Source organism: Glycine max, chromosome 17 (assembly GCF_000004515.6).
Source record: "Glycine max cultivar Williams 82 chromosome 17, Glycine_max_v4.0, whole genome shotgun sequence".
In the NCBI taxonomy this organism is placed as follows: Eukaryota; Viridiplantae; Streptophyta; class Magnoliopsida; order Fabales; family Fabaceae; genus Glycine; species Glycine max.
In genome coordinates this window covers 3,607,043-3,750,481 of record NC_038253.2, presented here as the reverse complement: position 1 = coordinate 3,750,481, position 143,439 = coordinate 3,607,043, and the positions used below count along the sequence as shown (strand labels likewise).

The window sequence follows — 143,439 nt, the reverse complement described above, 5'->3', positions numbered from 1 at the left end:
TCTTACCACGTGTGCAATGTGTTTGGAAAAAATTAACCAATGCGGATCCACAATCACTCTCCATGTGCAATAACCAAGATTTGTTGAAATTGGAAACTAAAAAATTAGTTAATGGGTAAAAGTTAAAATTAACTAGTAATTAAAAAATATAAAATGCGATAAAAGTAATAAAATCGTAATTTATTAAAAAAGATAATTAAAAATAAATAAAAATATACAAAATTAGAAGGTAGTAATATTTTTAAAAATATTAAAAAAATTATTTACTGAATAGTTAAATAATTCTTTTTCTAATAAAAAAAATTAAAAATTAATCAAAAAATCTTATCAAATATAACTTTAATGTAAGATATGATTTGTCACGTCATATTAGATTTTCAAACAGTTTTCAAATAAGCAGGAATGTATGACACATTGTCACTTGTGAGTCCATGTTTTTTTTACTTAACTTTTTTATTTTATCTCTTCTACTTTTTACTCTTTTCCACCGTCTAAAACACGAGTGCTAATTTTGTTTCTTATCTATTCATACAATACACATTTTTTTTTTACTTTATTAGTCTCCAAAATATATTTCTTCCATATTTCTTTCTAAAGTTTAGTTTTCGTATGTTGAAAACAATTTTTTTTATTAATCAATTAAAAATTATTTTAAGTATAACTTTTAAAATAATATTGTGATACATTACAGTCTATAACTAAATAGCAGTATAAATATATTTATATTTATGTTATCATTTTAATTAAATTCTTCTTTCTCAGCCAACAACAGTATTAAAGAAACAGCAGGTGTGCAGCGAAGTGAACCTTCAGAAGCATAAGCAATCTAACACCACGGGGATTTCAGGGGAAAAACGTGCAAGCAAAGAAAATCCAACCACAGGAATTAAGAATTGAGTATGTCTCTTCCATTAATACAACGAATCGATTTCAAACATCCTCGTATTATCTTCGGGATCCTTTTTTTAAAAAAAAATTGTCGACTGCTGACAATGTTTTTCAGAAGCAAACAACAAAAAACAAATCCAATTATGAAATCTTAAGATTTTCTCCAATTGTTATTATTCTCAACCTGATAAGTATGTCATACCTGCAACTGTGATTATGCTCAACTAGATAAGTAGGGTTGCAGCACGGGTAAAAAATAACCAAAGCTGAGATATAATAATATACAACACTCAAGTCAGGTGGGTACACATAGGACATTGAGAAGTTCACAAAGTACTGTGCCATTACAAACAAACTCGAATGTGAACCAAACTCATGGGCACTGGCTATCAACTAAAAGCTTATATTGGTGTCAAAAATTCAGTGCATTTAGCTTCCACTACAAATAGCCAAACCAGATATATCATGAGCCTCAGCAACAGAGTGCAGATCAGTCCATGAATATGATCTCCAAGGAGGATTTCGTCCAGTTGAAGAAGGTTGAGGCAGCGATGACCGATTAATAGCACGGGGATGAAGAGGAGGAAGAGGGCATGGAGGCGATATTGAAGTGGAGCTACTACCCTCTTCACTACAGTTCAGAGTGAGACAAGATGCTCCTCCACCTATGTTACTGGGTCGCTTTGATATTCCACCAATGTTTGCGCAACTGCGACTCCTCTCAATTGAGGAGTTACGAGCTATTAAGTTCTTGCGTTTCTTAGCATAAGGATCCTCTGGCTTCACTATCTCTTCCATAGAACTTGCAGCTGCAGCATCTGCTAAGCTTGTGAAGGACTTGGATTTGCCGCTATAGAACTTAGATATGCCTTTCCTGAATTACACAACAAAATTACATTAGTTAATAAAAACTAAAGACTACACTTCATCTAGTGCTCAGTAATCTGGTCATCTTTCAGTTACTGTTCTATCGCATGGTTTTCTATTTTTTTGTTTATAATCTCTTCTTCTCTTCCATGCATATAAATAGCCTGAATCTTGATGAAAAACTCTAGACTTGATGTGAAACAAATAGCTAAAAACAAGAAGAAAATACGGTTGCACTTTACAATTAAGGGATGTTCACTTTGCATAGCAACATTTATATCTTTTTCAACAATAATTTTCCTTTTAAGCTAAAGAACTTCTAACACCTAGAACATGATGCCACTCACATTAGCCCATTACATACAAGTTTTGACATCTTAGAAATAAGGATGACAATTGAATTGTGTAGGAGTGCTAATTTTTAATAACCTTTTTCATAGAATTTTGTAGTTTTCAATAAATTATAGCTATAATGAAGAGTGTGTACAAAAGAATGTGTTAAAGTGTATTATGGATTCATTAATCCATTATCTATCCCCTGTACATACATCATATCAAAATTCAATTATATTAGTGGATCAATGACTAAGATTGGTTTTAGACTCTTAGGCAATAGATAGTTAATGAAGCAACCAAAGTATTTATTAGATATCCGCAAGGTACAAAGTCAAAGAGTGAAATGTATTTGGCCAAAAGAGTCTAGATGCATTTATTTGAGTGATATTAAGGTGAAGAATGAGCTGTATTTGAAGAAATGTCCAGATGCATCTATTTCAGATAAATGAAATAGTGCTTTATCGAATTGGGTCGTGGATGGGTCATGGGTTAAATGGTTTAGGCCTTAGATAAACTGTTTCTATAAGTACTTACAAAAAAAAAATGAGAAAATAAAATAAATTGAACTTTTCAATTGAACTAAAATCAAATTATACACTTAACTTTTATAGAAGCTCCTTTCTTTCAACTTCTTCCGTATCTAAGGTGCATAATTTGATTTAATTTATGGAGAAATTCAATACTACATTTTAACTTTTTGTTTTCTTTTCTACAAGTGTTTATGGATAAATTTATTCAAATAAGACCTTTATAACTCTTTAATGAACTCTAAATGCATGAGTGGTTTATTTCTATCCATCAACTTTATTTTAATAAAAAAATTCATACAAGTCCATCCATTTGCCATCACTTAGAAGTCAATATATTATGTTGTAAATTTCAGTATCTACTCTACAAATGCACCATTATGTTGCTTAATTTGTCTTCGTAAAGGAAGAGGTTCACCCTACAGCTATATTAGAGATAACGAGGTCCTATAATAATTAACCACGAACTTTGCCCTTTTCCCATTAAAGGGCGAATATTATAGAAAGATGCTCTATCTCAATTCACCAATCTTTTGGTGGTGGAGATCCATTATGCTAATCAATTTCAATTTTCAACACTCCTTTAAGTAAACGTCTGGAACTAGATATATTCTGTAAACCACTTACCCCAACCACAAAAGCATATCACTAAATTAATTAATGGATTATCTTATCTTAAGTGAGAGAAAATGGTATACAACTGTGTGGAATTTTTCTCAAGATAAACAATATCCACAAACCCACGACCTAGATGCTTCTTCCCGTAGTGGTTTATCAAGATAAAATAAGAGAACCGAATCATCATCACCAATTGACATCACTGGTAATAGTCCGAACCCCTAAGGAGTAAAACAGTCATTTTCTAAAGCTGCTAAAAGAAAAAACATGTTTTGTGCTCCTAACTCCAAATAGAAACTGAGTAACAGAACATAACCCGAAGACCCCAAATCAACGATACTATATTACCAACGCAAAAAGTTTGAAACTTTTGGAACACCCAGTAAAGAAAAACACAGAAAAAAACTTACTTGACGGGTAAATCTTCCTCTAGATCATTGATGGTATCCAAAGGGCCTTTGAAGGAACTCTGAACCTCAACTTCGACGGCGTCTTCCCGGTCGGAGGAATCTTCCGACGAGATGCTGTTCCTTCCGATGGAGGAGTCGGAGCTGGAGTCGGAATCATCCTCCGGAAAATCACGATCGCAGATCGCGACGCAGTAAGCGAAGGAGGACCGTCCGATCGTAACTCCTCCGTTATTCTCCAGAGCAAACGGCATCGTTTTGGCAGAGACGAGATAAAAGGATGAAGAAAGGGTTGAGTGTGAAAATGAAAGACGCAACGCAACAGCAGAGAGGGTTGGGTAGAGTTTGTGGGGTATAAATAGCGGGTGGGCTGTGTAGCACATGGGTATCAGATTTTTCTCGCCATTGTTGATCACACATTAAAAGAAAACAATGATTTTTTTAATCCAAAGTGTTCAATTAATCTTATAACAATTGTCGTAGAAAATAAATAAGGAATAAATAAAGCGTGAAGGACGGTGACATCTTATCCTCATCGAGTTGAATAATAATAATAATAATAACATAACAAGTCTCTTCTTCATACCAAACCAGATGTTAAAATATGCTGTAAGAAAATATTATTTACAGTAATATTTCCTTTTAAATATAATAAATATATATTGAATAATCCTAAACGTTTTAATTCTTCTATCAAGATTAGTGCCTAAAAGATAGAAGATTATCCGTTTGCAAAATAATAAAGCGCACATATTTTTCTTTTTCTTTGTTTTTTTTTTAATTGGACGCTTCTGGTGAGGATCGAGAAATGGTTGACTGTGGACCGTTTGATTAGGGATTGGATATGATCTTCGAAATGGATCAAGTGGATCCCACATTTCTCACCCACCATTTCGTGTTTATTCCTTCCTTTCTGCTTTATCTTTTATTTTATATTTAACTAATAATGAATAATTATAGAATATATTCTCTTAAGCCATTTTCCCTTCTCACTGATTATACTACTAATTGGCTTTTCCATAAAAATCAACATGTTTCGCCTTATTTAAGTCTTTTCTACTAATTGACACATTTGTCTTTTATCTATAATTTTTTTTTTTTTACTTTATGGCTCTATGTAAATTCAAATAATTAAATGTTATATATGAGAATCTAGTTAGGTTGATTAATCAAGATGTGTGAATGAGTTGCGATAAATCTTTAGAATTTTTCTTTAATTTAAAAGTTATATTTCTTTTAACACCTAAACATCTTTTAACAAATAGTTTACGAAAAATTAAATAATTAATCAAATATAAAACATCTCAATCGTCAATAAAAAAGTTAACAAATTTTAATAATTTATTTAAGCAAATGATAAATGTCCACTCGATCTTGGGTTGGGTTGGGGTCGGAGAGAATAGAGGGGGAAAAAAGGAAAAAAAATAAAGAGAGAATATGATAGATTTAATATATATTTAATATTTCTAATTACTCTATTTTTTATGAAACAGATCCTTGTGCAAAAGAGCTTATAAAAAAAGGTATACTTTAGTTTTTGTCTTTCAGATACAAAAGGCATTTTATCTGGTCTTTAATTTAAAATCATTAATAATGTTTTTAGATAATCTTAATAATATAGTTGAATTGCACAAATTTCATTTACCGAGCTGGATGTGTGTGTAATCTTCTTCTTTTTTTCGCTTACTATGTGTGTGTAAATCTTATAGTAAAAGCATTTTACCAATGCTTTATTTATTTTTTTGGTCAGTGGTAAAATCGTATAGTAAAACTCCATTTATCTTTTTTATCATTATATGTAATTTCTAAGGTTGTTAAATTCATAATAAATAAATTAGGAATAGTGTGATTGGCGGCAATGACTAATTTATTCTATAATAATAATAATAATAATGTGGAAAACATCAACAACGAGGAGGGTCGCGCGTTGCTGACAGAGCAGTGGCCGGCGGGAACTTGTCCCTAGACTATAAACATAAGGATTATGCCACGTGTCTCCAAAAAACAAGGATTGTGACACGTGTCTTACAAAGTAATTCTAGATAAGGCCTGCAACTAATTCTGTCTTTGTCGCTGGTGAAGGAATAAGGGCCATGTTTGGATGGATAGTTTGACATCATTGCATCATTTGGGGTCTCACATTTCAGCCTTTTTTGTCTGGGCTTTTTCAGCGCTTCTTGAGTTTTAAATTTAAATCCTTAAATATTACTGAAATATATATTCAAGTATTATTGATCTTATATACTTTATAAAAATTAATAAATTAATTAATTAAATTTGTAATATTGAATTTATAAATGATTTTTTATTTCTTAAAATTATCTTTTAAACTATTTGAGTTTATTTTATTATTTTTTTCATTTAATTAATTAAAAAATCTTCACGTCAAACAATATTTTTTATAAAAATAATTAATATAATAAAAAGTTTGGGAAAAGTTTTATAAAACATAAAAAAAAAAATATTTACACTGCATTAAACATACAAGTAATGTTTTATTATTAGTAAATATAAGAATTGTTCTTCAACTTTAAATAAATCAGACCTAATTAATTTCCTCACGATCACGCATAGAAATGTTGAACCAAATTTTTTAAGAAATGTCGCGTCGGACTCTTTTTTCTTATCTATGATTATCAAACTCTTTGGTTAACTCGTTAATTTTTACAAATTTACGAGTTCACTTGTCATCTGCGAGTATTTTTAGTATACTCTAGACAAACTTTAAGTAAACTCGGTACACTCTCGGGTTTAACACCAAGTCAACGAGTTAGTAAGTTAAAAAAATTAGACCAAAATGGAAGTCATTTTTTATTGTTTTCTCTCTTGATAACATTCAACATACATTCATTTAATATTTATTCTTAAATACAAAATTTTCACCTTTAATAATATCAAACTTTTATTCTTTAATAACATCAAACTTTCGATGAGAATGATCTATTACTACTATAACCTCTGCAAGTTATTAGATGTATTATTACTAAACTTGGTTAATTAAATATTATGAACTTTATGATTTACTATTTTATTTTATTATATTATTGAAATGTTTAATTAATATGTTATTTATAAATATTTTGTTATTATTTTTATATAAAGTAGACTCTTACAAATTGAGTCACGAATTGAGTCTATAAAACTCTCACGAATTTGCATAAATTCTAAAGTTTGATAATTTTACGCTTATGTAGTCCTGAATGTAGTCAATCCACCACTTCTGTAAATATGGCAAATTAACCTCTTTTATTTTTTTTAATGAGCCACGGTATCCACGTCTGAAAATCAATTATTAATTTTTAAAATATTAAATTTTATTTAAGAGATTAATACCTTTCCACATATATTTTTAACCATATTGATAATTAAATATTTGTTTGATAGAATAGAAATAAAGAAAAGAGTAGGGAAAAATTAAAATTTTAGTGTGTATCTCATACTTTCAACATACTATTTTAATTCAAATATCTATTTTATTATTTTTTAGAGGCATCTTTCTTTTATTTTTATTTACTCAATTTTTATTTTTTTAATAAATAAAGCATAAGTGAGTTTTATCAAGATGAGTGTTAGCAACATTTTTATTACTTTTTGAAAATTATTTTTATTGATTAAAGTTTATACACGTCTTACAAGTTTTAAAATAAAATATATTCAATGATAAATAAAATGAAAATATTTAATGAGATTCATATAAATTCACCTAATAAAAAAAGAACCACAAAAATAATGATAATAATAAATGTGTTGTTTTGTTAAATATTTGCAATTCAATATTTAACATTTTATTGAATTGTAATGAACAAACCCAAATGGTTGGCATCACAAGAGTGAGATCAATTACTAGCGTTGGATCCTTGGCAGAAAAAAAAAAAAAAACTCTCTTGTTAGTCTGGCGAGAGAAAATTAATTGGGTGTTAAATAGAAAGTTTTATATATCACTTGATTATATATAAAAAAATATAATTTAATTATTTATTATTGTTGAGTCATACATTAAATCACACTTATTGGGTCTTGAAAATGACGACATTATTAAAAAAAATTGTGGGAAAAATATCAATTTACTAATTTAAGTTGGAGTAGAAGATTTGAATTGGGGTGATTTTATCAATGAAAATTGTAGGATGCGATGATAAACATGACATTAAAAATAATGTGGGTACTGAATTTGTATCTTCCTCTATGCATAATGACATGTATATGTTAAGATTCATTTTCTAATCCTTGCTGGAGGCATTTTGTGTTTGTATTCGGGATAGGGACTAAGGTTTCGGTAGGTAGGTGATGGAGGAATATGATCCTTATAGCTCTTGGGGGCTGTATACAGGATACTCGTTGGGTGTATTTGCTACTCAATGTTTACTTTTAGCACCTCTGGTGCTGTTTGTTAATATATTACTACTGCAGATAAAAAAAATGACATTGGAGATGACGGAGAGATAAAAAGTCTTGAAATTCATGATAAAATACCTATAAAAAAAAACACACTCTTGCAGCATTGTCAGTGAAAATTGGGAGGATTTAATCTACTTTTTTTTTCTTTTTTTTTTATCTTTATCTGATTTTGTTTAAGATGGAATATAAATGTGTCATGTTAAAAGAATGTCTATATTTAATAGAGACGGCTGAAGGACCTGAAAGATATAAAAGGTATGATGTCTTATTTATTTATAAAATAATTTATTAAAATTATCATTGTTTTATTTAAAATTTATTTTTAAATATAATTTTATAATAAAACTTTTTTAGGTATATTAAGACTAAAAAGAAATTTTAATCATTTTTTTTGGCCTAAAATTTTTGTTTGGATTGTTTGGACCTTAAAAGAAACATACTATTGCAGCATTGCCAATAAAGCCCCGTATGGTGTGCAAATTCAACATGGCACAGCCATAAGCCCATGGCTATGGCATCCATTGCCATATGGTGTGCACCACATTAAAAATGGCAGACAAAGAGTTTTTCTTCTCTATACTTATTTTCTTTTTATTATGGCAATGAGTTGCTTTGTTTTAACTTCAAGCGTAAGAGAGTCACCGATCACCCATGTTTGTGGCAATTGGCCAAATAAACCAAAATAACTCATAAAATTAAATAAACAGCAGAATTGTCTCTAAAATGCAGCGACTTTTTTATTTATTTTTTAAAAAATCAATCCAATTTAAGTATTATATAATGATACAACACCTTACATACTTGCTTAATCAACTAAACTAAATCCATTTATGAGTTTTGATCTCCTTCTAAAAGTTAAATAATAACAACAATTTATGCTTTGAAGACTAAAATTTTAAACAAACACCAAGTTACTAATTACCAATATAAAATGAATTCAATGATATTTTCTATTTCAGTATTCGAAATTATGAAATCATACAAAATTCAGTAAAAAAATATTTTTTGATGATAAAATATATTGTTGATATTTTAAATTAAATCAAAAATTTAAAATGTGAAATTATTTATGAATTTCATTTTAGAAAAATATTTTACATCAACTACATTTCCAAAAATATTTATAGAACACATTTATCAATATTAAAATTTAAAACTATACATTATTATATTTATCCTAAAACCTAAAGAAAATTAGCTTCTACCAAAGTGATACATTCATTTTTCCCCTTTCTTTCAAATCTACTTTTAAATACTAATAGTCTAATAATACTAGGTTAATCAGAATAATGAGTTCAGATTCTTTAAATAAGGTCACAAATTAAAATCATAAAAAAAATGCAGATAAAAAAGGATTTCATATAATTTTTTTTTAAATACTTTGTATTTAAAAAAAAACTACATTTAAATCAGCTTTAAAATATTTGATTTGAAATAAAATAAACTATTTTGTATGCATGAGTCATGACAGATAAGGATACCCCCTTTCCGGAACGAAGTCAACAAACCCCTAAACCTTCCTCCTCCTATCAGTATTACAGTATAGCTATCAAACGCAGCAACTATACACACAATACAAAATCCTATCTTTGGGAACGATTATTTTACTTATGAATTTCGTTCGATAAAGTTAAAGATGTATTCTTTCTTCGATGTTGGGAGAAGGGGTGTTTTGATTTTGAGGAATATAGTATATGTATTCCTGATTTCGAACAACACTTCCATTAAACTCTGAAGAGGGTCATGCTTGCATTTCCTTATGGCGTAGAAAAGCTGATGACTTTCTCATTCTTCACCGCTATTCGAGCTTCCCATTACCGTACTCTTACTCAGGCAACAGCTTCTGATAAAGGGTTAATCATAACAACACCTGATTCCTGGTTTGTCAAGATTGTTTCTACCCTTTTTCTATGCTCTAACTCTTTGGATGATAGGTTTTTGGGTTATTTTCGTGAGCACTTAACTCCTTCTCATGTTTTGGAGGTTGTTAAAAGGTTTAACAATCCCAACCTGGGTTTCAAGTTCTTTCGGTTCACTAGGGAGAGGTTGAGTATGTCTCACTCATTTTGGACTTATAATATGCTTTTGAGGTCCCTTTGTCAAGCAGGTTTACACAATTCAGCAAAACTTCTATATGATTCTATGAGGTCTGATGGGCAATTGCCTGATTCTAGGCTTTTGGGATTTTTGGTTTCTTCTTTTGCACTGGCTGACAGGTTTGATGTTTCAAAGGAATTGCTTGCTGAAGCTCAGTGCAGTGGGGTTCAAGTAGATGTGATTGTTTATAATAACTTTTTGAACATATTGATAAAACATAATAGATTAGATGATGCCATTTGTCTATTTAGGGAGCTTATGAGATCACATTCTTGTCTAGATGCCTTCACCTTCAACATTTTAATCCGGGGTTTGTGCACGGCTGGAGACGTTGATGAAGCTTTTGAGCTTCTCGGTGACATGGGAAGTTTTGGTTGTTCCCCTGACATAGTTACGTATAACATTCTATTACATGGTTTATGTAGAATTGACCAGGTTGATAGAGCACGGGATTTACTGGAAGAAGTTTGTTTGAAATGTGAGTTTGCCCCTAATGTTGTGAGCTATACGACGGTGATATCGGGTTATTGCAGATTGAGTAAGATGGATGAGGCCTCTTCTCTTTTTTATGAAATGGTTAGATCCGGAACCAAGCCTAATGTGTTTACCTTTAGTGCCCTTGTTGATGGTTTTGTTAAGGCAGGTGACATGGCTTCTGCACTAGGAATGCACAAGAAGATACTCTTTCATGGTTGTGCTCCCAATGTCATTACTTTAACTTCATTAATTAATGGCTATTGCCGAGCTGGATGGGTGAACCATGGCTTGGACCTATGGCGTGAAATGAATGCGAGGAATATTCCTGCAAATTTGTATACCTACTCTGTTCTTATCAGTGCTCTATGCAAGAGCAATAGACTGCAAGAAGCTCGCAACCTTTTGAGAATATTGAAGCAGAGTGACATTGTTCCGCTGGCTTTTGTCTACAATCCTGTAATTGATGGATACTGTAAATCTGGGAACATTGATGAGGCTAATGCAATTGTAGCAGAAATGGAGGAGAAGTGCAAGCCTGATAAGTTGACATTTACCATTCTCATTATTGGGCATTGTATGAAAGGAAGAACACCTGAAGCAATTGGTATCTTCTACAAGATGTTGGCATCTGGTTGTACCCCAGATGATATCACTATTAGAACTTTAAGTTCCTGTCTTTTGAAGTCTGGGATGCCTGGTGAGGCTGCACGCATTAAGGAAACTCTATTTGAGAACCAGGAATCCATTCTTAAAAAATCTTATCATGAAAGTATGAATGCAGATAAGAAAATTCCTGTTCATTAAAGTCTACTGCCAAATCAGTGGTTAGTCTTAAACACTGCCTTCCACTGTTTTGCTTTGGGGAATACATTCATCTGGCAATGCGGTCTCTCCAAGGTTTTGCTGTTCCACTAAAGTTGAATTTTTGTTTCTTATGTTAAATTGGGTATACAAGAAGATATTGGTGTGACACCTAGCAAGGATAAAATGAGAGAAAATTCCTGTTCATGATAAAAAATCTTATCATGAAAGTATAAATGCAGATAAGAAAATTCCTGTTCATTAAAGTCTACTGCCAAATCAGTGGTTAGTCTTAAACGCTGCCTTCCACTGTTTTGCTTTGGGGAATACATTCATCTGGTAATGTGGTCTCTCCAAGGTTTTGCTGTTCCACTAAAGTTGAATTTTTGTTTCTTATGTTAAATTGGGTATACAAGAAGATATTGGTGTGACACCTAGCAAGGATAAAATGAGAGAAAATTGACTTAGGTAATTTAGATGCATACAAATAATTTCACTAGAGACATTGGTTAGAAGGGTAGATCGTATGATTTTTAGGCTTGTGAAAAGGAGCAGAGGGAGATCAAGGACACTGGAGGAAATTATTGAAAGAGATCTCATTGTAAATAATATCCCTAAGCATTTGGTTTTTAGCAGAGGTCAATGACGTCATGTAATTTATGTATCCAACTGCACCTAATGAGATTAAGTTATTATTGACTTGTTTTATGCTAAATTGGTTCCATTTTCCCGAGTTTCTTTATTATACAGTTTTAGTTGATTTTCCGGTTCATTTTATGTTTTTAAGTGTACTTTACCCAAGATTGTATTGAAGTGTTCTTGAATGAAATGGCAGTTAGCTCGTCGAAATTTCATAGTAAAAAAAAATGTTGCAAAAATAGAGGAAGATTATTAGTGAGGATTTACAGAAATGGAAACATTTGGATAAGAGTGGGAATTGAAAGTTGGTGCATATAAGATAGAGAGATGATTGTCTAATGGAATTCTTCAGCATTATTCTAACTCAGACTTTTGAAGAAATATTTAGTGTATTTGGGTAAAGAAGCATTTTCTCTGGTTATACCTTGCAAGTATTTTCGTAATCATCCACCTTGGTCTTTTTTTCTTTTCTGAAAAACAAATAGCAACTTATATTATGTGTGATCCAGGAAATAACATCTTTAAAAATCTTCAATTTTCTTTCAAAATGGGATCCAGGAATATTATATGTGGTATGAAATCATCCTCTTTTTTTGCAGGACTTTGGCTATGGGAAAGGTCTGTTTCCTCCTAAACTCATTGCATTGCATTGTTTTTCTAACCCCTCTTTTGTTATCATGTTCAGTGAGTGCAAACAAGAACTTCTTTACAATATATCAACGTCTGCTATCTTATACTACCTTACAGTGAAGAACTCGAGATAGAACCTCGACTCTTGTCCCTGTTGTTCAAAATTGTGCATAAAATAGGACAATCCTGGCAGGTCAATTTGGTTAAGTGCTGATATAGTTCTGCATAGTAAAATCCTTGGAATTAATCATAAATGGGCAAGGATACATCATGGGACCATGAATTATAAATGGAAGCTTCTTTGTGGTGTTCTGCTAATCGCCTTTTTAGGGGTGTTGTGGTAGATCTATGCTGTGTTACATGTTTCGTATGCTTTATTTATTTATTTTACCTTTATTTCTTGGTATAGTTTGCGGATTTCATATCCTGTTGGTATAATGGCCCTTCAGGTTAAAAAAAATTATATTTTTTCTTGATTTGATTACTCATTTGGTTTCAATAGTTACAAAAACTTTCTCTTTTAATTATTTAAAAGAATTTTTTTTAGTCCCAGTATTTAAAAACACCATCGTTTAAAAACTTTCTCTTCGTGGGATGGTTTGTTAAATAGATTATGGCTCTGCACTCAACCCATTCTCAGCAGTGGTTGTCAGTTTTACAATGGGGTTTAAGTTTAACGCTTTAGAACATGGCCGCTCTTTCATTTTCTAGTAATTCAATATTTCTGCAATTAGGACTAAACTGGACTTTGATGTACTAAGGACTGTAAATAGTCTTATTGGGTTGAAATAAGCGAAGAGTAACACGTCGCTAACACCAAAGAATTGTATAATAACAAACGATTCAAATATGTTTTTAGCCTCAAGTCTATTTTTAGTTCTCTAAATAAAAACTTGTATTTTTAATTTCTCAAATTTGTAAAATATTTTTCTTAGTCCTTCTTAACGTAAAAGAGCACCACAAATTTTGGCATCCAAACCGTAAAAAATCGATTAAAAAAAGACTAAAAACAACATTTCACAATTTCAAGGAACTAAAAATGTAATTTTAATTTGGACAAACTCCTAAATTTAAGGGACTAAAAATATAATTAAAATTAAAAAGTAATATTGAGATGGACTAACCAAATAAACTTTACTCCATTGGGACTGATGATAACTCAAGTGTGCGCAGATTTTACACAGCACGCTATCCTTACATTGCTAGAGATTGGGGAGCATAACACAGTTTATAATTTCTATGATACCTCTATGTGACAAATGATTTACAGTACGATTTTGTAATGTGATTCAGCTCAAGGAGAATGAACATCCCAATTCCAAACTTATTTTACAGATAAACATCAACATATACTGTAAATTTTTATCGCAGTACAATGTTTCACCCTTTAAGATGGACGATACGAAGCATGACGTGCAAGGTGCAGTTACACGGGCATATCGGGCACCACATCTCTCTGCATACATTTAAGCCACAACAGGATAAGATGCACAAGTTGCAACACCTGAAATTAAATCAAAGGGGTTAGCAAAAAACAGAACCGAAAAACAGAACTATAACATTAATAACAACTGTAGGAAGGCCAAATAATCACCAGGACATAAAGGATTTGAAATTTTTGTAATTGCTTTCGGTATCACAATCAAAAGGCCCTTCCCACAACATAAAGGATTTTTTTTTTTAAAAAAAAAAGGGTTAGTTACTCCTTGCTTAATTAGTGCGAGACTATTTTCCTTTAAAACTTTCGAAATGCATACAAAATAACCAATCAAATTTAATTATTCTTTTAAGAATTTAGGTCCTGTGGATCCTTACCGCACATATTCTTCCCTAATTCCATCTTGAAGTAACCATTGTCACCCCAGTTGCTTCCCCATGAATTTTTAATGATCCAATATGGAACACCATCTTCAACTCCATACCCAACAGCAAGAACAGCATGATTTACATCCTGCCACACAAATTCATATTTATTAATGTCCCATCAATGACTGTCTTAATCCTCTACATCTTAAATTTGAATTATCGACATGCAAAATATATCTATGATAGATGCCAACAGTTATAAATATGCATTGAGAACAGCAACTTTGATTCGAGATAACCATAAGTTCAACACAAACAACCGATGAATTGAACTTGTAGCTAAATATTTTGTTCTGAAAATTGCATTAACACTAGATTGAGAAGGGTGAGCTAATTCTCTTGCAGAATACTCACCATGGGCGTGCTACCACAAATGGTACTAGTGTAAACTCCATTATTGTAGAATCGGAAGTCCTTCGCTACCTCAAATGCCACACTAACTGGCCGAACAAAAGCAACCGCTTGTTTCAATTCATCCTCAGCACCCTACACCCAAGACAAAACTAAAACCATTAGAAAAACCACATATAGAAGCAGTTGAAGTACGAATGATCTGATTCTGCCATGTCTCCCAAGGGTCAACTGTAATGTTACAGTTATCCACACACATCAAGCAGAAGCAGAAACCTATCGATCAGTTTAATTACCAAAGTGATATTGATAGAGTCAATGACTCGAACAGCAACGTTTTTAGCTGTAAATTTGCAGACACCATCTTTTCCGGTGTAGGGATATGCTTCTTCTGTGTCGAGGCCACCATTGTATTTAATGTATTCAAAGGCTTGGGATGGCAAACCACCATTACAGCCAAAGTTATTGAAAGCACCGGCACAGTCCACTAGCTGCTGCTCAGAAAGACTGATATTCTTCCCAAAGGCCTGTGCGTAAGCTGCCTCCAATGCACCAGTTGTGCTGCACATGACAAGTGCTGCGGTTAGAAGAATGATAAATTATAATATTTTACTCATTCCAAAGAGTTTCTCGGCCTCAAAAAGCAACCTGAATGTCCAGCAAGATCCGCAGTTGCCTTGATCTTTAACTTGGCTGACTATACCTTCTTTTCTCCAGTCTTTCTGCAAGCACACAAGAACGAAAGGATATGCTAAAATGACCCATGCATATAAAATCAAGGAATCACTGCAGTGGTGGTTTAATCATATATGAAAAACCAGTTATGTAGCATGGCAGGAAATACTAACTCATACAACAAGTAAGCCAATGCCACATTCTACTTCTATGCAATGCACTCTCTATCTACTCAGTTACATGATCAGATATTCACATCATTTTATTCCAATCACAGTTCCCTTGTACTGGTTCCCATTTTCCAAAATGCGCATTATTCAGTTGACGATTGATGTTCATTAATTACACGAAATGAAGCAGTAACAGATAGAGTCGGCGAAACTACCTCGTCAGGAAGAACAGCATCGGTGAGCCTGTGGTTGCCTTTGAGCGTGGCAGAGCAATTCTGAGGAGCGCCGAGCTTGTGTCTGGTGAACTCCTCCCAAGTCCAGTCAGCAAAATCTGCGAGTCCAGAATTCACAATTTCACATTAAGTCAAAATCGAAGTGAGGATGAGAAGAGGGTGAAATAGTGATTCAGTGACTGAGGCACATACGATTGACGCCGAGCGTGTAGGTGAGAGACCTCCTGTTGGTGGATCTGATGAGTTTAAGATTATCAGAGAAGATCCGGAAGCGGTTGCGGATCTCGTCGACGGAACGGTAGCGCTTGCCGTGGCGGCGAGCGAAGCGGGCGAAGGAGAGAGCGTGGCGGCTCTGTCCGATCACGTCCAGCACCTGCGACTCCAAGTCCGACGCTAAACGGATAGGGTTGGCATCATCGAAGGAGGAGCCCGCGACGGCGACGGCGACGGCGACGGCGCAGAACGCGAAAATGAGCAGTGACAAGCGTGCCATCTATCTCCCACAAGTATGGGCTTCTTCGTCAATGTGATATTTGTTTTGCTATGGCTCTATTGGCTGGTTTTGAAGACGACGAGGATTGGCCACTACTTCTATGCGAAATGACCGAAATGTCCTTCGCTGAATCTTGGCATTGCTTTCCAAGAGTTTAAATTTATTGAACTCGAGTTAAATGCGTTATTATTAAAATGGATATGAACGTTTATATGGATTAAATACTAATATTTAATATTAACTTAAAAAGTCACGATTCAAAATAATATAGTGTTTTTAAATCTTTCTATGATATATTCTTTTTTTACTAATCTTTTTTTTATAATATATATTAAATATTTTCCATGTTTTTTTATTTAATAATTTCTTTATAAATTACTAATTGGATTGATAAAAACAAAGATATTTTTTCTCTTAGAAATGTCTATAACTAACTTCCCAACCAATTCTTATATAATAAATATATTTATTTTTCATTAGTGATTTCTTTATAAATTTCTAAAGAGATTTGTAAATTACTAAAAAAGATTGACAGAAAGATGTAGTAACATTCTTCAAGAAAATGTCTATCAACTAACCTCGCTACAAACTTTCCTATAGTAAAGGTTACATATTTTTAATGTTTATAAGATATTAAACATTTAACTTTTATTTAATGACTTCTTTATAAATTACTACATAGATTGATAAAAAAAATATAAAATATTAAATATTAAATATTTATATAACATTTCTCTTGAAAATGTATATCAACTAATCGCCCTACTAATATTTATTTGGTGAATATTAAATATTTATATTTTTAATATATTGAATAAATTTGTTCTTTTATTTAATATTTTTTATAAATTGCTAAAAATAGATTAAAAAATATATATAACTTTCCTTTTGAAAATGTCTATCAACTAACCACAACATTGCTATCTTTTTTCTCACTCTAACTATAAGATATTCCTATCTTCTATTTAAAAGAAAAAAGAAAAAGATATTCCTATCTTATCAGAGGAGTTTAACACACAGCTACTAACATTATAAAAGTTTTTATGTTATTGTTTAATTAAAACATATTTATTGTATAATTTTAAAATAGTTATTATAAAAATCAATAAGTTTTGTGTTACGATTTTAATTTTTTTTAACTGATTCAATTGATAAAACTTGTTGCATTAAATTTATTTACATAAAATTATATAGTCTAACAAAATAAAATAAAAAGTCATAAACATATAAAAAAATTGAAAACTGAATCTCACAAACATATTCTGCATCAACAGCAACGTCAGCGAAAAAAAAATCTACATCTACATTGAGGGAAGATTATCTTATTGGATTTGCAATGGTTGTGAATTGTGATCATCGTAGCGGATATTATTTAACGTATTTCATTTTTTGTTTTGATGCACCTTAAGTGCATTAGGAATCAAACAATCCATCCCAATACGCTTAAGATGTACCAAAGTAAACACTTAGGTGTGTTAAATAATTACCAATGAGCTGGTTGGTTTGACTCATAATATTTGTTGTCCCTCTGTCTCTTTGGGCCGTAAGCATGAACTTGTGATTATCACAAGACACCTGTTTCTTACGTCTTATTTTTGCTAAGTACACTCATCCCACTTTTTTTTTTTAATTTTTCTATCATATTTATCCTTTTAAACTCTTATCTTACACTCGAGTGTTGTTAGTCTTATTTTCATCCTATCTTAATTGTTCTTTAAGCCATATTTTTACTCATATTCATTATATAATATCATGTTGAAATGATGTCATGTCATCAATTAATAGACAATATAAATTAAAACAAAAAATTTAATATACTTAGGATCTAACGCATTACAAAAATTTATTAGGAACCCAAAATAAAAATTAATAATTTACGAGGGATTTCAAAATATATTTAAGCAAAAATAAATAAATAAAAAAACAAAGCAATATATTTCATTTGTTGTTACACATATTTTAATGTTGATATGGTAATTAATCGTGCTGGTTAATTCACCAGACAATATCCATTCATGTCTAAGAATTAACGATGTTGAGAATTTTTCATGAAGTAAAGTTGGATATTGTTGTGACAAGAGGAAGAGGAACACTTGAGTTTACAAATATGGAAGATCTATTAGATACTAGACATGTTTAGGTTTAGAGATAAAAGAAAAGGAACGCAAAAATTACGAAACAATATATGACAGATATAGCGGAAGAAAGTTTTAAATTAATTAAGAATTATAAGTACCTAGCCTCGATCAATTTTTTATTTTCGAAATTGCTTTGATTCCTATTTTATTTTTATTTTTACAAGTATACTATTTTAATCAATGGTACCTACAAATGACGTGTTAATGCCTATGTCTATACCTAGTTAGAAAGGCATTCGAGATACATTCAGAATCACAAAATAAATTGTATTCTTAATAGTCAATAATCTAGACGCAGGAATATAGACACAAACGAATATTTTCACCAAAGCCATTTTCTTCATAAGAACAACAAATTTGACCACATGATATCCATACTTTTAAATAAATTAAAATAACTAACACATTTAGTTTTATTCAGAAGAAAAAAAGTGTTGGCTGAATATAGCAGCTGATAGACGTAAGAGAAGAAGCAAACGAAAAGAGAAAGCGACGTGAACTTGAAATATCTATATATTTTTGTTGGTTTCAGAATATCCATATATTTTTTTGACTGGATGAATATCCATATATTATATTACGTACTTACAGAGACCTATCTTATTTAATTAAATAAAAATTGTCCTTTACCTTTTATTTTACAAGAGGTGGAATGCATTAAATTTTTTGAATTTGACTCCAAACCTAACCGTTACGGGAATGATTGACCAATTATTAAATAGAGTTGTCTTTGTTATATCAAATTCAAAGTTCCGCTGTGGATGAGAAGAAAATTTCTGGAGATTTTATTTAATTCAACAAAGAAAAACACTACAAATCAGCCGTAATTATTAGTTGGCTCGATTTATAATTAGCAATAATCAAATCGTTATCCAATCTTTAGTACTCTCCTGTTCATTATTATTTATAAAATTCAAATTTAAAGTAATATTTATTTTATAAAGCTTATATAATATTTTTAACAATTATTTTTGAGTTAGAAATATTGCTGATTAAAAGAGGAGAGAAAATATATTGAAAAACTATTAAGAGAAAAAATATTAATGACAATAATAATTTTTTTAAAAAAATTATAAATTTTAAATAAATTTATTACTATAAATTAAATTAATAATTTTTTTAATCTTAATAAATTAGATAATTAGATCTTACAACATTAACATAAAAAGTAATATAAAACTACCGTCAAGTATTAGTTAGATAATGAATTGAACTCTAATCAATCATACAACGTATCATGTATAAATGATTAAAATTTAAAGTTATTATAGTGATAGAAAAGAAGTATACACTTGGATTTTTCTTATTTATAATTTTTCTATTTTAAGTTTTAAGAAAATCATAATTTTCAGTCTTTACATGTACATAAAGTTAAATTTTGATCTAAAATGTTAGGCACTGAAGTCAAATGGTTGACAGGGTTATAGAAAGGGACATTACAGTACGTAAAGAGACTTGGGATGGGCATTTTGGCACAACCCGTTGTATTGGGATTTTGTGTTCTGTGTTGATGGGTTTGCTGGGTTAGAGGATAGGACTTTTGTGAGGGTGGGTACCCCTTGTACCCATATGATATCCTCTATATATATATATATATCTTTAATGAAATGCTCTTTTTTCTTGATTCTTTTTTATAATAATAAAAAAAAATATAGTTGAGGGGGTGCTATTAACACCGGTACAAGAAGTTTCTAGCCATAACCGCAACAAAATTTTTCGAAGGTGAAAACATGGTAATATATTTTGTCGTAATTTTTCGTGGCAAAAAAGTTTTTTTTTTTTTTAGTGATTTTACACCATTATAAACTGTTTTGTAGTATCGTCAGTTACACGTACGAAAAGATAAAATTGAAACAATTATATGAATAGTTTAACATAAAAAAATTAAATTAAAGGCTAAATCAATTTTATAAAAGCATTCACAGGTTTTCTATAAAGTTCTCCATTTTCACCGCCCAAGTCATTACACCTAAAAAAGCTCAAACTTAATTCTTTACAGAAGCCACGTTATTCAGTCGTAAAAAACTCTATTAAGATTATGATGGAGAGCTTCATAACTATGATTGCTCATCCTTGTGCGCAACATTACTACATTAGTCATCGTCAACCATGAATCCATGGTGAAACGTTAACAGCCGAAATCTTAAGTCGCCGACCAAACTATACAGAAATATTGCTTTGAATCTTTAATAAATATTAATGCCTAACCCACAACTAACATCTTCGGCCGTAAACCAATTCATATTGATATTCTACCATATGTATCCGATCTGGTAACCTCGCAAAGCTTGTGAACCATAGTGGATATTGGGACCCTAATCGAATATAATTCGATAAGGCATACGATTTCTGCAAGAACACAGTGTTGCTTGACAATTATATATATGTCGATTGTCCACTACCTGAAAAGTCAAAATGTTAAGTTTTTTTGTCATGATGACTCGTGTAATGGATATGCATACATCACCTACGTATAGTGCTTTCGACTTGTGTGATTGTAATTCGTTGTAACCAAATAAAATATATAAACTACTACTATGATTCAGGTGGAGTTTAATCATTATGCATGACCATAGTGATATGGTAACGTTTTAGCTAAGTTTGGATTTACAAGGCATTTTTGTTTTTGTGGTTCAAATACTATCATTTTTTTTTACTAATTCTGAAGTTACATACTTATGGTGACTATTTTATTAAGATGTAACATGAATAAAGTCTGAATATATATATATATATATATATATATATATATATATATATATATATATATGTTAATTATTTTAGTTAAGACTTTTGATTTTTCAGTCAGAACTCAAGATATATTCTTATAATTCCATAAATTTTAATATTTTAATTTGGATTAATTATGAGTAACTTTTTGTCAAAAATTTAATCACACTTAAAGTTTCACACTCTCTCCAAATAGCTTATCAATCTCATGTAACCAAAGTTCCGCACTAATTGCATCCCCTTAAAATAATTATAATACATAAAGCTCTACAAAGGTGATGATGTGATAATGACCAATAAATTCATGCACTATTATCCACATAAATTCCAACATCAAGCTAAAGCTATTGAAAAGAAAATCAAGCTCAAAATTGTTTTAGATACTTAAAGAAATTATGTTACCAACATTTATTATTTGTCACAGACTTAAGTGAAAAAGGTTCAAGTTCTTTGTTCAATGTTAAGATTGATGTGTACTTTTGAAAGGTGAATTGCTTCATTAATTTTGGAATTGAAAAGCTAAAATATTGAAGGACTATTAATGAATGATAATAATTATTAATGAGTGATAATGACTACTAATGAGTGATAATAACTACTAAATATATTTTTGATGGTAAAATGTCTATATATAGAATATGTATTTGATTTCTAAGCTCACATTTTTTAATTTTTTTCTAATATACTATTTAGAGGGTTAGAACTTACAAGAAATAAAATAAAACATTTATTCCATGATAATGACCAAAGTATATTTTAATTTTAATTTTTTATATTTGTTAATAACCTATGTTTTATTTTGTATTTGGTAACATCATCACATATGTTAGAGATTTAAGTCTAAATGATGTGTTGGTAGAAAAAAATTATTAGGAAGGTTCCACTTCACATACTGTACGCCGAGGGTCCCTCCTTTGGTAGCTAGCTAGAGTCTCTCTTTCATTAATAGTTTCATACTATATTATTACCAGCAACTCCATTATTGTTGACAATGTTGCTTGCAATCTGACGTGATCCCTCCTTAGGTCTGTCATCATCATAACAACGCCTCCATGCATTTTCAATATGCCTAATATGTTATAACCATAGTAATTACTAATAAGTAATTAAGTCGTCAACCGTGTCGACTTTAATTTTTTCTGCAGCAACCCTTCCCTATATTTGGTTCACTTCCAATTAGAGTTCACCAGATTGGATTGACCATAATGTTGGTGGATCCCATTTTGCCAAGAGGGGTCCCTTTTCTTCCCCCACCACCAGCCAGCACTGGCCAAATTACTACATAGAAAAATTAATTAATTACTATTAAAATCTCATAATTAACACCCGGAGCTAGCCAGGAGGAGGCCTAGCATATGGACCATTTTAAAATAATAAATTGCATTGAATGATGAATTAGTCATAGAAATTGGGCACTAAACTAATCCATAATTTTGCTAGGAGCAATTGGGATGTGGTCCAAGAAAGACAACTCCAATGTTGGGTATTCGCGCGCGTTCCCATTGCATGGAGTACGTTGACACGACCCAGTTCATTTTATCAAATCCACACAGCATTACAGGTAAGCACGCGCAACAACGCATCCAAAGATCCAAGCGCCTATAAATTTTTCTCCGTCGTTTGTCGTTCAACGGAATCAACGCTTAAGTGACAAAAATAATAATGGGTATTTTTTTCCTACTAGAGTAATGGTTATGTTTAAGCACGTTATTTTTTTTTTTTTGCATGAAATAAGTTGTACCCCATATTTAAAATTTGCCTTATTTTTTTATTATGATTTTTTTGGAGTTATTATAAAATTTTAATATGTATTAAAATTTTATGTTTTTAATAAATCGTATGCACCAATTAAATGATGCATTTGTAAACAAAAAGAATTTCAATTTTTTCATCTACTTTTATTAAATCTTCACATTTTTTATTTCTATTTTATATTTTTTTGTATTATATATCACATTTTTTTAATTTTTATCTTTTTCTTTCTAGTTATTTCACAAGTAGAAGGAACCGAGAAAACAATAATTTAAACGTTCTTACAATAATTTTTTTTATTAATTCTTACTTTTTATTGTAAAATTAAAATATATTTTATATTTTTAAGACATTAAATATATATATATATATTGTTTATAAAATAGCAAGCAAGAAAGTTTAGAAGAAGATGTAACATTAAAAAAAAATAATCTCGAATGCTACAATTATTGTGAAATATATTGCTTAACTTATTTCTTAAGGATCTTACTTACAATCCTTTAAAAAAAGGTCTTGTTTACAATGTCAATAAGATTTAAAAACAACATTACATATTCTCTCTATATTCTTTAAGAACTTAAAATAAAACTTATAATTGTCTCACAAATGTTAACAACAATTAAATTCCGTTTCGTACTATTAACAATTGCTCCAACAGGGAGACCACATAAAAACTTATTCTTAAGAGAAACTCTCTCTCTCTCTCTCTTTTTTAGGCATTCTCGAGAGCATCTCTAATCTAGTTCTTTATGTTAATTTTTAAAGTTAATCAACTTGAGAATACCAATGAAGCAATTTTTTTATAGACTTTTTTTAAAAAAAATTGCTTGTATAAGCATCTTTAAGCAATATTACTTAACTATTGAAAAAATAAATTTTCAAGTCAAAATAGTTTTTTGGGTAAGTATGAAGATAAGATGCAATTCACTAAAAAAAAGTTAAAAATCTTATTTTTGTTCGTCTAGTAAAAATTAGTAAATATTCTTAAATTATATATGTAGTAAGAAAATATTCACTAAAAGAGAGTTAAGAACATAAATTGAGTTCTTACATTAGATATGCTATAAAAATTCCATAAACAATTTTAGAAAGAATAATATTATATCTTCTTACAAATATTTCTTTTACCTTATAAAAAAATTAAAGAAAAAAAATTATATATATATATATATATATATATATCTTAAAAATATAAAAATTATTAGATATTTATTATAAAAAAAGTAAAAAGATTAGCAAAAGAATTTGGTAACAAAATTTGGTGTATGTTTAGATCACAGTTTGCAAAAGTATGTTAAAGTCTTATTTTTTTTTTAAAGTTAAGATTTCAATACAAAATTTACTTTCAAACTGTGAAACATATTTTTTAGGGTAATTAAATATGATTTCAAGTTAATTTTACTTTTAAACATATTTTTGGAATTAAAAACTTTAACTGTAACTAAATAATAGATCAAAGATTAATTAATCTTATAATTGATTTAAAAAATTAAATTTCTAAGAATACTTTCAGATTCCAACAAAAGACTACAAGATGCTAACTATGAAGTAAAAAAAAAAAAATTCCCTCCTTTCCGGGCGCATTGCTTTTATGTACTGTACCGTATCTCTCTCACGCTTTGCTTCAAAATTTCTGATCAACAAAAACGCGTCGTTTGTCCTTTCTACCCAAATCATTCAATTGCGGCTATAATATTCGCAAAGAATAACGATTTTTTTCGCACGCACAGGGGTGGGAGATAAGTGTAAAAAACAGAAATAAAATGTGAAAAAAATAAATAGAAAGAGATATAATGAATAATATAATAATAAATAAATAAATATAAAAAAGTGCAAGAATCTTTGAAAATAAATTAATTTAAATGTGATGGACGATTTTCTAATTATAAGTTATTATATAAGTAAAGATTGACATTTTTTAAATAAGACCAATGCTATTTTAATACAAAACTTTACGAATTTGAATCTTACGGTGAATATCATTATTTTTTTAATAATTACTTATTATATAAGTTATTATAAGTCATTCAAAAAAGAGAATAATTTTTTTTTAAAAATAGTACTCTTTTAATAATTACTCATTATATTTTAAAAAACTAATTAAATAACCATATGTTTTTTTATACAAACAATATATAAAAATAAAACTCTTGGTTTTATATTCAATCATCGTGATTCTGTGAATGGGGACTGTGTGTACACTGCACACTCTCATCTTGCTTGATATTTTCTGACAAATAAAACGCTCCAATTGTCCTTTGTATCTAAATCTGAAAAAAAACAATTATAAAAAAAATTAATTATCCAAATACTTATTCCTCAAATTATTTATCCAAATACTCATTTATTAAAACAAGAGAGAAATCGGCAATGGGATTCACAATTTCTTAACTAATTTATTTTTCATAAAGAAGAAAAATCGATAATGAAAAAGCCAATTTAGCAAAGTGTTTTTTTTTTATAATTGGATTTAGTTAATATGTGCATGCATACATATGTTTGGACTTATGAATTTTACTTTTATTTATTACTCTTGTTAGTTTAGAATTTTTATTATTCTTATCTTAATTTTAAAAATTAAATTGATGTTTCTTAATTAAAAAATAAACTATTTCTTTCCTCATGTTTTCCCCCAAATTACATATTCTTATTTTTTTTAACATATAATTTGTTTGCAACTTATATCATTATCAATGAAGTTATCATTGACGTTTTTTAGTCGATCATCATTATAGATAATAATGATAGTAACAATAGAAATAACAATTATGATAAATGTTAATAACAATAATACTAATGATTATGATGATAAAAAATGTGATATTAATATTTAAAGTAACAACCATAATAAAAGTGGAGGAAACAATTATAGCAGTCACGATAAAAACAACAACATTAACAATGATAAGAGATTATGATATTAATAATGTTGATGACCATAAATAAATATGACAAGAATAATAATGATAAGACATTGATGTTCTCCATTACTACAGTGATGCCAATGGTATAAATGAGGAGTTTTAAATAAAAATACAAGATATTAGATAGATAATTTAAATTCTTTTATTAAAAAGAATAAATTAATTTTTAAGATTAAGAAAAAACAATAAAAAATTAAACCAACGTGTATAATAAAACTCGTAACATGTAAACTCTTATTATATATAAAAGTTGTACTACTTTAGTTCCAGAAAAGGATTTGGGAAAACGGGGACATAACCATGGAGAGACCAGAACATCACCTACTCAAGGAGAACCTAACCAATGGATTGGACGGGGTTGTGCGCTCTAATTTGACTAAAATTGCAAATAACGGAATCAAATATTTCATTTTTTTAACGGAATCAAATATTTCATTTAATCACCCTAAAAATGTTTCATTTAATCTTAGCATATTATCATTCAGTATGATTCAATTTTATAAAGGAATTCACTATCTAAAGATTTTTTTAAAATATTTGTTCATAAAACTTATAATTTTTATTTAAGATAATAAATGTTTATTAAAAAAAACGAAGATGCAAGTAAAAAATATTAAATCAATTTAAGTTTATGCTTTTTTTTCTTCCTTATAATGTATTTTCACTATTCTGTGATGTGTTGATACATATTCTGTGAATTTTTTTTCAAAGAGAAATAAATTGTTAAATATTCAAGAACATCAACGGAGTTTTCTATTTTCTTTAATCTGAAGTATCAACGCCGACAACATACAGAGAAGAAACAAACGATGTATTCAGTATTCACACATTGTTCAGTCGAATAGCCCTCTGACTAGCTAAAAGAATGCATTTTTTTTTATGATTAAAGGAATGCAGATATAAATACACCTTTGCTGTACACTTAAACAGCTGGGGTATGGAGGGTCCTTGTTATTTGTGTGCGCTTGTTTCGTTTGTAATTTAGAGTTTCAGATATCACGTGAACAGACAAAAACTTGTGTTAAAGAAAGAAAAAAGTCAACGAAAATCCAGGAAAAAAAAGTAATGAGTGGTATTAAGCTAGCATTAAGAATTTGGATTTTATGTTCAGCGAACCTTAGAAGTTAACTTATAGAGTGAGAAATTAAAGATTATCCCTTCATTATATGTATTGTTTTGACCCTATCTATACTTTTTTTTTTCCAGAGCCATCCTATCACTACTTAAGGTCCATAAAAACACATTTCTTTAAATTTTTTTCAAACACTTTTTTTTATAATAATATTAGTTAAAATTTATTAAAAATTATAAAATTACTAATAAAGAACGTATTACTAGAATTAAAAAAAAAATAAGAAAAGAAAGTAGCAGAGGTTGAAATACACTACACTTGTTCAGTGATAATTACTATCTAAAGTTTTATATAAAGATTTAGAAATTTATTGAATATTTATATTTTTAAGAAATATTCTAATGTTATATTATTTTATGAGATTAAAAAAAATAATTGACGTAGTTTTAATTCTAATCTAAAACAAAAATGTTTTAAAGAGAGAAGCACATTAATCATTCTGAAATTAAGAGCAATCTTTGGAGGTGTTTGCATTCTGGAAGCCACGAAGGTGCTTAATGCATTGGAAAGACGAGAGAAGCCGAAGTCCTTTTCCAATTTCATCAGCACAGAATGCTACAAAGTCAAGGAGGGGTAACCGCGTCATTTTCCTTGGCCCAACTTAGACTTAGGATACTCGGTTCCCCATTAATAAAATAAAATCTTCGGTCTTCTCATCCTCGGCAAACAGCAACATGACCTTTCTCGCTATATATATCTAAACAAACTAGTAGAAAATTCCCATTTATTAAAGAACCTAGACAACTACTAATAAAAAAAAGAAAGCAGAGGAAAATCAACACGGCTACAAAAGGAGCTGCAACGCCTATCAGTTGAAGATTAGAAATCCATGCTAACCCCTTCCTTTAAAATCTTCTACCCTTTATCCATTTTCTACTACCCCATCTCTCTCCCTTTCCCATCTACTTCTAAACCTTCATCAAACATAACTCTCTTCCTAGAGAAACATAAATATTTTTATAGCATAGGACTTATTTGATTCTTGTTAATTCACACCACAAGGATAATTGACATGGGATCAAGCTTCTCTAGTTGTTATGAGGGTGAATCTGTGTCTCCTTCTCCAAAGCCAACCAAAGTGGTGGCTACGAAGGGTGGTTCTTCTTCCAACAGGGTCTCTATAACGGACTTGAGTTTTCCTGGCTCAACGCTTTCGGAGGATCTCTCCGTTTCTCTAGTGGGGTCTAACCTGCATGTGTTTTCACTCGCTGAGCTCAAGATCATAACGCAGGGTTTCTCTTCGAGTAACTTTCTCGGAGAAGGAGGTTTCGGACCCGTGCATAAGGGCTTCATTGATGACAAGCTTAGGCCTGGTCTCGAGGCTCAACCGGTTGCCGTCAAGCTTTTGGACTTGGACGGTTCTCAGGGCCATAAAGAGTGGTTGGTGAGTCCTTGTACCCCTTTTGCTTTTTCACCTAACGCATAAAATGCCATCAAGTGCTCATAAGAAAACAATAGTGATTTTTATTTTGTCATAAAAATGTTGTTTTTAACAACATAGACTAGTATTAATAATGTGGTAACATGCTTTAATTACATTTATTGCTTATGATTTTCTTGATTAATTATGAGGAATAATCCTTTTTGCAATAAGTGCTTCTGAGTTCTGACCTTCCCTTTTGTTTTTTTGACGACAGACTGAAGTTGTGTTTCTGGGTCAACTAAGGCATCCACATCTCGTGAAGCTGATTGGATATTGCTGTGAAGAAGAACACAGGCTTCTGGTATATGAGTATTTACCACGAGGCAGCTTAGAGAATCAACTATTTAGAAGTAAGATTTCTATAATGGTATAGCAATTAAGAACACTTGTTAGTTGTTACTATTATATTATTTCACTTTGCATATAGCGTTGAAGGACTAAGCTTATTTTTCTGAATTACAGGATATACGGCATCGTTACCATGGTCAACAAGAATGAAAATTGCAGCTGGAGCTGCAAAGGGTCTAGCCTTTCTACATGAAGCAAAGAAACCAGTCATCTATAGAGATTTTAAAGCTTCAAACATCTTGTTAGACTCGGTAAGTAATCAATTACTAGTCACTTTCTCTGACATACTCTAATTAATGCACCGTTTGGACAATTTCACTCCTTAATTAATCAATTATTAACTCACTCTTTTTAATTATTCTTCCAGGATTATAATGCAAAACTTTCCGATTTTGGCTTGGCCAAAGATGGTCCTGAAGGAGATGACACACACGTTTCAACTAGAGTCATGGGCACACAAGGCTATGCGGCCCCAGAATACATCATGACAGGTAAATAATTTCACATCAAGAAGTAAAAAACAATGACAGGTTGACTTGGAGTTTAATTTTTAACTCATTGCTAGCTCAAATCTCACACGTGTACATTTTTTTCTTCTTCCGTATAGGACACTTGACAGCAATGAGTGATGTGTACAGTTTTGGAGTCGTGCTCTTGGAGCTTCTAACAGGACGAAGGTCAGTGGACAAAGGGCGCCCACAAAGAGAACAGAACCTCGTGGAATGGGCCAGGTCTGCTTTGAATGATTCCCGGAAACTTAGCAGAATAATGGATCCAAGGCTTGAGGGTCAGTATTCTGAGGTTGGGGCAAGAAAAGCAGCTGCATTGGCTTACCAATGCCTTAGCCACAGGCCAAGGAGTAGACCCTTGATGAGCACTGTGGTTAATGTTCTCGAGCCACTTCAGGACTTTGATGATGTTCCAATTGGACCCTTTGTTTACACTGTTCCAGCTGAACAACAACAATACAATGAAGTCGCAAAAGAGAGTGAAACACCTAAGGAGAGGAAGAGGGAAAATGGTCATCATCATAACCGACGTCATCATCATCATCGCCACAATGGTCATAGGCATCATCCACTTAAATCTCCTAAGACACCAATGCCATCAGATCAGTCACAGAATGATGAACACCGAAATGGTAGAAAAAGTGGGTCTAATTCACCTGATACATTCAATGCATCAGAAGCTCAACGAAGCATGGGTTAGTAGACACATATAGATCTTTACTGTACATAGGTGAATTATTAGAGTTACATAGTGTGCCACGTACTAGTACTAAGTGCAACGAGCCTTCAAGGCAATAAGAAACAGGAAAAAGATGAAAAGGAAAAGGAAAAGAAAAAGAGAGTGCCATATGTAATGGTCCTTGCATGGAAAACATGATTGAGTTCTATTTTTTTTTTTTAATTTGTTTATTTGTTCCAGAGGAAGTTAATTATTTTGAATTGTGTATACAATGATGAATTTTTTCCCTTGATGAATCAAAACAAAAGACCAGTTCAATAAATAGATAATTTCCAACTACGAGTTGAATGGATTTTAAAATGATCTGCAACGAAAGAGAGTACAGCTAAGTGGTTTGACCAAATGACACGTGAAAAGATCCAATATTGCCAATTCCATATGATATTAATTAATTTGGTCAAAGTGCAAGACAGCAGGAACGCTGCCCTCATGATTTTTTATGTTCACGGTGTATGAAAATGTTTATTTTATTTTTCTTTTTAATTTTTATGATGACAATTATGAAATACTAAATAAACAACTAAACAACGCTGTATGAAACAGCAGCATAGTCGAAATATTTTAAAGGATCAACAAATAATAGCAACTGGATATCTTTGCATATTGCATCATATGGACTACGGGGCAGGTATTATTTAAAGGGTGATCAATATATTAATCGTAGGTTAATTAATGATATGCTATCGAACTATACTTTCAAATTTTCATTTATATGAACGAGTTGAGACTTATCAAATTATTTAAATTTCAATCAATAGACAAAAACACAAAATATGAAAATATAGGCCGCAGTTTTATCATCATTATGACCATAATTGACTGAAAAACTTGTTATTATAGCGTGATTAAATTTTGAAAGTGTTAACGGGCTTTCTCTTCCACTGAAAGAAAATTGTTATCAAATTATGTGGTCCTCGCATATAAGGGTAGGAGAATATCAATTATACAAGATGACGTGCATCACAGAATGTCACCAACTTCACCATAGTGCGCAAGAGGCAGGAAATTAAATCAGATGTTTTCGACTCAGAATAAAAGCAATGAGCCCCATATCCCGTCCACAGAAACCAAACAGCACAAAACTATGTTGATATATTTTCTTATCACATAATATTTGCCAAAATGAACAAGACAAAATAATGTAGGACAAATTATATAATATATATGAATGTATGCCATGACCTTAATTGGTATATTTGACAATATGGGCAGGTTCTGCAAATTATGTAGGTTTTAAAATTTACGTGACAAAGAATATATATATTTTTTATTTAACTTCGTTTATTGTTATTCATCATTGATTAAGATGATAAATTAACAATAATTTGGTACTATTTGCGAAAAATTTCCACATTAGAGTGCTGCTGATTGTCAAAATATTTAGGCGTAAGCCCTAGCTAGCATTAGCTACTAGTACTTTTAAATTATTATAAGAGAGCAAGTGGACAAAAATCTGAAATGGAGACAATGTATTGAGGCAAAATTATAGAAAAGTACTAAACTAATGAAAATGTGTTAAAAAAACGAAGGGACAAATTCATAGAGCTCCTTTTTTTCTTTCTTGATAACACACCAGTTAATATTATTGGTCAACATTCTCTGCAGTACTATCGTGACTCTTTCCAGGTAAAAAGATGAAATAAGTTAGCCTAAGCCTTATGAAATGGTATGCCGTCATTTAATATGATGCTACCTACTTATAGAACATCTTTTAAGAATGAGTATTTTGATCTTATAGACTGTTGAATTTAATCAAAATAAGGTATTAATTGGACTTGGTTTTCTTCTTAATTAGGTTTTTATTTTATTTTATTATGCAATAGTCATGTGATTGCATTAAGCTATATATGTCGTTATTAGAAGAGTTGCATTATTTGGTTGTATTCCTTTATTTTAGTTGACTTATTATAAGAAATTAAACAATTAATTTTATTTTGAACATGACGATAATTTTATACTATATTTGGTCTTTTACACGGAGTAGTTTTATTATTTTCTCGGAAGGAAGATTTGTATTCAGATTTAAAGAATCTTTTGTTTTCAGTTAATCCAATTCAAGAAGTCTTGGTAGTTAGAAAGGTTTGGTAACACTATTAATCTCAGGCGTGTGTAAAAACTAGTTCCATAGAAAAATCAAATCCAACTTACTTCAAATTATTTTAATTACTTTAATTTTACATCTAATTACTTTAATTTTACATCTAAACAGTCGAACTGATTTAAATACTGATTCAGAATCAAACTATTTTTAAAAAATTGGTTCTAAATCAAATCGATTTTTAATCAATTTTAAATTGATTGTAAAAGTTGCATCAGTTTATGATTGATTTTTAACTTTTTTTAAATAAAATATTTAAATAAAAAATAGTTAAACAAATCAGTTTTGTAAAAATAATTGGACTAATCGAATTAGTTTTATAAAATAATATATTTTTTTTATCTAGTTCCGTTGCAATCTGATTTGATATCAGGAGGTTTTTTTTACACCGCTAATTAAGCTTATGCGGCTATTTAATTATGGCTATATGAGCAATACTCTCTCCCCTACAGAAATTTGTCACATTCAGGAATTTATATTATCAGATCCTTTTCAAAGTGTTTAGCCGTTAACAAAGTCCATGATTTTTCTACGAGATCGATTGGATTCCCACGCGGTAGATCTAATTTATCAGAGAAGGAAGGAATTAATGAACTGATAACCCAACAATTTGTCATAGGTTGAAGATTCTCTCCATCTTTTGCTAAGATGTGAGTTTGCATAGTAGGCACGGTCTTCCGTTTATGCTAATTAGTTGGGTTTGAGATGAATAATCATTTAACGTTATTACAAAAAAATATTTTCATAAGAAATCTATATTCGTTTTAAAAAAGTTGATGTAATATATGCGATGATGACATTTTTATAATTTATAATATTGGAATGATAATTGTAGATATTTTCTATAGAACTTATCTAAAAAATATTTTCTAGCTAGATTTTTTTCTAGTACAATCTATCTAGATTCATTCTTAATGTTCTTTGTAACTTTTATGTATCATTTGATACGCACTATAGTATAAGATAAAAGAAAACATCAAAGAATAAATACTTGAGTTATATAATAATTTTTTATTATATATATTGTTGGATACAAGTAAGTTAGATAGTAGATAATGTAAATTGAAAAATACACAGTACAATTAAAAAAAAAAGGAATTGAAGGAAGAATATTCCATTTAATATAATTCTATTGGATTGTTGAAAAAAGTCATTTTTACTTCATGAGATTATTATGTTTGATAAACAAGCTCTTAATTAATTAGTAGCCAGCCTCATGCCGGCATGGACTTGGGGGATTTGGCTCTGAACTACTTGACAGTTGCTGAATGCTGACCAATAAATCTGGACAAACAGTTGTGCACTTGTGCTTTTGCAAAATATATGTAAAAGAGCGGAAGAGTGGTAGTGTTGAAAAAAAAAATGGTTGCTTTTGCAAAATCTGTGGGTGGTGTTTGAACGGACTATATGATTATCTGAATTATAGTGAGGATAAATTAAGAGCTAGCTGGGTCAAATATGCTCGTCATCAAATAGTAATAACTAGTAAGGATAGTGAGCAATGAATTAATGGATTGCTCCCTAAGTCTATAAATTGAATTCTTGGTCATCAAAACATGACATTCTAATATATGTAGATTTAATGGCACCCAGGATGATTACATTTATCAAATGGCACAACCGCACAAGCACTAATTCTGAGTTCTGATGCATTTCTTGCCCAAAGTAGTCCTATTTATAATGCTAGGAATGAGACGATAAATGCAGGTCTTTCTTCCATACGAATGTACTGGCAAGATTCGATTAAGTTGGGGCCTTGTCGCTAGCTCGTATTTATATATGCTTCGTACGTATAACGCATGCTCTCATATAGTATATCCTTAATCTCTCATTTATAGTAGATAATAACGTAATTTCCTGCAGCTGTTTGAGGTCCAGAGGCAAAAATATTGTTACATACTACAAGTCTTCAGAAACATTTCACTCTTCCCACTAGAAAGAGGCTAACAACAACCAAGAAAGATCCAAACCAAGTTTGAGGAGCATGATTAATCGGGTCACGCTTTCAGACAATTTCCTATGAAGTTCAGATTGCAAATGAAACGACTGATGAATATAGTTTGGGATCTGCTGAGGATGAACTTTATGTAAAAATTCTTAAAGGGTTTCCTAGACTATCAATGATAGGAAACAACAGGATCTTGAAACCTATGGTTCTCACAAACAATCAATAAACAACAATAGATAATGATGTGTACCTTTCTCCATAGGAAGACTTGTACCTTTCTCCATAGGAACTTCTCTCTGGTGCACTTTGATTTCCTTGAAAGAGGAGAGAAATAAGATTTCACTTCCTTTGGCCTTTCTTTTCTGCCTCTCTCCGTTAGTGATGGCTATGAGTGAGAGAGAACACTTTTCTGGTCAGGAAGGGAACCTTATTTCACGTTAGTGGGTATTAAGCCCCTTTAATAACCACTACTCCCATCAAGTAGTAGTCAACCTAGAAACTTTTCCTATTAAGCCCAATTACAATTTAGCCATTAATCGTTAATTATTTATTTATTAGTCCCTACTAAGTCACATGCCTCTCACATGAGACATTAATTCTAACATTCTCCCACTTGGCTCATGTGACATTAATAAACATTATGGACTAAATAAATAAATAGATTAACTTAATGTGCATTAAAAATTGACTAAATTGTTCTATACATTGGGTACATCATAATTTCATGATTAAGAATAGAAACCAATTCGAGTCATGACGGTTATACATCATCTAATCGACATAATCCCTTCCATGTACTACAAATTAGTCTTCTCCTTAATATGACCATTAATTAGGAGTACATAATTGGTCCAACATAATGTCTTCATTCAAGACAAAACCTGTTAACATTACTCTAACACAAACATGCATGCAAAAATAGAGAACAGGTAATCAGAAACATATCATAATTGAGCTCAGAGTGTCACTAAAATGCATAAGATAAATTACACTTAATGATCATCAATAACAATAATGCCCATACTTTCAACATGTTCTATAATGTCTTGGGCGGTAATTCCTTATTCAAAGGGTCAACTATCATAAGGTTTGTGCTAATATGTTCTATTGACACTCTTTGTTTCTGAACTTCTTCCTTCACGACAAAGTACCTCAATTTCATATGCTTAGCACCCTTAGAGTACTTGTCGTTCTTACAAAAAATATTGCTGCGAAGTTATCACAATACATTTTCAGCAGCCTAGCAATACTGTCGACAATTCCAAGCCCTGAAATAAAGTTCCGCAGCCAATTAGCCTGAATTGTAGCCTCAAAACATACTACAAATTCAGCTCTCAGATGCAACAACAACTGATGCATACAAAATTTCTTTCATTTGTTTTCGTTTCATATCATTTCTAGAACATTGTGCGAGACTAACTCTGTCTCATTTCTAAATTAGAATAGGCGATGTTAAACACCTTTCCATCTTGAATCTCTCTAGCACTTTATCGATATATATACTTTCTGAGATAAGCCTAACAATCCTTGTGATCTATTATGGAATATTTCTATCTTTATCACATAGCTTACCTCACCCATATCTTTCACTTCAAAGTTTCTAGAGAAAAATTTCCTTAGTCTCATGAAGAAGACCAAGATCATTAGCTGCAAACAACATATCATCAATATACAAAATTAGAAAATAACCTTACTCCCACTGACCTTCATATACATACACCGATAAACAGTATTTTCCTTAAATCTAAAGGAAACAATGGTATCATTAAACCTCAAATACCATTGGCGGGAAGCTTACTTTAAGACTGTATATTGATTTCTTTAGTTTGCACACTATGTGTTCCTTTCCTTCAACTGAGAACCCCATTGGTTGGTCCATACAAACATTCTTCTCTAAATCTCCATTAAGAAAGGAAGTTTTCACATCCATCTGATGTAGCTCCAAGTCATAATGGGCTACTAATGCCATAATAATCCTGAAAGAATCCTTTCGTGAGACCGGTAAAATGTCTCTTTATAATCAATGTCATCTTTCTGAGTAAATTCCTTAGCAACAAGTCTAGCCTTGTAACGTTCAAGGTTGCCATGAGAGTCACGTTTAGTCTTGAAGACCCACTTACAACCAACTCTCTTACAACCCTTTGGTAATCCTACAAGGTCCCAAACTCTATTATGTTCCATGGAATTTATCTCTTCTTTCATGACATTTAACCACTTCTCAGAATTATCACAACTTATAGCTTGTGAAAACAAAATTGGATCATTATCATTAATGCTTAAGTTTGTTTTTGTTTCATGTAGGTATACCACATAATCATTCGAAATAGCTGGTCTCCTTTCTCTTTGAGACCTCTTTAATGCTACTTCTTGTGGTTCTTCCATAATAGGTTCATTATGCATCATGGGTTCATTATTGTGTTGCTCCTCTTCATTAATTTTGTAGCAATAACTGAAGGAGCAATCACCTTACTGTTAGAGGCATAAGCTAAAAGGACTTACACTCTAACTCCTTTAATTTCCATTTCTCGTGGAACTGTACTCCCACTGATTTCATCATTTCCAATGAACCTTGCATTTCCAGTTTTGACAATTCTCATACTATGATTAGAACAATAAAACATATACCCTTTTAACTTTTCTGGATAACCAATGAAATATCCACTGATTGTTCTTGCATCCAATTTTCTTTCTTGCGGATTATAAATCCTTATTTCTGCCTGGCAACCCCAAACATGCAGGTGCCTTATACTAGGTATCCTATTTGTCCATAGTTCAAAAGGTGTCTTTGGAACTACCTTACTAGGAACCCTGTTCAACAACTACATGGCAGTTTTCAAGGTATACATCCACAAGGATACAGATAAAGTCTAATTGATTAACATACTCCTAACCATATTCATTAAAGTTCTATTCCGCCTTTCTGACACACCATTTTGTTGTGGTGTACCGGGAATTGTGTATTGCACACAAATGCACGTTTCTGAACAAGCTTAGCAAATGGACCTGGGTGTTGCCCAGTTTCATCATATCTTCCATAATACTCATCACCTCTATCATATCTAATAATTTTCACATTTATGTCTAATTGCCCTTTTACTTCATTGTAGTAAATTTCTAAGGCATCCATTGCCTAAGAAATCTCGGGCAGTAAGTAGACATAACTGTAACGTGAATAATCATCAATAATGGTGATAAAGTATCATTCCTTTCCGAAAGAACTAACATCAAAAGGTCCACAAATATCAGTATGCACAATTTCAAGAAGCTGAGTGCTTCTTGTAGCTCCTTTCTTTGTATGTTTTGTTTGTTTTCCTTTAATACAACCCACACAAATATTTAGATCCGTAAAATCTAGATAAGGAAGAATTTCATTTTTTTATTAATCTTTCCATCCTTTCTCTAGAAATGTGACCTAAACGTTTATGCCACAAGAAAGCAGATCGTTCATTCACTAAACTATGTTTAGTGAATACATTATGATGCAGAGTTAAAACAGTTTCAGCATACAAACTATTTATTTCCAATTTATATAAACCATCACAAGAATACCAGTACCAATGAGATGATTATACTTAAATAAATTGAAACATTCATTACCAAATTAAAAGAGTATCCAGTAACATCAAGTTTAGATAATGAAACTAAATTACTAGATAAACTAGGTACATAAAGAGTTTCTAGTAAATCTAAATGATGTCCAGTGTTGAGTTTTACGCAATAAGTCTCGACTGCTTACACTGGAGTTTCACTTTATTCCCCATGAAAATGAACTTCTCATTTGGGCTTATAGTTTGGATTGTAAGGAATCTCTGCATAATGTTAGAAACATGAGTCATATATCCAGAATTAATCCATCATGTATCATGGAAAACTTTAGTTAAGTTTGATTCAAAACATACACGAGCATTAAGCTCACTTTTCTTTTCGAACCAAGACTTGCATTTTAGGTAATCCTTATGGAAATGTTCGGATTTCCTACAAAATTAACAATTATTTCCCTTTGATACCTTCCTTTGGATTTGCAAAGAGTCGTCATTGTTCTTTAATGACCCTTTGCCTTTATCATGCTTCTTCATAAATTTCTTTTCAAGCTCCTTGATTTCCTTGGTGGCTTACATAATGAACTGAGTGACTTCCTTGATTCTTAAGCCTTATTTTTTTTCTGAACTAACATACTGTGCAATCCATGCACATTCCATTTATCTTTCATGGTATTATAGTTCATTTAGAACGGGCCAAACTCAGATGGTAATGAGTTTAGAACAAACTGAACAAGAAAGTTCTCATTCACAGCCATTATATTCCCAAGGTCTTAAGTCTTGCTGCAATGTTTGTCATCTCAATGACATGTTCATACATAGTACGTGAACCATCAAACTTCATGGTGGTCAATGTACTCATTAATGTCCCAGCAACAGACTTATCAGTTGTTTGAGAGCACTCTCCCACTAATCACATAAACTTTTTAGCACTTTCGATTTTAGGGAGAGTTGTCTTAATACTGTTTGCAACAGTCATTCTCATCAACATTAGGCTGAGTCTGTTAGATCTTTCCCAAGTTTTATAATGGACTTTCTCTTCATTGCTACTAGCATCAATAAAAGTAACAAACTTCTCTGCCAACATAGCAAGATCATGATCCAAAATACTAAGGTGAAATTGGACTTGCTCATTTCAGTCAGAGAAGTTAAGCCCATTAAAATTGGCTCAGATGATGCATAAGAATCCAATGAATTCAAAACATGTATTACATAATAAAGTTCACATAAGTGTTTTGAGATATAAAATACATGTCATACATATGATTCATTCAGATAACGGTTAATGTATATTGATGTTCTCCTTTGGGTGATACACCAACACACAACATACAAACATAATGATGCTAATAAAATTTTAACATTATTTGACAATTAAATATGCACCAATTAGTAATATCTATTTCCTTTGGGCATATAAATAAAACTAATGATACACACAAATTGCCTACAATTATATTCATTAATTATAAGAACAACTAATCAACCTTTGGGCGATCCATAAATGCCTTATAACAATGAATTTCAATTACCCATAAACCAATAATCATATAATTTAGCATCCATTATTCTATGAGTAATTGGAATAATCATTAAGTTGGAATTAAATAACCTTACAAATTTGGTCACTTTGGTGACTAACAAATTCAACATACATTTAATTTCAACCAAGTATAATTGAAATAATCATTAATTTGGAATTAAATAACCTTACAAATTTGGCCACTTTGGTGACTAACAAATTCAACATACATTTAATTCCAACCAAATATGTATGGTCTGCACATACTTATTGCTATTAACAATTCATAGCCATTCTATTAATTTCATTCCAGGCCATAAAATAATATTTGCATTTATTTGTGTTTTTGCATTCAAACATGTTCAAGCAAATATGTAGCATATACATATATTTAGTGCTACCAATAATTGCAAAACATTCACATTAATTTAATGACAGAATATAAACTTTCAATCCTTTAATCACCTTCAACAATAATTTTTTGAAAAAAAAAAAGATCAAGTAGGATTGGAAATAGCAAACATAATGTTGCAAATAGCAATTTCCAAAATTTCATATTCTTCCCTACAACAAACGTACCTGCGCAGCTTTTCAAAATTGGAATTGAATCTTTACGTTAATGGCACGCTTCCTTCCTTTCACCATTAGAAGTAAAAACTTTCTCCAAATTAAATATATACATGTCGTGTAGCTTTCTCTCTGATAATCATAAGTTTTCAAATAATCTTTCTCCAAAAATTGGTATTCAACAATAACAAAATATTGCCAATAAAATAATACATGCAGCAGAAAATAAAATTCCTAAATTTCATAATTAGGATTTATGCATAATTGGAAGAAATTAAATTATCCCTAAATTTCATAATTAGGGTTCATACATAATTGAGAGAAATTAAATTATCCCTAAATTTCATAATTAGGGTTCATACATAATTGGGAGAAATTAAATCATTCTTGGATAATCATAAATTTCATAACACATGCTCTGATACCACATGTAAAAATTCTTAAGGGGTTTCCTAGACTATCAATGATAGGAAACAACAGGATCTTGAAACCTATGGTTCTCACAAACAATCAATAAACAACAATAGATAATGATGTGTACCTTTCTCCATAGGAAGACTTGTACCTTTCTCCATAGGAACTTCTCTCTGGTGCACTTTGATTTCCTTGAAAGATGAGAGAAATAAGATTTCACTTCCTTTGGCCTTTCTTTTCTGCCTCTCTCCGTTAGTGATGGCTATGAGTGAGAGAGAACACTTTTCTGGTCAGGAAGTGAACCTTATTTCACGTTAGTGGGTATTAAGTCCCTTTAATAACCACTACTCCCATCAAGTAGTAGTCAACCTAGAAACTTCTCCTATTAAGCCCAATTACAATTTAGTCATTAATCGTTAATTATTTATTTATTAGTCCCTACTAAGTCACATGCCTCTCACATGAGACATTAATTCTAACACTTTATATTTAAATTCCCATAATGGTTATATAGCAGCGCATAAGACGAAGTTTCCTCATCATTATATTCCATAATTGAGTAGTGTGAACTAGGGATTTAGCGCCCTAGTTTATTAAAGCGAGTGATTACATTTTAAGTAATAAAAGTATAACTATAACCTTAATTAAAAATTAACCTCACTTTTAATTAAGTGTGTTGTGTTAATTGTAATCTTTTGTTAATTATACATTATTTAAAATGTGACAGACCGAAGTCGCAAACGAAGATAGAGGTCAATTGATTTGATTTTGTTGCTTACTGTCTAACATAAGTGGTTTCAAATCGTTTAGCTTTTTCTTATTTTTCTCTACAGTAGTTATATACACAACTTTTTTTTTCTGGTTAGCAAAAACACTCAAATTTGTTGATAAGGAAAGAAGCTGGACAGGCTGGCGTCTCCAGAACAACTCACTGACACCAACTATCCTAATAGACAGTAAGTCAATGATGTAAAATAGTAGTACTTATAATTGGAGCTCTTAAATTTAATCATATATGTCAGTATGTCGCAACTCAATGTTTTTAATTCTTCATATTTTTCTTTTGTTTTCTTCTTTAGATTTCATATACTTCTTACTAGTCAAGTGACAAGAGTCACGACTCACGTCACGACCAGTATTTTGTCTATCAAATTCAATATAGTAAGAAGGAACATTATGGTTTTCGACATATCGATTTTAATTTTTCTTTATTTTCACAAAATTTGATTTTTGTTAAAATGATTTTAAAATCAAATAATTTATGTTTGAAAACTTTTATTGAAACTAAGCTTATAATAAATTTTCACAGGAAATTTTCAACACAATACAAAATTACTTTTTTTTTTTTTTTAATTTTTAGTTTCATATGCTTTGTGAATTAAAAGCAATTTTTGTTCAAAAGGATCAAATATTTTTGTACATATTTGTACACAATTAAATTTTTTCTTATAAGATATCACAGATATCTTCTACAGGAAACCGTTCTGTTTGAGCGAGTAAACTGGACCATGCATAAAACTTTCTCTTTAAATATATAATGCAATTAATTATATATTTAAGAGTTAAAATCAAAACAAATAATTAACTAAACTTTAATAACTTCGTACTAATTAGTCCATGAACTCCATGAATGAACAATTAAACTTGGGATTCATTGGGATCCCAGGTTCATTATAGAAAGAAAAGAAGCTGATGTAGTTGCTCTTGTATCTTGTGTACAAATATGTAAAAAGCATTTAATTAATAAGTAATGTACATAAAAATTTAGTGCCCTAATTTATACTCATAATATGAAAATTCCATCACTGATTGTGTGATATTTGTGAACATTTTAACCAAATACGATACAAACAAAACAATTCAATCATAGGTAAGGTCTTCACCAAGGGCACAAAAGCTGCTAACAGTGTGGTATCTGCTATAGCAAAGGGTTTGTTTGACTGCAAATTGGATACAGCACATCGCGCTGTGGTGTATCGTGATCGCTTCACACTGAAGTTCATTTGAAGTTAGACCATTTCTAAACCACAAGCAGGTCTCTTACCCTCCTCATCAGTCATCAGCCAATCAAATAAAACAGAAGAAAGTGAAAAGCATTTTTAATTAAAATGTTTATTCATTTCTTTGACTAGTTGAGCATATCAGTCATCTGCTGCCTAATATACACTTCAAGGTATTTGGGTACTAAAAACTATATTAAATCCGTATAGTTAACTTAATTTTTACATAAATAAATAAAAATTTGGAATTCAACATAATCTACCATTTTTTGTACTCAATCTAACTAATTGCAAAGATTAAATAACAAGAGGAATCCATCTTACAAGAAAATAATATGAAGTTATTGGCAAACAAACAATAATCTTTATGTGACGGTCAAATTAGTCTTCCATGTCAAAAGCTTCGTCACATACATACTAAGTCCACCGCGACCAGAATAAAGATCCCTAAAGTGAACCAATCAATAACCCAATATGCAAAGCTCAACCTCATCCTACACGAAACCAAACAGAGTACAAAGTAAATAGAAAGGTAATTAATTGAGGAGGTATTTTCCAAGAACTTGCTGGGTTCATGCCTGGAAACACCCATGTTTTTTCCCTTGTAAGTGGTTTAAAAACCCTACTTCTATACCTTGTAAGTTGCAAGTGTATGAAAACTAGTACTATAAATAGGCCAGCCTCTTTCCATTTATGAGATCATTTTCTACTTCTGTCTCTTCTTATATGCACCCATAACTAGAAACCTAGCCTTGATTTCCGGTGTGGGATTTGTGCAGCGTTTCTAAGTGATGAACCGGGACAAGAGTATAGATAAAACAATGAAGCCGCGAAGGAGAAATCCCAAAAGATCAAGACGCAATGGTGGTGGTGGCGGCGGGGGCACTGGCGACCACCATAGTCCGGTGTTAGGTCTATGCCGCTTTCTTCTCGGGGTCATCGTGTTGTCCTTGGTTTTGTTTCTTTTCCTTTATTTCATTTTAGGCTTATGAAAAAGGAAGAAAAAAAAACTATTACTAGGCGTGTGGTTTTAAAAAAAAAAAAGGCACGCAAGAATAAAGAGATCTTTGTAGTCATTGGACTCGGTGGATCAAGTTCCATGCACTTTCAAATATTGGGAGGAAAGGCACAATTAGGATTAAATTTCATAACGTCAATTGGTGTTCTTGGGCGGTAAAAAGGGTAGACTGATACATATGATGGTGTATGGACCTTGATCCACCGGTAAAATACTGATTTATGTTTGTAATATTCTGTTTTACTATTATTCAGCAGGTTTCAACTGAGTGTTGTTTAAAGTATTAACAATATCTCGAGGGGAAGGGGATATATATATATATATATATATATATATATATATATATACGCGTCAGTGTTTGAAATAATATTAATTTTTGACAAAAAAAAATGAATAAAGAGGAAGCATGCATATTCAGAATTCAAACCTTTAATTTACAGATTTACCTTCCGACTCAATTGGTTAAGCTGTCCTCTCAATAAAAATATGGACCATTATGTATTATATATAATATCTTAATCTAATTCACTAAATTCAGAATATTGGTTCCCCATCATTTGATGGGGATGTGGATATAAAAGGACAAAAATGCATCTTAGAGATTGATGCATCATAGAGGTTCAGGCGGTACGACAGGGTGAATTCAATAATGTTTTTTTTTTTTCATTTTCATTTTCTTTGATCTCCTCCCTCTTTTTTTTTATTGAATTTGTTGTAAGTCTCTCTTTAAACAAAAATGTTTTTTTTCTCTTCAAAATAAATATAGAAAAATGTATTTTCTCAAATTTTCTCAAATTATAAAAATTATAATATAATACTTTGGATTAAAGTAAACTTAAATACAGTTTTATTTATTCACTTTAAAATAAACCCACTTCAAAGAATATTGTTAATATTTGTATGATTTTCCTTTAATCTTGCGATTCAAATCTCCCTTAATTGTTTCTCTCTTTTTACATTTTTTTAGGGATTCTCTCTTTGTACCTTATTCTTTAATAAAATGTTATCTATGACTTTAATATTTGTCTTTAATAATGTTTTTCTTCCTTAAATGTGACTTTTATATTCAATAATGTAATGTCTATTTTTAGATATTTAAATCGATTATGCGAAATATAAAATTAAAACTAAGTTTCATAAGATTAAAAAAAAATAACAAGTTGATACGTCAAAACAAGTTTAATAGATACACTAAAATTTATTTATTATAAAAAGAACATCGAACCCAAAGGAGTATATTATTTGGACATATCCTACTTTCTAAAATTTATTTAAATTTAAACTTGATCCAGAACAATTTTTGAAAGTAAAAAGATCGATGCCAATTGCTCCATGTACTTCCCAATTATTTCTTGTATTTTTTTTTTCATCTTTCAAGATGGCCAATCCGAAATGTATTTTTGGAATGTAATACATTCTTGATGCATTTTCTTTTTTTAGGTTCCGAAATGATTAATCCAAAAAGTCAAACAAACATTTCCGAAAAAATGAAAAAAAACAACTTGAGTAGTGGAGGAAGCCACAACCTCAAATGATTGCTCCCTGCATCACAGGCCCAATGTGCTAAAATCTGAAATGGTCAAGGAAATTATTTAATGCACTCTATTATTTGCTTGATGTTTATTATGGATCGCCCGACAATTCATAATATAAAATTATATTATAAATGTCTAATCCATAACTCAGTTACGTAGTTTTATTTAATATTTTTTATTTTTTATTTAATATATTTTATAAATGAATCACTAATAAAATTGAGTTGTGACTATATAACATTAGAAAAAATAGAGAAAATATTAAATCAAAATAATATACAAAAGTATAAAAAATATTAAATAAAATAATAATTTAAATAAAATTATTTACTACTTCAAAAAGTTCTTATATTTTAAATAAGAAGTAATAAATTTTTTCACGATTTTAATAGAAAAGAAAAAAAAAGTTATAAAGTGATTTACAATTTTAAACTCAGAAGTGATGTCATTTCTTACTATTTATTCTTTTCTTGATATTTATTTAAAATTTACTCCATTTGATGATTTAGAAAAAAATTTACCCCTAAACGGTTGTTTGGCCCAAGTTTGAACCACCTTTGACTTGTAAATATCATGCTGGTTTTGTGTTATCTGCTCAAACCATGGAAGATATCTAATGACCATGCAAGCAAGCAAACCGAGCTAGGCTGTGCCGTGGAATTGCTTTCCCTCTTTAGAAATGTTCCTTCTTTTACTGTAATTGTGTCTTTACGTGGGGTGTTTATAAGTTATAACCATGCTTTTCACTTTAACTGAATTAACAGATGGCTCAAGACGCGTCAAGTTTGAAGTTTGTCCCCAATTGCAACGTATGTTGTTGGCCTAATACAATGAGAATTATTTGATTTAGACGATATAATAAAACCACCTTTGGAATGTAACTATAGATATATTTTGTAAATTCTACATTTAGTCAATACTTCCTGATAAAAAGCTAAAAATGCTCACTTATTTTAAAATCACACGGCAATTTTGATTAAGTGGGATTCAAAGTGGATTTATATATATATATATATATATATATATGTGTGTGTGTGTGTGTGCATGCTTTCCAAATTAAGGATGAGATGTTAAACTTAAATATTTAAGGTAACCCAACCATGATTTTGTTAAATATTTTCATTCTCTGTACTTTTATCTCATTTTCTAACACGAAAATATTTATAAAAAAAAATACTAAATTAATGGACTTATAAAACACTTTTAAAGTATATTAAAAAAATGAAAAAATTATAAATATACAAAACAAATCAAATTCAAGCTCTTTTTTCTCTAATAAGCAAGCTCAAGGTTGTTTCATTTAAAATAAATGAATCATACTTTTTTTTTACTAAAAAAGGAGTCATACTTGAACATTAACACCCACATATATTACTTAAGTTTTCTACCTGTGTTTAACTTGTTTACATCACCATTAAAACCTATCAAAAGATAATGTCATAAACAATGCGATTTTAATTCTGAAGATTTGAAATGTTTGCGAGTACTTTTTTTCTAATTCAGAAAGTTTCATGTAAATGTAAATAGGAAGAAAAAAAAAACTTCACTCTTATAATTCACTCTTCCCTTAACTTGATTTTGATATTTATTTTTCTTTATTTAAATGTTTAAATAAAACAAGAGAAAAATATGTAACTTAAACTAAATATGGAAAAAAAATTAGAGTACCAAACAAATTGCTCATAAGTGAGGCTGTAAGGGTCTAGCATGCTGGGTAACAAAATTCTAGTATTTTAGTATGAAGGTTTTTTGTTTTTGTTTTGAAAGAGTGACACAAACACTGTGTACTGCTATGGTGTTTTGGACTTGAATGATTCCTGTGAATAGGGCCCAACGTTTGGTTTTGGACCTTTGCCAGATGCATAAGATAGCAAAGTAGTTTATTGGAACGATAAAAACATAAAAATTAATGTTCGTCGCCTGAGAGATTCGAACTCTCGCGGGGAAACCCCATGTACTTAGCAGGCACACGCCTTAACCACTCGGCCAAAGCGACTGTTTACTTGTTCCTTTGTAAAAGAAATTTTAAATATATTTTCATTCTGAGAAACTGAAGTATCATTTTTCTTTGATTTAATTTGTGCAGTGTGGTTTTAATTTTCAGATGACAAATAAATCAAACCGAATCTTGTTTATTCCTTATATTTGACTTTATTATCCGATAAATTATTGTTATGAATATTTTCTTGCTTCTCACCCAATATCTCCATAGATGACCCGTTCAAGATACAATTAAGCACTTTTTTTAATAAAGAAATGAACTGTGATTTATTAACAGTTAGTTTCTTCTGCTAGTAGATTTTATAAAACGATTAATTGATTTGAATTTTTAAAATAAAAATTGAATCAAACATAAAATCATTAACATGCATTAAGATAACAGTAGCCAACCCGTGGCAATAAGTAGGGCATGTTAGAATTAATCATACTCGCCTGTTTACATTGTGTTAAGTTTAAGGTCAGAAAACAAATTAATTGTAAATTAATTATAGGTAATTACAATAAAAGGTAGATACATTATTAAACGATAGAACGTTCTCAAAAAATATTGTATTAAATGGCATAAATTTATCCTTTAGTTTTTAATCGTTATGATACACTCCCTCATTTCACACCACAAAAAATATGATATATATCGTTAAATTATGTCGTATGACATGACATATATATGAGTATCAATATCTTTTTAACAATATTTGAGAATAGAGAATAATTTTTGCACTTTTATTTTTCAGGTTTGAAATCAATGGATAAGAAAGTAAGGTTATATTGTTTACTTTTAAAATATCATTGGTTAAAAAAAATATATAGATTAAAAGTAAAAATACTGTTTATTTCATTTAAATTGCATGTAATTATGTACACGTACAGTTTGTCAGGCAAAAATGTTATTATAGTCTATTTGACTGTCCTTGAATGGAAAGTTAAATATTCTTCTTTTGCATAAAATATTAGCAAATATAAAAAATAATTATAATATTTGCAAGTTGTAACAATTAAAAACAAATAAAAGGATTTTATTATTTTTTGTTACAAGTAAAAGGATTTTATTATCGAACCATAATAATAAACAAGTTATCATCAATCGCGCTTTTGATGTAAATGGGCCATATGCATCAGCAGCATCACTTGGTTTGAACATATAAACCCGTGAATATGTGTCAGACGAAAAGATCCCTATGAATTTTGTAATTTTTGTACAAGGGGACAAAACAATATTGAATGGGGAGATTACAATGCAGCTAGGTATCTAATGTTGTAGAACTCATTTAAAATGGTTTTATATCCATATATTTAGACATGTAAATACAAATGCATTTGTGTAAAGTATAGAGAGCTCATGAAATTAAACTTGCGAGGGCACATGCGATCGAAGAGGAGCTTATGTAAAGCCAAGATACAATATTTTTCTTCTCTTATATACGCATGCATGGTGATGCTGATGATGTTATAAGAAAGTTGTTGTCGTGATTGCTCTCTTTGATAAAGTGAAAGACGCGTTTTCACAGTTGCTAATTGTAAATATTAACGATAACGATGACAAGAGAGAAAGTAACCCCGAATGCATGTGCAACCACAAACAGAAACAGCCAACAGCAACTACGCATGCAGACACGGAAACTTTCTGATTTGTACGTATGCCCTGGCTCCCTCTATTAAGCGGGTGTTCGTGACCCCATTCGATTCTGATCAAATTTAGAATTTGATCTGATTTGATTTTCTCAATTCTTTTTTGAGTGACTTAATCCGTAAATAAATGATTTTGATTAATTTAATTCGATTTTGATTCAAATACATAAATAATTTAATTTAATTTATTTAAATTCATTTGGGTGAATTTAAATTTACAGCAACTCATACCGGTGAACACCCTAATCTATCTGCATATAATAAAAGACTCTCTTTATGTTCCAATCTTGAGAGTCACATTCATAAGGGAATCAAGGGATAGCTAATCCCCCACCTTTTTTTATGGGTACAAACTAACGTTAATTAGGTGGTTGTCCTAATCTTGAGAATTAAATAGTAGCCGTTGTAACTTGTACTACATGAGTTTAAACGGGAATATCATGAGTTACTCAATGAAATTATGAATAGACACACGAATTGAGTCGATATGCTAAAATATAAAGTTATTTTTTATATATGCTTCTACTAGCAGTATGTATAGATGCAAATATGGAATATCTCTGTATTCTTTTGTCTACATGAATGAGGGATTTCACTTATTTCCCAAATAACTCTGCGACATTTATTTCACGCAATAATTTGTTGTATCAAACATGTTAACCACAAATAACTTGTTGTATCGAGAAAGTTCACCTCAAATGAATTTAAATTAGTAGGTTAGGGCGGTTTGTTGGGTTAAATCACTTAACCTACTCCTATATATTATTCTTGGCGGGTTAGGCAAATTCAATCCACCTTACCATCCCTAATAGATACGTAGATATCATTTTAAATATTTGACTAATTAAGGTAATGTTCACGTACATGAGAAAGAGAATGAGAAAAACACTAATTAATCGCTTTATGACAATTGTAATTCCTTTCTTGAACTTTTCATAGACACTAAGATTATCTCAATTACATTACTGAAGTCTACATAATGACTCGATCTTCTATGTTGATCACTCTCAAATCTTCTTCCTTCCTTGTTCATTTTTTCTACTTTAAAAATATAAGTATAATCGTGGGTTTTTTTCATTAACAATCTCTCAAAATATGAATAAAATAAAAATGTATACAATTGAATTATAACTTCTTGAAAACCTTTCTCACCTCACTTTTCCAAAAGTTAAAGTATATAACTTAATTTTGAACTTATAAAAAATCGAGTTGTTTCATCTCCTTATCATTTCTTTTCTTATGAATACTTGTGGAAAAAAAAAAATTCAAACTGAACCCAGCTCTAGTATACACTGTTCAGCACGAGTGGGATGGATGTCCATGGTCTAACAAGGAAACCATTCATTGGAGAAAATTAATAAAGCATGCACGCATACGTCATATTCTCGTCGTTGTGCTACGTACTTTTTGTTGTGCTTCGTTTTGTAATTGCTTCTTTGTTTTGATTGCGAAGTCCGTGAGTGGATAGGAAAACAAGAAAGAAAAATTATATATGTTAAGTTATATATATGCATAGAAACAAGGGAACCTTCAATTAAATATTACTAGTTAATTTGGAATGGACGTCAAATTATATTTGAGGACAAAAGAAAAATTAAAAGGCGTTTATTCATCCTCTACACATCTAATGACTCTTTGATTTCTTTTCAACAACATAATTTTGCATAACATCTGAAATATAACGTAATACCAGTAATACTCTATCGTGGGCAACAAACACAAATGAGGTTTAGCTAAAGATAAATAGTTGAATGCAGCATATATTGTTATTAGCAGCCTTGCCGTAAAGTGTGGTGCATATATATGGTCGAATCAAGAGAAGATGTGGTGTATCAGTGAACTTAACGAGCATAGTACAAAAAGAATAGGCAGAGATTTAATTTCCACTAAAACACTCTCTTGCATGAACAAAGAATGGTGAAGATATAGGTGGACCCTCCTCCGTGACGCGTTTCCAGCTGTTTAATCCATGTCTTCATGTGTTTGTTCATAATTTGATGAAGACAAAAGTATCTCCCCCGAAATCTATCCTTCACAATCTCGGATTGGTAAATGACATTGTTATGAATCAAGTGCTTGGTATAGTAAGATTGCCGCGCGGGTGATGTTGATATTCAACGTTTAATTCTCCATCGTTTCACGTGGCTGTATTTAAGGAAAGTCTGAAAATAGATTTCTATAAAATATATAAGTAATTTTTTAATAAATATTTTCTAATTTAATATTGTTCACAATAAAAATTAAAAATGATAAACTAATATAAAATTAATTTAAAAAATAAAAAGTGTGAAGAAAATCAAACATACTCTTATTCTTCATTTTTTATCTTAAAACTCTTGAGTCAAAACATGTTTTCACTCTAGGTGGAAAATGAACAAATAAATACAAATAGAAGAAAAATAATTAGAGAAAAGAGAAATATAATGAAAACAAAGTAGAAAGTTGGATTGTTTAATTTAAGAGAAATGAGTGTGAAATAAAGTAAAAATAACAAAATAAAATTGTTTGGTTTGAATGAAATAGGGTTAGACAAATGAATAAAGCGGCAAAAATACTATTATATCTTTAATTTTTATTTTTTTTGGTACATAGGAATAGGAAAAGAAAAGAACAAAGGCTAGCTCTACCGTTGAGGAAAGATCAAGCCTCAACAAAATCTAAAATAGCATCTGGTGGTGAGCTCCAGTGAGCATCCATGTCTATCAATCCTGCACCCCATCTAGCTAGCCAGCCTATCCGCGACATGAGTCATGAGGTATGTGAGTAAAAGAAACCTTCGAGTCTCTTGAAGGCTTAAAGATCGAATAGCCATAAGCTCCTTTTCCATATGCATTTAAAGCTATGCGGTCATCTTCCCAATCATTCAAGGATGTGACTACACCCTTGTTATCAGATTCACACACTACTTCCTTTTTTGTGCCAGTTGACTGAATTTAATCGATTTAATTTAATATATAATCGATTAAAAATTGATGTATTTATTCGATTAAATGATACAAATAATCAATTATGCAACGATTCAACACAATTCCAATAATCGATTATTCAAAAGTGACAGATGGTTGAATTCAATTTCAATGATGATTATTCAAAAGTGATATAGGGTTCAATTTAGAAACAACAAGGGTAAGTATATATATAAATAAAAACGCACACTGCTCAGTCGCATGTAGCGGCATCACACAAGGAAGTGAAATTTTAATTGAGACCCACTGAAATCCCAATTAATTCTATCATAACTCATTTCCACCAAAATATTCACACTTAATTCTGTCTCTGCTCCCTTCTCAAAATCACTTCTATCAAACAGAGTGTACTAAGATATTTTGCCCCTAGCTATACCAACTGGCTTAAGAGATTTAGATAGCAACTTTCACTTCTCAAATGCATTGATTCAAATCTCCATATTGGTTATTGGTGTTAAGAGCTTAATTGTGTGATTACCTCCCTAAAAAATCATTTTGAGAAGATTTTTGCCTTCCCCTCATGATTTTAAGACATGTAGTTCACCAATAGTATAAGGGCAAGAAATTCTTATTAGTTATTAATGTTGATGGACAAAAAAGAAATCTATTTTTTTGTGTTGAATATAATTATTTTTAGAATATAGAACTCATTCCTATGATTAAAATCAAAGCAAAAATAAAAAAAATAAAAATGAAAGATCCTTTAATCGAAAAATAACTGAAAAATTAAAGAAACAATTTTCAAGTTAAGAATGAAATATTGAGCCCAATGAAAAGTTTTCATTTTGATAAGTTAAAAGCTAGTAATATAAAATAACGTGGGCAGAATCGTGGACACTTAAAATTAAAAAATATGAGTTTGATGATGTTTGGAGAAGGAGTGGAAGAGGAAAAGCCGTTGCGAAAACTGAAAAGCCCGGGATTTTTGAAGAGGAGAATGTGACAAGTGAGGATGATTTAGCATTAGTTCCCACGGCCACCCCCAAATTCTTGTTTTTATAAGAGAGGCAAAGTCACACTACACTTGTTTATTGTAATTAAGCAGCCATGGAGTCATCAATTTCCCTTTCCTTCTTCTCCTTCTTTCTCCTCCAACTCACACTACTATCTGCGACCAAGAAGACTTACATAGTACACATGAAACACCGCCACGATTCCACCGTGCACCCCACGCACCGTGACTGGTACACTGCCACACTCGATTCTTCTCCAGACTCTCTCCTCTATGCCTACACCGCCGCTTACAACGGCTTCGCTGCCACTCTCGACCCTCAACAAGCCCACGCGCTTCGAGCTTCCCATTCCGTCTTGGCCGTCTACGAAGACACGCGCTACACGCTTCACACCACTCGCACCCCCGAGTTCCTGGGCCTCCAGGCCCATTCCGCCTTCTGGCAAGACCTCCACCAGGCCTCACACGACGTCGTCATCGGTGTCCTCGACACTGGCGTCTGGCCCGAATCGCAAAGCTTCGACGACTCTCAAATGCCGCAAATCCCCACGCGCTGGCGCGGTAACTGCGAGTCCGCACCTGACTTCGACCCTTCTCTCTGTAACAACAAACTCATCGGAGCTCGCAGTTTCTCCAAGGGCTACCGCATGGCCTCTAGTAACGCTAGAAAAACCAGAGACCCTGCTACCCCGCGTGACCTTGACGGCCACGGCACGCACACCGCCTCCACCGCCGCTGGCTCCGCCGTCGCCAACGCCACGCTCCTCGGCTACGCCACCGGCACTGCTCGCGGGATGGCGCCACAGGCGCGCGTGGCGGCCTATAAGGTCTGCTGGACCGGCGGCTGCTTCGCCTCCGACATTCTCGCCGGAATGGATCAGGCAATCCAGGACGGCGTCGATGTCCTCTCGCTCTCCCTCGGAGGCTCCTCCTCCGTCCCTTACTACTTCGACACCATCGCCATCGGAGCCTTCGCGGCGTTGGAGAGAGGCATCTTCGTCGCCTGCTCCGCGGGGAATACCGGACCTCGCGGCGGTTCTGTCGCGAATGTCGCTCCGTGGATCATGACCGTCGGAGCCGGCACTCTGGACCGTGATTTTCCGGCGTACGCCACTCTCGGGAACGGAAAACGCTTCGCCGGAGTTTCGCTCTACAGTGGAGAAGGGATGGGAGACGAACAGGTTGGTTTGGTTTATTTCAGCGACCGGTCGAACTCGTCGGGCAGCATTTGCATGCCGGGTTCGCTCGACGCGGAGAGCGTGCGCGGGAAGGTGGTGATTTGTGACAGGGGACTCAACTCGCGCGTGGAGAAGGGTGCGGTGGTGCGCGACGCCGGCGGGGTTGGGATGATACTCGCCAACACGGCGGCGAGCGGGGAGGGACTGGTGGCCGATAGTCACTTGGTGGCCGCCGTGGCGGTGGGGGAATCAGCGGGAGATGAGATCAGAGAGTACGCGTCGTTGGATCCTAATCCAACCGCTGTACTGAGCTTCGGTGGGACCGTGTTGAACGTGAGGCCCTCGCCAGTAGTAGCAGCGTTCAGCTCCCGAGGGCCGAATGGAGTCACGGCCCAAATACTAAAACCGGATGTTATTGGGCCTGGAGTGAACATATTAGCGGGATGGTCGGGGGCGGTTGGCCCATCAGGCACAGAAGACAGTCGCAAAACTAACTTTAACATTATGTCTGGTACTTCCATGTCCTGTCCCCACATAAGTGGTTTGGCTGCGTTGTTGAAAGCAGCACATCCAGATTGGAGTCCAAGTGCGATCAAATCAGCACTGATGACAACGGCTTATACCAATGACAACACAGAGTCACCAATTCGTGATGCAAAGGGAGAAGAAACCATCTCCACACCATGGGCCTATGGGGCCGGTCATGTCAACCCACAAAAGGCCCTATCTCCTGGGCTTGTTTATGAAGCCTCCACCCAAGACTACATTGCGTTTTTGTGCTCCTTGAACTACACGCTCGACCATCTCAGACTTGTTGTGAAGGATCCTGATGCCAATTGCTCAAAAAAATTCGCTGACCCGGCCGAGCTCAACTATCCATCCTTCTCGCTTGTTTTCGGAAGCAACAAGCTTCTTCGATACACGCGCACCTTGACCAACGTGGGGGAGCCGGGATCTGTCTATGATCTGGTGCTCAGCGTGCCATCCACGGTCCACGTCACCGTCAACCCTAGAAGGCTTCAGTTTCGACAACTAGGGGAAAGCCAAACCTACACGGTCACGTTTCTCTCTAATAGGACTCTTAATGATTCCGTTACTTCTGATTTTGGTACTATTATGTGGACCAATCAACTACACCAAGTTAGGACCCCGCTTGCTTTTACATGGACATATTTTTGACTTTGTTATTCGTTGGAGTACACTATATTATTTAAAGCCTAACGGTAATAGTCTATAGACTAGAGTGCAGAAAAAAAAAAAAAAAAAAAGCTGCATGACTTTAGTCTTCAGGCACCTTCCTGTTACCATCATAGTCAAGACTGAAATTGTAATAACAGATTGTAAAAGCTAATGCAACATGACACTCGCGTCTCACGTTCCATAATGCTATGTATCAAGAGTGCTTACGACTATTATTAATTTCATAGTTTCAGAATCCTCAATCAGCGTTGAATTGAATAATGCTTCAAATGGTGTACATGTTTCTCCAGATCATGCATGGTTTACTAAAACTAAAGTTTCACAGTGAACCAAACGTGGACTGACAAAGGCTGAGCGAGATGCTGGTAATGACTATTTTTTACCGATCCCGGGATCAGGTGGCCGATTTCACAAAAACGGAAACAGATTACGGGCAATTTTGCGCTCCTGAACAACCCATGTGCAATTGATGGATTTTGTTTTATTTTTCTCTTCCTGTGTTGGTACAGGCGTGCAGTTAAAGGTTGTGGCATGTTCTACCGCAGTACATACTACACGCGGTCATTTCAAAGTTAACACTTCCTCTGAATTACTAATTACTAGTTATTTCGAAGGGTCTTATTCCAAACGATCTTTGGCCATGAATGGCTACTAATCCGTGTACCAAATGAATAGACATTTCCAGTGTCCTGTGTCCCGTGTCAGATATGCAGAAAAAGGTAGTTCACAGCAATCACTTATTTTCCTGCCGTGCCATTTGATTATTTCGTCGATCATCAACTTTCTGGTAGGACCACTGGGTTTGAAACTTTGAGGAAAAAAAAATCAATGAGACAAAAGAGAAAACATTTTTTCTTTTCTGTTTTCGGAGATAAAACGCTTTATCCTTATCGTGTTTTCAGGAAGCTGACAGGGGTTTTGCATCATGTAAAAAGAACCCAACTGACTTTCGCAATCAAGCTCCATCAAAACGCCAAAGGTTAATAATATATAACACTTGTGCATTAAGAAAATGGAACAAACATTGATTGATTAAACTTATCAAAGCATGCAATCGTAATCAATAGCTATTTTCTTACTATTGCGTCTTTCATTTCACTTGCAACATAACATTGGAGATCGACAACAGCAAAGGATCGAACTTATCTGACCCACAATTACAATACTACATTTGCTTCAAGTATCCATATAGTGCACAATCTAACTTACAACATTTATAACCTTTCTATTTTCAAAATTTATACTCTAGCTATTATGAATGCAATTTTGATAACAAAAGCTTCGGATTTTTTTTTGCTTCTTTTATTTTTTATTTTTTTTGCTTTTCCCTTTGGAAAGCATATACTAGCAACAAAAACAACATGGTCTCCAGCATGACTTTGTACAACAGCAACATGGGCTTACCTTCGGACAGCTTGGGCAAGAGCAAGTGCAGGTGCATTTGCAACTGCAGCAAGAGGGGCAAGATGGACAAGTTGGACACCCAAAATTGCAACTACGTGGGAAAGTACAACAATTTCCAAAACCACAACCCTCTTTACAGCAATTTGATTTGGGGCAAGAGCAACAACAGCTCCACTTTGGTAAGGAGCAGCATTTGATGGGTGGAAGACAACTGCAACTGCAACTGCATGGTTTGCAGTCACAACAGCAGCGTGGCAATTTTAGTTGTAAAGATAACCCTTCACAGCAGCAACAACAGCAGATCCAAGAGAGGTTAAAACAGGGCATGCCACTGCACATAAAAAAAGTTACTGAGTGTTATTCTTGAACCATGATAGTTATTAAATAAGGCTTACTATGGAATGAGGTGTTGCTTCAATAAATGGAATTTAACCAGCTTATCAATCATTGTCTGATGGCAACTCCGGTTTATCTCAGATATACACACACCACTGTTGACTGAATGCATCATTCAGCAACACTCCAACGTGTTTGTTTGATGCAGAAAACAAAATGACAAGATAACATGCCATAATCTTTATAATTAGGCATAGCTCAAGAGTGTTGTTCCTTAAAGCTAAACCATAGTGTTCACAGAAAGGGTCCCTCTCATTAGTCATTAGTCGTTTTCTTTTTTCAAGAAAATACTCAAATGAAAAAGGGGCATGAGTGGAAAAGAAATTCTTTGCTTGAGATTGATACTTAATCTCTTTCTTGTCATACCTTTTAACAAATAACTGCATGTGTATGCAAAAATAGACTACATAGTATTACATCAGATAGAAAATTTGTGTGATACTGGTAATTACTATTTAATAATAAAAAAAAAAGTCAGCTAGTTATTTGTGTGGGATATCATTATTATTATATAAAACTTGTTTAATCTATTTGCATTGAAGGCAAGTTTTCATACATATACATACAGTTGGTATAAAAACAGAAACAGTAACAGGATAAACAAGTGGTACCAGAGCCACTTCCAGAAGCGACATGACCGGCGGTTCTTCTTGGTTCTGCTTGAAAGAGAAAAAGGCATAAGAAATTAAGAATCAGGATGTTTTTTAAACTAACATATACTGATTGATGAATGATGAAAACAGTTCTTACGAAGGTAACAGGGGATCTGCGTTTGCCATCACATAATCAGCAATCCTGCAATATTGTGGCATTTAATCAGCAAAGAACATTTGGCTAGCAATTTATTATTCAAACATCCGAAGGAATTTCTCTAATTTCATTTCATGGTTTCACAATCTAAATGGCATGTACAAACATACTCTTTGCAGCATCTTGAAGCTGGTTGAAGGCCCTCAACAGATTTTAATTCTTCCTGCTAGATGCAAAATTGTCAGTAAACTTGATTTTAATACCAAAAGATGCCAGACAGAAACTGCACAAACTTAATCCAAATTGGCATGTTTGACTGTACAATCACGGTGCCATCATGTTACAAGTTGCTACTTCTCTAACATCTAATTACTGAGAGGGGATGAGAACAAATAATAATTACACAAAAATGTTTCGCATATGTGAGTGAAAAACCACCCATGCCACTTCATTATTGTTTCCAAACAATCAATCAGCATCCACAGACAAAAGATTCTGCCAATAAAAATAACATTTTTAGCAGTGAGGGTTAGCTACCACCTTACATTAACCACAGTAAATGAGTAAATTAATGATCAAAATCAAACCGTTAGAAAACCTCCAAAGGCAGAAGATCACTGGAAGAGGTTATGAATTAGTTGAAAGTTTCAAACACTTCTTTCCAAATTCAAAAAAGAAAAAAAAAGTCACAGTCATAGATAACCTAACTAACTACTCAGGAACCCTGGCAGAGATAAACTCATTAGTTACTATGTTTCATGGTGAAAGCTAAGTAGCGATCACGAAAATGCCACTCCAATTCGCCATCTCTGATCAGTACAAAAAGGCATGTTACAGTCACATTACCTCCATTTCAAAACCTCAACATTCTCAAAACCCGAGAGTTGAAGTTCCAGAACGGTGTAAAGGAGGGAAGTGGAATTGAAAAGGAAGCAAAAACGAGAAAAGAAAAAAACCCACCTCGAGAAAAGTGATTTCCCTCTCGAGCATGTGAACCCTGGCGGTTTCACGGCGCTTGCCATACAAATCTGGGTACTCCGGCGGGGACTTAGGAGAGGGTGGAGGCAGAGAAGGGACGGAAGAAGAACGAACGGTGGTGGGAGTAGTGGCCATTGAAGAGAGAGAGAGAGAGAAAGGAAGGTGAAATGGACAGAACAAGAAATGGCAGAGGTAGCAGGCAGTAATAGCAGAAGTCCTTGTTGATGCACTAAGGAAGGGGGCACAAGTAACAGTAATGGTAAGTGACAAAGAAGAAGCGGCAAATGAGGTTAGGTGTGAATACCATACGAAAAGACTGTGGCAGGGGCAGTAAATAGGCCCTCTGACAAGGGATAATTAAGAAACACCCGGAAACCACCCGAAACAGATTAGTAAATTTAAATTAAAAAGCCAAACTTGAATGGAAGGGTTGAATTGAAGAAGAAAAGGAAAAGTAACTGAAAAGAGTGATAATGAGGGTAGAAAGAGAGTCATTATTGTGTACAGGGCACGAGTGGGAGGGGGAAAGAATACATTCAATATTCAATATTAATAAAATAAAATGAGCAAGGGAGAAGAATCTGAGGCTGCGGGTAAATTTTTGTTTCTGAGAGTGGCACATCTTTTGTGCATGGTGTAAGGTAATAATAATGGTAAAGGGTATTAATTATAAATAGTAAAGACGGCTGAGAGAAAGCGCTGTGACTGCAAGTTTCAGTAAGAACCCATTTAAGCAAAGTTGGGGAGGCTTTGATTGAGATTTTGAGGTTTTGTTTGGGTAAGAGGCGATTTAAATGGGTTGTTTTTTTTCTTTTATTATGTGTTGTGATTTGAAAAACTTTGTTTTTATTTATATATTTTGTTTGTGCTGGTGGTGCAGGCAGCGAGCACTGAGTAGTGTGGCCTGGTGTTGCAGAGAGCAAGCGAAAAGCACGATGGGAATACCTCAGACCGCACGTGACCGCTGCGTAGGAAAGAGAAATCGTTGTGTTTTAGGCGCCACTCTTCGCCCACACGACGAATTTGCCCTGATTTTGAGAACACAAAATATACAAAGCAAGCGCCACTCTTCGGCCACTCTCTCTTATGTTTATTTTTATTTGAATTTTTTTTCATGAAATCATAAACTTTACTTTCTTACATTTTTTTTATTACTATGTGATTGGTAGTATTCACTAACTTTTTTAAAAATTAATTTTTATCTAAAAATCTAACTCATCATTTTTTGTGAAAATTTTTTTTTTAATTACATTTTTTTCATCTACGAGATTTAAATATGAGATCTTACTTGTAATATCATGATTAAATCACATCAAAATTAGAGGAATCTAAATATTGCAATATGAGACTGTATGAATTATTTGATATTACATATATTAACAAGATACATCTATTTTTCATTAGTCTATCAAAGACTTGAAGTAGTTATGATATTGATGACTTTCTGAAAAGTTTATCAAAAAGTGTGTTAATAAGTATAAAACATGCTGAAAAGCCTTGGTTTGTGAGGACCCAAAGTAAGCAAATTGATTTTCGAGATTTTGAAAAGGGTTATTTATGAAAGATTTTGACCAACATGAATGTTAAATGAAGTGTCACCACATGAAATATCTTAGTGTGAGAGTCACTTAAAAGTTGAAAATAAAAAATGTTACATTATTTAAGGAAATTGAGCCTAGTATCCCTTACATCAATGAACTGTAATGAATTATCCTCTTGTGCTTTTAATTTTTAATATTAATTGAATGGTTTAACAAGTTGTAACATAATAGCATAGACCAAATATATATATATATTGATTTTAATGGTTGTGTAATGATATTGTAAAATAATTTTATATTGTCATCCAATCTTAAATCATTGTTGAAATGAATTTTAAATTTGTTATACATAATAAATTATGATTGAACGATAATATAAAATTATTTTACATATTCTATGCATACTCTATTTTCTCATTATATAAATATTTAAATATGCTCACAACATACATCTAATATATCATCTTATACCTTAATATTAATTCATGATTTAACTTAACTTAATTATCTCTTCCAATTTGTTATTTTTAATATTTTTAGGTTGAACTTGAATTTGAATATAAATTTTTCAAATAAACTATCAATAATTAAAATAAATAATATTTCATAGCATAAATTATTTATCATAAATTTAAAATATATTTTATATCTTAAAAATTATATTTATTACCAATTTTAATTATAATAATAATTTATATTAAATATTTATTTGTTATAAATTATAAATTTTAGTTGTATAAAATAAATATTTATTTCGTATAATGCAAAAAATAAAATGTTAATTATCACTATTTATATATATAGATTTTTTTTTCTATTAATATATATATATATATATATATATATATATATATATATATATATATATATATATATATATATATATTTACATACACTGATAATAAATTCATGAACACACAAGGGTTTCAAAATCTAGTATATATCGACGATAAATGTTAACATTTCCCATCATAAACAAGATATTTTAGGAAATTCCAACAAATATATCTCAATGTAAAATTTTATTATGATAAAATATAATATTTTTTAAACTATTTTGTACACGATTTGTTGGACTAAAATGATTTAAAATTATCGCAAAGAATCATTATTCTTTCGTAATAAAACAATGTTAACTTAAAGTATCTTTGTTTGTCTGTCACTTCTCCACCAATAAAGAAAAGTGGAAAACAATTAGTGTTTTTTTACCTAAAACAATTTGACTCATCTGATTAGATATTTCTTTCGTGTTTTATGTACCTGCCGAATTTAGTAATAGTGTCGATCCTTAAATCATTTTATTGTAAATAATAACATTCAAATTTAATAACAAATGTTATATTCGTAGAGTGAGATCGATAATAAATTCTCTAATGTTTGTTGTTAAGAACAATACTTCCATATGTTAAATTACATCACATATAAAACATATATTTTTCACTTTTATCCTCTAGTTCATTAGCATATACTGGGTGTTCATCTATAATTTTTTTATTTCTATTGTTCTTAACAACAAACATTATTTTAGGATCTATAAAAACCCAAAAGTAGAAAAGAAATGAAGAAAGATAAGCAAGAGAAAAGAAGGTAATAAAAGTGTTTTTTTTTTCAGGGACTATAAATCTATAGCTTGCGAGAATTCCCACGGGGGGGCTATGGTTGCCTGTGGAGGATGCCATAGGGATAGGGGGCCATGGTCGCCTCTGACAAAAAAAATATTTTTTCCAATTTTAAATGAAAATAAATAAATAAATAAAACAAATGTTACTAAGTTGATGTGTTATCTCCCTAGCTTTAAGCGCTTTTCTTTAATGTTTTTATAAGATCATTTATCTCTGTAGGTAAATCTCTTTACATGACTTGCCATGAGACCTTTACGAAAGAAGCTTTGATAATGGGTATTCATCTAATCATCTCACATGTCTTACCTAAAATAAGCTTTTTGTTTTTAAATAGGCAAACTGAATATTAATAACAGCACAAGAAGTGCTAAATTACAAGTAACGATGACCACTGTGCTAAAATGAGCTTATTTATTTGCATGGCACCTTAATTAAGAGTGTTCCTGCACGGAAGGGTTAGTGACTTTCACAACATAAACCATCATCACATTAATAAGAGTTTTCATAGACCCTCAAATATTAGATCTAACTATTTCACCATTAAATTCCATTGTGAATGTCCCTTTTAAAAACATCAATTTTAGTCCTTTGCAAAACAAGGAATGGTCTTCCTAATAAAATAGAAGTGGAATTAGGGAGTTATCCTTCCTCGTATTAAGTACATGAAAAATAGTAGGTAGAACAAAAAGTGATTTATTTGAATTACTTTTCATATTGCTGCACAAACTATAATATTCACATAAACTATTCAGTATCAACTCAATTTCATTTTCAGATGTTTGGAAAATAAAATGCTTCGTAGAATCTCACACGGCAACTTATGAAAAGCAAAACCATTATTTTGATTTCATGATTCCTCATGTCCAAAAAACAGATTTGGACCGGAGCGACATCAATAATTGATGATTGGTACATGCAGCTTAGATGCATCATTAATGCAAGATAACTTCTTCTCTTCCATATTGTTGTTGTTGTATCCCATCAGCACAGGTTGGTCTTGGATGATTCCATATTAAGTAGTATACCTTGATTGTTTTTTATACAATCACGTATGCGACTTGTCTTAAACCTATTTTGAGCTGTGGGTGGTGAACATAAGGATTTTGATGTTGAAAAATGGCGTACATGTAACTTAATTGATAAAGTTTTAATAATTCGCACACAGATAAAGTTTTAATAATTTTGCTATTTTTATAACATTTTACAAGTTTATATATTGTCATAATATTAGTAATTAATTAATAATTATAACTTCGTATTTGAGTTTTAGAATATAATCCCAAGTCCTAACTTGAAAAAAAGTCAAATCTACGACAAAACAACCCAAGTTCCGATTTGGCGGTACAATAATTCGTAGAGTATCGTCGTTCTAACATTGTTCGCGAAAAATGGAAACGAACAAATGAATGCGTATACTTGTAATCAATCAACTGTCATTCAAGAAAATTCCCCAAATCGTGCGATGTTTTCCGTACGAATCTCAAACTATGCTTGAGGCTCATTTGGTCTTACTATTTTCTTTTAATTACTACCTTCTTTTGTGAATTATAGAATGTTTGGTTTAAGAAAGAAGACGAAGTAAAAAAAAAAAAAAAAGAGAACGGAAGTTATTTGATAGATAGGCATGAATGAAAAAAAAATGATAGCGTGAAGAGAGAAAATGAAAGAAAAAAGTGTCACGATTGTATTCTAGCCCCCTTTTTTTTATTTCTCCTTTATTGAACTTTCAATCTGGAATGAAATGATATAGTTTTCTTTTGATTAAAAAATGAATGAAAATAGTTGAAAGATAATAAAAAAAAATAAGGATTTATAGACAAAAACATAAAATTTAAGATTCTTTGATTTAGATGAAACACAGTGAAAAAGATATAGAATATTTAAATTCAAGTGCTTGAATTATGAGAAAAATATCATTTAAATTACTTTTAATTACGAAAAATAAAATAAATATAATTTAGAATGACTAAAAGAATTTAAAAAATTGAAAGGATAAAAAGAAAAGAAAAAGTTAAATTGTAATGACTAAAAAAATGTATTTAATCCTAAAAAAAACAACTGTGTTATTGGTGCCATAATTATAGCGCGAGGGGAGGGGATGACAGAATATGGTTTATTATGATATAAAAAAATAATAGGCTTAATTATTAATTTGGTTTTTAAATTATTTAATTTGGTCTCAAAATTTTTAAAAGATTTATTTTGATTATAAGATTTTAAAAAATGAATCAATTTGTTCTATAAATCTTTTAAATATTTAATTTAGTTCTCAAATTTTTAAAAATAAATCAATTTGATCCTTATATTTTGAAGAACATAAATATCAAATTGAATTATTTAAAATAATTTGAAAAAAAAATTAATTTATTTTTAAAAACTTGACAATCAAAATCAACCTTTTAAAAATCTGACCAAATTAATAGTTAAGCGAAAAGAAAAATTAAGATGCGTGTTAAATGATGTCTATTTTAACCTAGTTGGAACCCATGCTAAATTTGTGAAAAAAGATATGAACGATGTTCGGAAAATTTTGACAACTTTCAGGCTTCAGCTCTCTTTCATGGCAATTGAATAACATCAAGCCTCCCGATTTTGAAAGTGACATGGGGTCTCTCTCTCTGCTTGTTACCCACAAGAGGTTTATTTTGTAAACTTAATAATTTATGTATTCTTTCTTTACAAATCCACTCAATTTTGCCAAGAAACTTAATTTGGTGGACCCCATATATTTTGTACGAAATTTACTATTAATTTATACTCAAACGAATGGTGAAAAGGTGATTTTTCTTTCTTTTTCGTGGATAGTCATATTTTGTTCTCTCTTCTTTTGTTGAAAACAAATAGAGTCTTAACTCTTTCCATGTGTTGAAACACTTTTTGTACGTTTCTCCCTCTTACTATAAACAAACCGTGGGTAAAGAAGATCAAAAGGAAAAAAAGTTATATGTATAAAGTGAAATATGTCATAATAAAATATTTTATTCTTTTTATAAAAATAACTTTTATGTGAGTTTTCGGTTCAATTTGAAAGAATTGAAAAAAACAGGAGTCTCGTAAAAATGTTTCATTTCCTCACATTTTTAAGTGATATCAAATTACGAGGGAATGATATTCACCTAAAAACTATAATACAGAAGGAGAGACAATGTAAGTGCTTTTCGTCTATTCTTATTCTTCCGTTTTTTTTTTTTTGACAGACTTATTCTATCTTTCATGCCTTCCAACCATGTTAAGGAAAATAACACTAATGTTTTTTTTATATAAAAATTCAGAAATATAATTTTTTTTATTGTAACTAATTTTTTAATATAACTAATAAAAATGAACTTAAATATTTAATGAACTCGGCATAAAATTGTATTCATTTTAGTGATATTATTATTTTTATTTACTTTCGAGTTTGATAATTTGACCTTTCTCTTAATCTATGATTTTTTCGCTAAAAATATTTAAAAAATAAGTATATGTTAAATTTTTTAATTAATTAGATATTTTTAAAAATATATTATTAAAATTAAAACAATAATGACAATAGTATATTATTTAAAATTAATAAATAAAATGAATATTAAAATTTAAAAAATAATATTATAAATTTTAAAGTGAAATATACTTTAAACTCCATCTAACAAATATTATAAATCTATGCATCAATAACATTTAATTTAATTAACAATTTATAAATCAACTTAAATTATTTATTTAATACACTGATAATATACTAAGATGTATCTAAAAGTGTTTTCCTTCTTCTAAGAATAGAAGGGATAAATTTAGAACTTAATTGGTATGTATTGTTAGTGTAATTTTTTATCTTAGTAATTAATTAAAAATGAATTTAGTATATTTTTTAAATAATAATTAATAAATTTGTTATACATTATAATTTAAAAAGTAATATATTTTAGTAATTAAATTGGTAAATTTAAGGAAACATTATTATGATCGCTAAAAAAAACATTATGATGAATATTTAGAATTTAGTAGAATGAAGGGCCACGCGCAGTGAAGGGGAGTAGCGCGTAAAACGAGGGAGGGGTGGGGCCGGGGCCAGGGCCAGGATGAAACAGACATGTCATCCAAGCACTTGCCGCTCTTTCCCAAAGTTGTTAGGTTATGTTATGCGGCAAAAAGGGTTAAAAAGTTAAAGTGAATAATGACGTGTCTCACTGTTTTGCCGGCGCATTATAGAATCCTCGAAGCAACTCGAATCTAACATGAGCCTGGTGTCCTCAGAATAAAAGCGGTGAATTTTCGTAGTCCGGTAATCAATCATTGTCCGGTTTTTATCTTCATTGAGCTGTGACCTCGACAGCTTCTGGAGACTGCGTACAACGCGCCACGTGCACCAACCTGACACCATCGCTTCTCACCCTCACCCTCACCTTTTAAATAATAAAACAACCTTTAAAAAAATGCTGATACCAAATTACTAGTAAATTGTGAATCATTTGGTAGTTAAATTTTTCAAAATATATCTCTTGATATCATATTTCTTTCAACCTATCATTTATACTTTTGTTTTTAGAATTAATAATAATAAAAAATAATCATACAGTAGTATTATAAAATATATCATTTTTCATAAATGTATAACATAATTTATATATTTAACAAATATTTATTTATTATAAATTTCAATTATAATATTATTTATATATTCACAATTAATTATTTATTATAAAATTTAATTATATAAATAACCTTTTATCTCGTTGGTTACACAAACTAAAATATTAATTACAATAAACTATAAATACTAAACAACCCACATCATGTATATCATTGTAATAGCAATAAGCAAATCATAACAATTCTCTTTTTTAGATTTAACTAGTTGCAACTTACAAGTAAAAAATTATAATTATTTATTTAAAAATTAATTGGATGTATTTATCCGTTATCTATTATATTATATAAAAAATAAAATTTTATTTAATAAAAAAATTCACATAACAACCTCATATTCATTCAACATTACTTAAATGTAATTAATTCAATTTTAATTAATTCAAAATAATAAAATGATAGATGATAAAATTTTATTTCTAATTACATTAAATTAAAAATTGTTCAAATCAATCAATTCATTAAAATACTAAAATGAACATACATACAATTATGTCACCTTAATTAATAATAATTATGTTGCCCATTCATTATACTACATTCGTTCATTTTTATCTGTTTTTTAAAAGTTATTATGTAAAATTCAAGAAATGCATGTGAAGTTTTCTATTTTTCACTCCACAATAAATGCATAAATTAATTAATTAAAAATTATGTGACAAGTAACAATATAATTGATAAAATAACAATTAATGTGATCTTATATTTTACAAGCGACAGATAAATAGAAATAAAAATAAAAATTCTCCAAAAATACAATAATTAAAATAGTATTGTACAATCACATTATTTTTTTTAGTAATATATGCTGCCAATTCATTAAAATAAACATGTTTTTTTATTCCATTTTATTTAGTTTCAATGCAGAATATGTAGAAGCAAGAAAAACATGTTGATCAATTTTTTGAAGTCATAACCTTACCCAGCGATGACACAGAGTTCATTCATCAACTTGATGTCTCCATTCGGGCACGTGTTGGTGTAATTCAACTCGGCAAATTCATCAAATTTTTTTTATTCCTTTTAGGGTAAATCTTTATCTGTTTCAGTTTTAAAACTTTAATTTAAGTATTCTAATTAATATATTATTATTTTTTAAAAATTAAATAAACATTAATTTGAATCATTTAATTAATTATTAATACAAAAAAATAACTAATAAATCAACTTTGTTTAAGAGAAAGTCAAAAGAAAGAATATAAGACATCACAAAAGTAAAAAAAAAAATCATACATAAATCAACAGTCTCAATAATAATAATTTTTTGAATATCTACTAACATATATTTATTAAAATTTAAACTAAATAATTAATAATAAGTATTTATTTATTACTATTACAGCTTTTTTATTACTTTTAATCAATTATAGTCTTTTATTTTATCTTTCTAAAGTGAATCTCTCACTTTAAAAATGTATAATGCTTCACTTTTAATTTACCACCCAAATTAACTTGCAAAAAAACTTTATAGTAGTATAATTTTCATTGAGATATTGTTTTCTTAATTTTCTTTACTCGTTTTTTCTTGATACATTGCTAATAACTTAACTGCTTTTTAATCAAATTTAAAATGCATTTTTCACACGAAATAAAAATGTCGACGACCACGAACTTTTTTATGATAAATATTTTATTTATTAATCCTAACATCTTGAAAAAAATCGGAAATTAAGATTTGAGCATTTAATTTATCTAACTATGTAAGGTATTATCGTAGGCGAAAGTAATGTGACTAACCTCTTAGTCGTAAATATTACCTTAGCCTGGAATTTAGCCGTTTATAATAAATTTACGCAACGGAGAAAAATTGTTAAATTGCAATGTGAAATTCGAAACAAAACATGCAACCACAAATAGGGAAGATGGATGGGTGAACACGGAGAAATGGTAATGTGTGCAAGTCTGCAATATAATTAATAAGTATGCCCGTGAAAGGGTCCGAAAAAATCAACTAAGTACTCGAAACAAAACAGGGAAAAAAAAGAGCAAATAGTACAGAAGATCGATGATATAAAAAGATAGAATAAGATAAGATAAAAAGCACATACCCAAAGAAAATTACTGAAAAATATTAATGAAAATAAGCTAAAAAAATTTGTGAGGTTTTGTTAGATCTAAACTCTAAACCTTTGTTAAAAATATAAAGTTTGAGTTTATATTTGAAAGAAAACAATAATTATTATGAAGGTTTAGAAAGGTGATGTTTAGTTTGTTAGGTATAAAAAATGAATCTTTTTTATTTATTTTAAAAAAATTTAATTTCCTATTGGTTTTTATATCTCTTATTTATTACCTTGATATTTAATATTTTTATTATTTTCACGAAGAAGCAATTAAAAGAATGATGTTTAGTAAGATTTTAAAATTAAAAAAATGGGTAATTTAAAGCAAAACTTTTCTTTATAAAACAAAGATAAAAAGTATTTATTAATATTTCATGTTCTTAGTTATTTTTTAAAATAATTCTTAGTTATTGTTATTGGCATGTAAAAATAACGTAACGTTGAATTTTGGTTAACCGAAATTAAGCTGGGAGACTTAATTATGTAAAAGCAGAATAACCTACTACTTATTTATTTTTCCATTTACCAAATTTAATTTGATATTTTTAGGCTAAAATACAGTTTTGTTTTTCTTATTTTTCTTTATCCACAATTTCAGTTTTCTTAGTAAGAAATAGAAACATTTAGTTTATCATTTTTCAAAATTAGAAAATTTGTTGATACGATCCAATTTAACGTTTTGACCATTAAGTTTTTAACATTGACTTATAGTTGACAGAGTTCATTTTATGGGATATTTTATTACTACTTTTTTTTTTTCTTTGATAGTCGTGATTTGATTACTTTATCTTTTGGTGGTCATAGTTTTTCTAAAGTAAAAATTAGAAAAATTAATAAAATGTTTATATGTTTAAAATAATTATTTATTAAATTGAATTATTTAGTAATTAATAAAAAATTTCAAAAAGTATAATTGTTATACTGGCATATCACTTAAGACACTATCAATGTTAGTAACTTAGTATGGACTGACACACTAATTTAGATGATAAGATTAAATTTCTTAATTTTTAAAAATGAGGAGATTAAATATTTTTATTTTTAAACAAAGAAGCTAATTTTGTGAATTGAGAAAAATAATTAAGAGGAATAAAATTATATTTTGCATATTTTTAAAATGGAACCTGAGCTCAATAATTTGTATCAGTCAAACTAATAGGCGTTGGTATTGGCACTACTTTTTAATTGGCCATAGTTTTAGCTACAGAAGTATTTCATTAATTCAATATTTTGAAAATTTTGATATACAGACGTAAAAATTTCGGCGTCTACCAGAGAAGGAAACAGAGACGACGTAAAAATTTCATATTTTTAGAGACGAGAATTAGCGACGGAAAGTCCGTCTCTAGATTTGTTAGCTCCGTCCCTGAATGATCTAAACAGTATCAGAGACACAGATGTTTGTGACGCTCATATCCCGTGTCTAATTAATGTTAACTTAATCCATCTCTACGTGAGAATTTCAAATTTTAAAATTAATATATTAGAGACGAAAATATTCCGTCTCTATTTTTCCAAAAATTTATTTTTGAAGAATTGTAGTTTAAAAATATTAAATCAGATTAAAAATTTCTTAAGATTTATGAACAATGTTATATATATTTCGCCCAGAGGTATGATGATTCCATTTAAATACTTATTATATAGTGTTATTGATTGGAAAAATATATATGTCCTGGAGGAAAAACTGAAATTTTAACAGGAGATTAAAAATATTATCAATAGTACATGATCTTGCCTCCGTTGCTAAATATAAGAAAAAAATTATAATATTTTTTTGTTTTTAAATATAAGAAATATATGATTACTTTCAAATGCATTAATTGCAAATTTTATTTTATATATTTATTTATTATAAATATTATTAATGAGATAAGTCATACATATTAGTGAAAAAATTATCCCTTAAAAAATGAGTAGTGTCATTAAATACAAAAATTACTTAAAATATTTAATTCAGTGAATATTTTTGAAATAAAATTTAAATTTATGATATTATTAATTAAAGTTAATCAAATTAATTATTTTTATTGGTCATGATGTTTAGGTATTTGTTTCTTATGAATAGGAAGGTAGATACATATTTTAAACTTAAGTATAATTTTGGTCTCCTCGTTTAAAAATAGATACATTGATCTCCTATTTTATAAATTATGTAATATTGATCAAATCCTTATTTTAGCCTATATTTTTATTGATATTTTTCTTATATTTTATATTTTAATTTTGGTTGAATTGAATCTTAGCCTTGACGTATCATTTTTTTTTCTATTATTTTGATAGTTATTTATAATATGATCACTTCAATTAATTACCCAACTATTTTTTATTCTTAATTATTATGAATTATTTTGAATTTAATTATAAAATAAAAAATTCTCACTTTTAAGTACTATTTTTCATAAAACTATTTTAAGTGATCGACTTAAATATTATTATAATATTTATATAAATATATAAAAAAATATTTTTTTCAATATTTTACTTGTTAAATATAATATACGACAAACTTTAAATATACTAGTATTTATTACATTTTATAACAAAATATACAATTATATTAAAAGATAAAATTTTAAAAAATTAATATTAGTGAGTAATTATATATATGTATATATTATGCTAATATAACTTTATAAATTTTCAATTTTAAAATGTATTTTATAGATTAATTTTTTATAGACCACCATGAAAGGGCGTCATGGAGCTTATTAAGAAATAATCTAAAAACATATATTGCTGAAGCATGAGCATATGAAAAAAATATTAGGTGAATTTAGACCGGCATCTATCCATAATTTCAAATAATGTTTATATAATTTATATTTAAATTATACAATTTACAAATTAAAAATTTACTCTGTGCCATACAAATATTAACAAGCACTATAATAGTTAACACTTACCTAATAATTTCTTATGAACATACACCCTACGTAGTACGTACTTTCTGGTTTCACGTTAAATGTTTCCTATCAAATGTATATAATTTATTAACCCAAACCATGTAGATGATAAAATGAAGACTAAATTACACTTGTATTCCTTGATATTAGAGTTTATTATACTCAATTTTTCTTTTTATCATACATAAGACTCTCTTGTGTTTTTATCATCCATTACACTGTTATTTCTTGACCCACTAATATTATCAAAGATAATGAGAAAAAGGAGAAAGTGAAGATCTAGTAGTGTAACCTTCACATCCTTAACCCTGATGAAGATGACATTGTTGTACTTGATGAAACAATGTTGAGCTTCAACATGCCGTCAGAGGAGGTGAAGCAAAGGTTGGCGGGATGAATACCTGCATGCGACACATAATTAGAGCACTGATCATTGGTGATGTTGTCGCGACACTGGAAGAGGCCATAGATGACGTCGAGGAGGCAGAGACGTGAAGTTGTTGTGGTTGACGAAGGCGACGAAGTTGACAGGGAGGTGAGGAATAAGTTGACGGTGTTTTCGTAAGCGAAACCTGACCTGAATTGAAAGTAGACTTGCACGATAGGGATTCTTAGAACATTTCACAAAAAAATTAACACTATTAATAACGATGATTATTTAGAAAAGACAAAAAAAAAAGTTTGAGAAAAAATACAAACGTAATAAATACTAACTTTTTCCAGAAGAACAAATCTAATTTACTCTAAAATAAATTTATATACTCTTTGAACCGGAATTTCGTTATTGGAGTTATTGACTATTATCTGTCTCCTCCTTTCTAAAAAAGTTAAGAAAAATTGACAATAAATAATGATGACATAATTAAAACGATAAATATTTGATGACACATAGCAATGTCTTCTCGTGCTATAGCCTATAGGATCCCCTAATGAATATGTTATGATTAAGACACATGATGTCCTTATCCAATAAAATTAAGGTGTTTTAATTACTAATATACACGTGGTCCAGGGTATAGAATTAGATAATAATTCCTATTATCCAAAAAAGAAGATAATAACTGAAAAAGGCAAAAAGCAGCCAACTAAAATACCCTAAAAAAACACACCAAACAAGAGCAGTTAACGTGGCACATACGCAAGAATCCCGTCAGCCCAATGCATTAGAATTAGACAACCGTATGCAAGAATCATACATATGGTTCAACATTATTCCAAAAAGAATGGATCAAATCGAGTAGGGTTGCTCTCGTAGTCCAATCCTATTCTAGGGATTACACATTTTCTTTTACATAAAAAGTTAAATTCACATTCTACTTTTCTTCCTATAAGATCATACGATAATAAACAATTAAAAACAAAATCATACAATTTCAAAAGTGTAAAAACAACATTACAAGACAAACGACGTGCTCAACACAAGTTCCCCTATATATCAAAGCACACCTCTCGTATATTGCACTCATCCCCTCTTTGCAGCAGCCTAAGGCTACACACACCGAATCTCTAAAGTACAGAAACACTAGCTATTTTGAAAATCACTTGCTAACTAGTTTCCTTTTCTCCTCGTCTGTGCCGAATAAAATCTTTTTAAGTTTTAACACACATATGGGACCAATGAAATCCCGTTTGGGAAACTAGCTAGTCATAATGAAATCCACTAGGGCACGCTAGCCTACACACATTTTCATATACGCCTTTTTTTGGTTTAAAGGGAGGGGGCTAGCGGCTAGCCACACTTTCTTAACAATATTTTGTATTCGTGATCATCACGTACCATATCAACCCGTGTCATGCAATTATGATAATGTCATTCACACATAGTAGTATAATCTTGCATATATTTTTATATTGATTTTATCTAAATCATTATCTTTATAATAATAATTTTAAAAAATAATTAAAATGTGATATTTAATCAATATATTTTTACTATATTTTTTCATTAAAATTAAGAATTCAACAAAATTGTTTTCATATTGGTGATCACAAGGTAGTTAAAAGTGGCGTATCATTTTCGCATAATAAATAAAGCCAAACTTTGTATCTCCTCCACAAGCTATCTCAATCCAAGACTCGTAGAGATTCTTCCACTTCCTACCTCTACCTCTGAACTTGCCAAACCCTCTTTTTAACAAAGACAAAGGAGTCAGAGAAGGGAGAGAAAACTTGATCGTTTTTGTTTTGTAGAAACAACTTGGTATAGTTAATAATAATATTTGAGGAGATCGAGAGAGCAAAGACAAAGTTTGTAGTTTGTAAGTACAGAGAAAGATCACATGATTGCGAAGACAAACACGATTATGCCTATCATTGGCAAACTGTACTGTTCATCGTCTGAGACGGTGCTTGTGGTGAGGAGGAGGCCACACGTGGTGAATGGTGGGGGTTTTGTAGTCATGGATTGTAGTGCCCAGAGGGTTGTGTTCAGGGTCGATGGTTGTGGTGTTCGTGGCAAAAAGGGAGACTTGATTCTAAGAGAAGGAGATGGAGACGCTTTGCTTCTCATGCGTCGAATGGTATATTTATTTATTCATTTATTGCATTTTGTATGTTACGTTTCAAGTTTGTATATGTATTCTAAATGTAAAACAAATCAATTCATAAGTATGCCATTTTAGTGTGAAGTTAGAAATTTAATCTTTAAGTGCATGTTTGGATGTCTGTTGTAAAAATATCTCCACTTTTCCTTTTGTATTTTGTTTGAGTTGAACTATTGGATTTGATTTTGAAATTCGTGCACATCAACTTAGATGGCAAACCAAACATGCTCTAAGTATGTATAAAAAAATATATGATAGGAATTCCGAAGGAATTAGTTGCTAGCTGTCGGTCAGGAATATATGGGGACCCCAAGTATTATATATATTTGTGTTTTATATAATCTTTGATTTGAGGTTGAGAGATTGAGTTTCATATTAACATAGGGAAAGGTTGCAGTTTGGTTAATTTAACATTTTCAAGTGTGCAGGGAGGCATGGTTGAGGCCTTAAGCATTTACAAGAAGTGGAAATGCTACAGCTTGGACTACGAAGGATCTCGGAAGCTGGTTTTCAGCTTGAGAGAACCCAATTCTTGTTTGGTTAAGAACAATGCAATCAGAATCTTCACTAGGAACAGAGGCCGTGACTTTAAGATCAGTGGCTGTTTCCCGGATAAGTGTTGTAGCATTGTTGACTCTAAAGGCAACGAGGTAGCACAGGTACTCCTAAAAATTAATTTGTTTGAGTTGAGAATTATATATTTACAACATGATTATAAAAGTAACATTAAGTTGTTATTTGAATGTGTTGGTTGATGATTTATTTATTAGGTGGGGATGATGAAGGAAGTGGAGGAATTGATTGAAAGCAAGGATTTGTACCATGTGGTGGTGAATCCTGGGATGGATCAAGCTTTTGTTTTCGGAGTCATCGCTGTCCTTGATTACATTTATGGCGAATCTACCCACCGCTAAATCCAAAACTCTACTGAGAATGTGCTCTGAGTTTTGTGTTTTTCTTTTTTGGTGTGTAGGATCACTCTTTCTCCTATCACACAGGCATATAAATGGGGATTGAAGATTTTCTAAAGAAGAAAGGGATCATCAACTTGTCTAGAATCAATTTTCTAAAGTTGTATATTACGAAGAAATGTGGCTATTAAGGCATTTTCCCTTATAATAAAGGGATTTGTCTTGTATAAATGTATAATAATGATCAGTGTGATTTGTTACCTATAAAAAAAGTGCTTTCACCCAACCGTTTAATCTTTTAAGATAGTTACTTAAGGACATGATAGAAGAGTCTTCAAGATCATACGATTTAGCATTGAATTCTAGCCTTTCATTTTTTTCTTCTTCCAATTAAACGTTAACTTTTACTAGTATTAATTCATTCTTATAGACTGATATCGAATATCCGTGAGACTGAATTCATATTTGTGAAGATGGATTGGTGAAGAATGGTAGCTGCTACCTGCTAGTTAACGGTTTGAAAATGAAGTACTGCTTAATTTATTATTACGCACGGATTTGACAAAGTTGGTTTGAACATGCGTGTACTTAATTTGATGCTAGTAATGTATTGCTACATCCCTGTTTTCATGTTGAATAAAATATTCTCTTTATTTACCTCATGCGTGTACTTAATTTGATCCAAGGTATATTGCTACATCAATATTATCGTGTTGAATGAAATATTCTCTTTATTTATCTTTCAAACAGTGGCTGCTGATTGCGTAAATAATTTAGTCTATCTCTTACACCGAGTGACTAATTAAATTGATTTTCTGGATTTTTTTTAAAAGGTAAAACGAAATATATTATTAAGAACAAAACTCAGCTTTAGCACAAGTAGTGCAAAAGCCAAGCCAGCAAGTGTAACAGATACAAAACACTAGCTCATCAACATGGGAAAAGCATTACATAAGCACCTACTAATGCTACCAACACAGAAAACTTCTTCTGTAACTTAATACCCTCCATACAGCTCAGTTATACATGCACAACTTAAACTTGAATTGAACACACCCAAGCATTGAGTCACATCGAGATTTTATTGAGCCAAGTCCACCAAGAAGGCAAGCTTAATTTGATTGCCAGCAGTAACTAACTGTAAGGCATTTTATGGATAATAGGAGACAATAGCAATTTATGTAAGAAGGATAACAGCAAGATTGACTAAATTCCACACCAAGGGATTGCCGTATTTTTTGATTGCAATCATCCCAAAATCATATCAATATTTTTAATAGAATGTCTGATAAACCAAACTATTTATAAGAAGCATAAAGGACAAAAAAGTACTACATTTTTTTTAAGAGAAAGCTACCAAATCTTCTTTAAATCTCTAATGACAAGAGGATGACAAGTTGGAGAAAGGACTGGTTGTAGTATTGGTGACTAATGACTAGAAAACAATTAACAAAGAAAAATTAAAGAATAGTGGATCTCAGTAAAATCAGCTTTAAAGTCATAGAGAAAAGAGACGTTAGAGTATACTATTGTGAAAGAAATTAAGACGTGGATCTTAGCCGTTGATGTGGAGACCAGACAATCACCATACTTATATTCCAATAAAAACATCTTACCCTTTTCTATTCAGTTGATATATGTACACAATATTATACCCATTTCACCTTTCCACGATACAATGGGTTTGTTTGATCAGTAACCAAGCGTCAAACAAGCAGTTCGCACAAGCGTCAATTGCAGTGCTTGATATGCTGTTAGGAATTAGGATTCAACCTTATTTCTCAAAATTTGTGAGTTGACTTTCTGATAGCATGTGTGTCTTAATCAAATTTGGACCGAAATTAATTTCTTACATATGATAATTTAATCTTTTCAATACAAAAGGATTGAACCACACTTCACTGTATATATATGGCTATTTGCTATACAAGTAAAAAGGATCACTTTAAACAAACAGGTACAAATTTGATCTTTGGGTGTGTGAGAAAACTTATGAGAGAGAGAAAAAAATAAAACATGACAAACATTACAGACATTAATTTATAATTAACCCCGAAAGCTGCCATAAGGCCACAATAAAACTAACAATTCCAGAGAATGAACAGAATCAGACGTAATTCACAAATACTCATCAGTAAAGAAACACATAGATTATAAACAAAACAAGTCAATATCCTTGAGTTTACGTCAATATCCCAGAGGTTACTAATGTAAAGATGGCCAACAAGGAACTGTTTGCAACTGGTCAAATGTAAACTATTTAAATAAAAGTTTACAAGTTGCAGAACACCTTGTGCAGGAGGATAAGTTTTCAATCATTTCAAGCTTCTCCCCTTCGTTTGAACTAGTGTTAGTGCAAATTGTCATGGTCTGCAAATGACTTGCATTCTGCATAATATATCTTGCAAATTGAAACTCACCTTTTGAGCCCACATAATTGGTAAGACGGCATGTTTTAAGGTGTAATGAAACGCACGTGGGAATAGACTGTGGGTATGACCAATCTGCTCCCTCGTTAGCATGTAGTCCTAGATCCTTCTGTTAACAAACAACAAGCCTAGAATAAAATAAAATTGATAGAAGTATGTGAAGAAAGGATGAAAATAGAAATCGTGCTTAAACTAATCAAACCTTATCAATGACAAGAATTTGAAGCTTGGGGCAATGCTACAGTACTTTCAACAATTTAAGCCGCTCGCTAGCACGCTCCAAATCCAAATAGCCAAATTCAATGTGAGTTAAATTGTGAAATTCAGGCATGTAGTATTGAAGATATACCTGCAAGGGTTACATCAAAACAATAATCTGTCAGTATCAGAATCCCCTGTTATTCTTGAAAAAGCGGAAAGTAATGACATAGAAATCTCACACATCGTATCCAATCTATGCTCATAAACTCAACATTGTTAACAACTTCTAATGGAACCACAGCATCGGGTTTATGGATATGGGCTCTGACCAACTTGGGCAATGTTTTAAACCGAGCTTGAATTCCTTCCATATCATCATAAAATTCATCGCCATGTTCATCGTAAATACAGCCTAAATTCTCCGCATTCAAATCCTCAAGATTAGGACACCCACAAAGAAGCTCAGCAAAATGCATAGCACTTAAGCAAGGCAGAGGGTAAACCAATTATCCAAGGAACACAGGAGAACACGCGGCGTCCGCGAGCCATGCTTTGACATCGGCGGGACTGTAACGAGAAGAGCGAACACAGTGGCGGAGTCTTTTGAGGGGTTGGTCCAAATGGAAATAGCTCAGCTTGAGGTAGCTGTGTTCTTCTAAGTCGAGAGTGGGAACTGAGCGCCAGAGAGGCTCCCATCGCTTGGAGAGAACGCTGTTTGCAACAACTTCTTTGGTTGAGACAAAGATAGAATGTTACACAGAACTGCGTCTGCCAAACAACTGATCGTATCGGCCATTTTTTGATGTTGAAGTGAAACAACAAAGCAATTTTATTGCCAAAATCAATCTCCTTCTCTCCCCTGACAGACATCAAACCCTAAAAACCCCAATCCTTGCATTCCTCGCTCAAACTATTGCTACTCCATTTTATTACGAGAAGATGATTATGTGAAAGTTTATCTTTCATACATAGCGTTTGCTTTAACCTATCAAACTATCTCCGAATGGAAATCTATGATATGTGTGATTATGCTGTTGGGCTAAGCAGACAGCTGAATGGATCAATTATATCATCAGACCATAAGAATTATTTATAATATGTTGATGCTAAATTTTTACTTTACAACCCCTGTAGTGAGACAGCTACTTGAAGTATTTACAGATACACTTTTGTTAATTTTTATACTACTTTCTCTCCCGATTGTTCTGAGTTTAAGTTCTCTTCTGCATGTTTCTTTACTGGTCCAGATCATATGATGTTTGAGATTATAATATTTAAGCTGTGATTACTTACTGATGTGAGGTATAAACTTCAACTATATTGCATGCATTGTATTTTTTTATATCTCAGGTATGAAAACCACTAGGAATTGTTGGTGTTATCATGGCCTTCAACTTTCATGTGCTGTTCTACATATACTTGGTCCTTCCTGGGACATAACGTTATAATCAGGTTATATAATTAAACCAATTAAATGGGTTATGTAGGTTTCCACTCTATGTTAAAAGTTCTGTATGCTACCTGAATGATGCTTGGTTTAGTTTCCTAAAGTAAAGTGAAGCGTCCTCCTCTTTTTTCTTTTATAATGATTCCAGCCTTATTATAGTCCCTATTTTAAGATATTTGATATATGATGCCCTAAAACATGACTTCTCTTCCTGTGCTACTACCTCCACGTATCATGCGCTGTGTAATCATATATGTTGCCATAATCCTCATCGCACTTACCAGAGAAAAAGAAAAATAGAAAGACACTACATAGAGATATTTTAAATTTACTTGATTCTGTATGATTTGAATATTATAATCTTTGCTATTGAGTTGATAATGATGCCTTCCCTCGTATAGGTGGGATAATGGTCCAGCAAACAGTAAATGAAATATTTGGCAAATTCTTGCTTGAGTTAAGTGGTAACAATGTAATAGTAGTACGTGGTGGGTGATCAACGTTGCACATCCTATCGTAGATTGATCATTGGTAACAACCATTGAAAATTTTGAATTTCTTAATTCATATGTGAATTTAATGAAGGTATGCATATTCATCTATTTTAGCTTTCTTAGACTACAGTTTCTTCATGAGAGTAATTACGCAAATGTAGTTGATCAACTTATTGAAGTCTACAAACAAGTTAAATTGATGACTTACTGGAGACGAGGACTTTAGTTGAGCCCTTACAGACATGCATTTCAGTGGAAAACCAATTATCAAATCTGAGGCATGTATCTTCTTGTTACTGTGGAAAAAAAAAAAAACTAATGTACTCTGGTGCTAGAAGGCTCCTTGCTATGCAAAGGTATGTAGGAGGGTCATGTATGCAGTTTTACCTTTGCATATGCAAACAGATTGTTTCCGGACCCATGACCAAAGGGTCTGTAACTTTACCGTTGTTACAATCTTCTAGTTACATGCTGCAGGTGTTTAACCTTCCAATAGGTAATTGGTAATTGTATGCCTTTTCTCTGATATGATTAAAGTTAGTATTTTGTGGAGATATAAGGTTGGCCCAGTAGTAGTTAGGGAAGGGTGAAGAGAGAAGGGAGGAAAGAGAGGTTGTGGGTTCAAATCACCCAACTAACATTTATAACAAAACTAACATTTACCGATAAAAATAATGTGAGTAATTTGTATGTGGAGACAATCTAAGAGCACTACCAAAGTGTTTCAAAGAAAGATTATCTTGAAGTAGGTTTACTTCTGGCCTAGATCAACTTAAGTTAAATGGACTCTTTATGCTCTGTATGAAAGTCAGAAGGAAATTTTGTACAACCAAAATTTGCTTGAGGTTTCCCCAGATGCTCATATATGTATCAATTTTTTATTAGCCTGATTTCTTTTGAAGTTTAGCTTCTGATTGAACTTTGTGATTATAATTACGGCTTGGACTCTAGAAGAACTAATAGTCCTGAATAACCTGATTTCTTTTGAAGTTTAGCTTCTGATTGAACTTTGTGATTATAATTACGGCTTGGACTCCAGAAGAACTAATAGTCCTGAATAATTCTACCTCAAGGATTGAGTAGTTCAGTTTTTACATGAAGACCTGAAGCTATATTCAGATAGATTAGAAGAGTTCTTATAGACTTCTCCATTTCTTTTTTGTGGTCCATCCTAGATCCTCAATATTATTATGTTAGGTTAGGCATTCAAATACTAACCAAAACCCTCTGAAATGTTCTTTTTGGTGATTTCTAGCTGTAAAATTAGTATATTGTGTGTACACATACATATGAATACCATGCAGGCAGCGGGAAGTGATTATTTTTTTTTGGTGGAACAGGGAAGTGAATATGGTATATAGTGAACGTTACATAGCAACAAATGGAGCAGAAATGGGTGTTGCTTTTGGTGGAAGCAGGGAGTGACTCCTGGAAATAATACATGAGACACTCTACAAGGTAACTCTCAGTTGAATTTACTGTGTTGCATTATCTGTTGACCCAGGGAATAATAAACTTTGGATAGGAAGCCATCTTTTGTACAGGAATATGCTCAAATGCAAATTTCATCATAAGGAAAGTACAATGCCAAAATTAAGTCAGGCTGACATGTGGGCTTAAATGTAGTAGTATTAACTAGATATGCAATCAGAATGGTACCTCAACTTGCAGTTTCAATGTATAAAGATACATTAAACCGCATTCAGTAAATTGGTACAAAAACTTTATTTCCCACTCATATAGTTTGTCTTGAAATATGCTTATCAAATAGATTCTTATTGAATAGCATGGACATGGAAGTTCAATTTTTAGCCTATCTATCCGTTCTTGTGTTTGAGGGACATCATACAGTTGCCTGCTATTGGATATAATGAGCCCGACATACTAAATGAGATATGTTGGGCAAAAACACTAGTAGAATCTTTTACCGTACAAGTAGAGCTTGGATTTTCTAATGTTTCACATTAAAATCTTTCCAATCAGTTGGACTCAATATGCTGTTCTTCAAAAGCTTCTTTTCCCTGGATAACAGAAAGGGGTCTTGAAAAAAGAAAAAAAAAAAAAAAGGTGCCTTGATGAGATGGTCCAGCACTGTTCGTGCGCTGAAAATTGGGCTTTGATGTTGATTTTACAATGACAATGAAGGTATTGAAAAATCAAACTCTTCGTCATGCTCTTTAGATCCTGAATGGTATCTGTGAATGACCAGTACTGAAGTAGCAGAGTCTTGCTCCTTACTTATGTCTCATGTCTCATGCACCCTGATCGTATGGAGGACTGAGTAGCTATCTAGAGCCGCTATGAAGTTCTTGGGCTAGCTAGCACCTTGCAATAATGATGTTTCTTTATCTATTAACCATGAATTTTGACAAAGACACCAGACACTAATGCTTTGACACGGTCAATGTCCAAAATATATAAGATATGGGAATACCACATATACATAATAAACGTTGTAAAGATACATTTAAAAGTCGTTATTTTACAATATCATCACTCTATGTGCTCATAAAAATATCTCTAAATAAGATGAATATACCCGTGAAAGTCATTACTTTAATATACAATGTGCTAAGATTCGTTTTCTTTTGTATAGCAATGAGCCTCACAAAAACAAATGTTAAAAAGTCATTAATTACTTTCAAAATTTTATATTATATTTTAAACTCCACTTTTTTCTGAATGTTTATAAAAAATGGAGTATGTTTTTGTAATACTATTGACATTGTCCTTGTACTGTTTATGCCTATGTAAGTATGGATTCAAGTATTTGAATTATATAGATGTGTCCACTCAAATATCTGAATTGAAAAAGATAAGTGTCTCTTATTTTGAAGCTCTTTATATGTTTATTGATCTTTGTGGTCAATGTAGGGTCACAGGAATCACGTAAAAAAAATCCATGATGATTCGCACGTTTAGTTCCTGTTCAGTATCTAAGGTACTAGTAGAAAAATGGGGACAGAAGTTGGCGATGCTCATAAAAAGCTCTGCTTTATTGGATTAACTAGGCCATTTTTCATTGAGGGTGGACTTGCACGAGGAATAGAACGCAGATTGATTTCATGAGCACTACAAGAGGGGTTAGGTAAACTACCTTTTAAAAAAAGTGCATAATTGGAAATTATTTCGGTGACCCATGAAATGATGGAATCCATTCAGTAAAACACTTGACTATTTTGATGATTGAGTATGGAGCTAATTTATGAGGCAATACAAATATACAGTAGCAGTGAGGACAAGCTTAACATACTGCATTGTTCTTAGAAAATACTCTTCTTCACATGGAAAATCAGTGACTTTATGTAGGTGCATGTTTTTTCAATCTTGTTTTACTTGAAGGTTACTACTACTTCAAACTCGGTGCATGCCATGTAGCACCACTCTGTAGTCTGTTCCCGTTTTAAGAATAATATTTTGTATTGTAGAAGAGGTTGAACACTCTATGGTGGTTTTGAACCATGGGAAACTCATTTCAATGCTTCTTTGCTTCTCACATTCGTTTCTCTTCTACTTTCTAGCATCAAATTAAGAGAATTCCCATGCTTACGTAATCTCAGGATCTGTCTCCGAGAAATTATAGTTAGACACCACAATACGTGACCTTATAAGTTGTTGTTGACTCTTTAAATTTTTTAATGTACCTATATGAAGCAAAATAGTAGATGATTTTGATATTTTACTCTAACAAAAACACGTAAACACAAACTTTGAAAATCTGTAAGTAGCAAACTTAACTGGTCGAAAAAAACGTAGAGTGAAAGAGTTCTTATTTATTTATTTATATATTTTTTTAATCTTTTTATCTTGTCCTTCTAATGAATGAGGTCCAAAGTCTTCAACAAAAACACGCAAATGGCAATAAAACGACATATAATATAATTAATAATGATCCGATTTGTTGGTAGTGTATACTGCCCCCACTCTCTCTCTTCGTCCGTTTCGATGTATATTATGTTGCAATTTGCAGAAAACTCCTGGAGTAGATGCATCCCGAAGGTTCACATCCATGTTCGTCTTATTTATGTTATACTACGTATCCTTGGCGACAAAACGTGAATTGGGGTGTTCTGATAAAGAGCACTAATGCAAAAGGGTCCAAGTGGGATGGTCATATAGTAAAAGTTAATAAACTTTATATCCTGTAACGCATGAATGCAATCCAATTCAGGTATGAAAAGGCATAGCATCACAAGGCATTTTCAGTTACAAGCGTTAGAAGAGGTACAAAAAAAATGAAAACCTGCTACTTGCAGCTTCATTCAAGTCCAGTGCATTCTTATTATTGTGACCCAAGCTCTAATCTAAAATTTGTCTGGCATACAAATACTAACTGGAGCATGGAAATGTTAAACTTTTCCAAGAAAAGCGATGGCTCTTTCACTTGAGGGAAATTTCGCTGCACCTTCGTTTTGTGTCAATATCTCGCTTGCAAAATGCAAATGCCCCAACTGATCAACTTTCCTTAATTTCTTTTGTTGATTTATTTAAGAAAGCCATTAATGTTAAATGGCCATGCTGAAAATTGAAACAAACAGCTAAGCACACCTGGAATTATTAGTCTGGAAAAGGTTTAAAATTCTCATATTCTTTTTTATGCATACAGCGAACGCAAAATTGTTTCTTTTAAGGAGTGCTTGAGCCAGCCAGCCATCCTAATCGCAACTTTGCGCTGTCTTTTTGTTCTGATTCAAATTTATAAGTTAATTACAAGAGTTTTCAGCTTTATTTCCTTAAAGTAGGTTTCCTTAATAACCCCAATAACAAAAAAAAAAACAAATAAATTAACAACACATGTAAAAACACTGAACCAGAATGAAGCAATAAAAATCCGCTGGAATATCCATGAAGTTTTATCCTTGCCCATAATCTTTGGATAAAACATAAATAAAGTTTTTCACCTTCCAATCAGAATAGGAGTTTTATCTGATAATTGTGTAACAGAGGTTAGCATGTCAACATAAACAACTCTAATTTTGATTAGAAAAAAGCATTAAAAGCACCCAAAAAACTGTATCTTATTTTTGTCTTATTCTTTATTATGTTCTGCAGAAGAAGATAATACTAAAAAGGCAAGCCCAGATTAGAAGAACTAAATTTTAGAATTTGCTAATCAATCTATATATACATTGATGATCATAGAAAAAGGAGCTAGTAGTAAAGTCATGAAACAAACCACTCAATCAATCTAAAGTCTAAACAGAAAGGGCCAATGTTAGAGAGGCTTCGTGGTGGATTTATAAAACCTGTCAGTCACAGAAAAACACACACAGAGTCTCTATGCTCCATGCTTTACCTACCTGCTGCAACTGCAAGAGTCTAATAAAGCAAACTAAATAGACCTTATTAACCCGAGATAGAAGAGAAGCAACTCTCCGATCGAAGCAAGTGTGGGGCTCGAACCCCGTCCACGGACGGGAGAGCCCCACTGGAGTTCGATCGGAGAGGCCTGGGAGAGTCGAGGCTCCTCCGGAGGACGCGTCCCATGGCGAAGATGGGGTGCTCTGTTTTATTATTGGTAACCGTCGATGATCTGAACTCTCTGCAGAAGCTGATGTGACGGTCCAGCGCTTCTTCCGTGGTGATGACACTGTCTGATCTCACCACCTCGTGCTTCACAGCCTCCACGCACAGCCCACAAAGCCAGCGACCCTGGTACCTCTGACGCACCCTCGTGATGTACGCAGGGGTGCATTCCTCTGTGAACCCGCACAAGTCGCATTTCACACACTCAACTTCCACCTGAGAAACGCTTTTCACTAAAGGACTCTGAGTCTCTGACCCTGAAATTGCCATGGCTTGCTGGAACAGAACTTGCAAGATCACTCTCTCTCTTTCTCTCTTTTCTTTATTCTCTTTCTTTCTCGGTAGTAATAATATAGGCAGGGGCAGGGAGTCAACACAGATTTATGTTAATGTTTGAAATTTTTAAAAAAAAAATGCGTCTCATAATAAGCTATTTATATTAGTAGAAATGACTGTAAGCATGATCTTTCAGGGTCCTTGAAATGGATTAGACATGAGTCACTGACGGGCTTTTAAGTTGTCATTTTGGTGTTTCTTGCCACGTGTCACTCTGAGCATATGGCAGCATGGAAAACTAACCTGACTGGCTGGTAGTAGATCATTGTCATTTGTTCGATTTAGGCACATTTATCTAATTTTCAACCGTTTTAAGTTTATCTTGTTAATCTGATAAACAGGTATGTAGAAGAAAAATAACGCAATAAAACGGGTTCCTTGCTTGGCAGCCTCCAAACTTGTGACATCTCACTCCTCAGTGTCTATCATACTTTTGGTAATTGCCAGTGCTTATTAGAAACTATAGTGGTAATTAGGTATATTTCACTTTTTTGGGACGTGGGATGAGTTTGACTCAATTTTGATCGAAATTCGTTTCACTTTGTCGTCAATTGCAATCTAGCATATCATTCTTAAGTTACTTGTACGTGTATGCTAAGGAAATTTCTTTTATTTGAATCCGTGATCGTATTCACTGTTATTTGCTAACTTGTAGGCATTGATTGCCAATTATTTTGACATGTGAAAAGCAGCTTGTTGTCTTAATGTGTTTTATGTCTCTTCAAGACTGATGCAGGTTTGCAATCAAACATTACACACACACACACACACACATATATATATATATATGTATGTATCCATGTATTGGATTGTGGCTTTACTTTGGAAGCTGTTCCTGTAATTTGGTCCATAAGATTGGCATGACATGTCATAGAAAATTAGTGTCATTTAATGTTCAAACATCAAACTGCACTTGATATAGTTATTTTTCAACTACACCCGCCATTCTTTTCCTGTATATCTACGTGCTTTTATGTGTCACAGTGGTCAATTTAATATAGGTATGAGCAGCCCATCAAATGATTAGAGGAAAACAGTTAGTCCCTAGTAAGATTAGGTGTATTTTGGCTAAAACCAAGTAGTTTCAATGTGTTGAACTGTTGATAGGAAAAACATGGACTGGCTAATGACTAATATGTGTTAACTTTCCTCAAGGAGTCAAGGTAGAACTCCATTATGGCAAAGGACCCACCCAAATGAGAATGGATTTCAACCTCAATGATTGCTAACTAAACTCTCAAAAAAAAGAAAGTTGTGACATCATGCTTAAGCTTGGTTTTGAAAGTTTGATTTGTTTTCACATTTCAAATCTTCGACTTCTCACCCAATAGTCCAAGTTTACTGGAGATGCCACATTCACTTTTATCTTCAGCTCACCAAAAAACAAAAACTACCAGTTGCAAGGGGAAACGTTCACGCATGTTATATTGTCTCCATCTTCCAAAGGAATGACTACAACAAGATAAGGCGTTCTCATTGTATGTGGTTCCGCAAAGTTGACATAAAACTCTTATACACAGGCAAAAAGTGAACCACATCTTTATCAGTACAAGATTTTTATAAGACATTATGTCATAGGAAATTGAATTGTAATAACAGAACCGCTATATCTATAGAGGATACTACCTGTTACAAAGGCTAAACTTTAGGATGAAGTAGTATACAGCAAGATTAAAGACCACAATTCTAAAATCCAGAGTTTGCTCAAGGTTATAGTAGATGGTATCACTAGTTTTTGTTTCATAACTAAGGTTACAGTCCCTGGCCTGCCAAATAATTTATGAGCAGAGTGCTTTCATGTTTTGACAAGTTTGTTGAGTTCTTTTCTTTCAAGTTCATACCAAAGGGCTATTTTACTTACTTTAGCTCATCTTAAATGTGACAATATGTTAAACATGCCCTAACCAAGTGGTAGATGTGGCCTTTGAAGCGGGGTACTCAGATGGCTCCTTAGTGCCTATCTTGTTGACTCATTCATTGTATGAAAATGACATTGCAATGACTTAAAATTAGCCATGTGCAAGTTTTGTCATTTTTTCTAGAGTGACGTAGACACTAGTGATCAGTGGGCATTGTGATATTGAGGTGAGGCTACTTCGTCTCTAAATCAGAAGAGTGGTGCAAAGGGCTAATCCTCGTAATGTATGTGACAAATCAAGGTTCAAATTCCCACAGGTAGAGATACTTACATTTTAATGCCCCATGACTACTCAAACAGAATATAGTCTTGGAAAGAAAATATACGTGAGAAACAAAAAATAAAAGACCTGGGACTTGCATCTACTAACAAGAGTAAGGTTGTGATCTATAATAAGGGAAGGAATCTTTTCCTATTGGGACCAGTGACTACAAATGATACATCAAGAAGTGGTGCCTTTTGAGATGCATGCATAAATATTACTTTCAAGACTTTTTGTACCTGGTTGGAGACAAAATATTGAAGTAGTATTTCTGTCATGATTCGTGAGCAACCTGCACTGGTCTCTTTCAACATGGTATTTTAGGAAGAGTCAAAATCTGGAGTTGGTGATTTGTTAGCCAGTAGGCATAAAATTGAAGGCCAAGAGACCCCTGGTCCATGTGGTTGGCCCCATCACTGCAACACTCATCATATCCAAAGCTAAAAGGGTTTTGCTGGCAAAGGTAAGCTGTTATAGCGTATAATTTTTTAAGGTTTTACTTGAATCTTTGCAGCCACTAGCTGTGAATCTTTCAAATGGTTGAACCAGGTTTAGGGATGATGTGATAGAAGCATTCAGTGGATGTTTACTCTTTAGTGTTTTTAGCACTAAACTTGGTCTCCACTACTACTTGCATTTTGATGTGCTAGAGGCTAGACCTATGGGCACGTACGAATATGGAGTAATGGACAAGGTTCCAAACAGACTAGAAGATAATTATCATGTTTGGTTTCACATCTTACACATGATTTTCCACATCTCAGTCGTGATTTTTAACTTATCAACATATTTTCAAACACGCACTATATATCTTGTGGTGTATGAAGTTTGGAAGCTTATAATTCCTTGATGAGATTCTCTTGTCCTCTCTCATTGCCTGCCACCTAAAAAGCAGTGCTATTTTGTGTGTTATTCTATATTGATAAGCAAGACCATTAAGCTTTCTGACTTTTATGCTCCTGATTGGTCTTTCTGGTTACTTACTTTAGGTAATATTAATGTTAATTGTTAGCATATTTAAACTGTGAAGGATTATAGTCACCAAATATGAAGATTCAAACCAGTACAATGCATTGCATGATGTTGAATTGGTTTTCTTCATTATCAATTCCACGGTTGAAATGGTTTTCTTCAACACCTAGTACTGCATGTATACGGTACTGTCCCTGATATTTTAATTATTTTTTGCGTCCCTTTTTTCCAAGTCAGTTCCATAACTAGATCTCTGTAATGAAAAAGAGTTTGTAGAGTCCCTAGAAAGACAACCTTAATCAATTCGCACCATCACCTCATACTTCTCATTGTAACAAAAAAAATGAGATAATCTTAGTTAAGCAGTGATATATTATTCCCCTTAAAATACCTGCCAAAGTGCCAATTCCGTCTCTACCTTCAGCAGATGTGAAACTCTGTAATATGCATATCCACAAACTGAATTGAGGGTAATTTGTTTTTAGAAATCCGTGAAGGATTGATAGCCACACATTACTGTCATTACAATTAAGTTTTGTTAACTTTTACATGTAACATTAATGCGATTCAACAATAATACTAACGCAATAGCGGTGGTGACAGAAAATCTCATGCAGTAAGTGACAGCAGATGCAAATCGGGTTAAGAAAAAGGGAGACAAGAAGAAAAAATGACGCATGATTCTTATATAAAATTCTTCTCATATACCATTAATTAAATTAAATTTTTATTTTGAATGATTAACGTAGTATTTTTTTTTTTTAAATGATGCGTAGTTTGTGATGAGATCATTTATAACAGAAGATGCAATGAGATCATATATCCCCAAAAAACAAATTACTCGAAATAATTCTTTATATATGTTAAATTTATGGATACAATCGTGAAATCAAAAGTTCTTATTAAGTAGTTTTAGTTTATAAGTTTCTTGTAAAATTTGAAAACTATTTAGTACTTTATTAACTAAATTCAATTTAACATGTAATATATTTTTTAAAAGTATTAGTAAATGTTAACTATAAACTTATCTGATTTACATATGCTTTGGAGATAATCTTAATCATACATGTGTTATGATATTTAAAAAGATTTGTATTGTTAAATTATCTTTTTAATCTTTTAATAACTAAATTGATTCTAGTTTTATGTCCTCTTATTTAATTTTTTTTGTAATAACATCTTATTTTTACTTTTAAATTTGAATAATAGATTTAAAATTAGAATTTAATGTTTATACATTAATAGTGTAAAATAATTTTTATAGTTGAATCACAAATCATCATTTGAGTTACTTAAAAATAATTATCTTAAAAATAAAAAAACTTACCATATATAATGTGTTGTGATTGGATGAGTGTGTAAAACTTTTTGCACAATTAGTGTATAACTTTTTTCTCTTAAAATTATACATTGGTTTTTTGATTATTTATTTAATTGCTATAATTATTTCATTATAAATCCAATAATATGTTTAAATGAGATGCAATGATAAGCAAATACGAAAAGGAGTGGTGAGGGTGAAAATTTTGAACGAGGATTATAAAGTTATAGAGATGAGGAAACTAAGAGTGACAATAACAAAAATACTATGTTAAGCAAGTGATAAATATAGTTAATATAAGAAAAACATAATTAGCCTTGACACATAACATAAACATTAATTCGATTTAAAAAACAAATAGAAAAGTGCATATGAGGGAGTATATTTGACATTTTTTTGTTTCAAAAGTACAAGAGAAACACATTTGACACATACATCTTGAAAAATATTTTTTTTTTTTAGTTGTTCAATATCTCCTTCAATTGAAAATCTTAAGGATTAAGGTGGGATTGTTTGATAAATGTTTTATACTAAAAAATTAGATAAATTCTATTGAAATACATATTAAAAGATAATTCATTAAAATTTATATATTTTTAAATACCAATTTTTTTAATTTATAAAAAACCTAATTGTATACCACCGAATTTTATTACCCTTTTACAAAAATCCTAAAAATCTTAATTAATACTACAAAACTTATTTATACCATTAAAAATTCCTAACTAAATACCAGATAATTTTTTATAAAAAAAACTTTTAAAACCCTTTAAAATTCTAATCTAATGTAATACACCATTTCATGTCGTTGGTGCGATAAGTAATAATCTAACTAATATATTTAACTTGTGCGTTAAATAAGATAAATATTTATTCCAAGCAATTAAAATTATAATAATAAATAAATTTTTCTAAATATATAAATTACATTTTAAATTTACACTAAACAATTTAACTGTGAAACAAAATTATTTTTAAATATTAAAAATTTATTTTTAAAGATGATGGTTAAAATTCAATTTTGAGATATGGATAAGAGATAGCAGATTGAAAGAAAGAAATAATTTAAAAAATCAAGGATATACTAGTAAGAAAAAGCAGTGATATAAATATGGATAAAGCAAGAGTAATTTGAAATAATTAAAAGAGAAGAAATATATGAAATGAACATTAGAAAGAGAGAACTGAATAAAAAGATAAAAAATAAAAATCTTGCTACATATATTTTAATATGAAGAAAAAAATTAAAATATATTTCAACTACCACATATGTCTTTTAACCTGAAATCATTTTAGAGTGTCTCGAAACTCTAAAGTTCATAAAACATCATTCTTCATAATAAACAACTATCTATTTATATCAGAAAGTGTAATTCAATTGAACAGAGCGAGAGTGTACAGCTTATTGTACGGAACATACATACATAAAGTTGAGGGGGACCATGGCCCCTCCTTTTTTTTAATCTATTTTTTAAGCACATATAATGTATAATATTTTAATAATAAATTAATTATTTTATTGAAGAGTTTAATTATAGAAAAAAATGATATTTAAGTATTATTTATCTGTTTTGTTTTTTACAAAATAGTTCTTCCCTTTTATAGTATTTATTGTTAAAATAATGACACTATCTCTCTTTTAAGACAAATATACTGTTTTTTAATAAATATTTTTTTTCTTTTTATAATCTTCATTGTAGAAATAATTATATTTTTTTCCTTTTTAAAAAAAATACTTAAGTGTTATTTATTTTCTTTTATAATATTTTTCCCTTTATAATATATTTTAAAGATTATAAATATTTATATTTGCAATCAAATAATTTTATTATTTTTTATTTTATATTGATTTGAGAAATTAAATGGTACTATTATTTAATATTAACCTTTATCTATAAGATAAGTTTATAAAAAACTACATAAGGACTATTTAATAACTTGAATTTTGAGACATATCAATACTTTTTTATTATTATTATTCTTGTTCTTCATTTCTTTTTGTTTCACTCATCTCAATTTTGTTTTTCTTGACATTATTTGTTTGTCTTTAATCTATTTCTAACTTTGAGTATATGAACTTTGAAAAAACATTAAATATTAGGTTGTAACATATATTTTTCCAAATTTACTTTAATAAAATTTTGTAGCATAATTAATTGGGATTTATTTTTATAAAAAGTAATTAATTTAAATTTTTAGTATAAATTTATCTAAATTATATTTGGTTCCCTTAACTTTCCTTCTTTTGTCTGCCCCTAATTGTAACGCTCCCAATATTTATCTTTTATTTTTACTAATAAAAAATAACATTGCATTGTGATTATTTCCTGAAATAATCCCTATAAGTATCAAGATAACCGAATCAAATTTAGAACATTAAAAAACTAGAGGAAGGATCATATACTCTGTGCCTCTTTATGTTTTTTCTTTAGAAAAAAAAAACAAAGAGAAAGAAAAAATAGAATATAAAAATATACAATTAACTTTATGATAGTTACTTGATAAAAATAATTAACAATTAGTAGCATATTTTCACTAATTGAAGAGCTAAGTTCCATTTTTTTAACAGATTCAAGGATAAATTTTACAAGAAAACAAGTTAATCGTGTAGTTCAGAAGCTAGCTAGAGTTTCAAGATGATTCACTTACAACCAAGTGTTTGATTATATTCTCACATGTATTCATACTTTGATTATAAATGAAAAACATTAGAAAAAAGAACAATTACTAGTATAACTCAGATAAATTAGTAGTACTAAGGGACTAGATATTTCATATTAATGATGGAGGCGAAGAAGAAAAACCTGTACGAAATTTGACCATTAATTTTTATATTCAATAAACTGAATTGGTATGTAACGAAGTATGGCCAAATAAAAGTTGATTATCATATTACCACATTAACAGAGAATGGAAAGAGTAACATAATAATAATATGATATGTACGAGTATTTAATTAAATTAATAATAATAAAGAAACAAATCCCGATTTAAAGTTCATGCCTGGCCGCGATCCCCGCTGTTCTCTTCTCTCTATGCGATTGATTTATTAATTTATCCATATATTCGTAGTTTGCTCTCTTCCGATTCTCCTAACTAACTATTTAACGAAACATTGTTCTCTGTTTGGCATCTGATCTCTTCTAGAATTTGGCAAACTTTTCATGTTCACCCGAAACAGGTGCAAATTCTTATGAACCTGCCAGATCCATTATTAATTTTATCTCTGTTTCTTATTGATTGCTAGCTCGTCAACTTCGATTTCGGTTTATTTCGTTTTTAGGGTTCCTCTGCATGCCGCAAATTCTCCTACACTACATATACCGTTGCGTGTGTGTGTGTTTTTTTTAGTCATTTTGTAAAATGTGAAGTAAGAGCTGGATTTGGATCACGGTGACGTATCTGAGTTTCACAATTAAGAGGGTGAATGGCGCATAATAGAAGAGGAAAAGAGCCATTTTTGCGTTAGCAATTGTTAATTTGGATTGGGTTCTTGTTTGATATGTTGGAGCAGAAGCGAATTCGATTGCACAGGAGGAGGGAGTGGAAACTATTTATTGGGGAATCGGGATGAACAAACTAATAAAAACATAGGGTTAAGGTTTAACTGTCAAATAAATGTCTGTTGTTGCTTTATAGTATGTTGTTAACAGTTGTCAGTTTGTGAGGATTTGCTTGCCTTTATAACGTGAATGTGCTTTTATTGTCTAGTTTCTTCTGTTGGCTGAGTGAAGTTTTTGGCTATTTCTTGTTAGAACATTGTTTTTTCTTATTTTTATTTCCATAGATTCTAGGCCACTTAGAGCTGGACATTCAACTCATTTTGAAAAACGAGAGCTTGTCCTTCTCTTCTTCACTTTTTTGTTCTTTGTAATTTAATGTTTATGTTTATGCAGGATGAAGGCTGGCTTTAATGGATTACGGGGTAAAGAAATTTCACTTATTTCCATTGTTCTCATGTCTGCAACTATCATTTTATGGTCATGGGAGAAAATGCCTGGTCTTAGTGCCTTTCTTCCTCCTCAAACACCACCACTGCAGCTGCCTTCAGGTTTACTTTCATTTATATTATTGTTTTCATTAAAAGATACTGATATTACATCTTGTCAATATGACAAATGAAATTCTAATTTTTATATATTTTTTTTATAAAGGTAAAAGTATTTTACTTGTTGTTAATGTTCCTTAAAAATTAATATTTACAGACTGAACAAACTGTCTGGAATAGATTTTGTACCCAAGATTTGAAAGTTCATGCTGAATAATGCCCCTTGCATTGTTCTCAGTACTGATTTTTGAGGGGGTTGTTTTACATGTTTGCAGATCATTTAGCTAGTCGTCGTTCAGACCAGGTGCTAGAACCAGATCCACGTTTGGGTGAAGATGGCTTGCCGTTGGCAAAGGAAAAGACTGCTGATGAAGCAGAAGATCTACGTCTCAAGGGAGCATCACGGACGGTTCCTGTACAAAGCTCTTCTGGAAAGAACATGGGCGAAGATGGCTCATCATTGGTAACAGAAAAGATTGTCAATGAAGCAGAAGAACTACATCTCGAGGAAGCATCACGGACGGTTCCTGCACAAAGCTCTTCTGGAAAGAACATGGGTGAAGATGGCTCATCGTTAACAAAGAAAAAGACTGCCAATGAGCTAGGGGAACTACATATCGAGGGATCATCATGGACGGTGCCTGCACAAAGCTCTTCTGGAAAGAAAATGGGTGAAAGTAAAACCGGAACAACTTCATATACCGAACGTAAGATATTGCTTTCTTTAATCCTCTATGGTTTTAAAGGGTTTACACTACCTCATGATGTGGTACCATGCCCTGTACCAAAGGAGCATGTGAGCATATGTGTCCTTTATATATGGTGCCTTATTTATTCACTTATCCTGTTGTTTGCTGTAGTGGTCAGAATTCTGCACTTAACATTGTGCTAAGCCAGAGTGATAGGGTTGAATTAAAAGTATTGTTAGATATAGACAACTTCTTCCGAAAATACATTTATTAGATACCACCATCCTTTTAGAAATAAAACCATTACCAAGTGGTCTTTGTGTTTACTTCCCCTCTCTGTTAATTTCATGTTGTTTTCTTGGGGCTAAATCTTAAATTTTGTTGTGATGGTATAGAAATTCCTTCAAGTGTGCCAGATGATGAAGTAAAACACAAAAGAATCTTGGAAGGTGAGAAAAATCACAACGTACAAACTTTTTCCAGCCCAACAACATCTGGGGCTAAAAAAAATGAAGCCGAGGGGGAGAAAAGTTTGAAACAAGAAGAAAATAAGCATAGAAACGATTCTGTGACAAAATCTCCTCAAATAAGCTCTTTAACAGGTGGAAAAGACAACAATTGGAATAATGCTACAGAAAGTAAAGGTACTGGTCTTTTTGCTAATCATCTATAAAACTCCATTGCCAAGTTTCTCTCCTTGGGATAAGTTGAAAGGAAGTTGATACATGCTTTTAAACTTCTTTTATAAAAATGAGCTTCCTTTTAAAGAATATCTCTGGATTTTTCTAAGTAACTTAGTTGTTTTTAAAGTTTCTACTTTCTAAATAAAATTTGAGACATTAGGTCCATTTGTTTCAAAGTTGAGTAGAATTGATTTTGGTGGAACTAATTTTGAACTCTAAAAAACAATTAGAGTGTACGCTCAAACTAATTTCAGCTTCTAATATAACATTGGAATGTGTGTCGCAATAAGCGGAGTTGGTTATGGAGATGTGCCAAACGGGCACATAGGTATGGGAAGATTGATACTTCTTCTTCAACTTATTTTCCAACAATGAGCTTCCTAATGAAGGGAATCTCCTAACTTTTATATGACACTTTTTTTTTTCCTGAAGAAATCTTTAAATATTTTATAATTATCTTAAAGTTAGAATGTTTAGTGGTTTGTTTCCTCATTTGCTAGAGATTTCCTATTATTCTGGTAGCACTCAGTCACTACTTTGAGTACGTGTAATTATTAGTTAACGACACATAATATATTTCCAGAGACTACTCCTGGGAAAATAAATTTCTCATATTAGACAACCTGTTTGCTCCATCATCCATAAAAAAATCATTATTCTTCCACATGAGCAATGCACCATGCACATTTGTTGGACTATCTTTCATGAACAATATTTGCAAGTATTGATAACTAATGTATGTTCCCTTGTTGACTCTTTATTCAGTCTGTAATTATGCAAAAGGAAAATGGGTCCCAGACAACAACCGGCCTTTGTATTCAGGTTTTGGTTGCAAACAGTGGCTATCAGGGATGTGGGCTTGCCACTTGATGCAACGTACGGACTTTGAATATGAGAAGCTTCGTTGGCAACCCAAGGATTGTCAAATGGAAGAATTTGAAGGTTCTAAATTCTTGAGAAGGTATTTCATTCTCTTGATCCTGAACATATTATAGAAGAATTTGAAGGTTCTAAATTCTTGAGAAGGCATCAAATTGTACACAAGGCGCAACTTTTAGAACTTTCAAATTTGAACTTTTGTGTAATTGTGTACAATTTGATGCCGAACATTGTGATTTTCCAATCCCTTTTACCCATAGACTCATTTAAAATGATTGAGCCATAGGATGCATCTCAATTGACTTCAAAGGGGGTTGGTCAGATTTGGATGAGGTCATGTGTTAGCATGGTAGTCATGCTACTTAATTTAGTCTATTTTGTTCAGGTGACAAGACTGTGCTTTTTGAGATGCCTTTTTTACTCTTGAGGATTTCCTCTGATTTAGAAAACAAATCCCCCCCCACTCCCCAACTTCCCATCTACATTTTCAGTTCTTTTTATTGGCCTGTTTTTGGGTTCAACAGAAAAAGTCAATAAACGTATGATTAATTTTTGCATTCAGGATGCAAAACAAAACTCTGGCTTTTGTTGGAGACTCGTTGGGCCGGCAGCAGTTCCAGTCTTTAATGTGCATGATCACTGGTGGTAAGGATAAGCTTGAGGTTGAAGATGTGGGGAGGGAGTATGGATTGGTTATAGCTGAGGGCTCAGCCCGTCCTAATGGGTGGGCGTTCCGCTTCTCAAGCACTAATACTACCATCTTGTACTACTGGTCGGCAATCCTCTGTGATGTTGAACCTATTGATGTAAACAACCCAAACACTGATTATGCGATGCATCTTGATCGGCCGCCAGCATTCTTGCGCCAATATATCCACAAGTTCAATGTCCTGGTTCTCAACACAGGTCACCACTGGAATCGGGGAAAGCTCACGGCTAATCGATGGGTAATGCATGTTGGTGGTGTGCCAAATACTGATAGGAAGATAGCAGTGATTTGGGGTGCCAAGAATCTTACGATTCACAGCATTGTTAGTTGGGCAAATTCACAGCTTCCAAAATATCCAGGTTTGAAGGTATTCTTTCGTTCCATCTCTCCTAGGCATTTTGTTGGTGGGGACTGGAACACAGGAGGCAGTTGTGACAATACCAAACCCATGTCCGTTGGAAAGGAAATATTGGGAGAGGAGTCTAGTGATGAAGGTGCTGCAAGTGCGGTAAAGGGAACAGGGGTTAAACTCTTAGACATAACAGCTCTTTCTCAGCTTAGGGATGAGGCTCATATATCACGGTTCAGTCTTACTGCGAAGCCTGGGGTGCAGGATTGCTTACACTGGTGTTTGCCTGGTGTTCCTGATACCTGGAATGAAATGCTCTTTGCTCAAATATAGTTTGCGCATTATGGTGCTCGGAGAGTATTTGGTCAGCGTTGAAAAGGTTACAAACATTCCTCCGCTTGGAAAGGGTCACTCACTTTCAAACCATAGTTTTGCGGGAGGACGCAGTCATGAGGTTGCAATATGTCCTAGCTGAGTTTGTACTTCAGAGATGATCTGGCGAGATATTTGAAGTCGTACGGTGCAGAGATTTGTAATGTCGCATTGTCTTAAATTAACTTTGACTACGCAAATTTTGAGGTCTTCTGTAGTGTAACTTGCTATGTAAATTAATTACTCCTTCATATGGCCGGCACATAGCGAGTGGTCAGCTGAAAGAGGGTTGATAGGAAAAGCTGCAGAATAGGAGGTGAGCATTCGAAGATTGTCACTGAAAGTGAGTTCTTGATAATGTATTGTAGAAGAGGTTGAAGCTAATAGAACAGGAAAACACCCTTGCTCTCTCTTTAAAAACAAATCGGGAAGGGTGGAACAGAAGAGTGAGTTATTAGTCTTAGATTTTTCATATATCATGGAGTTTCAAAGCTTCGATACATTTCACGCTGAATGTAATATACTCTACAGTTTACCAGGGACAATTTTACTAGTGGGTCTCTGAGTGCAATAGTTATGTTGACTACTCATTTATGTGCTCATCCATCTACTGACACCCCCGACGTTACGTTGCAACCGAAATTAATAGCATGATGTTAGTTTGTCTGTTAATAATGTATGTGCATCTTCTCTATACCACAAGTGAGCAATGATGTATATACCTTCGTGAGATGTAGTTGGGCTTGTTAGCCCATCAACTCGACGTAACAACAAAAAATAAAAGAAACTATTTAGAAACTTTGCACTATTTTTAAGAAATTTTAGTAATACATTATCTAACATGTTTCTTTGGATACATTTTTATATTATTGACTGAAATAAAAAAATTATTTTATTTTGTAGTCTTATTTTTTTAGTTAATGAATTGTACTCATCATTTTGTAGTTTTTAATAATTTTTAGTCACTAATAGATACTGTTTATAACGAGTATGTTTTTCTGGTAAAAAAAAAGGGAGTATGTTTTTTATTTTTGAAAAGCCAGATTAGAATGAATATGTTAAAAAATTTTGCTAGCAGTTTTCTTAATTAAAAAATCAATGAGATGGATGTGGCTATAAGTACTATGTACCTAACATACTTTTACCTTTATATATCTATATAATTGTTTAATTAAAATTCCTCATGCATATAATTATTATATATATATATTAACTATTAATTTAATTATTAAAATATTAAACTGTTTGATTTATTATTTTTTATTCATTTCATTTTGAAATTAATCTTATTATATCATGATTTAAATCATTTATTATAACTTTTAAAAATATTTATTTATTTTAAATTATATTATAATAATTTATATTCAAGTAAATATTTATCTCAAAATGTAGAAAATAAAGTATTAATATTATTAACGATGAGGTAAGTTTATTAGTTTTTATAATAACTACTTTAAATATTATACTAATGATAATTTTTTATTAGTTAACAATATATAATCATAATCTTTGATATAATAGGATTTTTTATAACCACTATAATTACATATGATAAATGTTAATAACACATTTTTATTATTAGTTGAAATTTATTGAAAACCACAATATTTTATGGATTTCAACTCTCATTTAATAATTATTTCTTTTAATTTTATAATTTTTAATAAATTTCAACCAAAAAAGTATGTATTAAGAGGATATTAAATGATGTGTTATTAACACTTCTCATTGAGACATTTGGATCAACTATAAGACTAATGCTTAGTCTGGTTACAACTTTAATCACACTTAAATTTCTTATTCTTTTTCAATGATATATGTTGCGGAAATCAAATTCAAATTTTTTCTTATAAATTCAACATATCTTCTCACTTAAATTACACTTTAAGTAAAAGTCTTTAGAATATCCTTCAAAAGAAAAATATTTAGAATTTTTTTATTCACATACTTATAACTTGTGATTTTTTTTAAGGGACGATAACTTGTGATTAGATTATACGATAGTAATATAAAAGTATTTTATACTATAGGTTATTTTCTGAATGCATAAAAATTCAACAAGTTGAATTTAATTTTAAAAAAAAAATGCAGGAGATTGACATCCGAAAGTGTCGCAAGTTGACTACGGCCCGGGATCACCGTCCGAAGGCATAATAATTTTGAAGAGGCCATAGCAACGGTCAAGTCCTGGGAATGAAGACAGCGCAGGGAGAACCAAAACAATTACAACTGGACCATCCCACGCTGACAGGGACTTCCAAATTCATTAATTTCCCATCGTAATCAATCAAATAAAACAGAACAGAAAGAAATCCGAATCAGCGTTCCACTTGCCGACATGCTATCAAAACACGTGTCAAGAGATAAAAGCTCACACGTACTTCTAACGGAAAACCAGCCCTTGTACTTGAAGAGGGCCCCACACTCACCTCCACCTTTCCTTTCTTGTTATATATAAATCCGAAATGCAAATTTACCATTCTGCTTCTTCTGCACTCTTCTTCACATTTCATTTTCTTTACTTCTTTAATGGCCCAGGATTTCTCCAAAGCTGTTGATGACGGCCTCAAGCTCTCCAAACGCATATACTTCGGGAAGGACAGGGCGGTGGCACCTCCTAAACCTCCGCCGCCGATGACGCGCTCCGCCACCGCGTTTCTCCCCTCGGCGCCGATGGTCTACGCGGTGATCTCCGATCCAGGGATCGTGGACAACCCCGACATCCCGAGCTACCAACCGCACGTGTACGGAAGGTGTGATCCTCCAGCGTTGATTCCGCTTCAGATGAACGCTATTCAGATGGAAGCTGATTGCTACCACGAAACCGCGTTTATCACAGTCTCCGGCACTTGGAGACTCCACTGCGTCATGGGAAGCCGCTCCTGCGATTGCCGCATCGCTGTTCCCGTCAGCCACCAGGTACTCATACATATACCCCCCTTTTTTTTTTCAGGATTCCATTCATTAGAAGTAATCATGGAGGTTTTGTTTTATTTAATTTGAGTAATGTTTTTAATGTGTTGCAGATTTTATTTCACAGGGTTCAATTCTAGGTGTTGAGGTCAGCGTTTCTAGAAAATCATATTCTACTCAACTGGTTGTAATGGAAGATGACAATGGGAACCAAAACGCCTCGCCACCTCAAAACGGAGGGTTTCTCATCCCGGATATATTTACTTTAACTATACCGCAGGTTAATTAATAGCTTAACACGTAGCTTTTGATTTCTTAATTTGTATGGTTTGTGTTTCTTGTTGTGGTGCTGATTGTGATTGGTTTCTAACTGGTTGTGGTAGATTGATGGAGGTTCCAATTTGTCGATCAAAGTTCGGTGGTCTCAGAAAATAGTGTTCTCCAAAGGCCAGTTCTCTTTGAATGTGCCGTTTACCTTTCCTGATTTCGTTAACCCTGCGGGGAAGAAAATATCTAAAAGAGAAAAGATACAAATTAATGTGGATGCTGTTACTGGAGGTGAGCTTCTGTGCAAGACATTAAGCCACCCACTGAAGGTTCGTGTTTTTTTTTGTTTTTTGTGGCAACACTGTTGAAATTTTACTTGTGATGTAAGTAATAACTGATTGACTATTTTATTGTGACTGTGTCCAGGAAGTGAGGCGTCATGTTGGGAGCATGGGCTTCTTATATGATTCCGATGTTCTTTCATGGTCTAAAGTTGATTTTAGCTTTTCATATGCTGTAAGACTCATGAGTCATGACCAATTTTTTTTTTAAATTGTTTTTTCCTTAGTTTGAGATGTTGAAAGGTTATCTTATTGGTTCACTGTATGCATATTTAGGTTTCTTCAAGTCATATAACTGGTGGTGTTCTTTTGGAATCTGCATCTGTGCATGATTTTGATCAAAGAGAGATGTTCTACATGTATCTTTCTACAGGAGATATTCAGAGTGACAAGGTTTGCACTATAACTGTAAACTTTGTAGGTGTACATGCCATGTTTAATATAATATATTTTTAGAGTGGCCTTTTATTTACTTCTGGTATTACTTAATTTGTAGGTATTCAAAAAGGACATAATATTCATTATTGACATCAGCGGTAGTATGCGGGGAAAGCTAATTGAAGACACAAAGAATGCACTATTGACTGCTCTCTCTAAGCTTAATCAGGCTGATTCATTTAATATTATAGCCTTTAATGGAGAGACTTATCTATTTTCCAAAACGATGGAATTGGCTTCCGGGGATGCTGTTGAAAGGGCCACTGAGTGGATTAACACGAACTTTGTTGCTGGGGGTGGTACAAATATTTCTCATCCATTAAACACGGTACCTATAAAATACTCTTTTTCATTAATTAATATAAATATTATTGAGCAGTAGTTAATACTGAACCAAAGTGATATCGAGTAGATAAATCAATCTTTGCTCAGCTTGATGCATGGAAAACCCATTCCTCAAATTATGTTTCATCTTTATCATTGTAATTGTTTTCTTCCCTCTTTCATTGACTAGAATGCAGTTTATTTATTTGTTGCTTTTTATTCTCAGGCAATAGAGATGCTATCCAATATTCAAAGTTCAGTTCCAATAATTTTCCTAGTTACAGATGGAACTGTTGAAGATGAAAGACAAATTTGTGCTATGGTAAAGAATCGTATGATCAATGGAGAGTCAATATGCCCTCGAATTTACACTTTTGGCATTGGTATGGTTCCCAATATTTTCAGCCTTGATCAAAACTTTGCCACTTGTCATAAGTATAAACATTTTGACGTTCTTTTTTATTCATTAAACCTGCTTAAGATCTTGTTCTTAGTTTAATCTAATTCATTTCAAGTGTTGGTAGAAATTCTTCATTTTATCACTCACTTTTGTTAAACTCATTTAATCCCAGGTTCGTTCTGCAATCATTATTTCTTGCGAATGCTCGCAATGATTGGTAGGGGCCAATATGATGCTGCGTTGGATGTAGGTAAGTTCTGAAAAAAAAAAAAAAATAGCATTGCGATTATTTATCTTTCTTTTTTGTTTTAAGTTAAATGACAGACAAATTTTGGTCAGCAAACCATGCCTCTAAATATGTGCCTACCAAGCAATACGGTTACACAAGGTTGGTTGCATAGTCTAGGCATTTTATTTGGGGACCTGGTTGTTGACTCTAGCATGAACTTTTGAGTTATCTGCAATTTAGGGAAGAGAGAGAGTTTGTATTGATTTTACACACACAATGTTTATCTAAAAGCCTAGGTAAAGGAAGAGGGGTGTTTAAGGCCATTGGCAGCTAATGTAAAATTTATCGATATACCAAACATAGATCATTCACGATAAATTTTTTGTTAACTGTTAAGGCGAGGTCATTATTCAGAAGAAAAGCGTTGCAAGACTAAAGCATATGTTAAATGAGCTAGAGCCGCTGCATCGGCAACTGGTTGGAACAAAGAATGAAATGGGTGTTATTGTGAACCAGGATTAAAAATAAAGTGTGGTAAATATAAAAAAGTTTGGGGACAATATTAGCTATAAATTAATGGTTGCATGGGAGACCATCAATATCACAAAACTTTGAAGTTTTAATGACATTGGAGGAAATTGTTAAGAGGGAATGAGGGATCTCTTGGTGAATAATATTCCTAAGAATTTGGTCTTTAACCAATTCTCATGGCATTGTGAGATACCATTTTTGTTGTAATATTTATTCAAAAGTTATCTAATAATGTTTTATAATATTTATTATTTTCAAACATGGTCCCTAAACTATTTAATAATATCATCACAAGGCTTTGAAGGATTTCGTAATTTCATTTTAACCTTGAAGTTTGAATGACTCAATTACCCTTGGTTGGAATATAATGGGATTGTTGAAATTTAACCAAACTAGGTTCACTTGGCTAGTATGACTATGATGAAGATGTTACACTTGCCGCATTAAAAATTAATTTGATAAGGACCCCTCTTTCTTGAATTGCCAGATTTGATTGAACCTCGAATGCTGACATTGTTTGGCAAAGCTTCATCTCTCATTCTTGCAAATATCAAAATGGACACATTGGATGATCTTGATGACCTCGAGGTAAAATTTAAAAATTACCTTGCAAGAATGAATTGGAAAAAATATTGCTTTGCTATCTGTTTTTCACTCTTTCCCTTGGTCATTATCTAACATATGCCATGTACCAAACTGTCTTTCATTACCAAACATATTTGTTCAATAGCCCTGCCTTTGAATTGATCATTCTCACACGATAAAATGTGCCATTGTGCTCCATTTCATTTTTATTCTTGTCCTCCCATCCTTCTTAATACTGTAGTTCCTTAATACCTTCGGTGATTTTTGGTGAATTGTGATTTTATCTATAGTTTTCATTATGTCTTTTTCTGATTATATCTTCTTTAGAGTGACATTCAAAAATGGAGATCGATATGTGATGCCATGGTGAATCTACATGTCCTGGTCTTTATGACAATTTAGTTTCTGTTACACATACTACTATATGCTGAAGTTTGTCCAACTTTCCCTGAGCTTGTGGCTCATTCTTATGGGACTATCTGCAATATTTGTTAGGTATACCCTCCTCATATTCCAGATCTTTCATCAGAGGGTCCATTGATTTTATCTGGGAGATACAGGGGAAATTTTCCCAAAACTCTTAAAATCGAAGGTATCTTGGCTGATTTCAGTAATTTTGTAGTAGATATGAAGATACAAAATGCTAAGGACATTCCTGTGCAAAAGGTAAAGTACTCTACTACTTAGCATACTTAAAATTCAAGTTTTCTTGTATTTGAAATTATAACTACAATTTCTGAGAGGAGGTTCTAAGTTTTGTTTAAGGGTGCTGGAGAGCTATTTAGTGCTTACGTGAACCTCTTTGAAAAATCTGTTTTTTCCATATAAGGCTAGTATTTGGGTAAATTTTTACCATAATTGTAAGACCAATTGAAATTAGATTAGATGATGCTGGTTTATTAATAAATGTCCACAACTTTTACAATTTTGTTTCATCCCATTTATTATTATTATTCATTATATTTCTCTGTTTCCTCTATTAACAGATTTCTGCAAGAGATCAAATAGAGCATCTTACTGCCCAAGCATGGCTCATGGAAAATAAACAACTAGAACAGAAGGTTTGTTAATACTCTATGATGGTCTATGCTATGCTATCACTCCACTCAATGTGTAAGTGCGAATTTCAGTTTCTTTTTATTATTAAATAAATTTTCTTATGCCACTTCATTAAATTGGCAGGTTGCAAAATTGAGCTTGCAGACTGGCTTTATGTCTGAGTATACACGAATGATAATACTTGAGACTGATCATCTAAAGAAAGTCAAGGAATCAGCCGGAACGAAAGAAGTATGTATCAAAATTTGAGGATTTTGTGATTGTCTTATAAATAAACCATTTATCAAATAATGCTTTCACCTGAAAACCTATTTTCTGTCATTGAATCCTTCGCCAATTAGTTATCAAACATGGATAAAATCTTACGTAAAAACTTTTTTCATTCATTGCAAACAGGCGTCAAAAAAGAGCCATCCTCAGTATGAGGCACCCGTCCAAGGCCAGAGAATGATTTTACTACCCCATTTGGGTATTGGCTTTGGCAACTTAACTGCAACTGCTGAAAATACTCCTCCAGGATTTGAATCAAAATTTCCTGAAGTGCCGGAAATCTTTAAGGCGGCCACAAATTGTTGTGAAACCTTGTGCAGTTACTGTTGTTGCATGTGCTGCATCCAGTGTTGTACCCGGATAAACAACCAATGTGCAACTGCATTGACACAACTCTGCATTGGTCTAGGATGCTTCGGCTGCATCACATGTTGTTCAGATATATGCTGTTCTGGAAACGAAGGCTGAAATATCAATTTTGTTGTATTTTACTGCATATAGAAATCACTGTTTATATAGTGTTGTCATTTTGGGAATGTATATGAGCAAGTCGTCTATTGTGTTACGGGGTGATTTCCATAGTAATATTGTATAGTTTTTTCTGATGATAATCGTGCAAGTTTAAACTTTGCAATAGATATACCATTGTATTAACAAAGAGGAAAGTGAACTATACAAAAACCAGTTTTATCTGCCGCCAAAGAAACATTTTTCTCGAGCACTTCTTTACTAACCCTCCTTAACAAGAGAAATTATATTATAGTGTGGATCACCACGTCAGCTGTCCTGACCAATAAACAGATGGCATGTGTCCTACAGGAGATGGAATAACGATATTTGCGAATATGTAGGTCTGAAATTTTAAAAATAGGACTATCAATTCAACGCAAAACGTTTACTATCAATATATCCAACAAATGAGTGAACAATTGCAAAATAATATTTATTTTTCTTCTAATTATTAATCAAAATAATCGCAAATCTCTTTTTTCCATAAATAATTGTTATGTCGTCTCTCTTCCTAAACGCTAGAAGCTTTGTCGAGAGGATATATATAACTCTAGAAAACTTTTTAAAACCTCAATGGACCTTTTTCTGACTCTAATAGAGGCAAATTATTGTTAAAGATGTATCGTGGATTACAACTTTCCAGCATATGCCTCATATTCTGCTGTGGAGACCCTTTTTTTTTAAACCATAAGATGGCATGTAGTTCCTAGTGGAGCTGTGTGTGGGAAACCTGAACTAGTGGAGGCTAACAGTGTAACATGCAACAAATCCAGTCAACGATTCGAAAGCATCTTCAATTTCGGACAATGTATTCTTGAAAAACGAATGCTATATCAACAATGGGAAACCTTCATCAATTTTTAAAGTGACAAGTTTTGGAAGCACCATAGCCTGGAATACCCAATTTATATGTTGTTCAAGCCAAGACAAATCTGCTTTTAGTTCTTTCAGATCTTTCACTAACACTCCCAAATGCTTATATGTCTCATCACCTAGGTCCTCTATAGTAGAGGCATTTAAAACATAAAGAAGCTCTCTCAGCATAACCCATGTGATATTAGTGCGAGGTTACAACCAGATATTTTAATTTATCATTGCATAGTTACCTAGTTACCTTTACTCCTTTAACAAAAAATTAGAAGATCAATGGTGACATTTCAAATATACAGTAAAATAGATATGATGATCAAAATCACAGTAAAATTTTGATCATCATATCTATTTTCTGGCTGTATCTGGAGATGTAAATGTCTTCATCTCATCTATTACTCAAATAGCATGGAAGTTTAACTTTGGATGTATGAAAATGTCACAAACTGAAGGACGAATCAGGAAAATATCTATAAGTTTTCCGAGCACAAGAATGTCAAAAAGCATAATCCAATTTCTTGTAGGATGAGATAAACGCACCAATAACTGGCTTTCTTTCTATAAATATTTTACAACCTTGAATGACAAGAGAAAAGGTCCGATCCAAGTTTAATTCATTATTATAAATATGACTCTTGAAAAAGGAAATTGAGAAAAAACTGTAAGCAAAAGAAGGTAATAATTTGTGCATGAACACAAGTTACACCAGTATTCATCCAATTCAAAAAGCATCAAAGAAAGTCTTAAAATCTAGTTTAGTTGATAACAAGAAAAAATAGATTGGAGTTTGAGTCACTCGGGGAATGTGAGAGCAGTGACGAGAGGGTGAAGTTGGGGTAAGAAGTACTCAAAGGCAGGGGCACAAGTGCATCCTACGAGAGTGGAACACCCCGTCTACACAAAATACTCATTTATATTATTATGATTAGGAAAGTTGAAAATGAAATTATATAATTTTCAAACTTTGTTAGTGCGTGGCTGATCCTAGATCCTAGAGGGACAGGGAGAACGGTTGGTAAAGAGCCAAATTGCAAGCCCACCAATCCTCTCCTTATTTTCCATTCCCAATTAAATTCGTTTTAGGCATCAGTTTTTATGTTTTAATTAATTAACTGATGTAGTATATTTTGGTTTTTATCATTAAAGGATTCATTCTTAATTTTTATTCATTTAAATACGTTTTAAAAAAAAACTTACCTAAAAATAATAGTCAATTCTGAAATTAGTTCTCCAAAGTCCAAATTTTGTGTACATACAAAAAAAAAATCGTTACCAATATATTTTCTTTAAAATTTAAAACGTTGCCATATTATTTTTAATAAGTTCAGAAAATAATTGTTATAGGCGTGAACTTTGAAAGGCCAAAGAATCATGAATTACCACTCGTGACAAATAAACTGTTAGTGAAAGATTTATTGCGGGGACTAATCTATTTTTTTTATTGATCTAATTTTGTTTTAGATCATTGAAAAAATTAATTTAATAACCAAAATTCGTAGAAGATTAATAATGATTAACATGTGTAGTTTTAAAAGGCTAACTTCAAGATTTAATCTACTTTTTATTAACTTATCGATATATTTGCTATATATAACTGGATTTAACACTATTAGTCATAAATATTATGCGCAAATGTTGTGACTCTTGTGAGAGAAATTAAGAGTGTGTATCCTAACAGCTAGTGAGCAAATGTTCGATTTGTAATACAAGCACTCCCCACATCATTTAAAAAAAAATTAATTCAGCAAACACGTCACTTTTTTTTTTAAAAAAAAAGAGAAATTACAATATAAGAGACATATGAATAAACAAAATTATTTGGGGGAAGGGAAAAAAGAGCAAGTTTTTTTCGATTAGTATTATAAATCATAATAGAATTATTTACAAGCTTAAAATCATTATTTTGCACTCATGACCCTGCCTGGAACTCAAGCGTTGAAAGAAGTGCCGAAAACAGACCAAATTTGAAGTAAATGAAAGATAACTAATTACTACGCGTGTATAATATAGCATCTCCTTCAAGTGACAATCAATGTCTCGGAGAAACATTGTTTGAAACAACAACATATAACCAAGGGAAAGGAGTTCCCCAGCCCGACTCATCTCTGGAAAACTTTCCCGACAAACCCTTGAAAGGAGTTCCCCAGCCCGGTACTGACAGCTTCTGCCAAATACTGTGCCTGAAAATTTTGATGTCTGAGAATTCTGGAATGCATCAAGCATGACATTTCGAAATAATTGAAAAATGAAAAATTTGAAGGACCAATCACAGTAACAACATAAGGATTACCTCTTGAATGGTTTTCTTTATATCAAAGGCATCTTTCACTCGAGCATCCAGGAAAGCCCATGTATCACGGAAATCTGCCAGAAAACAAACCACAGAAGCATTTAGAAAAGTCCTCACAAGCTACGTCTCTACCCAAAATGTCATTTTATTCAATATACATATAATACACGTACTGGAGTATTCCATGGAATAGGAAAAAATTCCATTGTTTATCAAATTAATCCTCATATATATTGCCATGGAAGCAAACAGGACAGTCTTGATTCAAGAAGATAAAGTGATTTAAAGAGAACAGAAAATTGAATCCAGTTAATATTTTCAAAGCATTCACAAAAAGAAAACATGGTCACTGCAATCATAGAACCAGAAGTTGACTTGCAAATGAATGATCATCATAAAAAGAAAGGCACAAAAACACTAGAAATGGTGAATGGATGAAAGAGAATCAAGCAAATTCTATGAAATGCTTGTGTCTTTAAAAGGGAGGGGAAGAAATTCAAGAAAAACAAACCAGGAGAGCTATCTGTCAGCATATAAATCTCAGTTGTTGAGTATATTCCTCCAAGGACAGTGCGCTTGGCATACCAATCAATGTCGGAAGCATTATCACCAGCAGCATGCCAGATCTCATCCACAAGCACTGCCCTCTGCTTAAAACTTGTAGGAACATTAACAGGTTGTGCCTGTAAACAAATTATTTCCAAAAAACTCTTTCAGGTCTATAATTCAGATAGATAAGCCTCTAAATAGGAAAAAGGGCGCATGCAGAGACCTGGATGCTAAGAGCTTGGGGCCATGTTGATATATATGGAGCTTGCATTTCTAAACGAAATCTGATAAGCTTAGAGATGCAGTCACTTGGTGTCAAATTTTTTAAACTCTCATCTGAGTCAATTTTATCAACAAGTCTTTGTAAGCAGCCGTCCATGAAATACTGAAAAATGTTTTGACATGACAGACAAAATGGTCAATTCATATAAACTAATAAGCGCAACAAGAAAAACAACATTCCAAATAATGGCTGCAACCCATTAAACTGATTGTACTAGACTACATTAGATAATATAAAAAGTGGAAGAGAATTCATGCATTGGAAACCTATAACTGAATAAAGCAACCCAAAAATACTGATAAAAATAAACAACTCTTGAATTTGTAGCTCGCCAATGGTCACATCTTACAAAGATAGGATGCTAGTAAGAATTCGCACACAATGCCAGAGGAAAAGAGATATCTGACTACTGGTAAGTGTTCTGAGTCACTTATTTCATATATAAAAACAGAAAACATTTTTCTCCTTCCGTTATTGCACTCATCCTTTTATCGGTGAAACATTTTTCCCAGTCACATTCGAGAGGATGGCTTGTCGCATAACGGCAATACAGCATATGGAAAATTTTAATACATTTTATCTTTTTTTTTTTTCTCCTCCAAGTATTTATGAAGAATTTATAAAGACAGGACCAAAATTCTAGTTATTATTAAGCAAACTAACATGAAGGTTTAACAAACACATTCAACCATCACAGGAGATAACTGTTCAAAACAGTCACAAACAATATCAAACTCTTTTAATCTACTCCAACTCCAAATATTTATCGGTAATTACTAACAATCAATTACAAGAAAACACTGTGACGGATAAGACAGTGAAAATGATAGAGGAGGAAATGCACCTCGACCAGTGTTGCTTCCTTTCTGGGCAAAGATCCAACGATAGATGGTGAAAGACCAACATCCCTTGCTCCTGCAACTAGAGCAGCTTCTGTCCACCCCAACTTTAACTGAAAAAGAAAAAGAAAAAACACAATTACCTATTGTTAGAATCATAGAATCTATACATGCAATAAAAAAACAACCGTGTGTATTGTAATTTTGGAAAATTGAATCATCAACATATAGTAGAAGAGGGAACGAACGACGTAAGAGAGCGAGGCCTGAAGCACGCGAGTTTGTTGGTCCTCGTACTTGGCTCTGGGTTTTGTGGCTGTTGAGGAAGATGAAGAAGAAGGGGACGAATCTGAAGAGTTAGGGGTTTCGGTTTCGGTGGCGACGGGAATGGGAAGTGGTTGAGTCTCGGATGTGGAAAAGCGAGAAGAGGGTATCAATATCTGAGAAGGCCGGAATCTGAGCCCAACCTTGCCAGTATAGTAGTATCTTGCACCGCTCACCAACCGCTTCGCCGCCGTTCGATACATTTCGCTACTTTCCACTGGGTTTGGGAACGAAGGACTTGGGAGAGTAGTCTTGTTTTTTTTAAGGAGAATATAGTTTTAAGTTCCTCCACGTAGCAGAGAAGTGTTTTGCCACGTGTTGGACCATCTGCCAAGAATAAAATTAAATTTTTTTTTACAGAAAAATAAAATTAAAACTTAAAAACATCATTTCCAACTAATTAATGCAACACGTCTAATTGAATATGGTAATTTAAATGTAATAAGTGTTTTTCATTTGTGATATTTTTTAGAAGAGTAATTTAGAATATTGACTCTTTTTCAAAGTTAAATTTTTATTTTTTAATTAAAAATACTCAAGATATTATATGTGAATTTGCATCCATTTTATGACTCCTTCTATTATTCTATAACATTTTTTTTATAATTTTATACGACTTAAACAATTGTCTTCTTACATATTAGCATAACTTAAAAAAAATCATTTTTCCATTAAATAAGACTTTTTTGTTGGACAATAGTATTTGCTTAAGCAATCATCATGGATTCGAAAAGCTTCAGTTCCAACCCAATTACTTGAACAAAAACAACTAATTTTTCATCAAGTTAATTTAGTTCAAGTTTGTTGCAAAAAAAAAATCAAAATTAAATCTAATCATCCATTTGGTTTTGATTGATTTGATTTTTATTCTAATAAAATCAAACAAAAATACTTGTATACACCCCTAGAAATTTTAGAGTTATGGGGGCTAGTTGAGTCGAAATACATAGATAATCACTATTATTACTTTGAATGGACATGCTCTACATTCTACAAGGTCGTGGTCGTGTGTCATTTTTGTAAACATATATATGATATATTGTACAATTAGAAAGTGTTTGAGAAAGCACTTAATTAAGTTAGCTTTTGACTTATCAACTTTTAGCAAATAACTAGCTTTTAAACTTTCAATTGGGTTACCCACGAGTTTGATCAACTATACCCTTAATTAATGTAAGAGAATGTAAAAAAAAAAAAAAAAGAAGATAAAATAACATAGGAAATTAGGCCTTTCTCATTGCAACTTGTATTAGCTAACTTTAAAAGGAAAAAAAAAAAATCTACACATGAAAAGGAGAGGGGAAGAGTGAGAAATCAAAAGCAATCCCTTGGATATATTTGATAGGAATAAAAGTAAGAGTGGGTAAATCCCAGGATACAAACTTGTAAGCAGTAAAATTGGGGGATGCATGCTGTCTGAAAAACTGGTTCCATTTTATACGAAATGCACACAATATAATTACAAGTACTGCCGTCAGCAGAAAGAGACACACCCATCGACTTAGCTTGGACTTTGACATTTTTCTCTCTTCTTCAGAAGGACCAAAAATTGGCCAAAATTCCAAGCTTCAGCATCGCACAATTTATGCTCTATTTCATAGTTTTTGGAGCGAGATAATTGACATCAACAAGTTCCTGAAACAACATGCCACCCTGATCTGCCTCCGATATTTTTCTCCCCCTCTGCCTTTCGTTCTCCCTCTGAATCATTCTCTTTAATTATCCCCGTGGACTGTGTGGTTCTCATGCACAAAGTGATTGCTGGATCAAGATGCTAATGAATGCACTCTTTCCTAGACCTGCAACGCAATTTTTCTCACCTACAAAAGCAACTTTGTACTAAGCTATCATATATTGACACAACATATTTAAACCTGAACCTCCTCTATCCTTCTAATGGCTTCCTTCATGTTAAGTCGTTGGTCGGGGTTGCTCTCCGTGCAAGCAGCCCCTACTTGGAGAAGTTGCAGCATTTGATTGAGGGAGTTGGAGTGATTGCTCATCAACTCTGGATCAATCAATTCCGCTTCTCTTCTCTCAGAAATCGCAGTGAACACCCAGTGCACTACGTCAGTCCCACCCTTGCCATTACTGTGATACTGAGAGGGGAATTTCCCAGTGATGATTTCAAGAACGATGATTCCGAGGCAATACACGTCGGTCTTCTGTGAAACATGCTGGTATGACACGTAATCGGGTGTTTTGTAGGCAAACATTGTCTGTATGGCGTAGTTGGGGTTGATGAGTGGATGAAAGGCGAAGTCGCTTAGGAGAGGCTCGTAATTTTCAGTTAGTAGAACATTACTGGATTTCAGGTTTCCATGTGGCAGCACTTCGTTAGGAAATTCAGAATAAATAAAACCCAACCCTCGTGCAATTCCCTTCACGATATTCAAACGCATTGGCCAGTTCAGGTCGGCATGACTCGATCCTCTGTCACCTGCGGAAAACATTATACCACACCCCTTAACTATATATTACCTTGCATTGTATGCATATAATTTTCATAAAATAAACAAGAGATCGAGTAACGTATAGAAAAGAGCAAATGGGAATTAATTACTAGACAAAACTTTCTTAAATGTTGAGGTGTTGTTCTCCTATCCTAATAAAAAATTGATTTCAGTAATATATATTAACCTCTAATGTAAACCTTGATTGATTACACATATTATCAAGTTGAAACTCCAATTTTAATTAGAGATCGAATGGAAACCAAAATTATAACATCAAAGTTTTGTCCTTAACCATGCTTGTTTTTGGGTAGAACCATCAAAGTTTTTGGAGTTACTACAACTCCATTTTAATTGTGGTTGTATCGACTATAATTTCGGTCACAACATCAAAATCTTTGGAGTCAGTACAATTGCTATACTCAAAATATCAAGGATTGCAACAAGAGCACAACATCAAAATCTTTGGAGGTAGTGCAATTGTGTTACTCAAAATATCAAGAAATTACAATCACTACAGTTTAAAACCTTCACCATCAATGTTTATGATTGGTTTATGATCAAATGCTATAAATGAAAGTGATTAATGTGGTACGTACCATGCAAGACGTATAGCAAGCTTCCTTTGGGCATGTATTCAGTGACAAACAGCTTTTCCTCCTTGCGGTAATGGTAAGCGAGAGGCGTAATGATGTTAGGGTTTCTGAGTCTTCCAAAGCGTCTCATCTCGGCGTCAAAGATGTCTCTGCTGACTTTATTCATCTCGCGCATCCTCTTGACCACCACAGAGAGGCCATTGTTCATGGCAGCTTTGTAGGCCGAACCCAACCCACCGTTCCCGAGAACCTCCGCGGCAGCCTTCATCAAATCGGGCAACCCAAACACGCCCTTCTCGTCGTTCACCATCACAAGGTCACCCATGCCGCCACGCGACGACCCTTTCTTCGACGAAGTAAACTCCTTCTTGCTCCCCCTCTCGGAGGCCCTGCTATGGTTCGAGCTCGGCACGTGCACTTGCACCACCTCGTCCACGTGATCCCTGCTCATCACGCTGAAGTCATCGTCGCGTCGACGCTTCGACCGCATCAACACAAAAATCATCGCCAAAGCAACAGCGGCAATGAGGATAATAACCATCTTCATCCCCCAACCCGACCCTTCTGAACTACCGGCCTCACACTCTTTAATCAAAGGCTTCCCGCAGAGCCCTTCGTTGTTGGAGAAGGAATTCGCGTCGAACCGCGACATGGCGGCGGGGATTTCTCCCTGGAGCTTGTTGTTCGACATGTCCAAGGATTTTATGCCTTGCTTGAGCTCCGGGACCGGGCCAGAGAACTGGTTGTTCTCGAGGTGGAGTTCGGTGAGGAAGCGGAGGTTGGTTAAGGAAGAGGGGATGGGGCCGGAGAAATTGTTGTCGGAGATCCATATTTTTTTCAGGGAAGCTAATTGGGAGAAGAAATCGGAGGGGATTTGGCCGGAGAAATGGTTGCGGGCTAAGTAGAGGGCCTTGAGGGCTCCGAGTTTGTTGAAGGGAGGGATCGGGCCGGAGAAGGAGTTGTTGATGAAGCTGATTGAACGGAGAGTGGGGATTTGGGTGAGGGCGTCGACGTCGATGGTGCCGGAGAGGGAGAGGTCGGCGAGGTGGAGGCTGCTGACGATGTTGTTGAAGCAGATGACGCCGAGCCACCGGGAGGAGCAAGGGCTCTGGTTGGGGACCCAGGAAGAGAGAGCAACGGGGTTGGAGAATGATTTCTTGAGGTTGAGAAGGGCTTCGTTTTCGGAGAGGGAGAAAGAGGAGAAAGGGAAGAGGAGGAGGAGGAGGAGGAGGTGGAAGAGAAGGAGGCGAACAGCGGCCATCGCCGAGCCGGAAATCTTATGCGTGTTCCGGGAGAAAAATGGACCGCTGCTCGGAGAGATTGAGGTTCTCTGATTGTGTGTGTTTTAGGATTTAGCTTTTTGTTTTGTTTTGTTTTGTTTGGATGTGGGGGGTGCGCCCGCGTACGTACGGGGGGGAATGGGAAAGCTAGCTAGGTTGTGGTGTTTGAGAGATGGATTGGAATTACCATGTCATTCTAAGAATAGCAATTAATGGAGATAGCTGTTTCCATTCATTTTGGAGATTTCGGGACCCTTTGCTTTTACGGCCATCAATCAACTCCTCCTCATGCATGCCCCCTCTCATCTCCCATGCATGCAATTTTCCTACTTCTCTCATCTATCTATATTAGCATCTGCCTAATATTATCTCTCCCTTTTTTTCCTGTTTTATAGTACACAAGACACATAACACATGTGCTAGGTTGTTTTGAAACATAAGCTAGAACTCATATCATCTTTAAATAGTGACCCTATATATGGAGACTAGCTAATTTCATCTAATCATTCATACTCGTGATTTAGTTATTTAGGTAAGTATAATCATTCCTAATAAATAACTAAATTATAAGTGGATATTATAATTATTACAACTAATTTTTAAAATTTGAACATATAACTTGTTATAAAAATACTAATAAGTTATATCTAAAATACCTAAATTATGGATGAATAAAAATAAGTTATTTAAAATACTCATTTTTGTAAATATTTTATAAAAAAAATATTTAAAATACACATAACTATAAAAATGGGTTATAATTTTATATCTACTTTTATATAATTAGTTATATAAAACTAGTTATAATTATTTTTTTAGAATTAGTTTTTCTTAACATTCATAATTTCAACTTGCAGCGTAATATGAAAGTTAAGATCGAATCAAAATTGTAATTCTAAATAGTCAGGTGCTTGAACACAAATAACTAATAACTTTAAGATCGAACCAAAATTGTTAATTGTTCAACAATTGCTAATTGTTTCCGATTCAGCGAAATTCACTCGAGATGAAATAGCCTCAAGAAACTTAAATGGAGTAACTTTTGAAGAAGGCATTTGAGCTTAAAAATGTTTAATGATCTGGATTACATAAAATGAATGTCAATTACTTGTACACTAGTACGACTGCACGCATTGTTCATATGCTAATGTCATTTAAATTTTTACCGAAGATGTAGTTAAAGATGATTTAGTGTATCTTTAGAAATTGTAACAAATTGTTTTTTGTAATTTGAGAACGCGATACCGGAACTTTTAAATGCAACAAGAAAAGCTATAAATGAAATCTACCTTGATTTAAATTTCAAGAAAAAAAATAATACTTATATTTATCAATGAGTTTAGAGAACTAACCTTAATTTGAAAGTAACATTCCATTACACGCATTCATCAATGAGTTATCAGGGTGTAGTTCTAATGTTAACCTCTGTGCCAGCTTCTCACTTTCAAAGCAAAATAATAATATTTTGAATAACGAAATTTCTATTTTATTCTACACGTCGAATGCGCATGTTGAGAAATAAAAATTAAAAAAGTGTTAAAATCTTATATTGAAACTAAAAAATATATTTATTGCATAAGTTTTTTTCTATTATTTAGTCTTTTAACCCATACACATCACATAAAATAAAAAAAAATATGCATCGAATCTTTATTGTCTAATACATTTTTGAGATAATAGAAAATATATTGACATTTGACAGGGTAAAGCACACAATTTATATTATTATTTAATTATAAATTATAATATATAATAGATTTTTATAATAATTATCTTAAAAAATCATTTAAATTATTTTTTATTGGTTAATACATAGTATAAAATCATTATATAACAATTACTATTTCTTTTGGAGTTATTTTTTATTTTAATTATTTATATTTTTTTAATATAACAAATAAGATTAATAACTTTATTATAATATTAGATTTTAAGAAAATAAATAATAAAGATGATAACTAATTTTAAAAAAGTTACTATATTAGTGTATGTTGACCCTTCTCTAATTATATTCTATATTTTTAATAATTATTTTCCTTCTAAGGTAAATCTTTATTTGTATAACCTACTTATTTCAATTTAAAAACAACATTATAATATATCATAATTTAAATTATTTATTATATGATTTAAATATTTATGTATTTTAATTATAATTTAAAAATATTCATTTATTTTTTTATTTTAAAATTATAATTATTTAAAACAAACATTTATCTTACACATTAATTAAAATAAACAACAAAATACTCCTACCTAATCTTTTAGAATTTCAAGCACAAGTGACAAGAACACCCAAATTTATTTGAGGAATAATTTTCTTTTCCGTTTCTAAAGTTTTTTAATTTTCTGGGACATCGACTGTTTTATCGATTTAATTATACATTCAATTCCTGTGCCTATATAGTCTTTTTATGAAAACTACTCATTATTAAAGTCAGAGGTTAACTTACGGATGCAAGGTTCTGCAATATTCATACGGGTGAGACGGATCTTTTACCGAGAAAACCTCGTATTTGATTATCATTATTTTAAACTTCTTTGGATCAACAATAATCATTTATCACAAGCTTAACCAATAAATTTGGACACTTATGTTCTCTTCATCATGATAAAAAAAAAAAACTACTCTTTTTATTCACTGGATCACTGCAAAAACAAATTTTAATCTGGGTAGATTAGTGATTTACATTTACCAATTTACCATTCCTACCTTGTCTGACGAGGCGAAACAGCTCAACACAAAGCCACACACACAGGTTATTGTAATTTGTAAAGGATGAGATGAGATAGGAAGAAGAAGTCGTTCAAGGATCCATGTTTTTTCATTTTGTTTTTGGACCCACTGTTATCCCATCACTGTCTCCGGAACCAAATTCCACTTCCACTCTCCCCACCTTCCCTTTCAATTCACTCCACAATTTATTTTCCCCCAAACACACCCTTCCTTCCCTCATTCTCACTGCTACATACATATACATACTCACATCTCATCCCAAAGTTCCCTCCTTTTTCACTCCCACGAAACGAATCCATGAGTAGTTCCGAGTGACGCACGTCATCATCTTCCAAATCCAACCCCATTTCGCAAAAGGGTAGGTAGGCACTTACTTTCAATGATGGTGGAGACCTCGACGCTAGGGCACTTCCACCACCAAAGGCTCGACCTTCGCCGCTGGGTCCCCGCGTTCTTCACCTCGCATAAGACCCTCTTGACCCTTCTATGGATCGCCGCCTTCGCCTCCGTTTTTCTGTGGCAGAGGAACATAGTGGGCGGGTTTCTGGTCTACGGAGGAATTCCGGGCAGGCCCATGCCCATGCTCCGCCCAATGGCCTTCAATTTGACGGATTTCGGTGGGGTCGGTGACGGCGTTACTCTCAACACCGAGGCTTTCGAGAGGGCCGTTTCTGCGGTTTCTAAGTTCGGGAAGAAAGGCGGTGCGCAGTTGAATGTGCCTCCTGGACGCTGGCTCACGGCGCCGTTTAATCTCACCAGCCACATGACTCTCTTTCTAGCTGAAGATGCTGTTATACTTGGCATTGATGTCAGTTTTCTATCTTTCCCTTTTTTTTTTTAACTCAGTGTTAATTTTGTGGTTTGTATGTTTTTATTATTATTTTTAATTATAATTATAATCATGAAGGATAATGAGGAAAGTTGTTAAGGTGGTTTGGTCACGTATATAGTAGAAAAATAGTGAAGAGAGTAGATTGTATGATTTGTAGTCCTGTGAAACTAGAGAGAGAGAGAGAGAGAGAGACAGGAGGACATTAAGATAAGTTGTTCAGAGGATCTCATAGTAAATATTTTCTCTGAAAATTTGGTCTTTAACTGAATAGAATAGCATTGGGTGGTCTATCTAGCTGATCTTACCTAGTGGGATATGGTTGTGCTTTCTCTTGTAATTTTAGTTGATGTTGTTATCATGAAGGATGCGGTTGTTCTTTCTTTAGTAACAATTTTGCGGCTCAGTGGAAAGATGGTACATTTTCCTTTCATGATATGTGATGGAGTAATTGAAATGTAAACGAGGCCCCCAAGAGAGAAATCACTTTTAGTTGAAGAACTAAAAAGTACAGTGATAAATACTTCTGTACTGTTTCAGTTTTGAATATTATATCACTGTCTTACATGTTATTGCTTGCTTGTGGAACGAATTCTCATGTTTAAATGGAATGGTTTTCTTCATGGACTTTGGTTGTCTGTTCCTTGTGTCAAAAGCAGTCATATGCTACTTGCCTTTGGATAATTTCAGAAACTAAGAGGGGGGAAAACCACCCATAGCAACTAATAAAATGTCTTTGGATAATGCAATTATTATTTCTATGATATGTTGAAGCATGCCTACAGTAGTTGGTCTGAAGTAGTTTCATTCACACATTACCTTTATTATACCATATATATATCTTTCTATGTTGGATATCTTATGTTCAGAGTTGAAGACATGTGCACTAACCCGTTTAATGTTTGGAAAGGTAAATGAATGTTGTATTTGTGAGAGTAGAACTGCAGTATCAATTATAGCATTTCTTCAAGGCTAGTTGATTGTAGTTTGGCACTTTGGCTATTGTGACTGCAGTTGTTTGGCACAATTTTTCTTTTTAAAGGATCTTTGACTTTATTCTCGCTTAGATGTAAAAATAGGAGAACATACTATACCACAAGCCTCACATTTTAAATACCTTGGGTCCATCATACAAAATGATGGGGAGATACAGGGTGATATCAACCACAAGATCCAAGTAGGGTGGATGGAATGAAGGAATGCTCTGGGTGTGATATGTGATAGAAAAGTACCACTCAAGCTTAAAGGGAAATTTTATAACACAACCATAAGATCTGTGATGTTGTATGGGACAGAGTGTTGGATAGTAAAGAGTCAACAAGAAATTAAATGTCGCAAAGATGATTTTTGCAGAGAGAATGATAGAGAGAGAAAGTGAGAGAGAGCAGTAGAGAGAGAAAGAGTGACCAAGTGAGAGAGCGAAACAGAGAGAGGGTAATTGAGACACCCAGTCTCAGCTATGCCGGAAAAGGGTACCAGCGACCTACTGCGACGATAGTGGCCGCAAGACTAGGGGAGGGGAGGCAGAAGAATTGGAGGGATGCACCAGATGTGTATTCATTCTACTTCACGCGATTCCCAGAGGATGTGGGGGAAAAGGAACTATGGTTTGAGTTCAAAAAATGGGGTGACGTCAGATAGATTTTTATTGCAAAGAAAAGAAATAGGAGCAGAAGGAGATATGACTTTGTGAGGTTCAAAGGGGTTGATGATGTCTGGAAACTTGAGAAACAGCTGGGTAATCTGATCATAGGTGGCCTTAAAATGCATGCGAACCTCCCGAAACATGGAAGGGTGGGGAAGCCGATAGAGAAATTCCATAAGGAGGATCAGTATAAGCAGGGGCTACAAGGAGATATGCAGGTAGACAGAGTCAACGAAAGAGTCAGGGCGATAACAGCACAAACACCAGCGAAAGGAGGAAAACAGCAGAATTGTACTCAGCAACAGACATTGTCAGTTTCATATGCAACACCGGTGACGATGGGCAGCAAAACGATAGAGAAAAGATGGTCTCCGACAGCTATTCAGGCGATGAAAAAGCCTTCCCAATCATCAATTCGGCTCACGATATCCATGGAGGAGAGGAAATGGTTCAGCAGTGCTTGGGTAGGCAGACTACGGAACTTGTTGATGTTCGATAGATTAGAGGAAGAATTTTTGTGGGATGGAGGGGAAGATATTTGGCCAAAATACCTTGGTGATGATATGGTGCTACTCTTGGGCCTTAGTGACGAAAAAGCAGAGAAAAGATGGGATTATGAATACAATCATTAGAAAGAAAGCTCATGTACCTCCTATTATAGAAGAAAATGGTAAAGTTTTGTCTTAGATGGTTTAAGCATGCATGGAGAAGACTTGAAGGAGCACCTATGAGGAACAATGATTGAGTGGTTACATAAGCTTCAAAACAAACACTGTTGCTGTATAATAACAGCCACAGGGCCAAAAACTGTCAGTTACACATCCACTGCCAGAGAGGAGGGGACCACCAACAAGCAGCAATTAAACGATAGCAACCAACCAGCAATTTAATAAGCATGTGTCCAGGCAAACAAGGGGACCAGTGGCACAATACATGTAGAAAAATCACTCCAGCAGCTCAATAATAACAACCAGCTCTCATTTTCAGGAGGCAGGACCACCTGCACCATCACTTGTAATTAGAAGACATAGGAACAAAGGAAATAACTTTGGGAGGAACAGAGGAAAGTAGAAACGTTAATGAAGAATGAACTAATGAATGAGAAATGCTATAATGTGAATAGAGGGCACAGAGGGTCTGACGGTAGGCGAAAAACCAGCCCATTCCCTCCCTATTCTGATATTTTTTGGATAAATAAATAAAATGTTATCTTAGGGTTTTAAAAATTCAGGTCGCACATGACCAAATCCATTTTCGGTGTGTGTCCCCTTTTGCCAGTTGTGGTGTCTGGAAATTGTGATTCACCTCCAATACAAGCGATTCATGCCCAAAAATGCAACACACCACAATTCGTATCAACAGCAACTTGAATTGTATCATATCATACAATTCATATAACAAATCATAAGATACTTACTGCCATGATGGGCATATATTTCAATTTAATACAAGAGTTTTGATCAAGCTTGGAGCATGAAGAATAAAAAACAATTCTTTAAAATGCTAGTGAGAGACCAATATGGTAGGATTGATGAAGAGCACCAAGGACTGAGTTCTAGGTGATCAAATTGATTCTATGAAATAATATCTGGGTAGGGCTGCTGTTCAGACTATATGCTGTTGTACAAAATGACAATTCCTAATTGAGCTTTAAAGAGTAGAATATTGCTTGATCTATCTTTTTGACAAAAGTTATTGTACCTAGATGATAATAAACTTAGATGTTGTCCGAAGTCAATTTTCTGGCTTGCTGAATTTCTTTATACCAGCCAGATTTTTGTATAATGTATAACTGTTGGAAACATGAGTATCCATCATAGGATATTCTGGAAGCTAATGTACATCTACATTGCGCCCTTGGCATTGAGTGGGAGAATTTGGACAATTGGACTTGATATCTATGACTCTAGTTAATTATCACTGGATTATGTATTCTGCTAAGAGGAGTGCTAGCAACACACTCTTTACTATTGGTCTAAATTTATTGGAAACTGCAAAATCAGGTATGAAGTTCATTGAATGAGAAGTGGAACCCATAAATTATTGTGATTTTCAATAAATTCCAACCAATAATAGAAAGTGTGATCACAAGAGTATGTTAAAAAGTGTATTGCTAGCATGTCTCATTCGGCTGAATCTTATCATTGAGCTCTTCAATTGTAGTTATATTTGTAATTTTATCTTTCTCTTTGATAAATCTATTTCTTTCATTACATATCTCTTCCGCTCTCTCATAATTAAACATTTTACTGACACTATATTTGTCATCTTACGTGATGGCTAACAGGATGAAAAATATTGGCCACTGATGCCTCCATTGCCTTCATATGGGTATGGGAGGGAGCATCCTGGGCCTCGATATGGCAGTTTGATTCATGGTCAACATCTTAAAGATGTTGTGATAACAGGTGAGGATTTTTCATCCTGCTTCCAATGTATGTGAAGGAATACAAAAGTCATACTTGGTATCCAATGTCATTGTCACATTCAAGTCTTTATCTTGCAGTGTAATCTTTTTTTTTGAAGGGTCTTGCAGTGTAATCTAATTGTTGCATTTTGAGGAACAAGAAGGAAAATTGGCTTTTAGAGCCTCAAAAGGAAAATAATATTGTCCAAACTTGCCTTTGTAGTTGACTTTATATATTTTCAAAGGCTTAAGCTTATGTTGAACAACAATTGGTATAGTTCCTTATTGACTAATATTTTGTCAAATTAATTTTTCTAGTGTTTATATCGATTTGAATCAATAATGTTTCAATATTTGTTGAGAAATCAGTTGCTTTAGCATTTGCTAATATTTCCTTGGTGTAATTTAGTTTGGCTCACCTCCTATACCTCATTAAAGGGAAAAGGTTTAGCATAACACAAGTCTTCCTTTATTCATGTCAATTCTCATGCTACTTAGACTTATTATATAAACAACCACCTTGAAGGATAATGCACTAGTAGGGAGAAATCTCTGACCAAGATATAAGCAGTGCACTAATTAGGAGGCAATCATTATCAGGATAAGCAATGCTAGCACAGCACTGTTTTTTTTTTTTTTTCTATCTCCCCTTCCCCCATGTTCTATGTGATGCTTAAGCTTAATTTACAACTTTATCTGATTTCATCTATTGCCAAAACTGACAGGGCATAACGGTACCATAAATGGACAGGGACAGTCATGGTGGAAAAAATATCGCCAGAAGCGTCTCAACCACACTAGGGGGCCACTTGTTCAGATCATGTTTTCTAGTGACATTGTGATCACTAATATTACTTTGCGTGACTCTCCTTTCTGGACAATTCATCCATATGACTGCAAAAACATTACAATAAAAGGTGTGACTATATTGGCTCCTGTGTTTGGAGCTCCAAATACTGATGGCATAGATCCTGGCAAGTATCTTCTACTGAATACTAAAATTTATTTCATATCTTAATGTATGGTCTATAATTTGCTGATTAGTTATATGCCAATTGTTAAGGAAATAGATTTTGGCGATTAGGTGAGGATAGCTTCATCTTGATAGCTAGCAATGACAAAGAAACCAACTTGAGAGTTAATGTAAACGAAGTTGCATACTAAGGGTTTATTATTATGTATGGTGGAAGGGTGGAAGCATAATCCTGTAAATAATTTGATTTTTCTGGCCAGCTGAACCATTTCTCAGTATATGTACGGCTGTACGCTAATTGATTCAGTGGGAAAACGATTATACAGGCAGGAATAGGTTAATTTGTTTTTTCCTTTGTCTTTTTTTTGTGTAAGCTTGTGTGAGGTGCCAGATTTTTGGGAAATGTGCTTCAAGTCTGTGGGTGATTAATTTTAGAATTTAGTGTTCCATAACTTGTGCGAGATGTTTGTTTGTTGTGCACAAACAAGATATACTAAATTTAACCCGACACCTGTAATACTTTACTCCCTTTGGTCTCAAATATAAGAAAAAAAACATGGCACACTAACTAAGAAAATTAGTTAACCATATTTAATTGCATCAATTTCAATTAAAAAGTATTTTTTTTCCCAACTTACCCTTCATTGGAACTTGGTATCAAGGATAGGAAAGAGTCATTGAAACCAGCTTCTCAATTAAATGAAGGGTATTTTAGAGATAGTAGCATTAAATAAGGTAAAGTTAGTTGAAATTTTCTTATATTTGAGACCAAGAAAAAAGTGGTTTTTTTCTTTTTATATTTGAGACCAAAGGGAGTATTTGCTTTGTGTGTCAATTATCAGCCTGAGAGGTATCTAACTTTTAACTTTAATTTTCATCTAATTTTATTGTTTGTATGAAGAATTTTAATAAACACTAATTTCTATGGTATGAGCAGACTCTTGTGAGGATATGCTGATAGAGGACTGTTACATAAGTGTGGGAGATGATGCAATTGCTGTAAAAAGTGGCTGGGATCAGTATGGAATTGATTATGGAAGGCCTTCCATGAATATAATGATCCGAAACCTTGTTGTTCGCTCTATGGTCAGGTGAATCCCTAACCCAACCAATTTGTAATTTTCTGAATGCCTTTCAGCATCTTTTTATTTGGGAAAATAATCACTTTCTTTAGGCAGCTTTGTAAAAAAAAGGGTTACTTTCCCATAATTTAAGCTTTCCCAAACACAAGGTAACTGCTGCTTTTAGTATGCCTGCATAATGAAGAGCCTGAGTGTAAATAAATTATTTCTGACTATATCGTGCCATGCATTTTTTACCATGTCTGTAAAATGTATAAATACCCAGGAAACACCGGTTTCATGTCTTATCTTGCTTTATGCTTCACCTGAATTTTTAACAGTACTCTAAGCTATGCAATTCTACGCATTTTCAAGAAATACATATTTGCCATTATGCCATACCTGATTTGGTTATTCTACCACCAGCATGATACCATGTGTAATTTGTGCTTTTGTTTGAAATTATCTTTGGAGCCTCTCTTTTCCTTTCAATCTTTTATTGAATAACCTCACTCGTGGATCTCAATAGTCTACATATGTGGTTCATAGACTCCAGGTAAAATCAACACCTTTGTCTGACTGATGTCAACTTTTCCAATTGATGGTCCTGGATATATTTGTATAGATATTTCTTGTTAACTTTTCTTTGCATAAACCAATCTTAGTTAAATTTTGACAGCTTCATATCAGTTTGTGTCTGTCTATCTCATCATGTATTGGGGTCTTCATATCTTAATGATTTTATTTTTTATCAAATGGAACAGTGCTGGCATCTCAATAGGCAGTGAAATGTCTGGCGGGGTATCCAATGTCACGGTGGAGAATCTTCTTATATGGGATTCTAGGCGCGGTGTGAGGATCAAGACCGCCCCTGGACGAGGAGCATATGTGCGCCAAATAACTTATCGGAATATAACATTTGAGAATGTTCGAGTTGGAATTGTTATGAAGACAGATTACAATGAACACCCTGATGATGGGTATGACCCTTTGGCACTCCCAATTCTCAGAGACATAAGCTTTACCACAGTCCATGGCCAAGGAGTTCGCGTGCCAGTACGCATACACGGTAGTGAAGAGATTCCTGTGAGAAATGTGACTTTTAAAGATATGTCAGTTGGTCTAACCTACAAGAAGAAGCATATCTTTCAGTGTGCATTTGTTCAAGGCCGTGTAATAGGTACCATCTATCCTGCTCCCTGTGAGAACCTTGATCGGTACAATGAGCAAGGACAGTTGGTAAAGCATTCTGCGTCCCAGAATGTAACAGATATAGATTATGATTTTTGAGGTTTCATGTTCACTAATTCCTGGCCTTGTTCCTTTTACTAGGGCCTCAATTTATGTCTGTATTAGATCATTTTTTGTGGAGGTTGGAGAAGTCAAGTCACGCTTTTCTTTTTTTAATTCTGTAAGTTCACTTGTCTACATTTTATAGCTTTCTGAAATGGAGTTGTAAATACAGAAAATTTTCATATGCGTACGTAAGTTTACTAGATAAGGGGGATTATTGCAAGCAAGAGAATTATGAATTTGTCATTATGCATTCATTTTTCTGCTGAGGAAGATTAGAGCATTCCCACTGAGCTCTGAGTGTAATATAAAAAAGAACTGCAAAGCCTAGTAATGCAAGTGATTTAATTTTGTCAACAGGTGAACCTTATAGTAGTAGTATCAAATAATGCGAGGTCGGTTGTAAGCTTAACATTTTCCTATAACTTGGTGCCACAGACCTTCTATTTCAATCCCTGGACCCTATCACTTTAAAGATCTTCTCTCATCCATCTACTCTTTCTTCTAAAGTCCTTGGTTACTGATTATTTGTCACATTCCTCAAAATGTGGAATTTCTTAACCTCGTTCCAGATATTTTTCTGCCTGAAGAAGCGGTAGAAACAATACAGGGTGGGTACTCCTCAACAACCACACATTCATGGTTGTTTCACGGTCAAAGTGTGTGTAACATAGTTGTTTATCACCTCACACAATCAACTTTATATAAAATGCAATTTGTCGATTATAAATATATATTATCTCAATTTTATTTTTTATTTTTTGTCAAATGTAAACAACTGTAAAAATATAGTCAAAGGGTTTTTAACTTTTATATATTTTAAAAGTATATTATATCAATTTTAATGACAGCGTATATAATAGGTTATTAAATAATGTTAGATTAATATAAGATTTTATAAATATGATATGTATAATAAAAAATAAGCCTCTCCAACCCGAATTCTGTCAAGTCAATACATCTAAAAATAAGCCTCCAATTGGTTTTGTGTTCGGTTTGCAACTCTATAAACCCAATGGGTGATGCAGATTTAGGCCCTGTAATTGTTGGCAAAATGAAGGGTGTTTCGTAAAGGGGAATCAATAGACAATACTTTAGAGAGGTCACGAGTCATGACTCATGACTGATGAACATGAACATCACCTTAAGACTCAGTCTTGGCCCGTGACACCTCCATCAAATGAATAATATTATTTCTACATTATTTATTATTATACTTTACTATAGTTTATTTTAAAATTATGTACTACTATTCCGGCGTCAAATAAGGAAAAAAAATTAATTCACCCTAACTAACTACGAAAACTATGAAAATAAATTAGTTAATCACGTTTAATTGTATCAATCTTATTTAAAAATTATTTTTCTAATTTATCTTTCGTTAAAATTTATTATTAGGAATAAAGAAGAATTATTAAAAATAAAATCTCAATTAAATAAAATTATTTTAGAAATAATAAAATATTATATTTTAGAGAAATAAAATGTATGTATTTTTATATTTGAGACCGAAAGAAGTATATTTTAATATTTTATTTATTTTTTCATAAAATAAAAACACAATGCACCAGTATTATCAATGAACAAATGATAAAGTTCACATATATTTCTACAAATAGCTTTCTTTTTTGTTCCTTTTTTAAGAGTAAGCCATGCCTTATAAGAAGCTGTTTGGTCTGGCGGTGTTATTTGTGTGTACCAAACAAACTTTGCCGCACCACAAAACTCCGCGTTACACACACGGAAGATTTTGCTTTCCATTTCCACTTGTTTAGGTTTTCATTAGTATTATATTTTATCGTTCTTTTTCTCTGTATTGATTTCTAAAAAGTAGTCAATTAGCTATGAACTCTTTTCTCTCCTGGCCTCTTCAATTTTTAAAGACAGTGTGTGAAGTGTGAACAACTCGTGTTCTTAAACAAATTTCATCCTACTTTTTTTCTCCTGGCCTATTCAATTTTAAGACAGTATAAACAGTTGTTAAATTAAGTTTTAACTAGTTGTAATATTGTAACTAATTGTAAATCATTTTTAATAAAATTTCTAAAATAATTATCATCAATATATAACTTGAAAACTTTTTTATAAGGTGAAATTGACAATAACGATTTATGGGTATATGCTATTCGTAGCAATTAGAAGTGTCCTGGTGTTTATATTCCATTGACTTTTTTGGTTTTTCATAAATATTTTTTTATGAAAAGAATTTTGTTAGAGTCATTATCGGACATTAAATATATAAACACCTCTTTCAATATAACCTTAATTTACACATGAGCCATTACCTATTTTTGTTTCACCCAAATTCGATGATTTTATATGCCTTAATTTGATTAAAAATACTAATCATGCCTCAAATTCTTGAAAACGATCGAATAGTACATTTTTTTTCATTATGTTTAAGATTATTGTACATAGTCCCTGAAAAAAGATTATTGTATATAAATTAAAAATTATTCTATCTGAACTAAAATATCTTTATTTAATACTTTAATATTTGATACTTGCATCATGTACCATTACTGGGCAGTGGATATTAAATAAGAATATATTTAAAAGTATTGATTAAATTTAGAAATTTTAAAACATCAATTATTTTTTTAGGGGTAGCTACAAAAAGATATAAAAAAAAAAAGAGAAGGATGTAGTATATCGTAATTGAAAACATGTTTAAAAAAAACATAATATGGAGAATTGGTAATGCAAATTGTTTTGAAACTTGTTTTTTAAGACAATGTATTGATACTTACAACTACCCAAATTAACTCCAAACTAATTAGATTTGAATTTTGTTTTCAGAAAATTTGATTCCCTTTTTAATCAAGTCCAAAATTATGATTTTCTCATGTAATAAATATTTTTTATAAATTATTTTTTAACAAAAACTACTTATAATTTTTTAACCCATATGTTCGCTAGATAAAAAAAAACTTCATCCTATTAATAATTATACAAACTTGAATAAGAATATTAGAATTTAAATAATAATAATAATAGATTTAATTAAGTTTTTAACCTCCCAACTTTTTTTATATAAGAAATTTTAGTGATATTCTTTTCTCCTAATTTAAATATAAGATCTAAAAAATACATGATTATCAATAAATTTTAACCAAAGAGTGTTGGAAAGATACTATTATTAGAAAGAATGATAGGAGCATTCTTTTGTTTTTTTAAATTTCAAATTTTTAGTTTCTCAAATTCTTCGGTTAATTTTTAATTCGTCATTAATTTTCCATTTTACACTATTTTATTAGATGGCTTTTCATTATTTACTTTTGACAATGAATTGTGGTTAAACGAAAATATAAAATTATTTTTCCTGTTGCAAAATAATAGTTGTGTTAGGTTATTTTATAAATATTAATAAAAATTAATAAATGAATGAAAAAATAATAATGTTATATCATTATTTATTTATAAATTTTATTATTCACGGTTAATACTATAAAAGATATAAATGAAAAATAATTAAGATTAAAGATGATAATTATAATGAGACGGCGAGTATTTTATACAATAAGTGTAATAAATTGAAACTGAATACTAAAAAATAAAGTATAATAAATTGAAGACACAGTGTTTGTGCATGTGATATGAGCTGTGGTTCACAATGTTAAAAAACGCATTAATGGCACTGAGGAGCGCAGTCTTGAAAGGAAGCGAACCACGTAATTGCTTGCGGTGTGCACACAACAAAAGCCAACGACAAAACTTTGCCGCATCCCTTTAACCAACGCAAACAACACGTGGTGGAAACTTCTCTTCAAATTTAATTTAATTATTAAAAAATAAAGAACCACAACATTATATTAAATTTAAAACACCCACATATTCCTCGTGCTTCAATTTTATTTTCCCAATTGTCAACCTTATTATATATACCATAAACCATAAACCCTTCGCCACCACCAACCATTAGCTTCTTCCATCCTCAGAGCTTGCCGTCAACAACGATTCCTTTCGGTTTTCTGTTTCTCTGGATTCATTTTCATTTTTACGGCTACCAGAATGTCCAGCTCATCGGAATATTCGGCATTTTCCGGCCCCCGCCCGGCCAAGTCGCCGGCCGAGAAGTCCACTTTCTCTCAGACTTGTAGTCTATTGAGCCAATACATCAAGGAAAAAGGTGCCTTCGGAGACCTTACCCTCGGGATGACTCGCACCCCCGATACTTACGGTACCTATTTAATTTTATTCCTCAATTAACCCTAAATTAATTGAATTTTATTCTGTTAGAACTTAGAAGGAAGCCAATTCGTCAAATCGTTGGTTTCGATTAAGTTTTTATTTTTATTTTTGTTCTTAGACCGCTTGAGCTTTTCTCTATGTTCAATGTTTCAAATGCTTTCGATTGCTCAACTTTTATTGGATACTTATGTAAAAACGGATCTTAATCTGACTCGTGGTTTCTAAATTTTCCTTCTTATTCGGAGAGGAATAAAAGGTATCTCAACCGATAGCGATGCAAAATGAGAAGTTTAACAAAAACGTGTTTTGCCTTTGGATATGAGCCCTAACCGTCCATATTTTTCTCCTTGAAATGTTACGGATTGTTCTCCTAAAAGAAAGTGATTTTGTGTGGTCGATTGCTATATAACACGAACTTTAACATATGTGTTCCTAAGCTAAAGCTGCCATGGACTTGCATGTTTTCTATACGAGTTTTCCTTAACCTCCTTGTTTCACAGGTTCCCCTGAGACATCGTGTCACTCTGCAACAACCATGGAGTTGTTTCCCACCATCATCAAGCAACGGAACCCAACTACTGTGGATTTCCTATCTCCCCAGAGTGCTTATCCTCACCACTCAGAGGTTCCAACCATGGTCAAATCAAGGTGTGTTGTTGTGCTTAATTAGCTACGAAGTTAGTTAACAGATTTTCGTGTGTCATTCTTTGTGTGAGGGGAATGGATTCTCTGCATTCACTTTATAGCAGTGCATGAGATCGTAGTCCTTCAATAAGTGTTCCTCTGGAGGAAATCTGTTGAGTCATGAATGCATAAAGTTTCATAATGATTAATAAGTGTTCCTTTATTTAATGATCTACAGTGCATTTAAGTCTATAGAGAAGGAGCCTAAAGCTGCTCAGTTGACAATCTTTTATGCTGGGCAAGTTGTTGTGTTTGATGATTTTCCTGCTGAAAAATTGGAGGAGATAATGTCATTAGCCGGCAAGGGAATATCCCAAAGCCAAAACACCTCTGCATGTGCTCACACTCATAACCAGCAAGGGAATCATCCTTCCTTTGTTCCTAATGTCTCCCCTCAAGCACCGTCCAGACCAATTGTTTGTGGTACTTTCTTTTGATCTCTACTATTTTGAGATGACCAAAGCCAATACTTTTGTATTATGTTTCATGTTTTTTTTCTGATCATAAATTTAATTTCTGTACAGAACTGCCAATTGCTAGGAAAGTTTCACTTCATCGGTTCCTTTCTAAGAGAAAAGATAGGTAAGCCTCTCAAACAAGGAAATATTGCTTGGTGATTCTGTTTGTTATGAGGCTGCATCTTTGATTTTTTTTTCCCTTTTCAAACATAAACTTTTATCCCTCTCTTAGATTGATCATTTGAAACAATCTCAGTATCAACCAGTTTGTGTAGTGAATGTCTGGCCTTTTTGCGTGGTCTGATTATGTCTAGTTTTTGTGTCATGGAAAATTGATGCATCGTGCTATTTTCTTAGTAAAGATTAAAGAAGGAATTAATCTAGTGCATTGTGCAAATCAGTTTTCCACTTTTTGTCCTGCAACTATCCGCTGAGTAATGTTGTTTCGGCCTAATTGACTAATTCTGTTATCTTTTTATGCTGTGTTTGCAGAATTGCTTCCAAAGCACCATATCAAATAAACAATCCCAACTCTGCTTCAAATAAGCCGGCTGAATCCATGACATGGCTAGGATTAGGTGCTCAATCAACACAATTCTGAGTGCATTTGCAGTTTTGAGTAGTTTTAGCCTCTTTTTTTTTTATATATATTTGATTTTGTAGTTCTTTGTCGTTTTAACTTCTACTCTAGACTTTGATAGATATTAGTAGTAGTTGAAGGCTTCAATTTTTATGATTGCAAATATTTCCTGTAATTAGTATTTCAAATTCTTGTATTCATTCTTCTCATTTCTTTTGTTTGTTACCTTCCTTCATTTGTCGCTTTCCCAACTCTTTTTCCGCTACCAAAGAGAATCAATATTAACCTGAACAATCAAAACAGTCTCCATCAATTTAATAAGGATTACAATCCTATTCAATGTGAAAGGGTCTAGTTCACTTGATCGAATTAGAATGTGTGAGTTGTTGTAAGTTCTTTGACACTATTTTTTTTTTTGGAAAAATTTAAATTATATTAAACCTAAAATGATACAACAATAATAAACATTTGACTCACTCTCATTTGAACATAAACGACAGAGGGAACTTTTGTTAAAAAACAACTTGACACTATTTTTTTAGCTACACGAATAAATGAAAAAATCATAATTGGGCACCATTTTAAGAGTAGAGAAATAAAATGATTTTTTATTTATTTCTAATATTACCTTTCATGCTAACCATTCAGGGGGGAAACCCATAACTTCAATCTCAACAAATTTAGAAAGCAAATATGTAATATAGAATATTTGTCAAACATTGTAAAATTTAGTTAATCATTCACTTTGACAACCTTAACATTAGAGTGATTTTCATTTAAGATGTTTAAATCTATGTGTAATTATAAGGCGCATGAAATTATGATAAACTATCCATCTAAATAACCATGCATTATAGATGCTTTAACATCACATTCCATCTATTACACCATGCACATTCCTTCTAAGTTTATCATTTATACAAGTAGTTTATAAAAACATTATGACTCATTTTTTTGAGTGGGAAAATATAAAAACAAGGTTTAATTAAGTTTTTAATCCTCAAATTAGAGAGTTTTAAATTTTTAATCCATGAATTATTTTTTAAAAAAAAATTGATCTCTAAAAAATTTGTCATTATTAAAAATTTGTTGTTATTATTTTTAATCCAGACATTTATCTTAAAAATACTTTAAGTCATCACAAATATCACCATAGATTGTAAATGAAAAAAAATGAATAGGCTGATAAACTAGCTCCTCAGGAATATTTGAAACTTATGATTCAACAATGATTCTTCTCCTTTCCTTTTAATTTGTCTTGTTTCATGATATTTTATTACTTAATAAAGGATATTAACGGTAAAGACTATTTCAAGAATCAAAAATTCAAAATTACATAATTTGAGGACTAAAAACTTAATTAACCCTAAAAACAAACAAAAAAAAGAAGACTAATGATGCCGGAAAGGCAAACCCATAGCATCCCCTGAACAAATCTGCAACAAAGGATATGTTCAAGAGGGTCAAAACTTCAAAGCATCCAAGGATGACGCCCCTTGCTTACCAAGTAGTTCGCACACTGATTTCCTTGAAGCACATGCTGAAACGCAGCTGCCACTAAATACATATTATGATGCATTAAACATTTATTGACTATAATTCATACATTCGTTCAAGAGGGATGTAGAGATTTTTACATTGTACTATTTTATCTAATTTTTATATTTAATGGCAATACTAGTTTATATATACATGTTTATATAATAATTTAAGAACGCTAGAAAATAATTTAAAGGCTTCTGCAATAGTGTCATCAATGGTGCTATATATTACAATTTGAGCTTCTATTCGTAGTGTGTTCTTATTAGTGTTAGTAGAAGAAAGCCACTAATGTAGGTCGTAAACAAAATTCTGCTTGTTTACTTATAAGATGATGTTTGTCACTACAATTTCTTTGTTTTCTAGGTATTAAACGCAGTACTTATATCTCATTGCATCGTCCATAATGAATACTTCTTCTCTAAGTGGAAGATTATGATATATATATATATATATATATATAAACACTTAATCCTAGCGAAGATTAACGTGGATGGTAGCTACAGCCTCAACAAAGGATGGGATGGACTTTTGAGGTGTGATTTGAGACTGTGCAGGGAGATGGTTGGATAGTTTTGCCGGTCACATAAAAGATGGTGACCCTCTTTTAGTGGAGCTCCTTGCAATAGAAAATGGACTCAAACATGCGTGAAACTTGAGCTATAAATTTGTGGAATGTGAGTCACATCGTGTAACAGCTAGCAGTTGATGCCCTTTCTTGGTTTGATGCTAACTCGGTTACCTTGCACAAACATGCCTGAGAAATTACAGACATCCAGTTGCTGGTCAAAAGAAATTGGACTATATAGCCTTTCATTGCACCCCTCGTGATATCAATTATGCGGCAGATTCTCTAACTAACATTCACACTCTTGGAGTACCTCAGATTTTGTTGTTTTTCTTTGAATTCCTAACTTAAAAATAAAAACATTTTATCCTAAGTTTAAACTTATGCTAATTAGTCTCCTCTTCATTTTTGGTACCAGTGAATTTAAGACTTACTTACAAAGATTATTTTACGTAGATATCAAATTGTAAATAATTTTTATCTTTTAAATTTTAATTTAGTTATAGTTTTTTATTTAGGACTAAAATAATTAGTTATTATTTAACCAAATTGTTTATTTTTATATTTCGGGGAAGTGAAAATAAAACCCTTGGCATTTGTTCGGAAAAGATGAAGCTAATCATCTTTTAAGACAAAGATAAGACTGAAATTAGTCCTTATCATTCAAAATAAAGTATGCATTGTTCGTATAAAGATTTTTTTTTTATATATTTTTAATATGAATATATTTTTGGAGTCTCAAATTTAAAAAAGTAAGGCGTACTTTACATGTTGATTAACATTAATAAAGTTTTAAATGTGTAGAACTAATATTTAAGTTAGCGACAATTTTAGTCATTGATTTATAAATCAATACCTGTAGATATTTTAGTTTTTAAAATTATATTTTTTCTTTATTTTAGTCATTGATTTTTTTCATTCGTATAAATTGAACACAATATTAAGACATTTATAACATTCACACTAATCTCATTAATATTGAACTTCATTCAGAAATGACAGATTTACAAATTTGGAATATCAAACCAATGGAGATTAATAAATCAATATTGCATGCTGAACCATGAGAAAAACATATAGAAGAGTTCGTGCATATTGTGCATTATCAATTTTGATTGTTTTCATGTTTTGTAATTTCAAGTATACAACATATCTTGTATTGTTGAGACGATTATCATTAATAAAATTATATTTGCTTATAAAAAATATATATCATCTACCTGTCTTTTTTTTTTCTTCTTCACACTTTTAAGAGGAAGTTATTATAAATTTTTTAATGCAATTTCTTCTTTTTATTTATATAATTTTCATGTAAATGAATTTGATGAGACAATTTTTACATCTTAAATAAAAAATAATTTAAAATCATGTCCTAAAATTAAAAAAGAATGTTGTATTGGAAAAACAATATTAACTCAAATTTGAGAGTCAAGGAATCAAAATAATTTTTAAAAAAATATCTTTAGTAAAAAGTAAAAATTAAAAATATATTTTAACCTTTAAAATATCATCCTGCGTAATATATATTTTTTCACGAAATTTATACTTAGGAATGGAAATTATAGGCATGATTTGACCGAACCGTTCCTAAAACGCAACCTTTTTTTACACACCTAAAACGCAACTTAATATATTAATATCTTTTATAAACAATTTGTTTGTGATTGTATTTCTTTATTTTTATTTATTTTTTGTAATTTTTTAAATATCTTTTTGTATCTATAAATAAATTATTTCTCTTAAAAAAAATACACATAATTATTATTCTCTCTAAACTCTCTTCTCCACTACTTTATTTCTCTCTTAGTATTTTTCTCCAAGTTATATTATATTTAATACATTAATAGTATAATTGTTTTTCTTCCATGAGTTATTGACAATTGTTGTTACTACAAGAAAAGTCATACAAAGAATTTGATTGAAGAAAGTTATTGTATTAAATTTATATTTGAAGGTTAGATTTTTTTTTTCTTTAATTTCATTAGTATGTGTTTGGTAGAATATAAGCAAGCCAAAAATGTCTGGCGGATTGGGGTTGAAGGGGTCCCGAGATGATGAAAAATAGTTGGGGCTTATGTACGAATAGAGAGGCCATGTGGGTGAAATTGGTTAGGGCAAAGTATAAATGTGGAGATACCTTGGTTCCTCAGATTGATACTACTCGTGCTGGCTCAAATCTCTGGTGAGGCATTTGAAAGTGTTGCCTGAAATGGAGATAGGAAAAGGGGATACAGTGAGCTTCTCGAATGGAATTGTGTTAGGGAAACTTATCTATAAAGCTACTTGCAATGTTCCTGCGGAGCATATTGATAGAAAAGTCAGCGAGTAACAGAATGCTGAACATTACTAAGGAGAAACAAGGCATTAGTTGGAGTTATGAAGCTAAATTGTGATGCAAAAAAACAGCAGACATTATGGTTCATTGCCCAGAGTATCAAGGAGTTTCAGAGCAACACTCACTTTTCAGACATGTCTTCAAGGTTTATCATGTTGTTCCATCCTTTGTTTTAATGCAGCTATGGCTGATGTAAACTTAACGGTATTTCCCGCGGTTATTAGTTTTTCAAAATTCATCATTTGAGTAATATAAGTGTTTTGTGTAATTGTAGGCTCTATCATGAATGAAAAAATTTTAGAATATTTTTCTTTCACAAAAAATGAGAAAATAACGCAAAAGTACAACCAAAAGAATAATTTGTCTCAATCAGAAAATCATGACTTAATGGTTAAGGCCTATAAATTTTATTATAATTTGAGTATGCTAAGATAAATTCATATTTTTTGAGTTTGTATTTCAAAATTAAAGAATTTTTGTATCTTACTAATTATATTCCTCATAATTATGATGTGTATAATTATATTGTTCATACAAATATAAGATTTATTTAGATGTAATGTGTCTTTAAGATATTATCAAATAAAAAATACTGAAAGTTTACTTTTTATAAAAGGTGGGGAAGACCTTGTGAAAGAAAGAAGTTTTAATAATAAATTTTATCACTAAAGACATTGTACTTCCTGAAGTTTAAGTATATTATTTGATATTTGACCAAGATACTCTCATAAATAATTGTATATTATTATTAATATTGACACCTCAATGGAATTTCATATACATATAATGCCTTTTTTATTACACAATGAATTTAAAAAAGTGATTTATTTTCGCAACTAAATGGTGAAAAAAATAATAATACAAAATTAAAAAAGGAAAGAATTTATCATTCTTGAAGAGTGAGAATAGAAAAAAGATTGGTTATTTATTACCAGAAGTGGAAAAATTGTGAGAAAAAAGGATTTATTATTAATATTATTAAAAATATGATATTTTACTGTTTATTAAAATTTTGATTTATGAAAATTAATTTGTCTCAATTTATACGGGATATCCTGATTAATCTTATCTATACTATTTCTATATTTCTATATGTATATTTGATTAAAAGGAATCATTTATGATTTCAGTAATTAAATTTTATAAATATTGTTAAAATATCATGTATGATTATTGAGTATATGCAATCTAATAATTAAGTACGTAATAATTAGTAATTTTAAAATAGCGTAATATGATTAATATTATCATTGTGGGCGAATATATTGTGTGTCTTCATATTATGAGTATAAATATGTAATATTTAGAATTATTAGTTGATTGATATTGTGTGAAGAAAATTATTAAAGAAAGATATATTATTTTTTTTATTAGGTTTTTATCTCACAAGATTTTTTCCAAGTGAAATTTTAATGAAACAAAACTTTAGATAATAAATATCCAAAGAAAAATGTTATAAATAATTTATTTATGGTTAATCATATCTTTCTTTATCTTTTATGATTTCTATTTATCTCTTTTGTAAATTTCCAGGTATCTTTTGGATCTGTACATAAATTACTCCTCATGAAAATAATACACTTTCAACTATAATTTTTGTCTAAAATGTCTTATTCTCCTCCGAGCTGGATTATAGATTTTTCAATATGCAAAAATCACAAAAAACAAAAATTCCTTTTGCAATAATGGGCCTCTCAGAGTTATAATTCCTTTCTGGGCTTGGGAAAAGAAGTCCATGAGCGTAGTTCAGAGACAAAATCTAGCGGAAGCGGTGGTCCTCTCTGTAGCTTATCCCTTTCAATTAATATTATTTTTTAATGGCCTTTCTTTCAACTTGTTTTAAAGGCGAAGTGTGTCTGAGACTAGGTCCCTCCAAAACAAACCTGTATCATCTTCTTCGTCTTTCCTTTGTCTCTCTTCTTTCCCCTCTCTTTCGAGGGTTTTTCTTTTTCTTTTTTCCCTTTTTTTATTTTTCCTTTATTTTGTTTTTTTCTTTCTCTTGTTTTTCAGTTTTGCTTCCATTTCCTTTGAATCCCCATTTATTCTTCTTCTTCTGCATCCCTAACCCTAGAATTGAAGATGCAGCCTCAGAGGTTAAGGCAGCAAGCCATGATGCAACCATCTCTCTACCACCACCCTGCTCTACTTACTCCTCCTCAGGTTCCTCTTTTCCCTTCCTTCTTATTATTTTCTCATTTTTAGTTTTATTTTTCTCAATCTTCATAGTACTTATTATTGTTATTTTCAGCTTAATTATTCCAAATCCGTCGTCTTATAATCGTGATTACTGTTTTACTTCAATTTCACGCTAATTGATCAACTATCAGTTTTTAATTTCTGTTAGATACGTGTGATTTAGTGGTGCGAATTCGTCTTGTCGTTTTGTTTTTTTTTTCTTTTTACTTGTTGAGACTTGTAGGTATTTTTATGGTTTTCGAAATGCGATTTGTTTGATTAGATTAGTTGAGAGGAGGGTGGATAATTTTACTTTTAGGAACTCTTTTTTTTTCTGTCTTCTTACATTTTTATTTTGCAGATAGAGCCTATCTTGAGTGGAAATCTGCCACCTGGCTTTGATTCGAGTTCATGCCGCAGTGTGTGAGTGTTAATAGACATTTTATTTTCATTTTTTTAAAATTAACATATTCGACTGTTCTTTTGTTTATTTTGATTTAATCATTTTTTTCTTCCAGTTTAGCTTCATTAGGTCACTTGTTGACTTCATTGTCTCTAAGATAATCCTTAGTTAGAAATATTTTAATTTTATCTGTTGGTCTCTCTTTTTATATAGTAAGTGAATCCATTTTTTTTGTCCCCTGGGCTTATTAACTTACCGTTTTGCTTTGTGTATTTCATTTTAAATATCTAATCACTTTTCTGGCGGATATGCAGTTATGTAGGCAACATTCATCCCCAGGTTACAGATTCCCTTCTTCAAGAGCTTTTTTCAACTGCAGGCGCCCTTGAAGGATGCAAGCTTATTAGGAAAGAGAAGGTCAGCTTTGTTTATACTTTATAATGAATTAATGATATCTTCAAAGAAAGAATAAAATGATGGAGTGATATTTGATAATGTATGATAGAATTCATGATTTCCATTAGCTGCCTGTAGTGAATAACAAGTTGGGTATTCACCAAAAGATCTTTGGCTAGATGTTAGGCATATGTGATTTCCATATTATGTGCTCTTCTTGCGTCATCTCAATCTTGATGATCTGCATTATTTTGTTATTTGCAGTCATCCTATGGGTTTGTGGACTACTTTGATCGCAGTTCTGCTGCATTTGCTATTGTAACTCTCAATGGGAGGAATATGTATGTGGAATCTTAATTTTGATTTATGGTACAACTTTTATTAATTTAATATTTAAACACAACAACACATTGTCTACAGTTTTGGGCAGCCTATTAAGGTTAACTGGGCTTATGCTAGCAGCCAGAGAGAGGATACCTCAGGTTATATTCTTGCTGGCCATGTACTTTTTGAGGTCATTTTATTGTGCTTTGTATTATGGAAAGACAACTTCACCTTTTTCTCTCCTTTTGGATTCAGGTCACTTTAATATTTTTGTCGGTGACCTTAGTCCTGAGGTTACAGATGCCACATTGTATGCTTGCTTCTCTGTATATCCTAGTTGTTCGTAAGTTTTTATATACCCTCTATTTTTCCTTCTCATTGCTATTTTGTTTTGTGGTGTACTATAGATATTTTGTTGGAAATGCAGATACCTGAATTTATATGTGAAATCAATTCATATTTGTAGTATAATGATATGATTATTATGGTTCGTTGCATAGTAGCTAATAGCACCACTTTTGTGTGCTATAGTGGTGCTGTGGAGCAGCTGACTGCCGCTCCTAAGAGGTGCATTGCGCTGCACCTCACTGTTGTGGCCGTCACGCCGCTCTTCATGGCCAAAATCGCGGAGTTTTGTGACAGATGCAGTTGCAACAGCCAGGTTTAAGTCATGGGGAAGAAGACGACACTAAACATCGTTATTTGTTGTTTTTTCTTAAAAAATAATTAGGAGCAAAATGTTGCATTTCATTTAAGGGTTCTTTTAAAAAAATAAAATAAAATAAATTAAAAACATGTCTTTAAGTAAAATGGTGAGTTTTACTTGCTCCAAAGTCCAAACTATTAAACTCGTAGTCGACCTAGCTCTGTTCATTTTCAACCCTAGTAGCTCTGTTCCCACACAATGCTCCACCCTCTCAACCCTACCTCTGCCCAACCTTCAATCCTTTTCCGGTAGTGTCTCCGGCGGCATTCTCAGCAGCAATTCTGGCCACTGTTCTGACAGCCCTTCATCAACCCTTTCTTTCATTTTTTTCTTTCAACTTTCTTATTTCTTTTGCTGTTTCGGGAAACTTGGTTATGAATGTGTTTAATTTTAAGTGTTTTTTTTATTTTTTTTCAGCATATTATATATATATATATATATATATATATATATATATATATATATATATATATATATCTTGCAATATAAATGTACTTAGGGATCAAAATTGCGGCCATCCTGCTACCGCTATAGTGTTTTGGGAGGCTGACCGCCACGCACTGCTATCCACTATTGACTACTTTGGCTTGTTGGTTACAGTGATGCAAGGGTAATGTGGGATCAGAAGACAGGCCGTTCCAGGGGATTTGGGTTTGTTTCTTTTCGGAATCAGCAGGCATGAAATAGTCACTTCATTTCCACATTTATTCTTACAGCTTTTGGTGTTTTCCATTCTAATGGTAGGATGTTTTGGTTCTGTGATTCAATTTATCAGGATGCTCAAAGTGCTATAAATGATTTGACTGGTAAGATAAACTCATTTTGTAAATGCTAGTTTTTCATTTTTAACATGCTTCACGTGATGTATGAATGAATATTGTGAAGTTTATATATGATAATTGAATCTTTAATACTATATAGGGGGGATCTGATAATGGGACATAGTAATTGGCTGTTATTTATTTTGAAAATCAAATAACCATTTTGACCTTTTATTTGGTCCTTGAACATAAATTTTTGGTATCAAGTCCTCACCATCAGCAGTGATAATTTCCATGGGATATTTCGTTCACTAAATTACTGTTTGGTTAATTTTTGTTTGTTGTTAATTGCATTTGATGCTTCATTTGTATCTAATTTTTTTAATCTTTTAATGTTTCCCCAACACTTCAGGAAAATGGCTTGGAAGTAGACAGATTCGTTGTAATTGGGCAACCAAAGGGGCCAGTGCCAGTGATGAAAAGCAGACTTCAGATTCGAGAAGTGTCGTGGAGTTGACCAATGGATCATCTGGTGAGATTGAGTTTATTTATTATGATTTGCAGTTTCAGTTGGCTTTAGAGATGATTGGATTCTAATTTTCATCTCCTGTTTACATATGAAGTGTAGTTTTAAACCCGTTGCTATCGGACAGGAAAGTTTGTTTCAAATAGTATTTTAATTTTAACGAGACACTTCCAATTTCCAAATATTAGCTTTTCTATCAGCTGATATAATATTTTGATTTATCTTCTATATGTTCATCATGATTGGCATTTTTTAAATATTATCTTTTGCAGTTATATTGATATTTTTCCATCAATTGATCATTATGGCATGATTGTAGATTTTGATTGGTGAATGATCTTTGCTTATGGTTGGCTTTTTTTTTTTTTGTAGAAGATGGCCAAGAAACAACCAATGATGACACTCCTGAGAAGAATCCTCAATATACCACTGTTTATGTTGGCAATCTTGCTCCAGAGGCAAGGATAATATTTTTCCCAGAGCTTTTACCTTTTTAGTTCTTCATATCCATCTGAAATACTTTTTCCTGGCTATATAAATTTGTGCTTGTGTAGTATAAACTGCTCTTGTAGCTTTGTGCATAGATACAGTGCTTCAGTACTATATTAGGCAGTTAGATTTGCAACTTGTGAGCAGCATTAAATATGTATAGCCAAGTTGTGTAAATTCTGTTTGTTGTAAAATTGCTTTGTGGCAGTTTTCATAGGCTGTGAAATTGCAGGTTACTTCTGTTGATCTCCATCAACATTTTCATTCTCTTAATGCCGGAACTATTGAAGATGTTAGGGTGCAACGAGACAAAGGTTTTGGGTTTGTGAGATACAGTACCCATGCTGAAGCAGCTCTTGCTATACAGATGGGTAATGCTCGAATTCTATTTGGCAAACCTATCAAGGTATGTTGTTAATAGCAAGATATTTATATGTTGATAATTCTAGTATGTTGTGTGTCATATTATTGTAGCAGTGTAATATTTATGGCTGTTCGTATGGAAGGTATTCTTGCCACTTACCCATTTACTTGGATTCTACTTGAGAAAATGGTGTCCCAGTTATTAAACTAGAATTTAATGTCATCTGTTATTTGGGTGCTCCTTGAAAAATGGTGTCCCGGTTATTAAATTAGAATTTTATGTCATATGTAATTCTGTTTAAAAAAAAGATATTTTGAAGTAAAATACAATTATTTATTTACCTTTTTTCTCAAAAAAAGCTAGTCCCTTGTCCATAGAGATCTTACATCGTACTCTAACCATATACAATTTGAGCTTTCTAACTCTGAAGTAAAGACTTTGGAAAATGTTGTATCTAATGCTTTTAATATATTTCAGTGTTCATGGGGTAGCAAGCCTACTCCTCCAGGGACTGCCTCAACTCCTCTCCCACCACCTACTTCTGCGAATGTGTCGGGATTTTCTCTTGCTAGTCTTGCAGCTTATGAACGCCAAATGGCTTTGAGTAAAATGGGTGGTGCACATGCCCTTATGCATCAACAAGGTCAACATGCCCTAAAACAGGTAGCCATGGGAATGGGTGCTCCTGGGGCTGGTTATGATGCAAGATTCCAGAATGTTGCGACCACCCAACACCTAATGTACTATCAGTAAAATGTGTTGGTGTGCAACTCTCCGCGATAAACAAGGGAGGATTAAAGTATGTAAGAACGGTTTTACAATACCGATTGTTTCTTCTGTGCTTATGTATGGTTATTACATTTGTAATACTACAGTTATTTAGCCGTTGCATGCATGAATGGTGTGTCTTCTATTAATACCTTTGTGCACAGCTTGGGAGGTATCTATCAACTTAGCTGTGTAATTTTGCCCCAAGTGTTAAACTTATGCTTAGTCTCCTCTCTTTATTTTTTTAAAGTTTAATTTAGTTAGAATTTTTTTATTCAGACTAAAATAATGAGTTGTTATTTAACCAAATTGTTTATTATTATATTTCGGGGAGGGGAAATAAAGCCCTAGGCATTTGTTCCGAAAACATGATATTTTAAGACAAAGACTGAAACTTGTCACTATCATTCAAAATAAAGTATGCATTTCTCATAAATATATTTTAAGAGTCACAAACTTAAAGTGTTGAACTTATATTTTACGTGTTGATTAAACCTTAATAAAATTTAAATGTGTAGAACTTAAGTTGTTTACAAGTGTAATCATTGATTTGTAAATCAATACTCGTTGACATTTTTGTTTTTAAAGTCTACTTTTTCTTTATTAGAACCAAATCTAATTACTAAGAGTGTTTATCTTAGTTGATTGAATAAAGGGTGAGTGTTGTAGATCTTTTAATATTTTTTTTTATTCTTACAGATAAAAAAAGTAAAATCCAATTTAATACTAATCAATTTTATAAGAAACAAATAAAAGTGTT

General features: G+C 32.3%; 15 protein-coding genes, 1 long non-coding RNA gene and 1 other non-coding gene across 19 annotated transcripts; 9 read left to right on the top strand and 8 right to left on the bottom strand.

Annotated features, from left to right (window-relative positions):
- Positions 1-1,133: 1,133 nt before the first annotated feature.
- LOC100527624 (uncharacterized) lies at positions 1,134-4,065 on the bottom strand. The gene is made up of 2 exons (NM_001248149.2): positions 3,647-4,065; positions 1,134-1,762 (listed from the first exon to the last, which is right to left on the bottom strand). The coding sequence occupies exons 1-2, from the start codon at positions 4,024-4,026 to the stop codon at positions 1,318-1,320; spliced, it is 825 nt and encodes a 274-aa protein (NP_001235078.2). The 5' UTR covers positions 4,027-4,065; the 3' UTR covers positions 1,134-1,317.
- A 5,470-nt stretch (positions 4,066-9,535) lies between these two features.
- Positions 9,536-12,140, top strand: LOC100798448 (pentatricopeptide repeat-containing protein At2g06000). Its single transcript, XM_014769948.3, has one exon. It carries the CDS (start codon positions 9,785-9,787, stop codon positions 11,417-11,419), a length of 1,635 nt encoding a protein of 544 aa, XP_014625434.1. The 5' UTR covers positions 9,536-9,784; the 3' UTR covers positions 11,420-12,140.
- A 1,665-nt stretch (positions 12,141-13,805) lies between these two features.
- LOC100787165 (pro-cathepsin H) lies at positions 13,806-16,658 on the bottom strand. Its single transcript, XM_003551066.5, has 7 exons — positions 16,173-16,658; positions 15,963-16,078; positions 15,551-15,624; positions 15,199-15,463; positions 14,906-15,037; positions 14,501-14,636; positions 13,806-14,189 (listed from the first exon to the last, which is right to left on the bottom strand). Exons 1-7 carry the CDS (start codon positions 16,471-16,473, stop codon positions 14,152-14,154), a joined length of 1,062 nt encoding a protein of 353 aa, XP_003551114.1. The 5' UTR covers positions 16,474-16,658; the 3' UTR covers positions 13,806-14,151.
- An 11,503-nt stretch (positions 16,659-28,161) lies between these two features.
- Positions 28,162-30,129, top strand: LOC100305397 (kinase-like protein). The gene is made up of 5 exons (NM_001251652.1): positions 28,162-28,533; positions 28,787-28,922; positions 29,035-29,171; positions 29,288-29,411; positions 29,528-30,129. Exons 1-5 carry the CDS (start codon positions 28,162-28,164, stop codon positions 30,127-30,129), a joined length of 1,371 nt encoding a protein of 456 aa, NP_001238581.1.
- A 16,594-nt stretch (positions 30,130-46,723) lies between these two features.
- On the bottom strand, positions 46,724-46,805 carry TRNAS-GCU (transfer RNA serine (anticodon GCU)). Its single transcript has one exon. It is a non-coding gene; the product is annotated as a tRNA-Ser (tRNA).
- Positions 46,806-52,158: 5,353 nt separating this feature from the next.
- LOC100797924 (subtilisin-like protease SBT1.8) lies at positions 52,159-54,947 on the top strand. The gene has a single exon (XM_041011343.1). It carries the CDS (start codon positions 52,453-52,455, stop codon positions 54,712-54,714), a length of 2,262 nt encoding a protein of 753 aa, XP_040867277.1. The 5' UTR covers positions 52,159-52,452; the 3' UTR covers positions 54,715-54,947.
- Positions 54,948-55,792: 845 nt separating this feature from the next.
- Positions 55,793-58,784, bottom strand: DEP1 (dense and erect panicle 1). Its single transcript, NM_001255299.2, has 5 exons — positions 58,246-58,784; positions 57,456-57,508; positions 57,286-57,330; positions 57,147-57,191; positions 55,793-56,470 (listed from the first exon to the last, which is right to left on the bottom strand). Exons 1-5 carry the CDS (start codon positions 58,396-58,398, stop codon positions 56,080-56,082), a joined length of 687 nt encoding a protein of 228 aa, NP_001242228.2. The 5' UTR covers positions 58,399-58,784; the 3' UTR covers positions 55,793-56,079.
- A 14,421-nt stretch (positions 58,785-73,205) lies between these two features.
- On the top strand, positions 73,206-74,530 carry LOC100306504 (uncharacterized). Its single transcript, NM_001249069.2, is given in 3 exon segments — positions 73,206-73,543; positions 73,996-74,226; positions 74,338-74,530. Coding segments are annotated over 3 exon segments (615 nt in total). The 5' UTR covers positions 73,206-73,303; the 3' UTR covers positions 74,482-74,530.
- A 934-nt stretch (positions 74,531-75,464) lies between these two features.
- LOC102668375 (uncharacterized) lies at positions 75,465-78,774 on the bottom strand. The gene is made up of 3 exons (XR_001385597.3): positions 77,348-78,774; positions 77,110-77,256; positions 75,465-77,016 (listed from the first exon to the last, which is right to left on the bottom strand). It is a non-coding gene; the product is annotated as an uncharacterized lncRNA (long non-coding RNA).
- A 5,358-nt stretch (positions 78,775-84,132) lies between these two features.
- LOC100797385 (uncharacterized) lies at positions 84,133-85,057 on the bottom strand. Its single transcript, XM_003550563.5, has one exon. It carries the CDS (start codon positions 84,843-84,845, stop codon positions 84,396-84,398), a length of 450 nt encoding a protein of 149 aa, XP_003550611.1. The 5' UTR covers positions 84,846-85,057; the 3' UTR covers positions 84,133-84,395.
- Positions 85,058-91,990: 6,933 nt separating this feature from the next.
- On the top strand, positions 91,991-97,678 carry LOC100796855 (protein trichome birefringence-like 14). Its single transcript, XM_003550562.5, has 6 exons — positions 91,991-92,565; positions 93,281-93,435; positions 93,708-94,139; positions 94,517-94,765; positions 95,570-95,765; positions 96,246-97,678. The coding sequence occupies exons 1-6, from the start codon at positions 92,549-92,551 to the stop codon at positions 97,072-97,074; spliced, it is 1,878 nt and encodes a 625-aa protein (XP_003550610.1). The 5' UTR covers positions 91,991-92,548; the 3' UTR covers positions 97,075-97,678.
- A 1,911-nt stretch (positions 97,679-99,589) lies between these two features.
- Positions 99,590-105,038, top strand: LOC100777542 (von Willebrand factor A domain-containing protein DDB_G0292028). Its single transcript, XM_003551059.5, has 13 exons — positions 99,590-100,035; positions 100,157-100,309; positions 100,413-100,625; positions 100,723-100,812; positions 100,914-101,030; positions 101,134-101,403; positions 101,626-101,782; positions 101,972-102,049; positions 103,047-103,147; positions 103,640-103,810; positions 104,131-104,205; positions 104,327-104,434; positions 104,600-105,038. Exons 1-13 carry the CDS (start codon positions 99,646-99,648, stop codon positions 104,939-104,941), a joined length of 2,265 nt encoding a protein of 754 aa, XP_003551107.1. The 5' UTR covers positions 99,590-99,645; the 3' UTR covers positions 104,942-105,038.
- A 2,695-nt stretch (positions 105,039-107,733) lies between these two features.
- Positions 107,734-110,392, bottom strand: LOC100775943 (ubiquinone biosynthesis protein COQ9, mitochondrial-like). 2 transcript variants are annotated; one of them, XM_026126297.2, is made up of 6 exons: positions 110,063-110,392; positions 109,820-109,927; positions 108,916-109,077; positions 108,655-108,826; positions 108,144-108,217; positions 107,734-108,049 (listed from the first exon to the last, which is right to left on the bottom strand). In XM_026126297.2, the coding sequence occupies exons 1-6, from the start codon at positions 110,339-110,341 to the stop codon at positions 107,735-107,737; spliced, it is 1,110 nt and encodes a 369-aa protein (XP_025982082.1). In that variant the 5' UTR covers positions 110,342-110,392; the 3' UTR covers position 107,734.
- Positions 110,393-111,452: 1,060 nt separating this feature from the next.
- On the bottom strand, positions 111,453-114,764 carry LOC100816925 (pollen receptor-like kinase 3). The gene is made up of 2 exons (XM_003551052.5): positions 113,191-114,764; positions 111,453-112,578 (listed from the first exon to the last, which is right to left on the bottom strand). Exons 1-2 carry the CDS (start codon positions 114,446-114,448, stop codon positions 112,007-112,009), a joined length of 1,830 nt encoding a protein of 609 aa, XP_003551100.1. The 5' UTR covers positions 114,449-114,764; the 3' UTR covers positions 111,453-112,006.
- Positions 114,765-116,984: 2,220 nt separating this feature from the next.
- LOC100818529 (probable polygalacturonase) lies at positions 116,985-125,615 on the top strand. The gene is made up of 5 exons (XM_003551054.5): positions 116,985-118,012; positions 121,966-122,086; positions 122,811-123,059; positions 123,996-124,149; positions 124,884-125,615. The coding sequence occupies exons 1-5, from the start codon at positions 117,584-117,586 to the stop codon at positions 125,407-125,409; spliced, it is 1,479 nt and encodes a 492-aa protein (XP_003551102.1). The 5' UTR covers positions 116,985-117,583; the 3' UTR covers positions 125,410-125,615.
- A 3,637-nt stretch (positions 125,616-129,252) lies between these two features.
- Positions 129,253-131,625, top strand: LOC100527510 (CCT motif and tify domain-containing protein). Its single transcript, NM_001250144.2, has 5 exons — positions 129,253-129,592; positions 130,104-130,251; positions 130,466-130,710; positions 130,812-130,869; positions 131,238-131,625. Exons 1-5 carry the CDS (start codon positions 129,424-129,426, stop codon positions 131,344-131,346), a joined length of 729 nt encoding a protein of 242 aa, NP_001237073.2. The 5' UTR covers positions 129,253-129,423; the 3' UTR covers positions 131,347-131,625.
- Positions 131,626-137,591: 5,966 nt separating this feature from the next.
- Positions 137,592-142,828, top strand: LOC100813736 (oligouridylate-binding protein 1). Of its 2 annotated transcripts, none has more exons than XM_006600376.4 (12): positions 137,592-137,927; positions 138,304-138,365; positions 138,660-138,762; positions 139,006-139,082; positions 139,162-139,223; positions 139,321-139,408; positions 140,372-140,447; positions 140,547-140,577; positions 140,945-141,064; positions 141,434-141,516; positions 141,780-141,953; positions 142,389-142,828. In XM_006600376.4, the coding sequence occupies exons 1-12, from the start codon at positions 137,847-137,849 to the stop codon at positions 142,662-142,664; spliced, it is 1,233 nt and encodes a 410-aa protein (XP_006600439.1). In that variant the 5' UTR covers positions 137,592-137,846; the 3' UTR covers positions 142,665-142,828. The 2 variants fall into 2 exon arrangements, with proteins under 2 accessions (XP_006600439.1, XP_006600438.1); XM_006600375.3 differs by having other exon boundaries at positions 141,431-141,516.
- The last annotated feature ends 611 nt before the right edge of the window (positions 142,829-143,439 follow it).

What these genes read in the sequence shown, in the direction of transcription:
- LOC100527624 (NM_001248149.2), bottom strand. Translation starts at nt 4,026, where the DNA reads ATGTGCTACACAGCCCACCCGCTATTTATACCCCACAAACTCTACCCA. An exon ending in GAGGAAGATTTACCCGTCAA is followed by an intron (nt 1,763 to 3,646) that starts GTAAGTTTTTTT and finishes TGTGTAATTCAG; the next exon opens with GAAAGGCATATCTAAGTTCT.
- LOC100816925 (XM_003551052.5), bottom strand. Translation starts at nt 114,448, where the DNA reads ATGGCCGCTGTTCGCCTCCTTCTCTTCCACCTCCTCCTCCTCCTCCTC. An exon ending in CTTGCTATACGTCTTGCATG is followed by an intron (nt 112,579 to 113,190) that starts GTACGTACCACA and finishes TGTTTTCCGCAG; the next exon opens with GTGACAGAGGATCGAGTCAT.
- LOC100813736 (XM_006600375.3), top strand. Translation starts at nt 137,847, where the DNA reads ATGCAGCCTCAGAGGTTAAGGCAGCAAGCCATGATGCAACCATCTCTC. An exon ending in TCGAGTTCATGCCGCAGTGT is followed by an intron (nt 138,366 to 138,659) that starts GTGAGTGTTAAT and finishes GCGGATATGCAG; the next exon opens with TTATGTAGGCAACATTCATC. An exon ending in ACTCTCAATGGGAGGAATAT is followed by an intron (nt 139,083 to 139,161) that starts GTATGTGGAATC and finishes CATTGTCTACAG; the next exon opens with TTTTGGGCAGCCTATTAAGG.
- LOC100798448 (XM_014769948.3), top strand. Translation starts at nt 9,785, where the DNA reads ATGCTTGCATTTCCTTATGGCGTAGAAAAGCTGATGACTTTCTCATTC.
- DEP1 (NM_001255299.2), bottom strand. Translation starts at nt 58,398, where the DNA reads ATGGCCACTACTCCCACCACCGTTCGTTCTTCTTCCGTCCCTTCTCTG. An exon ending in GGGAAATCACTTTTCTCGAG is followed by an intron (nt 57,509 to 58,245) that starts GTGGGTTTTTTT and finishes TGCATCTAGCAG; the next exon opens with GAAGAATTAAAATCTGTTGA. An exon ending in GCTTCAAGATGCTGCAAAGA is followed by an intron (nt 57,331 to 57,455) that starts GTATGTTTGTAC and finishes ACAATATTGCAG; the next exon opens with GATTGCTGATTATGTGATGG.
- LOC100775943 (XM_026126297.2), bottom strand. Translation starts at nt 110,341, where the DNA reads ATGTATCGAACGGCGGCGAAGCGGTTGGTGAGCGGTGCAAGATACTAC. An exon ending in AGGAAGCAACACTGGTCGAG is followed by an intron (nt 109,078 to 109,819) that starts GTGCATTTCCTC and finishes AACATTTTTCAG; the next exon opens with TATTTCATGGACGGCTGCTT. An exon ending in CCCAAGCTCTTAGCATCCAG is followed by an intron (nt 108,827 to 108,915) that starts GTCTCTGCATGC and finishes ATTTGTTTACAG; the next exon opens with GCACAACCTGTTAATGTTCC.
- LOC100797924 (XM_041011343.1), top strand. Translation starts at nt 52,453, where the DNA reads ATGGAGTCATCAATTTCCCTTTCCTTCTTCTCCTTCTTTCTCCTCCAA.
- LOC100818529 (XM_003551054.5), top strand. Translation starts at nt 117,584, where the DNA reads ATGATGGTGGAGACCTCGACGCTAGGGCACTTCCACCACCAAAGGCTC. An exon ending in TAAAGATGTTGTGATAACAG is followed by an intron (nt 122,087 to 122,810) that starts GTGAGGATTTTT and finishes CAAAACTGACAG; the next exon opens with GGCATAACGGTACCATAAAT. An exon ending in GTTGTTCGCTCTATGGTCAG is followed by an intron (nt 124,150 to 124,883) that starts GTGAATCCCTAA and finishes CAAATGGAACAG; the next exon opens with TGCTGGCATCTCAATAGGCA.
- LOC100777542 (XM_003551059.5), top strand. Translation starts at nt 99,646, where the DNA reads ATGGCCCAGGATTTCTCCAAAGCTGTTGATGACGGCCTCAAGCTCTCC. An exon ending in TTACTTTAACTATACCGCAG is followed by an intron (nt 100,310 to 100,412) that starts GTTAATTAATAG and finishes TGGTTGTGGTAG; the next exon opens with ATTGATGGAGGTTCCAATTT. An exon ending in TGATGCTGCGTTGGATGTAG is followed by an intron (nt 102,050 to 103,046) that starts GTAAGTTCTGAA and finishes TTGAATTGCCAG; the next exon opens with ATTTGATTGAACCTCGAATG.
- LOC100787165 (XM_003551066.5), bottom strand. Translation starts at nt 16,473, where the DNA reads ATGGCACGCTTGTCACTGCTCATTTTCGCGTTCTGCGCCGTCGCCGTC. An exon ending in CTACACGCTCGGCGTCAATC is followed by an intron (nt 16,079 to 16,172) that starts GTATGTGCCTCA and finishes CTGGACTCGCAG; the next exon opens with ATTTTGCTGACTGGACTTGG. An exon ending in ATTAGGGAAGAATATGTGCG is followed by an intron (nt 14,190 to 14,500) that starts GTAAGGATCCAC and finishes ATTTAATTTCAG; the next exon opens with GTGTTGCAACTTGTGCATCT.
- LOC100527510 (NM_001250144.2), top strand. Translation starts at nt 129,424, where the DNA reads ATGTCCAGCTCATCGGAATATTCGGCATTTTCCGGCCCCCGCCCGGCC. An exon ending in CCAACCATGGTCAAATCAAG is followed by an intron (nt 130,252 to 130,465) that starts GTGTGTTGTTGT and finishes AATGATCTACAG; the next exon opens with TGCATTTAAGTCTATAGAGA. An exon ending in CTTTCTAAGAGAAAAGATAG is followed by an intron (nt 130,870 to 131,237) that starts GTAAGCCTCTCA and finishes CTGTGTTTGCAG; the next exon opens with AATTGCTTCCAAAGCACCAT.
- LOC100797385 (XM_003550563.5), bottom strand. Translation starts at nt 84,845, where the DNA reads ATGGCAATTTCAGGGTCAGAGACTCAGAGTCCTTTAGTGAAAAGCGTT.
- LOC100305397 (NM_001251652.1), top strand. Translation starts at nt 28,162, where the DNA reads ATGGGATCAAGCTTCTCTAGTTGTTATGAGGGTGAATCTGTGTCTCCT. An exon ending in CAAACATCTTGTTAGACTCG is followed by an intron (nt 29,172 to 29,287) that starts GTAAGTAATCAA and finishes TTATTCTTCCAG; the next exon opens with GATTATAATGCAAAACTTTC. An exon ending in CCCAGAATACATCATGACAG is followed by an intron (nt 29,412 to 29,527) that starts GTAAATAATTTC and finishes TCTTCCGTATAG; the next exon opens with GACACTTGACAGCAATGAGT.
- LOC100796855 (XM_003550562.5), top strand. An exon ending in ACCACTGCAGCTGCCTTCAG is followed by an intron (nt 93,436 to 93,707) that starts GTTTACTTTCAT and finishes ACATGTTTGCAG; the next exon opens with ATCATTTAGCTAGTCGTCGT. An exon ending in AACAACTTCATATACCGAAC is followed by an intron (nt 94,140 to 94,516) that starts GTAAGATATTGC and finishes GTGATGGTATAG; the next exon opens with AAATTCCTTCAAGTGTGCCA.